This window comes from Heloderma suspectum, chromosome 1 (assembly GCF_057233095.1).
Source record: "Heloderma suspectum isolate Gila_16-S chromosome 1, 16-S_ref, whole genome shotgun sequence".
Classification (NCBI taxonomy): Eukaryota; Metazoa; Chordata; class Lepidosauria; order Squamata; family Helodermatidae; genus Heloderma; species Heloderma suspectum.
The window spans coordinates 31,707,546-31,851,724 of record NC_139458.1 but is presented as its reverse complement, the minus strand read 5'-3'; the positions used below and the strand labels follow the sequence as shown (position 1 = coordinate 31,851,724).

The 144,179-nt window shown below is 42.7% G+C and overlaps 1 protein-coding gene across 5 annotated transcripts; it reads right to left on the bottom strand.

The window, feature by feature from the left end:
- Window positions 1-65,561: 65,561 nt before the first annotated feature.
- On the bottom strand, window positions 65,562-127,519 carry DICER1 (dicer 1, ribonuclease III). Of its 5 annotated transcripts, none has more exons than XM_084839789.1 (29): window positions 127,092-127,519; window positions 115,715-115,780; window positions 113,554-113,649; window positions 112,113-112,305; window positions 109,315-109,477; window positions 108,779-108,909; window positions 104,971-105,105; window positions 103,935-104,095; window positions 103,504-103,672; window positions 102,560-103,032; window positions 100,878-101,010; window positions 98,134-98,376; window positions 96,950-97,104; window positions 95,748-95,880; window positions 94,451-94,526; window positions 85,291-85,430; window positions 83,284-83,463; window positions 82,141-82,354; window positions 81,426-81,579; window positions 78,955-79,137; window positions 77,885-77,990; window positions 77,612-77,787; window positions 76,182-76,959; window positions 74,585-74,740; window positions 67,971-68,853; window positions 67,577-67,845; window positions 66,853-67,015; window positions 66,694-66,769; window positions 65,562-65,888 (listed from the first exon to the last, which is right to left on the bottom strand). In XM_084839789.1, the coding sequence occupies exons 4-29, from the start codon at window positions 112,254-112,256 to the stop codon at window positions 65,723-65,725; spliced, it is 5,760 nt and encodes a 1,919-aa protein (XP_084695915.1). In that variant the 5' UTR covers window positions 112,257-112,305; window positions 113,554-113,649; window positions 115,715-115,780; window positions 127,092-127,519; the 3' UTR covers window positions 65,562-65,722. The 5 variants fall into 5 exon arrangements, with proteins under 5 accessions (XP_084695915.1, XP_084695926.1, XP_084695947.1 ...); XM_084839800.1 differs by having other exon boundaries at window positions 127,412-127,497; XM_084839821.1 differs by lacking the exon at window positions 113,554-113,649 and having other exon boundaries at window positions 127,092-127,476.
- Window positions 127,520-144,179: the final 16,660 nt, after the last annotated feature.

Sequence of the window (144,179 nt, the reverse complement as noted above, 5' to 3'; positions counted from 1 at the left end):
ACAATGCGGTAATGAAATTGGGCAATAATCAGGTCCTTAGTGGGATTGCTATTTTATTTGTGATGCTTTTGAAACCAAGAAGCCCCCTTCAAATATGCAGCTGCTTTTCCCACATTTTTAAGAGTACTGTAAATGAGTTTAGTATGCTTGAAAGACCCTGTAATTGTTTCTCCTCTTGTTGACACACCAGCTTGATGCCACACAGAACAAGACTGGGTTCAAACCCTTTGGTTTTGCAGCTCCAGTGCATTTCAACCTCTTGACAGGTCCGGCGCTAAGATGTTCTGAATTAGATTTGAATTACAGCCACTAAATGCCCTTGTCAGAGCTAGTTATGCCTGACACTAGCCATGCCGATTTAACCAACTGTTCTTAAGAAAAGTATACAGCTTAAACAAAGACATACTCCAAAGTTTCATACTGAATTGTCAAAATGTAATTGAGTTTAAAAAGCAACTAAACTATATGGAGAGCAATCTTTGCTGCTGCTTTTTTTTTCTTTTGAAAATATATCCATAGGAAATCTTAATGGAAATCTCTGAATAAAAGAGTTTATACTGGTTCTGTGGAGTTGCAGTGTCATAAAGAAAACACCAGCAATGGTCATCAAGATGGAACCCAATGGCTCCAGTAATGAACCATAGGGGAGAAACAAGCAGTCAAAAGTTTGCAGAACTTTAAGCACATAGAGGCATTTCAAGGAAATGAAATGGATTATTCTGTATCCCTTACTCTATGAGATCAATGTAGCAACTGCACTCAGGTTGCTCAGTTGGAGCGATAATTTTTATTCTGGTGGTAGGAGCATCTCCTCAGAAAGTTCCCACTGGTGGAAAGGGGGGGAGGCAATTTTTGCTGATTCCCCCTTTTTCTACAGTCCAAATGCCACCTCCCCCACTATTCTAGAGCAGAGCAGATTTGGAGGCAACATAAGGGAATGCAGCATGAGCAGAGAGTCAGTGCAGATCTTTTCCATCCCATTTCAGCCAGTGGAAATGCTCCGCTAGATCAAAAGGAGCCCTTCCATTCACAGAAGGATCCAACCCAATGGCTATCCAACCCAATGGCACAGGCTACAGGATACTGCCATCTTAGATCACATCAAATATTACTGAAGTAAATAACAGAACAAGACCTCTAATCTGTGTTTTCAGGAAGTTAGGACAGCTGTGGACACTCTCCAATAAAAGCCTGTTCTGTGGAATCTACACTATGTTTCACATCAACTCATATTGCCTTATTCAACTTGAGCCTACCCAACCCCTCTTATGATCTCACCTTAACAGTGCAATTTTATACATGTCTACTCAAATGCAATCCCCACTGGGTCTGATGGGACCTACTCCTAGGTACGCGTGCATAGGATGGCAGCCTAAGAAACTTGAGCTTCTGGCTTTTCTTGCTGATACTGTGTGATGGATGAGCTATTTTCTTTGACATTGAGCTGTGCTCCAGGTTACTTGACTTGGTGATTATCTCTTCCCAGTTTGGCTGCTAGTCTCAGGCTTCCTCCAGTTGCTTGAGCTACAGCCCGTTGCCCATGCTCCCGATAGAGAAAAGGGGTGTGGAGTTCCAATGTCAGTGCGGCAAAAAATCCACTCTGGGTTTCAGTCAGAACCATTCAGAACTCTAAAGAAATTAGCATCACGCATTTCTAAGATTACGGTGGGCTTGCAGCCCCCAGGGGGTTTCAGGGGTTGAAACTAGGGATGGTGGAGAATTTCTCCCCGAATCTTCGGGGGGCCAAGCACCAACGCATTCGGCCCCCCAAAATCGGCGGTGGACTTCTCCGCCGCCCCCGGGATGGGACTTACCTCTGGCGAATGTCCCTCCCTGCAGCGGGTCCCAGCGGCAGTTCGTCGGCCTTTCGTCGGGGGCGGGGGCGGCAGCCGGTCTTCAGACCGGCTGCCACCGCCGCCACCATTACAAAGTGTAAAAAACAAAAACAAAAAACCCCGTGATAGGCTACGTAACAATTAACGTAGCCTATCACGGCTAGATTTCCAAAGTCAGCCGTGATAGGCTACGTAAATCTTTTTACGTAAATACAGCGTAGTCTACGTAAATCTTTACGTAGACTACCGGAACCAAATAAGGAACGCATTTGCGTACGCGCTTTTTTTTTTTTCAAAGTCACCCATGATAGGCTACGTAACGATTTACGTAGCCTATCACAGCTGACTTTGGAAATCTAGCCATGATAGGCTATGTTAATCGTTACATAGCCTATCATGGGGGTTTTGTTTGTTTGTTTTTTACACTTTGTTTCGCGGCCGGGGAGACGGGGCGCTTCTCCCCGGCCTGAATTTCGGCCGGGCGAGGCAGGAAGCCTCCCTCCCCGGCTTGAATTTCGGCCAGGCGAGGCGGGACGGCTCCCCCCCTCGCCTGAACTTCGGGGGGAGAAGCGAAGCACCTCCCCCCCACCGCAAAGCACCCCTGCGAAAAGGTAAGTGACTTTCGTACATCCCTAGTTGAAACTGGGCCAGAGTTACCCATCCCTGTTTTAGACTCCGGCCTTAATGGCCTTATGTCTGCCCCCTTTAGATGGTAATGTGGATTACTTCTGCACACAGGGCATTTTTTAAAATTTTGGAGAAGTTTATTTATTTCAACAATACAAATTACATACAACAAACAACCGTGATGATAAAACGGGGGGTGGGGGGAGAGAGAGAGAGAGAGAGAAAAGAAAAAGGAGGGGAAATAACCACAAAAAATCTAACATATACACAAGATGCTTCTTACTATATGTTACAACATTAAATAATGGGTTACATCAGGAATCATTGACATTTAGGCTATATAATAGAAACGTCAAATCTTAAAATCTATTAATTTTGTATTTGCTACTACTTTGATGACACATCTGTCAATGTGTCTCTCCAGTACTTCATTTGATGTTCTAGAGGATTATATAGGGAATTTTCTGTACTTATAAATAAGATAAAGGGGAACCAAGTTTTTTCAGAATTGTCCATGTGTCCTTCTCCTTTTACACATTTTAATTTACACGCCAGTTTTTCTAATAAAGCTGCTGTCCAAACTCTATTTAACCAGTTACGCTCTGCAAGTCCATTTAAATTTTTCCAGTGTTGAGCAATTTCAGATCGAGCCGCAGCAAGGAGGAATCCAGTCCAACCTTGATGTCTTAATTGATCATCTTGTCCAGAGAATATAGTCAGTAGTAACAGCTTCCCCTGGAAATGTATTGTCTGATTTGTCATTCTGCACATAGGGCATTATCAACTCTGCCCATCCAGGAGTGGGGCCACCACCACGTCCATTCTGTGAGCAGCCAGCCCCGCCGATTCCATTGCACAAGCGGCACCTGCCACTTGCACAACGGAGATTTACCACTTCCAGGGGCGATCCCCCAAATGAGCAGAAACACTGGTTTTTGGAATGGGGCAAGTCAGCAGAGCTCCCTTATGTGAGCTCCGCTGACCTGCCCAGTTCCAGAAGCAAGCATTTCCATTCATTTCAGGTTGCTCCCAGAAGCATGGAAGCCGCTTGCACAGTGGAGCCAGCAGGGCTGGCTGCTCACAGGTGGTCACTGTTGGATACTGCCCATAATGGCCTTACTGTGGTGGGGTGCGCAGTGTGTATACACACACTAAAGAGCAGCAGTGCACAGCATAATATCCACTGGATTAGGATCTGCATGCCTGCAATCTTATGCATAGTTGCCTGGGGGCAAGCTACAACTACATGGAACTCAGTAGTGCTTACTTCCGACTGCACAAGTTCCATTTGTAAAATACATTGCACTTTAACATAAGAACTTCAGACAGGCGGAGTGCAAGCTTTTAATACTAGAACCCAGGGTCATCCCATGAAGATGATTAGTGGAAGATTCAGGACAGATACAAGGAAGGGCTTCTTCACACAGTGAAACTATGGAATTCGCTCCCACAAGATGTACTGATGGCCACCAATTTGGATGACTTTAAAAGGGGCTTAGACAAATTCCTGGAGGAGAAGGCTATCAATGGCTACTAGTCCTTATGGCTATGTGCTACCTCCAGTACCACAGACAGTATGCCTATGTACATGCTGGGGAACATGGGTGGGAGGTGCTGTCGGACACTTAGTCTGATCCAGCATGGCTCTTCTTACGTTCTTAAGTTAAATGTGAACAATCATAAATGCCCAGCCTCTACTTGATTATTTTCCCCATTCTGTGATTTCATAGAATAGTATCATAGAATAGTTGGGTTGGAAGGGGCCTACAAGGCCATCGAGTCCAACCCCAATTAGAATTTCTTATATTCTAACTTGTCTCAGACGTTATTCTGTTTTACAACAATAAAAGCTGAAAGCCTCATTATCACCTCATTCACTTGCCGGAGCAAGGAGAGTCTATCAGTTACCCTCATGCTTTGGCTCTGAAAAAAGTCCTGGAGCTGCATTCCCATGCATTCCCCCTCCACTACTCCACTGGTCATGATGGCTCTTTTCACTGGCAGCGCTCGTTCAATTTCTGGGAGGGACAATGCTGCTTGAGAGAGAGCTGCAGCATGGGCCCTGTGACTTTGGACTCTCTGGGCAATGAGCTACATTGCAGTGGCTCCCACCATGCTGCTACAGGTAATATCAGAAGAGGCTTCCAGTCAAGGAGATAACCAGTTGGGGAGCCTGTTTCCAGAGCCCTCCATTATGATCTGAGCATCCATACAACCCCAATATATATGAGACTCCTGGTGGACTGCATTGCGTAAATGAGTTTTTACTGTGATTTGGATTACAGAACAAGAAGAATGAACCGGATGGCCAGATTTTTAAAGTGTTTGGCAGGCCTGCAACTACAATGAGTGATTTGCTCACACAATTCATCCAGCCACATGCAGAATAACCACAGGCGGCAAATTGGCACACTCTTGTGAGCGCTTAAAACCTTTTGAAAGTTTTACTCCTCAGGGCTCTGTACTAAATAAGTGTAAAGTTTCATCGAAAGGCACTGAAGGGCGGGGGGGGGGGGGGAGGCCCAGAGAGGCCATGCTATTCTTTGTTAATTTTTTTATTCAATTAAGAAGCACATGCTGATTACTTTTAGCAGCGTCCCCCTGATACAATTCAGATGTAAATCACATTTCTGCAGTCAGCTGCTGCCGCTTAAGCAGAAATATTTTGACACAATAATTATAGGGCTGAAACTATGCTTTGCATTCGTGTATAAAACACTCATTAAATTAAAATTCTTCCATGAAATCATGAAAATAAACAGTCTGTCTGAGCTGGCATCAACAAATTCGCAGGATACTTCTGTGTTTTCTCAGAGCTGGCCTTCAAGTGACTGCATTACAGGGGCCCTTGAGTTGCCGGCAAAGTGCTAAAGTTCGCATTCTTTTGAAGGCTTCATGCCGCTTGTTGTTTTTAATATTACAGCTATGATTGTTTTTACAACTTGCATGATTTTAAAGCTATTAAGCTTCAAAGGTGTGGGGGAAATTAGAAAGGTGATCACCGGCAGCACTCAAAAGGTTGGCCGATATAATGGTGGCAACACTCCCGCGCCAGCATGGATTAGACGTGGAGGGGGCACAGCACCAGATACGGCACCTCATGTCACTCTATTATGACTAGGAGACAGGATATACACTTCATACTCAATTCCTTGAAAAGTTCAATAGGAGCCTGGCAATTTGCAGGAGGGGGTGGCGGGAGGCAGAGGAAAGGGACATGGATTATGTGCATAATTTCCATTTTCACCCCTTATGGGTCAGGAAAGGCTACATGGCCCCAAAGTTACAAAACTAATATTTTTATTATTTAACATTCACAAGTGCGATGGTCTGCAACAAAATGTTGCATTGTTATTCTCACCTAATAGGAGTACTACTGTTAAGGGTTACATAGGAAGCTGCCTTATGCTGAGTCAGACCATGGGTCCATCTAGCCCGGTATTGTCGACACTGACTGGCAGCAGCTCTCCAGGGCTGAATCTACACATAGCAGTTATACCGTTATCATAACTATTGGTACACATGACACCAATGGGCAACAGTAGTTATGATAACGGTATAACTGCTATGTGTAGATTCAGCCTGGGGTTTCAGGCAGGAATTTCTCCAACCCTACCTGGAGATGCTGGGGATTGAACCTCAGACCTTCTGCATGCAAAGTGTGTGCTCTACCACTGAGCTACGGCTCCCCCATCCATCCAACCATGCCTTCTTTCAGCAAGCCATTCCATTCCCCGCCCTACCCCCCGTTTTCTCTTTTTCATTTCCAACTGACAGTCAACATTCTGTGGCTACTTAGCATGCTCAGTCCTCATTGGGCTGGATAGTTCTTGTCCCCCCACCCCACCTCCAGGTTTTTAAAAACAGTTTTTGTACTTCTGCAAACCTCAGGATTCCCGCAAGCATGTTGATATCCCTCTTGTTTCTGCATGGCCCCATTTTGGCTACAACACAGGCGCCTGTGTTTGCTGTTAGAGGGAGTCTCTAATACATTCTCATTTAACAATGTACAGAGCACAGAAATGATAGTCCTGACCAAGAAGGCTTGCAATCTAATCAACATACAATCCAACATCTCATCTTTGTGAATTTTGATTTGATATCAAATAGGGCTTAGGGTGGAACTACACAGTACAAAGAACACAGGGCTGATAGCAAAAATGGTAGTTCCATGTTGAGTTCCCTCTCCATAACGTTTAGGCAACTTGCTGTCCTCCAGATGTTTTGGCTACAACTCCCATCATCCCTCACCATTGGCTACATTGACTAGGGCTGATGGGAGTTGTAGGCTAAAACATCTGGGCGGCCACAAGTTGCCTACTCCTAGTCTAGGATAACATAGCAAGTGTCTTGATGTCATTATGCTGTGCCTTTCCCCACTGCTGCTTCATATTATTGGCTGCTGCTGTTAATAGGGGTGGAGAAATGCAAACTGCAATAATGTCAGAATATGGATAAGGTCCTCTCGATGTTACAGAGGAGGAATGGAGGGCTCAGCACAGGCCTGCTAGGATTGGCAGCTGACAACCATATTCCTTGCAGCATGCAATCCTGTGCTTAAATCAGTCAGTACTAATGTAAAAGTATGTTAGCTACTGTATATATTCACTCTCTTACAGTCTATCTTTTATTAATAACATTCAGAGGCAACACATGGAATGTTATGGAAGATTGAGCATGGAAGATGCTCAAATGTCATATGTCTTCCATGATATCATTGCATTGTCTATGTGATCTCTAATTGGCTGGGATTACTTGAAGAAAAAACGCAGGTGTTGTTTTTTAAATTTACTGACATTACAATTTCGGGGAAAGAAGCAGCTGTGAACAGGTGATAAGCAATGTTTGGGGGAAAAAAAAACCTGTATGTGAAACACTTTGCACATCCACCCAGTCTCCCCTTTTGGTTTAGCTTTAGTTTGAGATCCCAGAGCGGGAAAGCTATTTGGAGGTCATTTGCAGCAGGAAAATGGTAGGCAGAGAAATCCCCTTCCCTCACTGCTTTTTCAGGCCCAATGACCCACTCTCAAAGGGGCCTCTGCAGGTTTATTTATTTTTTTAAGGGCTAATCAAGCTACTGTTATACAAGCTTGTGTGCAACATGCAGTTCCCAACCTATTAAAAATACTGGAATTTCAGATTTCCCCCATGTTTACTAGTGATGGGACAACTGAACTCATTGGAATTCAGAACTAGGAATCATTTAAAAGCCAAGCGAAATAAACATTTAGAAGAATGCTCTCCAATATTCTGACCTTTGAGATCATGGTAGAATTTTAGCACATGAAAGTTACACAAGTGCACCTTAGTACCAAATTCCTTTTCTGCCCCTCTGCATCTCAACGTCCTGCATAGGGATGTGTGAGAATTTCATTTCAGTTTGGGTTTGATAAGAATTTAGTAAAATTCACAACTTTCTCCATATTCAGGACAAAAAGAACTTGAGATTTAAAAAACAAAACTAGAATGTGGAGAAACAGAATGTAACAAACTTTGAGTACTCTGCTCTTAAATGTCTGGGTATGAATCCCTGTAGAACCAACCATGTTAGTACTTCATTAGAGTTGTCACCTCTGTTTTCTGGCAGGCTCCTCATCCTTAAGACCTACATGATAGGTACATCGTGGTCCTCTCCACGCTGGGAATAACTATACAGATTGACTTTGGCAGATGTAAATGGGCGAAAATTTCATTTCAGTTCAATTTTTATAATAATTTACCAAACTTTGCAGAGTTTTTCATATTCCGGAGAGAAAGAAGTAGAGATTTTAAAATGTTTAATGTGGGAGAAAGCAAAACTGACAGATCTGCCTAGCAATAGTCCTGCAAAGGGAGAGGGCCTTCTCATAGTGGCCCCCCAATTATGGAATTATCTCTCTGATGAAGCCCACCTCGTGCCAAAATTGTTATCTTTTCGGCGCCCTTTCTCTTCTCCCAGGCATTTGGCAGCATATGATAATCCATCCTGGATTGCCTTATGGTTATGGTTGATTGCTTGAGATTGCTTGTTTGAAGTTGTTTTAGATATATATTCTCTTGTGTATGTTGTCTGTGTGCGTTTTTATGCGATTGGCTTTTAATCTCTGTATACTGGATTTTTAATCTTTGTAAAGTACCCAGAAAGCCTTGGCTATTGGGTGGTATAGAAATGTAATAAATAAATAGATAAATAAATAAATCTTTCTCTGCATCATTCTCTGATTGGTCATTGTCATGTCCTTTGTTTGCACCACAAAGCCACAACCGGATTCACTGGCCTCATTCGGACAATCACCGGGGAAAACAACACAGTATGGATTGCTGCCCCCATGCGTACCAGTCATGCGACGGGCATTTCCCTAATTACCCATGCTACATCCTGGGTTGTCCGAACCTGCCACATGGCAGGGATGGCTTGTCACCCACTCCACAAGCCCTACTGCAAGCCACGGGTTGTAGGGTGGGTAAGAAGCCACCCCCACAGTGCCAAATGCCGTGTTCAGATGACACAGCAACCCGCGATATGGCACAGGTAATTAGGGAAATGCCGGTCATGTGACCGGCACACATGGGGGCGGGGGAAATTGCACTGTTGCCTCTGGTGATCATCTGAACCCAATCACTGTCTGTGAGTAAACAGGCTGCAGAAGCAGCGTGACGTTGTAGCCTGTTCCAGGGAGGAGTCACATGTTGCAGCGATCCGTTTCATTTCCCATCATGTTCATTTCCTTGAACAACTAAAGGGTCAAAGAAATGCAACATCTGAGCATACAGAAAGGTGGCAAAAATGGCAAATACCACCTAGTTTTTGGTTGCTTGGTCATGTTAGCTGCATGGACTTCGTAAGTGCAAATGAGATAAATTAATTTCTAACACATCTTGCGCTGGATCCAGACTTTGTCATTCTTAGAGCAGACCCATTGAAATCAATGGGACTTAAGATAGTCATGACTATCTTACCTCTTATTGATTCTGATAGGTCTACTGTAAGTATGATCCCACCCCTTGTTTTTAATTACAAACATATTACAGTTTCAGCACATCAGAGTCAGAGCTTGTTATACATATGGGAATTACGAACAGGCTAGATTCATATTACATACCAGCTAATTACACGTTTCGGCAACATCACTCACGATTACCTGTAGACAAACTCCAGGTTTCCTCTTCAATGCTAGTTTAGATTTGAGTTTAAGAACATTACCATATAGCATCATATATATTAGAACAGCTCCTCACTGTGGGAGGCAGACATGCTCGCTGGGGATGCGGTTGGTGTCACACTGGTGTTTCTATAGCAAACTTATGAAATGTGCATGACAGATCTGTAGATTTGTCTGCTGCTGTGTATATGTGTATACTGCTGTGTATATGTGGCTGGAAACACTGATTGGGCTGGGGCTCTCTCATGCATGTACAGAGATATTTAAAGATACAAGCATGCCATGCACATTTTGGCCCAGTGCAATCATACTACTACACTCACTTCCCCTGGCCCCACCCTCTTCCGCCCAACCACCAATCAGAGGGTGGCTTCCCAGCTTTTGTGAAGTTTTTCATAAGAAGAGCCATGCTGGATCAGACCCTTGCTCCTGAAACCCTGTGTGAAAGGGTCTTCTGTTCGCCAGGCGGGGGTTCTAACAATGGCTTGGGGTAGCCCATGTGGTCCATCAGTGCCTGTAGTCTGGAAAGCTGCAGGATGTGGGAGGAGAGTTGGGAAACACAATGCAGGACTCAGGGTAGGGTTGAAGAGAACATAAGAACATAAGAAGAGCCGTGCTGGATCAGATCAAGGGTTCATCTAGTCCATCATTCTGTTCACACAGTGGCCACTCAGCTGTCGACAAGGAAGCCACAAGCAGTACACGAGCGCAACAGCACCTTCCCACCCGTCTTCCCCAGCAATGAGTGTACATAGGTTCACTGCCTCTGGTACTGGAGGTAGCACATGGCCATCAAGACTTGTAGTCATCGATAGCCTTCTCCTTCAGGAATTTGTCTAACTCCCTTTTAAGGCCATCCAAGCTGGTGACCATCGCCACATCTTGTGGTAGCGAATTCCATAGTTTATGCGCTGTGTGAAGAAGTCCTTTTATCTGGCCTGAATCTCCCACCAATCAGCTTCATGGGATGGTCTCCAGTTCTAGTACTGTGAGAGAGGGAGAAAAATGTCTCCCTAGCCACATTCTCCATACCATGCATAATTGTGTTTTCCCTCCATTCCAAAAGTTTGAAATGCCCCTCCTGAGGCTTAGTGAGTGGCAGTAAGTGTTTTAAGAGAAAATATGCTGCTTTTTTTATTTTGCCCCACCCCTTTTGCCTTTGGCCTGTCCCACCACTGGAATGTAACCCCTGAAAGCTTCTCCCAAATAGAATTCAGCCTTGGGGATGAAAGAGGTCCACCCCTGCCCTAATGAGCTTATCCATGATCAAGCCTTAATGTTGACCAGGTTCCCTCTTAATCAGGCTTTGTACACCAGTTTCAAAACCTGGTTCTATATCCTGGTGATTACAATGTGATATTACCATGGTCAAGGTTGGCACAGATTACTGTTGCCAACCAACCAGACAGAAAAACGAGGTTTTCTTGCTTACAGACCAGTTGCAAGAAAACCAAAGAGCAAGGCCAGATTTTCCTCCTCAGCCAAAACCACTGGGCCCTACCCTTAGAACCACCAGAAACCACTGGGGGCAGCATTCAGTGGTTTCTGGTGGTTCCAAGGGTAGGGCCCAGTGGTTTAGGCAGAAATCACTGTGCTCTGCCTCTTCTTACTGCTCTACTGGATCCACGCTGGGCTTCACCCCCAGACCTCACCCAGGTACCAGAATTTTTATACTTCAAGATGTAATATTGCAGATGTTACTGCTAACCACATTTAAGGTCATTGGGAAGGGTGGTAGAATTCATATAGAAGATGAGAGAGGGTGAGGGTATGCATAGTGTGGAGAAAGTGGATAGGGAGATATTTTTCTCCCTGTCTCATAATACTAGCATCTGGGGTCTTCCCATAAAGCTGAATGGTGGGAGATTCAGGACAGCTAAAAAGAAGGACTTCTTCACACAGTGCATGGTTAACCTATGGAATTCACTACCACAAGACATAGTGATGGCCACCATTTGGATAGACCCTAGGGCTGATCTAGCTTGGCTCTTCTTATGTTCTTATGAGAGGAGGATTTCCTACCAATCTCTTAACCATGCTCACAGATTGAAAGAATGAAATCTATACCAGGCATATACAAGTTTGCTACAGAAAATGCCACGGCTCCACTGATGTAGTTACAGCTATCCTGTCAGCCATAGAAAGTGTGCAAACACCCTGAGCTAAAAGTATATCTGAGTAAATCGTTCTCCCATGTCACAACAGCTCAGGATAGCGAAATTCTAGTGCTGCTTACCATAAAACAGTCTCTCCACACATCTGGGTGCCCTCCAGATGTGTTGGGCTACAAATCCCATCATCCCCAGCCAGGATAATGGGATTTGTAGCCCAAGACATCTGGAGGGCGCCAGGTTAGAGAAACTTGCCTTAGAAAAAAGAGTGGCTGAATCCTTTCCTTTGTCACTTGAATTAGTGGCGCTTAAGGGTCTAAACTGAAGTTCAAACCACTAAGCCTTTCCCTTCTCCTTCTGGGTGTGCAAGTAAGCACATGTGTATATACATACTAATCCTTATAAGCCCTAATTGTGTTTTGTTTGTGTTTTTGTTCATCTGCACAATGTCACCAATCTCTATGACATAAAAAGCAAGCTGTGGTTTCTCCAGCTTTGGGAATGAACAATGTGGGATCTTTTGAAATAAAGATGATGTCATCTCAGTGGTCGCGAACATTTTTGTTACATCTATATTCCACTAGAATCCTCAATTATGGTTGCCTGGTCTTTTGACTGAAGAGATTCCAGAATGATGGTCTGCCATGGTAATTGTGCCATTTAATCTTCAGATGCGAATCTTAGACTGATCCCTCTGGTCTGATGAAATTACACACACCATGTCATTTTCTCAATTTGCGCAAAATGTATACACAATGGTGGCAGCAAGAATGTATACTTAGCTTTAAGTTGTCGGAATGTGCATGCCTATCAGCCAAAAAATAATAATAATCAAAACCATTAGAAGAATTTATTAGCCAAAGATTGGAATGTTAAAAAAAGAAGCTTAGAGTGCAATCATTTCATCTGTTTTATTATGTGTTCATCGCTCCCTTTCTCCAAGGAGTGCAGGGTGTCATACACGATTGTCCTCCCCAAGCACCAGTTTATCTTCAGAAATATTCCAAGTGCCCCCACCGAATGAATTGAGACTGGTAACAGGGAGAGGCAGTGGAGGCTGGTGACTCCAATGTCAGTGGGGCAGTAAATCCGCTCCGGGTTTCAGTCAGTACCAGTCAGAACTTGGGTAGCCCCTTTGGAGTTCTGACTAGTTCTGACTGAAACCTGGAGCAGATTCAGCACCACACTGACATTGGAGCCACCAGCCTCCACTAGGGGGAGGCCTTCATAAATTATGATACCTGAGTTATGGTACAGCTTCCCAGAAAGGTTTTCCTGGCACCACCGCTCTCGCCTTCTTGGCACCATGAAGACATTTCTCCTCACCCAGTCATCCATATATAATCTGCACCTCTCTGTTTTAAAATCAATATATTTAATGTTGGGGTACTGTGAGTTTCATTTTGTTGTCATATTTTATGTTTTTGTGTTTTATTTTGTATTGCATTTTTTTAAAAAAAGTTTGTTCATTATCAGCTGCCCAGAGACCTTTCTTATGGGGTGGCATGCAAATGTCATCAAAATAATAATAATAATAATAATAATAATAATAATAATAATAATACCACCACCACCTATAAAGTGAGCTAGGCTGAGAGATAGGCCATGCAGTGGCTAGATCAGACCAAAGGTCTATTTAGCCCAGGGATGAGCAACCTGTGGTATTAAGTAAGGATGGGCAAATCTGCCAGTTTCAGTTCTGCTGAGTTTCTCATACTTCCGACCTTAAGTGCAGTTCAGATCAATTCTGCATCAGTATATGACTTTTATTTTTTAAAGTCTACACAAAAATTCCTATGTATTTTTCATGTGCACTTCTCCTAATATACACAAGTTTGTGCACACCTTTTGTTGATGTACACGTTTTGCAATCATGCATTTCTGTGCATTATTTTCACGATTGTGTACATTTTCATATGTGCATTTCCGTGACGTGAGCTTCTTCTTCTTTTTGAGTGGAAAACTCCAGCTATAAATTTGGGAAAAGTGCAAATGTCGGCACACACCTCTGTTCTGGTTCGTTCATTGTTTCAGCAGGTGTGGTAAATTTACATAAAAATTCAGATGAATAAATGCCTCACCTGTCCCTAGTATTAAGACATCACACGATCCTTCGCCAAATTTCATGTGAGCTGTGGCCTAATTTGAAAAGCCCTCTGCAAGCTAGAAGTTCAGATCTCTGGCAAGAGCAATCTGGCTCTTCCTCAGCAGCCCACGGGGCAGAGAGGACAGAGAAAAGGGTGGCAGAAAGAGAGAGAAAAGGGTGGTCCTGCCCACTGCTTGCTTTGGCCCGCGCACCAGCAGCATGCACTCCCCAACAGATAACCCACAAAGGAATGTGATCTTTGATAGAAAAAAGGTCCCTTGCCCCTGATCTAGTCCAGCATTCTTCTTCTCAGAGTGGCCCACCACATGACTCCAAGAAGCCTATCAGCAAGAACCATCTGACATTGTTTGTCCATGTTAGACATAATTAGAAATGGAATTGAGACTAAAACTGCCAATATCCCATGTGCCTTATACAAATCTATGGTGCAACCACACTTGGAATACTACATACAATTCTGGTCACCACACCTAAAAAAAGATATTTTAGAGCTGTAAAAAGTGCAGAGGAGGGCAACTAAAATGATCAAGGGGGTGGAGCATCTCCCCTGTGAGGGAAGGTACAACAGCTGGGATTGTTTAGCTTAGGAAAAAAGGAGGCTAAGAGGAGACATGATGGAGGTGTACAAAATTATGCAAGGTGTGGAGAATGTGGATAGAGAGACTTTTTCTCCCTCTCTCATAATACTAGAACCTGAGGTAATTCCATGAAGCTGATGAGTGAGAAATTCAGGACAGGTAAAAGAAAGTATTTCTTGACACGGTGCATAGTTAAACTATGGAATTCATTACCTTGGGATGTTGTGATGGCCACCAAATTGGATGGATTTAAAAGGGGGTTGGACAAATTCCTGGAGGAAAAGGCTATCAATGGCTACTAGACCTGATGGCAATGTGCTACCTCCAGTACCAGAGGCAGTGAGCCTATGTACACCAGTTGCTGGGGAACATGGGTGGGAGGGTGCTGTTGCGCTCATGCCCTGCTTGTGGGTTCCTGGTTGACAGCTGGTTGGCCACTGTGTGAACAGAATGCTGGACTAGATGGAACCTTAGTCTGCTCCATCATGGATCTTCTTGTTCTTATGTTCTATGTCCCTAACAAACTGGGATTCAGAGGTATCCTGTCTCCGAACATCAAGGTTCCACATAGCCATCATAGAGAGACTCTTCTGCTCCATGAATTTGTCTCATCTCCTCTTCAAACAATCTAAGCCAGTGGCCAGAGACACCTCTTGTGACTGTAAATTCCATAAATTAAGTACCTCCCATGTCAGTTCTCCCCAACCTAATGCTGTCCAGCTGTTTTGGACTTCAACTCCCATCAGCCCCAGACATCATGGCCAATAATATGGAATGCTGGGAGCTGTAGTTCTAGACTTCTGGAGGGCACCATGCTGGGGACAGCTGAGCTATGTGAAGTACTTTTATCTTTTTCTTTTGGTCTGTCTTGAATCCGGTCAACATCTGCTAGTGAGATTAACGTACTTAAGCCCGAAAGAATTTACCGCTCCCAAAGTAACAATTCAGCTGGTCGTAAAGCACCCAGGGATTTTCCTCACTCCCAAAGCTCACCACAGTCTTCCCCAATCTGGTGCCCTCCAAGTGTATTTGGACTACAGGCCCCATCAACCACATGCACCATGGTACATGCTTGATGATGATGGGAATTGTAGTCCAACACATCTGGAGGGTGCTGGTTTGGTCAAGGCCGGTTTACAGAAAGGAATATTTCTTCTCATGGACCAACTCACCTTTGAGGGAAAAGGTCCCCAGCCATCTCTTTTTGTCCTTCCACTCTACCATCGTGCTAAACGGCACTTAATAAGCAGCACATCAAACATTCTTAAAGCTTCCTTTAGCTAAACCGTAACATCTACACACGGAGAAAAGATATATTCCTAACTTAGATTCCCAATCTGTTTCCTTTAAACCCAATAAAATATATGTTGTAATGCTTAAGGGCAAAGGGCTTCACAGGATTGGAAAATAAGCCAGTAAATGCAAAACATAAAAAAGGAGAACTATTGGCATTTGATATTCTTATATATCCTTTGATATTCCAATGTGAAACTTACACTTGCTGGGGTTTTATGCATTTTTCTCCATTTCTCCCTCTTTGATTCTCCCCAACATTTTCCCTTTGGAATTTGGTTCCTGTAATCACTGAACTGCAGGCAAGAAATACTTGATCCTTGCTTGTGAAAAGCTATTGCATGCAACTAGTTACTGGATCAGATACTACAGTGTTTGGTTGTTTTCTCGGCCTGGCAACTGGGTTGGTGACCAACAGTCTCCCTGTTAAATATTCTTTTTTCATGACAATGCATAGTGGGACTTCAGATACATAAAATGAACAAATGGGACCTGCAACCAAACATTGCAGTGTGGAGTGCTCCTGTTCAAGATTTCAGCCAGCCATGCCCTCATCCAAGATACTTCATTCCATTCCCTGCCCCCAGTTTTCCATTTCCCCCCCACACACACACACACAGCAATCAGCATTAGATCCCCACTGAGCATGCTCACTCCTCATTGGGCTGTTTTGTTTAAGATTTTTTATATATACTTCTTCAAACCTCTTGAGAATGGACAATACCATTTTGGCTATGAAAGGATCGGCGTTTGGAGCATTGCATTCATTGTTAGTACATAGGATGGTCATCCAACACTTGCACATTTAGGGTGCAATCTTAGACCTGTTTAGACAGAAAAAATCCTACAAATCCCAGCATTACCCAGCCAGCATCTGGAGGGCACCAAATTGGAGAAGTCTGTTTAGGGTGCCATCTTATGCATGTTTAGACAGAAAAAAGTCCAACAACTCCCAGCATTACCCAGACAGCTATTGTGCCCTAAGGTCAACATTCATGTCAACACATCACACCTTTTTATTCCAAACTGAATAGCAGCTTCCACTGTCATTTATAGTAACTAACGTGGAGTAAAACCACTGCTCTATGCAAACAGAATTGTCCCTTTTCATTCCAAATTAATGAATTTGAAGTACATACTATCATCTGGTCCATACACACTAAAACTTCTGTAACATGGATTAGAATTGCCATTCCCTAGAAAATATTACAAATCAACCACCTCTCCTTAAGCCAGGGGTAAAGAACCACAGGCTCAGGGGCCAAATCTGTCCTCCACCCCACATCCCAATCTCATTTATATGTTGTGTCATAATATGACTAATTTGAAAATATTGGAAAATAGAGAGGCCTAGATAAATCAGTTCTTCATATGAAATTCCATGACCAATAAACTTTTAATACTAAGCAGAACATTCTGTCTCCATGTCGATATATCTCCCATATTTTGTTCTAAATAAGATTGTGTTCATTATATACTGTATAACAAATCTATTCTATATAAACTACACTCTACATTCAAAGCCCTCTTCCAGCAGCCTCCTCCGAGGGAGCCTCAGAGGTCAGCAACAAGGGAGAGGGCCTTCTTGATGGTAGCCCCTCATTTATGGAATGATCTCCCTGATGAGGGCTGCCTGGCTCCAACATTGTCATCTTCAGCTCCAAGTTAAAACTGCCCTCTTCTCTCAGGCATTTGGCTTCATATAACAAGTCTTTTGATTGGTCCTGGATGGTCTCTGACTGATTGTTTTAAGTTGTTTTAGGCGGGTGACCTGGGATTCCAGACCAGAGCCCTTTTGTTTGTCTATTGATTTAAATTGTTTTTAGGTATATGTTGTCTCTGTGTGTGCTATCTGTTCATATGTCCTTATGTGAATGGGTTTTTTATACTTTATATAATGTATTTTAATGGTTTCAATTTTTGTGAACCACACAGAGAGCTTCGGCTATGGGAAGGTATAGAAATGTAATGAATGAATGAATGAATGAATGAATATACAATATTACCAAAAAAGAAGGAAAATTACAAATAAATAACAAAAACAGACAGCGGGGGCAATTATTTATGAGCTGGCTCCTCTCCTGTGGTTGGTGTCACGACCTTGGAAGAGGAGGAGGAAGAAGGAAGTGATGGGATGCCAGTGGATGGGGCACAGAGGTGGGAGAATGTCTAGCCACCAGATCTACCAGCCGGATGTCAGGCGCCTTTCATTCCGTCATCCGCCCACAGACAGATGCAAATTTTTTTTTTCATCATGTGGAAAAATACAGAAATAATTGCGTAAATATTTAAGTAAGTATTTACGTAAGTATTTACATAATTTACCTCAGTATGTAACATTTAGTGTATTGTCCCCCATTCCATTCAACGTTTCCTCAGCAGAAACTTACATATTTTTCTACGAATTTATATGCATAAATTTCGGGAAAGTAAAACAATCATCTGAAAGTCCACGGACTCCGCACGGCCTGAGGGGGGCGCTCCACAGTAGATTCTGCAGGTCAGATTCTTAGAAATCCAAGCTCATTTTAGACTGTCTCAAATTTCTCCAGCATCCCTACTCGGATCCCATCCCCACCCACAGCAAGTTGAATGCACAAAATGCAGAAATGGAGGAAGAAGAGGCTGTAAAGCCTATGGTGCTCCTCTCGCCCTGCCTGGCTCTTGCTAACAGAGCTCAGGATAAATGGAGGGCTCTGAAATTGGAGCTCTTCTTCCAACCAGCATCAGCTCCGCAGGATTGTGCTCCATGTATTGTTTCTTTTACCCTTAAAGTTAAAAAGGAAGAAGTCACTAAAACATCACTTTGTTTATGTATTCTATTTGCGGTGCTTTTCCACTTTCCAAATGGTTTTATATCAAGAGCAACTCATCATTTCTACTTCTAACATGCAAGGCAGAGATAAAAATGTGTGAGTAGAAATTCAGAATTACTAAGAGTTAAAAGAATAATGTATTACTGATTCCCCTCCCCCCCCCGCCGCCCAATGATCTGCAATGTTTCCTATCACAGTCCAAACAAAAAGAATTTGCTTGTTATATATAAATATCAACAGGCAATAGTATGGCCCCTTTTCAAAAGAACACAGCTCTGCTGCTTATGCCCCAGATTTTTATGTTCTTCTCCTTTTGAGTGAAGCAGTAAATACAGCCAATACCTGTTTATTCAGAAGGAACCAGGAATCATTTGACACATTTGCTGGCTTCCCTGTAATTTGCAAATCATCATGTCATATGCTGCTTTCTTAGAACAAATTGCTTAACACATCCACCCACATGACTAAGATGCCAAAAATCAATTTGGCAAGCATTCATTATACAGAAATCACTTTTTTTAACAACACAGAAAGGTTAGCAAAATAATCACAGCTATTAAGGAAGTCGAAATTGAATAAGGTGCAAGCCTACCGCAAGCAAAGGCCTAGTAATATGTGGCTGAGAGGTAGCTCAGGCTTTTATCCAGCTCATGTCAATCTATGCAGGAAACGGTTGATGTTTTACCTGGAAATGGAACAAAAAGTCCAACCCCCACAATACCTTTCTCTCCCGGTTGCTTGCGAAGGCCAGGAAGTCAGAGTGTATATCACAGATTCTGCTTGCCAGTGCATTTTCAGGCTCAATCCAAAAAGCTGGTGTGCCCTTTAAAGCTCTACCAGGTTATTTGAAGGACTGCCTGCACCGATATGAACCTGTCCAGTCGATGGAGGTGCTCCTCATGTACCTGTTGGTAAGATCCATCAGGTTGGCAAGCACAAGAGCCTTTTCAGTGGTGGCCCCATCATGTGGAACTCCCTCCCTTGGGAAGTGCATCCAGCTCCCTCGCTGATTGCTTTTAAACAAGGTTTTAAGACGTGGTTGTTTGAATCTGCTTTTAATTGAAACTGCTTTTAAGTGACTGAAATGATGCTGATCTGTATTTTAAGAATTTACTGTTTGCTGCTGTTTTATTGCTGGTAAACACATTTTGTTTCTAAGAAGTTCAGCCTTTTCCTCCTTAACAGATTTTCTGAGCTAAGAGAAAAGGCAGAATAAGCGACTGGAAAACACGGAAGGGTTAGAATAATCGGCTGGACTCCCTGTGAAATGCTGTGAATAAGGCAGGACAATTGCACCATAAAAGCCTCATCTGGAAGCACCCTTACTTAGAGAATACTGGAATGAACAAAATGTATTTGTTAATAATCATGTTCTGCCCTATTTCATAGATGCCTCTAGGGTGACAGTACTGCCAAGGTCCATACCACCAGCAGAGCTACTCTGCCATCGCCTGCTCCTCCTCCCTGACAAACTAAGGGTGCAACTAAGGGCACAATCCTACGGAGAATGCAGAGGCTGATGACTATCCGATGCAAGGCGACTAGAGCACGGAGACAATCCTTGCCTCCATGATCTGGCTGCCCTATGTTTTTGGCTAGACTGGCGATTTTGCCCATTTAGCCAGGGAGCTTTGGAGCAAGAAGGGGGGAAGCCGTGTGGCACATAGGGAGCAGCACAACACAGCTTCCATGTTCTCCTCCCCTCCTCGCCCCCAGGACCATCCCCTTTTCCTCATCTCCGTGCTCCATTTCCAAGTGCAGAGATGTTGCAGGCACAGAGAGAACCGCAATGGCTACAAAGGGGAGGGGGAAGAGACTGTGGTTTCTGGGCTTCGAAGTCAGAGCCCTGGTTCTGACCTCAGAGCCCAGAAACTGATAAATCCTGACACTGTCTGGAGGACATAGGATTGTTCCCTTTAATTCCCAAGCAGCAATGCAAGAAGGGGAAAAAAAGGAAAGGTTCCTCCTGTGCAAGCACCGAATCATTGCTGACCCCTAGAGGGACGCCACTTGCGCTGGTGTTTTCATGGCAGACTGTAGCGGGGTGGTTTGCCATTGCCTTCCCCAGTCGTGACTACCTTTCCCCCAGCAAGCTGGGTACTCATTTTGCCGACCTCGGAGGGATGGAAGGCTGAGTCGACCTGAGCCAGCTACCCGAGACCCAGCTTCTTCTGGGATCGAACTCAGGTTGTGGGGAGAGTTTCGGTTGCAATACTGCCACCTACCACTCTGCGCCACATGAGGCTCTTAGCAATGCAAGAAGACACGTAAAAAAAACAAAACTGAGAAAATATAGAACGGGGGGAGGGGGGAGGCAATCTTCTTTTTCAAGTATTTGCAAAACAAAATTTGCAGCACAATTATTTAGGGTGACCACTTATGTATTGCCAAAAAGAGGACAAAAGAGGACACTAATTTGCATATCATTTGCATATGCTAATTTAAATAGAAATAGAATATGTCTCACCACAGTGGGGAGGACTGGCTAGAATCTAGTCATTCGATGACTTGTGTGCCTGCCCAATTTGCCATTCAAGAGCTAACTGTTGATGGGCAACTTCAAGGCCCCTGCTTTCTAGGGGTGGACGAAAGTGACTTACCTGTCCTCGAAGCTTGTTCGCGGTGGGGGGGAGGCGCTTCGCTGCTCCCCCCGTGAAGTTCAGGCTGGGGAGGGGAGGCTTCCCGCCTCGCCTGGCCGAAATTCAGGCCGGGGGGGAGGCTTCCCGCCTCGCCCGGCCAAAATTCAGGCCGGGGAGGAGGCTTCCCGCCTTGCCCAGCCGTGAACTCGAAAGTTAAAAAAAAAAAAACGCCCCCGTGATAGGCTACGTGACGATTAACGTAGCCTATCATGGCTAGATCTGCAAAGTCAGCTGTGATAGGCTACGTAAATCGTCACGTAGCCTATCACGGGTGACTTTAAAAAAAAAAAGCGTGTACGCTAATGGCGGCCCCCATAGGGAGCCGTCATTCGCGTTCCTTATTTGGTTGCTGTAGTCTACGTAAATCTTTACGTAGACTACGGCGAAAATAAGACTACGTAAAGATTTACGTAGACTACGGCGAAAATAAGGGCAACGCTATTTGCGTTGCCCTTATTTTCGCCGTAGTCTACGTAAATCTCTACGTAGACTACAGCAACCAAATAAGGAACGGGAATGGCGGCTCCCTGTGGGGGCCGCCATTATCCGTACGTGCTTTTTTTTTTTTTTTAAAGTCACCCATGATAGGCTACGTGACGATTGACGTAGCCTATCATGGCTGACTTTGCAAATCTAGCCGTGATAGGCTACGTTAATCGTCACGTAGCCTATCACGGGGGTGTTTTTTTTTTCTTTTATTGCAATGGTGGCGGCGGCAGCCGGTCGAAAGATTGGCTGCTGCCCCCGCCCAGGACGAACACCCGCCGAACCACCGGCCGGACCCGCCGCCGGGAGGGACATTCGGCAAAGGTAAGTCCCGTCCCGGGGGGGCGGGGGGAAGGGGGGTGGAGAATTTATCCCCGAAACTTGTTCGGGGGGCCGAACATGTTGGCTCTTGGCCCCCCGAAGTTTCGGGGAGAAATTCTCCGCCATCCTTACTGCTTTTCCTCCTTACAGTTCTTTGACCTTAAACCAGAACTTGGACTGGACAGCCCTTCAAATAGAGGAACCTTCAAATAAAGAACTGTCCTCTGACAGCCCTTCAAATAGAGGAATCTTCAAACAGAGAACTGTCCTCTGACAGCCCTTCAAATAGAGGACACCTTCAGATAGAGAACTATCCTCTGACAGCCCTTCAAGCAGAGGACTGTCTTCTGTAAAGTGGGACACTTAGCTACCCTAATTATGATTCAAGCCAGGGAGGTGGGAATTCAACCATCACTGTATTTCTATCAAACACCAGCTTTTCTTGGGGCTTTAGGCGGTATGTTTTTTTTGCTTCACTGTTTTACTTTCAGTTTCTCTTCTGACAGTATGGAATATGTCCTACTGAAAAATTTGTAAGATAATGCCACAGGAGACTGAAAGGTCAAACAAATGTTACTTAACTCTGTGCAATTCTTACTACAAATGATCTGGCCGCTGCCCAAGGTTTTGAAGTCTCCAGTGGTGTTACACAGAACTAACTCCCTCCATTTATCCACTCACATAATACTTTGGTTCCTACTGTTGTTTCAGTGGTAGCCATTCTTTTTTGGAAAGTTTTCCATAAGTCAAATCCAGAGGATTAGACCATGCCATTGTAGTATGTTCTGTAGTATATTTGTAACTCCCCATGCAGGAGGGTGATTTTACCTACCCTACTAAGCTGGGGGACAGCAGCACAGGGTAGGAAAGTCAGGCAGGAGTATGGGCCTCATCCTGTGTAATACCAGGTCCTCAGGCTGCCTGCCTCTGCCTAGTACTACCACAACCCTAGTTATATCACTTGAGGTACTCATTCCATAAACTGGCTAACTATCCTCTACTACATTTGTGAAATGTTGGAACACTTCACGACAAATGTCATGTCTACCTGGGTAGAGATAAAGGGCCAATTATAAGCTAGAGGCTGCCAGAAACACCCATGAAAAAAATTAACTGTATTGTTTCAGGCCATGGATTCTGCTGATGCCTTGCACTGTTGCAGGGATCCACTATGGGATCAGATCTTGAGCAGAGTTCAGGTTAAGTCAGTTTTCTGAGTTAAGCAAGAGTGGAAGAGATCAGCACCATGGAGAGTTCCAAGTTGTGCTGGGGCTGGGAGCCAGACAGGGTTGTCTGCATGTTGCTCCAACAAGAAAGAGATCAAGACTAACCTTTAAGTAGGAATTTGCCTTACTTTAGGCTGGGTGGCTCCACTGCTATATGCATGGAGGCTTTGTCTCTTAAGGGGTTTCTTAAGGGGGTGGGAGGGGGTGCGTATGCGAGTGTCCTCATGGTCGGAGTCCTCAGAGTCTGAAGATGGCAAGGCAACCTCCTCTGGATGCAGGAGAGCTGACCCCTGGACTCTTTCTGGGGAACTAGGTCCTGGAAGCCTCATGATGCCTTCCTGTGACTGAATCCTCTTCCCGTGACTCTGGAGCTTCCTTGGAGGACAAGGGGACTGTATCCGATGAGGATGAGGGTGCTGGGTCCTGGTCCATGACAGTAACTTTCTAATTCAAAGCTCTGTAGAATGCAGAGGTTGCCCTGTTCACTTCACTGTTGAGACTGGGGGAGGGAGGCTCATTAGATAGGGGCTACTTTTGATTTCTTTCCGCAGCAAAAATACAAGTAGGATTTGCAATGTTGACTGTGTTAAAATTAAGCATGGCATTTGACAAGCCTCACCAAAGCATGAAAACATAAGAAAAGCCATGCTGGATCAGACCAAAGCTCCATCTTGTCCAGGGGCAGGGTGGGCACTTATGAATCGCCAAAAGAGAGGAAATGCATCACATTTGCATAACTTTTGCATATGCTAATTTATATGTATAGATGCCCATTTAAAAATAATTATTATAATTTAAATAGAAATACAATACATCTCATCATAGTGTGGAAGACTGTGCCCAGGCGACAGCCTGCTGTTCAGGTGCTAACTCTTGATGGGCAACAGTTTTTATAGGTTTTTTAATCTTTAAACTGGACTTGGACTGCACAAATAGAGGAAACCTTCCAATAGAGGACCGTCCTCTGTAAAAGAGGACACATGGCAACCCTATGAGCAGGGGTCAACCAGAGGCCTCTGCAAAGCTCACCTGCCAGGGCATGAGGGTGACATCCCTGTTCAGTTCCCAGCAACTGGTGCTCAGATGGATGGTGCTGATAATCCATGGCATATTCTGAAACTTGGAACTCATTTAGAGAGACCTAGAACTGAATGCAGCCCTTGATCGAATTTCAAAAGCCCTCCACAAGTGATCAGACCTCTGGCAAGAGTGATCTGTCCTTCCCGCAGCAGCCCAGTGGGTGAGGAGAAAGATGGGGAGGGGGAATGGCAGAGAGAGAACTAGAGAGAAGGGGATGGCAGAAGGGGACACTACATTGTGATGGCACACTACTCCCCAGAGATTACCCTCTGTAGTATATTTATAACAAGGGCCGTGGACCCTCGCATAGCTCCTTTAGACTTCCAACTGGTTCTGACTGAAACATGGAGCCGAGATACCACCCCATTGACATTGGAGCCACCAGCCTCCACTGGCCACATGAATATACATTTTTGTTGAAAGAGAGGGATTTTTTTTCTTTTTTTTCCAGTCATGCCTGAGCTGTCTATTTTCATCAGCGAACGGGACTTCTGACCACAAAACCTATGAGGAGCATTTGGGCCCTGTTTCCAATTTCTGCAAAACAGTAAATTCCCTTGTTTTTATTTCTTTGTTCTGTAAACATTTCTCTGTCTCATATGGTAACTGCTGTTTATAGAAAGTAGTAACAAAACGGGGCAGAGCACAATAAGATTATGGCATTACTTCAATATGTCCAAACCATAATAGGTTTAAAAAAAAAAATCAAACCTTTTACAAGCTTTCTCAAAACAGGTTGGGGTTGGATACGAATTACTTAGACATCCCTACTCAAAAGTAAGAAATAATCCCCATTGACATCAATGCAACTTACTCCAAATGGGCTGGACAGAAATTTAGGCATACGTAGAATAGGCTAGGAATGTACAGTTTTTGTTAAATCCATTTCATCTGTATTTCATGGAATGGCAGATGTCTTTCGTTCTGTCGTCCGCTCATTGACAGAATCTGGTTTGTTTGTTTTTAGGGATGTTCAAGAATGTTGTTCCACTTGTTCAAGGGGGCATTAGCGCTAATGCAAATTTGTGCAACTCCCACCATTACCACCACCACCGAAGTGGTCTGCAGGTCCGTGGAACCTGCACAACTCAAAAAAGCCGGTCTGCTATGGGATATGCAGGAAGATTCATAGAAATCCAAACTCATTTAAATCCGTTGCTCCCCTGGAGTAGGCTCATTAAAATCAATAGATCTCAAGTTAGTCATGACTAACATAAGTCCCGTTGGTTTCAATGGGTCTACTCTAAGTATAATTAAATATGGATCCAGCCCAGTTATTGTGCATAGGATTGCAGTCTTAATTGTCTATATCAGTGGTAGGCAACCTTTTGTGGACACATTTGAAAATGTGAGAAACTGTCCTGGGCACCACCCCAAAATGGCTGCCATGGGAGATGTGGCTAAGGACAAGTAACCTGCCCCAAAGACTGAGTACAAGGCAGAGGTGAGGGCTGAGGCTAAGCATGCTAAACAACTCCTTTGAGAACCACTGTTTACAGCATCAACAGAAACCTATTTCACAGTAATCCCAGCTGCCATGTTAAATGTGTTTTTTAAGTTAGTGGGAAGGGTATGGCATCTTGGCAGGCTCCAAGACAAATGCCTGGTGGCGCATTGGTGCCCATGCGTTCCTTATTGCCTACCCCTGGTCTGTATGGTGCTATACTATTGTTCAGGAACATAACATTTTTGCACAAGTTGCCAGGCCTTATTTAAGAGGCAACATCTTATTTGTGGGATTCCATTTAGGTTTTGTTTCTAACACATGCAGGATTGTTAAATCTCTGAAATCAGTGAGATTTGATTGCTTGAAGGCAACATGGATAATATGAGCTAAATGCAGCAATGTATTCAGGGAAGGGAAAACCAAAGCACAATGCAAGGAGCTCCAAAAGCATCTCTCCAAACTGGAAAAACAACAAAGTCTTGTGGCACCATACAGATGAGGAAATTTATGTTGGCAGAAGCTTTCATGGGCTATAGTCCACTTCATCACATGCATGGAGTATTATGGGGAGTTTCAGGATATTTATATAATCCATATGTTGTGTGTGTGTGTGTGTGTGTGTGTGAAGAGAGAATTCTAAAATGTGAGGAAATTCAATGCAGAAAATACTGATGGTGACAATTAGGTGAGCCAATTCACACATGTCCTGTGATAAAAATCTGTAATCCCAATTCAAGCATCTGGAGAAACAATTTCACCTGTTGATGAGTATTAACTCAGCGGTCCCTCACTCTAGTCTCTCTTTGAAATTCCTTTGCTCCAAAATGGCAACCTTTAAGATCTGTGATACAGTGTCCTGAAAGACTGAAGTGTTCTCCCACTGGTTTCCGAATATTGCCATTTTTTATGTCAGATGTACGTCCATTTCTTCTTCTCTGTACAGACCAACCTGTTTGCTCATGGCAGTTCAATGTAAATTATGTATGTATGTATGTAGGTAGGTATCTATCTATCTATTTAATAGATTTAGATACCACTCAACAGATGTAAAAAATATCTCTAAGCAGCTCATAAAATACATTATAATACACATGAAAACGCAATTGCAATACATAAAAATTGCTAAAACATTATTATAAAACATTAATGAAAACATTAAAATCAATTAAAACAACACCATAATTACAAACAGACTGGGCAGCACATTCACTCAGGGAAGGCCTGGGTAAAGAATGGGTCTTTAATTGGCGCCTAAATGATGATACAGTTGGCACTTCCTGAATACCAGCGGGGAGATCATTCCATGAACTGGGTGCCACCATGGAGAAAGCCCACTTCCTGGTTGCTGCAAGATGGCAATCTGCAGAACATGGTACAACCAGGAAGACCTCCTCCGATGATCTTAACGTTTGCACAGGTCTGTATTGGGGAAGGCAATCTGCAAAGTAAATAAGTGTAAAGTGATGCAAATTGGGACTGATAGGGTCTAACTAGCAGTGTCTGACTAGAAAAGGGATCTTGGGGTTGTGGCAAAAATGAAATGAAAGCATTGACTCTAGAGTGCAGCAGCTATGAAAATGGCAAATTCCATGCTAGACATTATTAGGAAAGAGATCAAAAATAAACTGGCCGTGGAAGCTTACTGGGTAACTTTGGGCCAGTCACAGACTCTCAGCCCAACCTACCTCACAGGGTTGTTGTTGTGAGGATAAAATGGAGAGGAGGAGGAGGATAATGTAAGCGGCCTTGGGTTCCTTGCAAGAGGGGAAAAAAAGGCGGGATATAAATGCAATAAATGAAATAAATAAAATCGCAACCGTATTATACAAATCTATGGTGTCGCCACACACACAATATTGCGTCCAGTTCTGGTCACCACATTTCAAAAAGGAAATTGTGGAGCTAGAAAAAGTACAGAAATTAGTGACTGAAATGATCAGAGAAGCAGAACAACTCCCTGATGATGAATGGTTGAAATGTTTGGGAATATTTAGCTTAGAAAAAGGGCAACCAAGTGGGGGAGAGGGAAGAGAGAGAGACATTTATCAAAGTGTATAAAATTATACATGGTGTGGAGAAAGTGGCTAGAGACGTTTTTTCTCCTTCTTATAAGACTAGAACTGGGGGTCATCCAATGAAATTGAATGGTGTGAGATCCAGAACAGGCAGCAGGAGAAAGGACTTCTTCACACAGTGCATAGTTAAACTGTGGAATTAACTGCCACAAGATGTAGTGATGGACAAAGTCTCTCAATGGCTATTAGTCATGATGATGGTTATCTGGAACCACCAGATTCAAGGTCATTATGCCACTGCTGCTAGGGAGCAACAACAAGAGAGAACAATTCATTCATTCATTCATTCATTCATTCCTGCCTTTTTTCCTCTTGCAAGGAACCCAAGGCAGCTTTCATGGTCCTCCTCCTCTCCATTATATCCTCACAACAATGTTTGAGCACGCTCCGGGAGAGAGCGGAGGACAGGAAGGCCTGGCGTGCTATGGTCCATGGGGTCACGAAGAGTCGGACACGACTGAACAACTGAACAACAACAAGGCTGAGAGGCAGTGACTGGCCCAAAGTCACCCAGTGAGCTTCATGGCTGAGTGGGGACTAGAACCCGGATTTCCTGAGTTGCAGTCCAACTCTCTAAGCGCTACACCACACTGGTTCTCATATCCTGCTTGTGGGCTTCCCAGACAGAGACAGCTGGTTAGCTAACTGTGAGAAACAGGACATTAGACTAGATGGACAGGTGGTCTGATATGGCAGGAACCTTCTTGCGTTCCTCACGTTCTTATGTGGCAAAGTGATTTTAAATTTAGCATATTAACTTTGCTTTGCTGCACGAACAATCACGGTTGCTTGTTCGATGGTGGCTTGATCAATGGGAGTGCCTTGTCGCTGGAAAAGAGACAGGTTTGAAAAGAACCAAACGCATGGCAGCAGGTGACTTGGTTCAACAAGATTCTGTTCATCTGTGACATTGTCTGGAGATCCACTGAAGGAATTTGTGTGCCTGTTTTATCTCCACATGCTCTGCTGATGTGGTCTTTATTATTTCTGACAAGACATGAGATTTTGAGGGACATTAATCCCAACTCAATATATCTCAGGTGTTTTATCCTGTCTGAAAGGCTACCAATCCAGAAAGAGTCTTATTGGTTTATTGTCCTATTGCTCGCACTCTCTGGGACTGATCAGCATTGCGCTTTTGCAGACTCTACCGCGGGGCCTATTTGTCATATTTCTCACACAGAGTCCTTTCAATGGAGGCAAAGTAGATAGACCAATGATTGCCTTTCAGGCAGTAATATGACACACAGGCAGAATCATTCTTGTGTGTGTATGTGTATATGTTATAGGTACAAAAACACAACTGAAGACTGAACAATTATGCACGCTGTACTCTTCCTCCAGAGTTCAACAGGAACCTCTCACTAACAGCTCTTAGGAGGCTCAAGAGCTCATCCATCCATAGTGAATCCTCCAGGATATGCTGCAGTCTAACCTGTCAGTCCTCCTCTCACAGCTGCCATGAAAGGTGGTAGAGCTTCAGGTTCTGTCACACGACAGGGTTCTAACTCTGTAGACGTCTGGACCATGTCATGTGACTGGAGCCAGGCCATAAATACCACTCACTAAGCAGCACTTTTGCAGGTCATGTTTTTATCACACAGTACGATACTGTTTCCTCTCTATAATATCATGTTGTATTTCCCAGTATTCCCTATAGTCTTTAGGTCAGTACTTAGAAAGCTTGCTGGCTTTGGAGGTTTGTAAAATCAAATGGATTTTCAAATGCTAATGAAAGATGTAGAGTAGGGCACCAGATGTCTGGATTTGACCTGGGAAGCACAATAATTATCTGCAGGAAAATCTTCGTCCTTAAAGTATAATATCTAGTAATATGTTTTTTTAAGTGTGCAACATGGCTTGCTGAGTTATGCCTCTCTGCTGTCTTCCTTATTCAGGGGCTGTTGGAATCTCCAATTGCCTTTCTTTTCCAGTAATGGTTCAATTCCTGAATAATGAAGTTTAGAGCACTCCTGAGTTAGAGTGCTTTCAGACAGAGGGCTCCTAGGACTACCAATCGAAAGGCATTGTGCAGCTGTTGCATCTTTTCCTCCTTAGTCAATTTTCCCCAATAATGAAAAAAAAAAAATGGAAGAGGGAAAACACAGGAGGGTTATAAGTGGAAGACATCATCATCTGGACCCCTCATAAAATTTCATGTATGAGGCATAGAACTTGTGTGACAAAAGCCTTGTCTGGAAGCAGCCTTAATTACTCGGGGGGGGGGGGGGTTTCCCTCTTCAAGGCAAAAGAAAAATAATAATTTATGGCTATGACAAAATTTGTTGTTTATATGAGTGAGAAGCAGCAAGAAAGGAAGGAAAGAACACAGAATGACCAGACCAAGGGGAAGCTCAGACTGCACTTGCAGGCTCACTTACTTGGGAGTAAATCCCATTGAACTCAGTGGGACTTACTTCCAAGACTCTAATTACAACAGCTTCTTTGACTTCCAGTTTGTTTCCAGCCCCAACTGAAAGTACTGGTTATGGCCTTTAAAGCCCTAAGGGCACACTCCTATGCATGTTTGGACAGAAAGAAGTCCTACAATGCCCAGTATGGCCCAGCCAGTATGGCTGACTAGGGAATGCTGGGAGTTATAGGGCTTTTTTCTGTCTAAACATGCATAGGATTGTGCCCTAAATGACATAGGACCAGGTAACCTGGAGGACTACTTTCTCCAAAATGAACCTGCCTGGATACTGAGATCTTCAGGAGACACCCTTATCTGTGCCTCACCAATATCAGAGGTATGTTCGGTGGGGACACATGACAGGGCCTTCTCTGTAGCTGTACCATGGCTTGGGAATTCTTTTCCCAAAGAGGCCTGTCTGGCCCCTTCTCTCTTCCACTAACAGGTGAAGAGGTTTTTTAAAAAAAATTAGGGCACAATCCTAGGGGCACTAGTCAGTGGCTAGACGGCCACAGGATAGGTCAGTTCCCAGGAACTGACCTCAGAGCCCATGCTCTGAGGTCGGTTCCCTGAGAACCGACCTCCACCCCATCCCGTGCTGCCTCATAGGCAGCGCAGATTGGCCCTGTACTCCACACTCATAAGAGCAGCATTCCTGGGGGCAGGCCAGGGCAGGGAGGGCAGACATTCCTTTCCGACACTTCCTATGTGTCGTCTGTCCATCCCTCCCTGCTCTGACTTCCCGCGGCTAGACACCCGGAATCGGCTGTCTAGCCACGAAAGGAGGGCAGCTGAAGCATGGAGGGAATGATCCCCTCCACACTGCTCCTGCCCTGCATTGGATAAGTGGTCGCCCCTGGGGTCAGAGGCGATCGTTGATCTCGATAGGATTGCTCCCTCCGAAAGGCCTTTGGCCTATTGAGTTGGGTTTTCCAGCTGATGGCTGATAGTTCTAGTTGGTCTTACTTTTAATTGGCTGTTGTTCCTTACTGCTCCTGTTTTTATGTGCTCTTTATTTTATGCTTCCTTACAATTGTTTAGATTAATTTTTATTGTGATTGTGTTTCAATTGTTGCAAGTCCCCTTAGGTGCCTACCAATGAACAGTGCAATACAAACGTAAATAATAAAACCCATGTTTAGACGTGCATTGCACTGGACTTCCACTGGCTTGCTGCTCTTCACAGTGCGTAACTCTGGAGCAGAAGAAAGTGGCCTAACATTATACAGACCTCCCCTGAGAAAGACATTTTCACTGGAGAACATATGGATACTAGAGTAGTAAGATCGCCATATAGTGGCACTGCTTCAACAGCAGTAGAGTTGAGGTTCAGGTGCACCCCTTCTTATGCTATGAGCGAATGTCTCCTTTCCCCGCCTCTGCCTTCTCTGTCTGTTCTTCCTAGCTCTGTTGGTCTTCAGTGCTGTCATGCATGGGCTTCCTGCAGAGTGCACCTGCATTGTGCCATAGGAAACATAGAAAGCTGCCTTACAGGAAGTCTGACTATTTGGTTGCGGGACCCACCAAGTTCAACCTTATAACACCACTCTTGTGTCAGTTGCACTGGCTACCAGTGCATTTCTAGGCCCAGATTCAAAGTGCTGGTATTAATCGCTAAGGCCCTAAATGGTTTGGGGCCAGGTTACCTTAAGGACGGCCTTCACCTGTATGTTCCTGCCTATAATCTAAGATCTACATTGGAGGTCCTGGTCATGTGCCCACCAGTAAAACTGGTTAGCTTGACGAGCACAAGAATCAGGGCCTTCTTGGTGGTGGTGGCCTCACACAGTTGTGGAACTCCCTTCCATTTGACATTCACTTGGCCCATTCAGTATCGGCCTTTAAGGGCCAAAACAGACATCACTTTAAAACTATATCTAGCAGCTATGTCTATTTTTTATTTGTACTTTAGAGTAGGGAGTGGGTGGCTGATCCAGATAGGGACCCTAGTATGGGAGATGGGGGGAGGCTTTAAGATCTGAACTGGGAGCCCTGCTGCTACTCTAGAGTAAAAATAAAAAAGACATAGCTGATAGATACAGATTTAAAGTAATGTCTGCTTTGGCCCTAAGAGGACCCTAAATACTTGTCTTTTCACTCCTGCCTTTCTTAAAGAGAACAGATGGTTATATGTTCCAAGGTAGTTGTCTCATACACCTGTTTGCTGCGTCTACTGTGCATGTATGTGATCTGCCTAATGTATTATTCTTTCATTGCTTTTTTGAACATCGCTTTGTGAGTTCTTGTCCCTTAAAAAATAGCTTCTAAATACCTGAAATACATAAATGATTGTCTATGTAGCCCACCGTTGCCTATTCTGAGTGGCACCTGCTCTCTAGAAAGCGAACAGGATCTAAAGAGCCTCTTGTTGAAGATGAAAGAGGAGAGTGCAAAAGCTGGTTTGAAACTCAACATTAAAAAAACTAAGATCATGGCATCTGGCCCCATGACTTCTTGGCATATAGAAGGGGAAGAAATGGAAGCTGTGACAGATTTTACTTTCTTGGGCTCCAAGATCACCGCAGACAGTGACCGCAGCCATGAAATTAAAAGACGCTTGCTCCTTGGGAGGAAAGCTATGGCAAACCTAGACAGCATAGTAAGAAGCAGAGACATCACCTTGCCGACAAAGGTCCGTCTAATCAAAGCTATGGTTTTCCCAGTAGTAATGTATGGTTGTGAGAGCTGGACTATAAGGAAGGCTGAGCGCCGAAGAATTGATGCTTTCGAACTGTGGTGCTGGAGAAGACTCTTACGAGTCCCCTGGACTGCAAGGAGGTCAAATCAGTCCATCCTAAAGGAAATCAACCCTGAATGCTCATGGAAGGACAGATACTGAAGCTGAAGCTGAAATATTTTGGCCACCTAATGCGAAGAGAAAACTCTCTGGAAAATACCCTGATGCTGGGAAAGACTGAAGGCAAAAGGAAAAGGGGACGGCAGAGGATGAGATGGCTAAGTAGCATCACTGATGCAATGAATATGAACTTGAGCACGCTCCGGGAGAGAGTGCAGGACAGGAAGGCCTGGCGTGCTATGGTCCATGGGGTCACGAAGAGTCGGACACGACTGAACGACTGAACAACAACAAGTTTACCCCACACGTCTCCCCTCTCATCCACCATTGGGATATTGTGAATGGTTAAAACAGGCTACAGTTTGTGAATGGGTAAGCAGGCAACTGCACGATTGTGAATGGGAAAACAGTACTACTGCACTGTTGTGAATGGTTAAAACAGGCTACACTTCATGAATGGGTAAAGCAGCCTATTGCGATATTGTGAATGGGAAAACAGTGATACTGCAATATTGTGAATGGTTAAAACAGCACTGCTGCAAAGGAAAGGAAACCTGCGTCCAAAAGCACCCTACTGTGAAAGGGGGGAAAGAGGGAATGGGGGGAAAGGGGGACAGACCCACCCCTTGACCATTGTTGACAGATCACAGCCAGGTCACAGAAACACCCCTAGGCACGTCCAGGATTTAATGTGGGCGAACGGAGCACACTGCAGGGAAACCACACAGGAGCCACGTTTAAGGAAAACAATGCACTAAAATGACTTTGTGAAAATACGCAGTTTCCAGAGGGAAGCTGCGGGGTTGCTACAGATAGGCGATAGCATCATCTGTCACAAACAACCTCAACGTGCTCTTGCTCTGCACTAAATCAGTATGCAGGTTGGGCCTTGGTCTTTGAAATACAAAGCATTCCTGTTTCTATATTGTGTCTCTGCCGCATTGCAAGAATACTTATGGGTACTTTCCTACAGCATAGAATTGGATTTGGACTGGCAAGACCTTGGCATTTACACAGGCTGGTTTCATGATGGAGAAAATAAGTAAACACAAGGCAAGATATCAATTGCTTGTACTGAAGTGAAATTACAGGATAAACCCATAACGCACGTTAGCTCCGGTGGTGAAAGAAACAGTTGTTTACTCTGCCGCCATTTCAGACAATCTGTGCATAGTGCAACAAATTGTGCAGTTGCAGCTCATTTGTCACAGCAGATCTGCAACATTTCCGCCCAAGGTTTATGCTTCTGTGGCAGGAGTATCACTTTTCCAATACCCAAACCACAATATTTTGCTGCTCTGTGTGTGTGTGTGTGTGTGTGTGCGCGCGCCCGCAAGAGAGACAAGGAAATCTGCCTCCCTCCCCACATTACGTCACAATTACTATTGTGAGTGCTTTGTGCAATGTGATCGTGCTAACATCATACGCATCTATTGGATTATAGTACCCGTGACATTATCAGTGATGAGTGCCAAATTCCAATGAATTCAGCCCCCCAGAATCCGTGGCAGAATGGAACAACCGCCCCACCACCCCGCGGAAGCCCCCCGCCATTTGCGTCCCCTCTCTTTGCCATGATAGGCTATGTAAATATTTACATAGCCTATCATAGCTCAGCGAAGGGACGCAAATGGCGGCCGCTATGCCAGCTGCCATTTGCGTCCACAGACATGCCGCAGCCAGATGTCCGGCTGTGGATGCACCCGGCCAGAGGCTTCGTGGAGTCGCCACAGAGCGGAGCTGGCCGGGGAGGATTCCAGGGAGAGGGACAAAGCGCCTCCCCCCGCCCCCCCACCGTGGATGCCACTTAAGAAACAGGTAAGTGGTTTCATACATCCCTAAAAGCGTCTTTAGAAGTTGAACAGTCTTGTCCTGGACTGCTCAAGCCTGAGAGTATTTGCGCAGAGCAAGGGTGGGGAACCTTTTTCAGCCCGAGGGCTGAACTGCATTTCAGAGAAGCTCTCAGGGGCTGTGTTCCAGTGGTGGGTGGGCCAAAGGCAAAAGGGGCATGGCCAAAATGCCAGCATATTTTAGCTTAAAGCTCTTTACTTAGGCTGACCATACGTACTGTTTTAAACGGGACAGTACCATTTTTTTCATATTTCCCGACCATCCCGTCGTTTTAATATAAATATCAATTTTGTCCTGTTTTTAATTTTTTGTAAAAAAACTTAACGCATTTATCATAAGGCTCTATGCTAATCAATGCGTGCAGTGAAACCAGTAGTGTGACGGAAGAGGAAGCTCCATTTACTTTATCCAGCCAGGGCCAGGCTTCTTGAGCTGGCGACGATCAGACGCCGCCCCCTTGCTTGTCTGCAGTGGCGGGGAATTCGAGCGGCAGTCGCTAAGCCCCATTCAGCATGTGGGAGCCAGGAGGGTGAGTCTTACTGTTATTTCTACCATCATTCCACCCATAGAGATTCTTTCTGCCCTACATTCAGTTTGATCCGTCCCATTTTTGTCATCCCAATATCCCGTTTTTGTCTCAAGGAAATATGGTCAGCCTATCTTTACTGCCAGTAACTAAACCTTAGGAGAGGCATGTCAACCTTTTAGAAAGGGTGGGGGGAGTTTGGAGACCACTGGTCTAGGGTAATCATGCTTCATGAGCAGCAAGGACGGCAGGTAAGAGGATTCATACATCCCTAGCTCAGTGTGATAGAGCACATGCTTGGCCTGCAGCAGGTCCCCAGTTTGATCCCCGGCTTCTCCAGGTAGGGCGAGGACAAAATTCTGCCTGAAACCCGGGAGAGCCATTGCTGCCAGTCAGTGTCAACAATACTGGGCTAGATGGGCCAATGGTCTGACTCAGTATAAGGCAGCTTCCTGTGTTCCTCCTTGGATTGTTGGACCAGCTTCACTCCATAAAGCAGGGGTGTTGAAACTCTTGCAGCACAAAGTTCTAATTCCATTTCACAGAAGCTCGCAGGGATTCCATTTAGTGGTGGACTGTGAAGGCTGGTGGCTCTGATGTCAGTGGGGCAATGCATCTGCTCCAGGTTTCAATCTGAACTCTAAAGAAGCTATCTAAGGCACCTTGGATAGATCCTTCAGAGTTCTGGCTGGTACTGACTGAAACCCAGAGCGGATTCATCACCCCACTGACACTTGAGCCACCAGCCTCAACTGGTGGGGGGTGGGGGCAAAGGCAAAGGGGGCAGGGCCAGAATACCAGCATATTTTTGCTTCAAGCTCTTCCTGTCAGGAACCAAGCCTTAGAAGAGGCATTTCAACCTTTTAGAATGGTGGGGGCCGGGGGAAACAGCGCAAAAGATGGGAAACCACCGAAATGACAGGCGGCTGCGGAAAGGGGTGGGGACAACTGGGAGCTCTGGAGTGCCAGATTTCACCCGTCAGCCTGAGGTTCCCGACCCATGGTGCAGAGCAACTTCAAAGACCAACAAAAGAAACATCAGCAAAGCTACTCTGTCCCCCCTGGGAACTTGGCCTTTTCATTTGTGTTACTCATTTCCTTCTGCCATTTCTACTCTGCTGCCCCCACCCCACAACGATTCAAGATGACTTATGATATGACATGATAAAGAATCAGAAGGACCATCAAGAGAAAACAAAACCCCCAAATTGCTTACACGGCTTTAAAGAGCATAATTCCAAGGAAGTCTCATGAGAACAACAACAAAATTGAATCGGATGATTCGTTCTTCATTTTAAGTCGCTCTGTTCAGGCTTCGTGCTCCCGCTCTGGGGATTACACACTTGATTTTCCATGGTTTTCTTTCTATTTCAAGTGGCAGACAGAACGCTGCCGTTACATGTGGGCTGAATATCGACTTATTGGCTTTGAGTCAGGACTTGAGGGGCTATGCCACAATGTGGCAGCCTTTGCACTAAAGCAGCCTTCCCCAACCTGGCGCCTTCCAGATGTGTTGGACTACAACATCCAGCATCCCCAGCCAGCTGGCTGGGGATGCTGGAAGTTGTAGTCCAACACATCTGGAAGGCGCCAGGTTGGGAAAAGCTACACTATTCATCTGGCCAGTGGAGCAGAGGTGGCTGGCATTTTTCTGGACAGGTATAAGCTCTTCACCAAAAGACTTACATTCCTAAACACTAGGCTGCCACATACAATTGTGCTGGCACCAAAAAGCTCATGGAATAATGCCACCATGTAGGAGCTCTCTGCACTAGGTACCATATCCTAGAGAAGTGCAGTAAATGTCTCAGCATAACCCTCCTATTAAATCGACACCTTGCAAATGTATATCACACAGCCCAAAGAGCAGTGTTATAGTTTCCTACTGTACCTGGTCCCTTTCGCTAGTTTTTGCTTCATGCCACATGCAACAGCTGTTTTGTTTGCAGTCCCATGCAGTGCTGGGGTGGGAAAACCCAACTTGCAAACATTTTGATGGACACTCTTTCAAAAGATCTGTGGGTTTATTTTTATTCTAATTCAGGCTTCTTTAGAAGGTTGGTAAGTGGAAGGTGTAAATTTCAATATATACTCCCCCCACAGAGCTGACTCGTGTCAAAATTATTTTCAAAACTGCATTATAATTGCCTAACATGTCTGGCATTAAAAATGCTTTCTGTAAAGAAGGGTAAACAGATTGGGGGGCGGGGAGGAACGAGGAGAGAATCTCACACTCATGTCCAACTTACCTGTCACAAAATCTCATAAAATAAAGTGTTAGACTCCAACTTCCATCAGCCCCAGCCAGCATGGCCAATGATGATGGGAACTGTAGCCCAGCAACATCTAGAGAGCCACAGATTCCCCAACCTGGAAATCAAGGAAAGAAAGAAGAGCTTTGAGCTGCAATCCTACACATGTTTACTTGGAGGTGCAGGTCAGGGCCTTCTGAGTGGTGGCTTCCAGGCTCTGGAACTCGCTGCACTGGAATACCTGTCTGCTTTCTTCCCTTCTGACTTCTGTCAACAGGTAAAAAGCATTCACTTTGATTTCCTGCTGGAGGTATCTGAAAAGGTTGGCTTCTGTCATGCCTCCTATGGAGGACTCCTCTTCTGAGGATGACCTGAACTGGTTAAAAACAAGCCTGTAAGCCAGCAAATTCTGTAAGGCTCCCCAACGTCCCTGGAGGAGCTTCTCTATTCTTTGGCTGGACTGAAGTGCTGGAATCTTGAAAGCATAGTCAAACTGCCTTGAAACCCTGCTTACCTAGCTTACTCTAGAAAGAGATGTGAGAGGTAAATTGCCACATGCTATGCTGGGAGATACTGGCATGCCGAATTTCTTTTCAACATTACTCTGAATCCAAACTGTGACACCAGCATGGGTTACACCTAGGGATGCTGGAGGAATCTGAGATGGACTACAGTGAGCTTGGATTTCTAAGAAGCCAACCTGCAGAATCTGCTGAAGACTGGCCCCCACAGGCCACACGGGGTCCGTGGACTTTCAAATCTTTTTTTTTACTCTCCCAGACTGACCGACTTCACTGTCGACACCTATCTTACCCAGGAAGCCCACAAGATGGTCACCTACTCCATTCCATGGGAGGTCCTGCCTGCTGAGAAACAAAGCTTCAACCCCATGCCCAGCTACCAGCCCGACGATGCCATGTGGCGGCAGTGGTTTACTCCCGAGGAACACAGCCGCTTTAAAGATGACACTTTCCTCACAGGGAACAATTATGAGCTCGTGAACTGATCCCATGCCGACATCCTGTACGCTTTCACCCTTAATAAATACAGCTTCTGCTTTAGCATTCAACTTTGTGTCTTTGCTTCTCTTTCTCTGGGGGAATGGGATGGGGTTTCGCTCCGGAAGGAAGTCCAGCCTACACACCTCGTACTTTGATTATACCCCACAACAACCTCACCCCTTTTGGATGCAAATGAGAGAGGGACCAGTCTCCTCTCCTAGTGCTATAATACTATACGCAAATGTATTTGTAGGAAAATACACACGTTTCTGCTGAGACTGGAAAATATATGTGGGGAACAGTTGAATGGAACAGGGGACAATACATGAAATGTGACGTACAAACGTAAATTACGTAAATTGTTGCAAACGCGCTTACAGAATTATTTGCGTATTTTTCTGCACAACAAAAATAAAATTTGAATCCACCTGTGAATGATAGGGATGTATGGATTGTGTAACATCCACTCTGTGTTTCATGGATTGTCAGGTGCATTTCGTTCTGTCGTCCACTTACAGACAGATGCAAATATTTTTTTTTTCCCGTCATGTGGAAAAATAGGAAATTATGACGTAAGAGGTTTTGTAAGAATTTATATAATTTACCTTAGTATGTAACATTGAGCATATTGTCCCCCATTCCATTCAACTTTTCCTCAGAAGAAACATGCGTATTTTCCTCTGCAAGAACGATGTCCTTTTGGAGCTAAGTAGTACACTTTTCTTTGAAAACTGAGAGATATCTGGTCATTGACTCCTTCTTCAAAGGTTTCCCATTTAGAAAACTCAAACAATTTTATTTATTTCTAGGCTGCTTTTAAGGGTAAAGCAATGTTGAACATTTCACGATGTTGAAATGCTACATTCAGTGTACCAGGCATAGTTGACATCACTTGCACCTACTAGAACTCTTCACTACAGCGGACATAGGGCGGCCACCCAATATAGCTGGCCAGGTTCTCCTCTCCCCACCACTCCCCTGGAGTAGTGAGGCCCCAATATCACCTTGTCCTGAGTTTTTCCAGCCCAACTCCACTTCACTGGCTGCTTGTGAGGGTAGGAAAACTCAGTACTCAATGATGTTGTGTCACTCGTCGAGTATTGCTAGACGCTGTAGGGAACAGGGTAGGAATGAGACAAGGGGTGGCTCTTTTCAGTAGCTATGTGCATGTTTGCTGTAATTTCTAGATCTTCAAGGGATGGACGGACCAGTCAATTTCTGGTCCATGTCAATTTTGCATGTGCCCGTTCATAAGTCCATTCTATCTCATTTCTACATAAATCTGAGAGTTGTTTTTAAAATATGTCAGTATCCAATTAGACACTACAGCTAACATGAATGACATTGCGCTAGTGTAAGGGAGCTCTAGCTCAACACCAATAGCGTTTGCTGGCATGACAGGATTCCCTGGATCGCTTATGCTTTGTTGTTCAGTCGTTCAGTTGTGTCCGACTCTTCGTGACCCCATGGACCATAGCACACCAGGCCTTCCTGTCCTGCGCTCTATCCTGGAGCGTGCTCATGTCCATATTCATTACATCAGTGATGCTATCTAGCCATCTCATCCTCTGCCGTCCCCTTCTCCTTTTGCCTTCAGTCTTTCCCAGCATCAGGGTCTTTCCCAGGGAGTTTTCTCTTTGCATTAGGTGGCCAAAAGATTTGAGCTTCAGTTTCAGTATCTGTCCTTCCAATGAGCAGTCAGGGTTGATTTCCTTTAGGATGGACTGATTTGACCTCCTTGCAGTCCAGGGGACTCGTAAGAGTCTTCTCCAGCACCACAATTCGAAAGCATCAATTCTTCAGCACTCAGCCTTCCTTATAGTCCAGCTCTCACAGCCATACATTACTACTGGGAAAACCATAGCTTTGATTAGACGGACCTTTGTCGGCAAGGTGATGTCTCTGCTTCTTACTATGCTGTCTAGGTTTGCCATAGCTTTCCTCCCAAGGAGCAAGCATCTTTTAATTTCATGGCTACAGTCACCGTCTGCGGTGATCTTGAAGCCCAAGAAAATAAAATCTGTCACTGCTTCCATTTCTTCCCCTTCTATATGCCAGGAAGTGATGGGGCCAGATGCCATGATCTTCATTTTTTTAATGTTGAGTTTCAAACCAGCTTTTGCACTCTCCTTTTTCACCCTCCACAAGAGGCTCTTTAGATCCTCTTCGCTTTCTGCCATTAGGGTGGTATCGTCTGCCTATCTGAGGTTGTTGATAATTCTCCCGGCAATCTTAATTCCGACCTGTGATTCATCCAACCTGGAGTTTCTTATGATGTACTCTGCATATAAGTTAAATAAGCAGGGCGACAATATGCAGCCTTGTCATACTTCTTTCCCAATTTTGAACCAATCGGTTGTTCCATGTCTGGTTCTCACTGTTGCGTCTTCGCTTATGCTAGCTCAGTGTAATTTATGTTAGTTGTAGCATCAAATTGGATACTGCCCATAAAACATTTTTTTAATTTGTTTTTAAGTTTGCATTTAAATATTTGTTACATAAATATTTTATATGCATTATATCCTAAAGATACACCTTTTTATATGCAGTTCAGTTTTTGAGCCAAAAACTGTATTGCAGAATTTGGAGAAGTGCCTAATCTGAAAAATAACTGTGTTCTGAACCACGTTTTAGCCCAGGAAGTGTGAATCATGTCAGTTTGCTTAAAAATGTGCACCAAATCAATCAGCAAGCATTCCTAAGTACATCTAATTCCAGCCTGAGCCCGTTAGGGCCTTCTCTTTCATTGCTGTGTCCTGAATAGTATCTTTATTTGTGGGGGGAGGGCTGAGGGGTCCTTCCAAGATTGGTCCATGCTCTGGAAAACATTTTCATAGCACAGTAAAAAAAAAAAATGGTGGGGGGAGAAGTGATAGGGTCATTATCTCTCTACACCCCCTCCCTAGTTTACATTTGTCAACCATAATTTATGCCCCTGCATAATTCATTGCTTAAAATAAATACTGAAACCCAGGAGAAAAGCTCTGTGCAGGATTTGTAAAGTTAAAACAAAAACAAACCCAAAAAAGTCACCCCAAAGTGCCAAGTAAATGGAAGTTGTGGTTAACTTCAGCTCTAGTCTTATTAGCATTCTCTGGGAGTACTGTAAAACAGACTTAGCTTCCCCCCTCTTTTACTAGCCTCTATTGTGTCTGTTGAACTGCTGCTCTGTCTTTAGTACAATCTCTCGCAATCGAAATCTTCTATTAAAACCACCTGCAGGGCTTTGTCAGCTGAGGTGAATGCTGTCAAATAATGGAGCTGCTTAAGCCAATACAAGTCATTAGGAAGAAGGTGAATTAGAGATTTTGACGTTGCCAATAGAAGCTATCTATGATCAATTGATACCTTCCTCTGATAAAGTGGGGCTCCACAGACGACACCCATTCCACCCCTACTCCCCGCACTCTCCCTTGCCTCATCCACCTAGGCCTCAGGCCCTGGATCCAATTAGGAATGAGGAATACCAGGCCCAAACTTGTGCTGAAAGGCCATCGGTAGGCCTATCCATTAATAACTCTCCAGTGCGCTGTACATTGTAATTGTCAGGCTGCAATTTACAGTAATCCTCCAATGCAAAAAAAAAAAAAAAGAGGGGGAGGGAAAAAAAACCCTTAAAGAGCTGCAGCTGATTTGAAATTCATACAACCAGTTGAAAGAGAGAAAAACAAGATGCACGGGTTAAAAGGCCAAGCCGTGCAAGTGTGTGCGTTGAGTGACAGACATTTTAGTACTAGCAAGGGACCATATTTTAAAAGGTCACTGAAAACTTTTGGCTTGGGCCCTCCTGACAAACAATGAACTTTCCATATATTTATTTGCCATCTCTTTTGTTTTTACAGCGAGCAGAATAAATGAGTTAAATGACGTTGCTGGGGCCTGCACATTGTCAGCACAGGTTATAAGTCATTATTAAACGCCATCAAATCAGACCCAACCCGGTCTAGGCAACGAGACTAAAAGTTATTTGCATTCCTTCTGTCATAAAAAATCATATCCCCTTACCCCGAGACTTTCGTTTCTTTATTAAATGCAGCCACCAGAGTATTTCAGGTCTGGCAACGTGAGTGCAGGAAACCTTACTCTGTATAACTCAGTGTAACAGCTTAGAACCGATTCCACTAAAATGTCCCAGTTGAGTGTATCTGGGCACTCAATCAAGAAACACATATTACTTTTAAATAAGATTAGCCTTTCTATTTTGCTGCTTAAGTTAAAACTTTTCATGTCATTCTCTGGCTTTGCATAAACTCCAGCCTCCATTCTGGATTTTTTCCCCTTTGGGGGGTGGGGGTGGGCGGCGACAGGGGGAGAATGCTCCGTGCAAAATTAAAAACCTCAGGCTCAAGGTGTCTTAACAGACATCGTCTAATGGCAGGACAGGGCTGTTCAGTGACAATCAAGTGCCATTAAGTAAGATGAATTTCCCTTGTGCTTCTCTGGATTTGTAATTATGTGGGAGCCGTTAAGTGCCTTTTCCTTTCGATGGCAAAAGCAGCATCTCCGAGACAAGGACTTAAATGACCTCGGTCCTGGCCTTCTTTTCCTCCTCCAAATCTCAGGTGAACGCCTGTAACTGTTGTTGTTTTTTAAAAGCTGTGTCCTTCATAGTCCTTTCATACCCTCACAAAACCAGCCCCAGTCAGGAGCCCAATACAGGGGTCCCACACTTGGTTGTGTACCTACCACCGTGTAAAATACGTTGTTTAGGGAACACCTGTTCCTGTATGGTGGTTCTCTCTGCACTTTTTGAGATCGGGAGATGTGGCCTTGGCTCTACATTTCCCTTTTACATTTCACAGGTAAAAATAGAGGCAGGTTGGCAATTGCCCTATTCTCATGACAAGGATCCTTGGCCTCCCCCCACCTGCTCCCCAGCCATTCCACTCTTGGTGAAGGCTGAACTCCAGCTGCTGTATGTTGTATTAATTTACCCTGCAAAAGCCTCTCCTCCACTGATTTAAAAACTGACAGCGTGATGTTTCATCAGGTTAAAGATATCCTAAGTGCAAAATAAACCTCACCACCACCAGCATGTGAAAGATAGGTTTTCACTTGCTGACGAAAGGAAGCCAACTATGTCTTTTTGATAGATCTGCTGGGAAGGGCATTTCATAAAGTGGGTGACATCAGAGCAAAGGCTCTATTCTGGGCCCTCAAGATTCTCTCACCTTAGTAAAGAGAGGATCCATACAGTCCAAATGTCTCTATTTACCAGGATAGTCCCAATTCTCTATTCCCTGTTCTCTGGTCTGTGTCCCTGGTAAACTGCACAAAAGGAACTCATGGTTCCTAAAATAAGCACAGAAACAAGCAGGAATGCTCATTTCCAGACTAAGGCCGATCAGCAGAGCTCCACCAACCTACCCCGTTCCATAAACAAGTGTTGCTGCTTGTTTCCGTTTCTTTCAGGAACTGCTAGTTCCTCCTGCGTTAGCAGTCCATTCCACTAGCATGGAGGCAGTATAGGATATGGCCCCATACACTCTTAGGGCACAATCCTATGATGTTTAGACAGAAATAAGTCCTACAACTCCCAGCATTCCCCAGACAGCTTGGCTGGCTGGGGAATCCTTGGAGTTGTAGGACTTATTTCTGTCTGAACTTGCATAGGATTGCACCCTTAAGCGCTGTGGCCACAGGGTACAGAATATCAAGATAAAGTAGTTGAAGATAACGCATGAGAAGCGTGTTGGACACCGAAAGCACGAAACCAGGACTGGACAACCTTCAGCCCTTGGCCTAATTTTGAGAGCCCTCTGTGAGCAAATAGTTCAGACCTCTGGTAAGAGTGATCTGTCCTTCCAGAGGCAGCCTGCTGAGTGGGGAAAGAGAGGGAGGGCGTGACAGGGGGAAAGGGGAGGTGCTGCTGACTTTTGGTGCTGGCCTCACTCACAACTGGATTAGGCCCCTGGGAATGCAGCCCTCCCCAGAAAAGCTTCCACACCCCTGCACTCAATAAACAGGAGGAGCCAGGAATGGAATGCGCGGGGACTTTCTGCACACAAAACATGTACTCCAACACCTTGCGAGGGTCCCTTCCAGCTGGGTCCGAGCCCTGACTAAGCCAGATGGGGAGGAGCGCAAAATGGTTTGGTGGGCTGGTCAAGGGTGAGAAAACAGCTGCAGCTCTTTGGTGCTTCAAGGTTCACGAAGAGCACAATCCTACACATGTTTAGACAGAAAAAAAAGTCCCACAACTCCCAGCATGCACCAGCCAACATGGGCAGCTGGGGCATGCTGGGAACTGTAGCGCTTTTTTCTGTCTAAATGTACATAGGATTACACTTTAAAAAGTGTAGGGTAGGGTGGCCAGGTGTCCTACTTTACAGTAGACAGTCTTCTGTTTTAAGGTGTCCTCCATTTGAAGGGCTATTCAGTCCAAGTCCAGTTTAAAGGGAGATAATTATAAGGGAGAGCAGCAGGGGCCTTGAACTAATTAATTACTTAATTTCATTTCTGTACCACCCAATAGCTGAAGCTGTTTGGGCAGTTCACAAAAATTGAAGTTGCCCATCAGCAAATATTATCATCATCATCTTCATCATCATCACCATCCCGCCTTTTTCCCAGTACTGGGACACAAGTACAGTGGGTCAGCAGTCTGAGCAGGCACACAGCTCACCTGGTCACCCCTGCCCCCCATGAGATGTACCGTATAACTATTTAAATGATAGTCATTATTTCCAAATTTGCATCAATTCATATCTTAGCATATGTAAATTTTATGCAGATCTACATCCTCTTTTGCCCTCTTTTTGGTGACATGATTTTTCTCTCTCTCTGTCTGTCTTTTTTCCCCCTTTGGTGATGCATAAGTGGCCACCCTGGAGTAGCAAGATGTGAGAGCTGGGAACATAACGTACTCACTGCATATAGACCATGCATATAGATCCAGATTCCACACACAGATCCCTGGATTTGGGGCCACATCAGCAAATGGATGGCTCGTGTGTGTGTGTGTATGTGTGTCAGGTGCCCGGCCCCTGGGTTCCTTTGTAGTCAAGTTGTGTTTCTAGTCAATTGCTTTTATTATGCAAACTACAGACAAACAGGCCTTGCTTCAGGCTATGAACAGTATCCTTATGCAGCAGTTGACAACAAGCTTTTCTAGCAGGCTTTGCATAATAGAAGAGGCTTTAGGTAACTTGGGTTAAAACACCATGCATGAAAGTTGCTAGTAAACTGCTGTTGGCTACTACAGACCCACCTTCTCAGGCTGAGTATCCTACCAAGTCCTGCCCTCGAGGTGGGTCTTTCCATGGGGTTGCCTTGCTTGCTGCAAGTCTCTTGGAGTGCCTTATAGCTCTGCATTGCTCCTCCCTTTTCATCTGAAGTCTGACTCTGGGGTCTCTTATTCTTACCCCCTCCTCCTCTTCATCCAACTGATTAGACTGCAGCTGGGCTTCACCCTCTCTGGCACCGAAATTTTCACCAGCCCCCCCCCCCCGCCCCCTTGACGCTTCAACAACTTTTTCTACTTCCCCTTCTCCATCTGACTCAGAATCAGTTCCTATGTCCTCCTGAGGCACATTTGCAGAAGTGCTAAACCCAAACCTTACTGCATGAGAGAAACATCTTATATCTAGCACTCAAATCTAACCTGGAGCGCTATCAACACTTGTTTGAGGGATGGAGCATGGTTTATTCCAGAGGCTGTTTCCTCCCCGCTTGCTGTCAAAATTAACAATTAACACCATTGGTTCAGCAGGGGAGAGTCTCACTAGAGATGAGAATTTCATTTAGGGTTGTTTTTACTTCAAATATGCCCCGTTTGCAACCTTGAATGCGAACACAAACAGGAGCGGCATTTTCCAGAAAAGCAGTTCCCAAACTTCCGGTCCCATTTGAAAAGTGCACTTTCAAAGTTTTAAAATTATTTTTAAGTGCATTTTTAAAAAATGTGCACTTCCATGATTTAGTCTGTGGGGGAGAATTAACAAATCAATTAACATCAAAATGTGCACTTTTCCAGTTCAAAAAGAGCAAAAAAAGTTTGGGAACAGAAATGAGACGAATCAAGCTCAGAGGAGAAAATAGGCAAATCCCAACCAGCTTGAACCTCACTTCTCTCTCATTCTCATTCCAAACACAGCTTTAATAGTGATAGCGGATTTGGGGATCAGGGTCCCAGCTTTAAAACACAGATCTGAAATTTGCTGCTTTAAAATAGAAGCCATAAGTTAAGAAGCTGGTGTGGGGCGGGTAATAAGATCTGCAGAATTTCTCCACGCAGCTTTCTAATTCATTACATTAAGGATAATTACATGCCATTAGTGAGCAAATCCCTGTGCAAACCTTTCAAAGTTTAATCATGCTGTATGAATCCAGCATCAATTCTTGCCATAAGCTGTCATAAAACTGCTTTTTTTGTGCAAGAAAGAACTGAAAAGGCAATTCATAAACACGCTTCATAACCAATCTCTGCAGTAACTCACCACAGTCGCAACTGTATTCGAAATGCACGAAGTCAGAATTCATCATCTATGAAGAACGGAATTTCATGTGTGTGTGTGTGTGTGTGTGTGTTTGCGAGAGAGAATTCATAATATTCTGTTGTTGGGAGCTGCCCCTTTTCAACATACAACTCCTTTGCTGAGAGAACGGCACAGGCTGTCTATTTGCAATCGGGCCAGGTTTAAGTTTCTAATATTAGTGTACAAAGGCCTAAACAACTGGGAACCAGGATACCTGAGAGCCCACCTTCTCCCTTACCAACCTGCCTGATCACTACTGAGGTCATCAGAGGGCATGTTTCTGGTGGTTCCACATGGACCTATAGCCTGAATGGAGTCTACCCTGAGAAGAGCCTTCAGCGTGGTGGCCCCCCCTTTTTTAATGAAACTCCCTACTTCTGGAGATTAGGCAGGCACTAACACTGTGCTGTTTCTGGCACCTCCTGAAAACATTTTTATTTCAAAAAGCCTTTCTTGACTGACCAGCCATGGTTTTATTGGAATTTGGTTTCTTTAAAAATTATTATCGTTACCATTATTATTTTTTTAACATGGAGTTTTATTCTTTTATCTTATCCTGTGTCTTTTATTGTTCATCACTCCAGAATCTGTCTAGATGTGGAGCAGTATATAAATGTTGTAAACAAATAAAAAATATATCCATATATAGTTCTACCTCCTATCTCAAATAACTCACAGCAACAGATCATTCAAGCAAGAATCATTTTATTCAGTTCCGAAATGGACCTGTGAAGGGCTCACAGCTGGGTGGCCGAAGAGATGCTCTGCGTATAGAAGGCATCTCCACTTATAGCAGTCCTGTAGCCAGTGATGGGAAAAAGTCCCAGGGCAGGTCAGAAAATTCAAACCAAACTCTCCATCTTTGCAGCCCTATTCTCAGTCTACAAAGGTTGGGGAGGCATTTTCTGTATATTCTTAGGTGGGCTGGAGAAATTTGCAGGACTTTCTTGGGTATGGGCTCATATTTTCCAGTGGTGGCATGCCATCTGTGGAATGCTCTCCCCAGAGAAGCTTGCCTGGTGCTATATTCAAGTCCTTTAGGGGCAAGGTGAAGACCTTTGTACTTCTGAGTTGAAATGCATAAGCTGGATTTTTGCACTATGCTGCTTCTGTTACTTCTGAGTAGAGATATTCTGTTATTGTTATTTTGTGTCAGATCCAATGTGGCAGCCTTTGTACATGTCTGTCAGGGTTGGAACTGAGCCCATAGAGCCCCAAAGCAGCTCTGATTCTGAGGAAGAGCTACAACTTGTGGGAGAAGAGCCTGCTCATCTCTCAGAGGCGCATCTGCAGGGAGAGGCCCCCTCTGCTCGCATTCCTGAGAGAGATAGTGACCCTGGCAGTGAAAGAGTGGGAGATCAGTTGTTGCTAGACGCAAGGTGCCGGTGCAGAGAGAGGTGCGAGGTGGAGGGCGCCGAGAGGAGGCACTCAGCCTGCTTGGTGCTATGGCAAAGGCTGCACGCCGATGCCCCACAGGTAAGGGGGGGAGCCTCCCCTCCTAGCCCATAAGTTTCACAGCTTTCCCGCCATTCTCCTTCAAACGGGGACCAATTGCGTACCTGGAGCTTAGGTTACTTTGTTAAGATACCCTTTGCAGTTCCTTGCCTAGTCGCTGGCAATTAGCATCTGAAAGAGCCATTAAGTTGTAATGGAATAAAGCCTTGGAAAGAATCCCTTTTGTCTGCGTCATGTTTTGGCTACCGGAGGCAGCTAGGGCGCTCCTGACAATGTCTATGAGTTAATCAGAGAATCGCTTCAGAAGGATGTGTACCTAGCTTAGTTTCTTCAGGGATCTATTGAGGAGTTGGTGGGCATGTCTTTCTTGATTTTATTTTTACCCATAGCGGGAGTAGTGGCATCTTCCAGCTTGTGCTGGTGTAGTGTTTACTCACCTGCAACTTAGGCTGTTAAGAACATAAGAAGAGCCCTGCTGGATCAGACCAAGGGTCCAGTCTGTTTCCCGCCTCCCAGCTGAGCAGAGCAGAGCAGAGCAGAGCAAGCTGCTCCAGCTGGTCCAGGGACTACAGAAGCAAGCAAGCTCCCAGACAGCAAGCGACCAGAGCGAGCAAACAGGGGGCGCAAACAGGAGTTGGCCAGGGGAGTTGCAGTGGTTGAAGAGACAAAGGAGACAAAGGAGACAGAGGCTAAGAGGTAAGTGGGCTGCAGGAAGCCCAGGGGGCTGCCCTTTATCCTTCTGAGTGGCTGTGAGCTCACCAGGTGCTTCTGAGAGCTCCAACTGAATTGGGGGTGTGTGGCCTGAGTACTCCCAGCAGCTGAGTGAGCAGGAAGCTTCAGTCTGTTTCCCACCTCCCAGCTGAGCAGAGCAGAGCACAGCAAGCTGCTCCAGCTGGTCCAGGGACTACAGAAGCAAGCAAGCGACCAGAGAGCGAGCGACCAGAGCGAGCGATCAGGGGGAGCAAACAGGAGTTGGCCAGGGGAGTTCAGCAGGGGAGGTCATGGGGAGGCCCCTAACATTTTTTTATTTTTTTATTAACTTTTTTTTTCATTTATTTCTCTTGTAACGCACACTTCCAAACCAGTGGAACTCTGCTTTTAACCTCTACTGAGTAGAGGAGCAGGCACAGGCTAGTCTAGAACAATCACAAAGCTAGACACAAAAAGGGAAAAGAGGCAGTGGAAGGACAAGACTCTCCAGTGGTGGTGACCTGCAAGGTGCGTGCAATGTTTGTTTTCTTGCCTGAGAACAACATGGCCTACACCTGCAACAAGTGCAAGTTGATCACGCTGCTGGAAGAAAAAGTAAGTGGACTGGAGCGGCGACTGTCGACCCTCCAGGGAATAAGAGAACATGAAGAGTTCTTGGACAGAATGGGGGAACTACAGCAGCAAAGGGAAGACCAGAAGCTTGAAGAGCAACAGCAAGATGAGGCAGAAGTGGGAAATGCTGAGGAGAAGAAAAATGGAGTAGAGGATACTCCTTGGAAAAGGGTGACAGTTAGGAGAAGAAGAACTACACGCCACTCTGCACCAGTGGAAGCAGTGGAGCTGTGGAACCGATTCCAGGTACTTGCGGATGAGACTGGAGGACAGCCTGCAGAGGAAGAATCACAGGGGAACCTACATGAGAGTGAGCAAGAGGCTGAAGGTCAGTCAAACAGAGGCGATGAAACCCAGGCCTACAACAACAAGAAGAGAAGAGTGGTAGTAGTGGGAGACTCCTTGCTGCGTGGGATCGAGACCAAAGTATGTCGCAAAGACCCATGGACTCGCCAGGTATGTTGTCTCCCGGAAGGATGGATGAGAGACGTGACTGAAAGGTTGCCTGTACTCATAAAGCCCACTGACAGGTATCCCTTTCTTCTCATCCATGTGGGAACAAATGATACTGCCAAGCGGAGCTATGAAGAGATCATGTCAGACTTTGAAGCTTTGGGAAGGAAACTCAAGAACTTTGGGGCCCAGATAGTTTTCTCATCCATCCTTCCAGTAGTTAGAAGAGGGCTAGAAAGGGAAAGAAAACTACTCCGGGTGAATGACTGGCTACGAAGGTGGTGCCGAAGCGAGAGATTTGGATTCTGGGACCACGGGCTATACTTCCTGGAAGATGGGCTGTTGGCAAGGGATGGGTTGCACCTCACAAAAGATGGGAAGAATGTGTTTGGCCACAGCATGAAGAACTTCATCAGGAGGGCTTTAAACTGAATCCTATGGGGAAGGGAGATGTAATGTTGGGGGTAACAATGGACGTAAGAGCATGCACTGCAACGGAGAGAACAGCTCTGATAGCGCCCAATAATAGTCTTCAGACACATGTAGGAAAAAAGCCAGTCTATGAAGCACATGGTCTTCGATGTCTATATGCTAATGCCCAGAGTATGGGAAACAAACAGAACGAACTTGAACTCTTAATACAAGAGGGAAATTATGACTTGATAGGTATAACTGAGACTTGGTGGGATGACTCTCATGACTGGAATACAGCAATTGAAGGATATAACTTGTTCAAAAAGAACAGGAGGAACAGAAAGGGAGGTGGGGTTGCACAGTATGTGAAAAATACATATCTCTGCACAGAAATACAGGAGGATGAGCTTGGTAGCCCCATCGAGACCATCTGGATCAAAATAAATGAGCAAAGAATAAAAGGAACCTGGTGGTCGGAGTCTACTACCGGCCACCCAACCAAGGAGAAAACGAGGATGAAACTTCTGAAAAGCAAATAGCCAATGTTTTAAGGAAGCATGGTGTAGTAGTAATGGGGGACTTCAATTTCCCCGATATTTATTGGGAGACAAATTCTGCAAAACACGGCCCCTCCAGGAAATTCCTGACTTGTGTGGCGGATAACTTCCTCCTACAGAAAGTAGAGGAAGGAACTAGAGGACCAGCTATCCTTGACTTGATCCTAACCAACAGAGGTGACTTAGTGGATAAAGTAGCAGTTACAGGAACTCTGGGGGAAAGCGACCATGTTGTACTTGAGTTCTTGGTTCTAAGGGAAGCAAAAGCCGAGTGTAGTCAAACGCGTACCCTGGATTTTAGGAAAGCTGATTTTAATAAACTCAGAACAATGATCAGTAAGGTCCCATGGCAAGCGACGCTAATGAGAAAAGGAGTCCAAGATGGGTGGGAGCTTTTAAAAAAGGAAATTCTCAAGGCACAATCACAAACAATTCCAACAAGAAGAAAAGGTGGAAGACAACAGAAGAAGCCAGTGTGGCTTCACAAAAAGCTTAGGGATGACCTGAATACAAAAAAAGGACACATATAGGAAGTGGAAAGAAGGCCAAGTAACAAAGGAAGAGTACAGGCGGGTAGCACAGAATTGCAGGGAAGGTGTCAGGAAGGCTAAAGCTGAGAATGAGCTTTGGTTAGCGAGGGATGCTAAAAGCAACAAAAAGGCTTTCTTCAGCTACGTGCAGAGTAAAAGGCAGAGGAAAGAAATGGTGGTTCAGCTATTAAATAAGGATGGCAAAATGATAACAGATGACAAAGAAAAGGCAGAGGTGCTCAATTCCTACTTTGGCTCAGTCTTCTCCCAAAAGAGGGTCTATGACCCCCCTGGCAAAGGCAAAGTACAGGCTGAAGGGGCAGGATTGCAGCTTGAGATCAATAGGCATATGGTCAAGGAACACCTAATGACTTTGAATGAGTTCAAATCTCCAGGGCCAGATGAACTGCATCCTAGAGTAATAAAGGAACTGGCAGAAGAACTCTCAGAACCGCTGTCTATTCTCTTTGAGCAATCATGGAGGACGGGGGAAGTGCCAGATGACTGGAGGAGGGCTAATGTGGTCCCTATCTTCAAAAAGGGTAAAAAGGAGGAACCTGGGAACTACAGACCAGTCAGTCTGACATCAATCCCTGGGAAAATTCTGGAGCAGATGATAAAGTGATCCATCTGGAAGCACCTTGAAAACAATGCCGTGATTACTCGAAGCCAACATGGATTTGTCAAAAACAAGTCCTGCCAGACGAATCTGATCTTTTTTTGATCAAGTAACCTCCCTTGTAGACCATGGGAATGCTGTAGACATCATATACCTCGACTTCAGCAAAGCTTTCGACAAAGTACCCCATGATATCCTGATGAGCAAACTTGCTCAAAGTGGGCTAGATGAAACAACGATCCGGTGGATCCACAGTTGGCTACAGAATCGGACTCAAAGAGTGCTTATCAATGGGACCTGCTCAAACTGGGGAGAGGTAACCGCAGGGCTCAGTCCTGGGCCCGGTGCTCTTCAACATTTTTATTAATGACTTGGAAGAGGAGGTGCAGGGAATGCTGATCAAATTTGCAGATGACACCAAACTGGGTGGGATAGCTAATACTTTGGAAGACAGAAACAAAATTTCAAGTGATCTGGATAGACTGGAGCACTGGGCAGAAAACAACAGAATGACATTTAATAGGGATAAATGCCAAGTTCTGCACCTAGGAAAAAGAAACCAAAGGCACAGTTACAAGATGGGGGATACGTGGCTCAACAACACTGCAAGCGAGAAGGATCTTGGAATTGTTGTCGATCACAAGCTGAATATGAGCTAACCATGTGATGTGGCTGCAAAAAAGGCCAATGCTCTTTTGGGCTGCATTAATAGAAGCATAGCTTCCAAATTCTGGGAAGTACTAGTTCCCCTCTACTCAGCACTTAGGCCTCATCTGGAGTACTGTGTCCAGTTCTGGGCACCACACTTTAAGAAGGATGCAGACAAACTGGAGAGGGTTCCGAGGAGGGCAACAAAGATGATCAGGGGACTGGAAACAAAGCCCTATGAAGAGAGACTGAAAGAACTGGGCATGTTTAGCCTTGAGAATAGAAGACTGAGGGGAGAGATGATAGCTCTCTTCAAGTACTTGAAAGGTTGTCACAGAGAAGAAGGCCAGGATCTCTTCTCGATCATCCCAGAGTGCAGGACACGGAATCATGGGCTCAAGTGACAGGAAGCCAGATTCCGGCTGAACATCAGGAAAAATGTCCTGACTGTTAGAGCAATACGACAGTGGAACCAATGACCTAGGGAGGTGGTGGGCTCTCCCACACTGGAGGCGTTCAAGACGAGGCTGGACAGCCATCTGTCAGGGATGCTCTGACTTGGATTCCTGCATTGAGCAGGGGGTTGGACTCGATGGCCTTGTAGGCCGCTTCCAACCCTACTATTCTATGATTCTATGATTCCATCTAGTCCAGCATTCTGTTCACACCGTGGCCAACCAGCTGTCGGCCAGGAACCCACAAGCAGGGCATGAGTGCAACAGCGCCCTCCCACCCATGTTCCCCAGCAACTGGTTTACATAGGCATACGTCTCTGGTACTGGAGGTAGCACCTCAGGACTAGTAGCCATTGATAGCCTTCTTCTCCAGAAATTTGTCTAACCTCCTTTTAAAGCCATCGGAATTGATGGACATCACTACATCCTGTGGTAGCGAATTCCATAGTTTAATATGCGCTGTGTGAACTACTTGTTTAATCTGTCCTGAATCTCTCACCAATCAGCTTCATAGGATGACCCCATTGAGCTCAAGTATTATGAGGGAGAAAAATGTATCCCTATCCACATTTTCCACACCATGCAAAATTTTGTACACTTCTATCATGCCTCCCCTTAGCCTCCTTTTTTCCAAGCTAAACACTCCCAGCTGCTGTAAGCTTCTCTCATAGGGAAGATGCTCCAGCCCCTTGATCATTTTAATTGCTCTTTTCTGTCCTTTTTCCAGCTGTCCAATTTCTTTTTTTAGGTGTAGGTGTTGTTGTGCTACACATATTATGTTGAGACTGCAGTCTAAATCCTCTCTGATGGTTTGTGCTGCAGCAGGAGGGAGAATGAGTAGGAGGGGTGGGGGGAAGTATTGAAAAGGCCAAGTCACGACAGCAGGTAGGGTCGGGAGACATTTTTTAAAAAATGCTGCAAAGTTTAGCCCTAAGTTGTTGCTTTTTAATACTGGGAGGATACTGTGGTAGCATTCGATGGTTTAAAAATACAGGGCTCTTTATCAGCAATTACAGCCTATAACGTGTTGTAAACCTGTGAAAAGCACTTTGAGATGGCATTCTTTTCCTCTTTTCATTGACAAGGTGCCACTGCCCGCACTGGTATGTTTTGCAATGCTTTCTTCATGTGTCTCACTAAGGAAACATACTTTGGTTTCAGAAATCTGAAAAGTTTGAATCTTTTGTAAAGGATCATCATGCCCAAAATAAACCAGTAAACTGCAGCTGAACAGCTCTTGTTCATTCACTCATTTCATTAGGGATGGCATCATTCCTTAGACAAGTAAAATTCTCTCTCGGCCTCAACTGCAATATAAAAAATGGGCCCAACAAAGATAAATATGAAGACTTGGGAGCTTTTCTACACAAGTCATTTATTGTGCGCCCATGATTCCTTACTCACAGTTGTTTATGGGTTCTTTAGATGATGTTGTGATTCTCCAGTTTTGCGTCTGCTTTTTGAGAGCACTTTCCTGGGTTTTTTAGAGCAGGGAAAGTGAGGTATTATTTCTGAAAGCGAAAGAACTACTTGTGAAATGTATGTTATTCTGCTATAGCACAGCACCACCCAGAGGTTATGCAGAGGAAAAGGAGGAAAGGAAAAGCTCTTTTGTGTAGAGCTTGGATCTCAGTTCTGTGACAAAACTGAAAATAGATACAGTACATTAACAACCTCATGTAGAAAAGGTCTTGTTCCTCACAATACCCTTATGAAATAGGTGTGAGGAGGAACTCACGGACTTAGCTTGAACCTTTTTAACCTCCCTCAACCTGAGTATTACAGGATGGCTAAGGGGTGTTAAAAAGGAGAGGGGCTATAGCTCAGTGGTGCAACACATGCTTTCATGCAGAAGGTTCAATTCCTAGCATCTTCAGGAGGGGCTGGAAAAATTCCTGACTGAAACTCTGGAGAGCCCCTGCCAGTCATGCTGTGTGTGTCCACTTTTGCAGTGGGGTGCTCGGGTCCCAAAGCCTGCTTTTCTGTGTTGTGGCTCTGAGGGAATCATTATTATCATCGATACTAATATTTTGTGTGGCTGTATGGATTTCCCCCACTGTTTTGCAGTCATTACTTTAAAGTCACTTGATTCTCTGTGCAATGGGAGTTGTTCCTGGAACAGGAGAATGTGGGTTCAAAGGAGTGCCTGTGTGTGGCTGTGAATCCCCACCCCAACCCCAACCCTTACGCTCATAAAGTTCATGCACATCAGTTTCCCCTTGCTGTGGTATGGGTTACTGGCTCTTGGGAATTCAAGACTGCTCTGCCTCTGCTGACCTTGGTTGACCCACCCTCCACCCACCTGTCAACTGGCCTCCACTGATTTTAAGAACTGTTTTTAGTGCTTTTAAATTTCCAGACTTTTTTCTTTTGTTTGCTTGTTTTACGTTGGTTTTATGTGCTGTAGTATTTTTTACCCCCTGCTGCTGGTTTTAGCGTGGTTTTATCATATGCTGTTTTTATCACTGTTCACTGTGATTTTATAATTTTAGTTATTGGGCAGTCTGAAAGCGTAAGGAAGAAATCAGTAAAATTTAGCAGTCTGAGACAGTAGCAGTGAGGGAGGTACCCTTCCTCAGATGCATTTTGAGGCAAGATGGCCCCAGATGGAGGGAGGATCGCTGCTGTCCTGGGAAAACGGCAGCAAAAGCTGCTTAGAAATGGGGCATTTAAAAACAAAAAAAGGGCCAAGTTTTTAAAAAAGGTTTTGTCTGCTTCTGTCTCTGACTCCTAACAAAATAGTAGTCCCCCAACTGAAAGTCCCCTAAAACCTCTAAGTTCTCTGGCTCGTGTTTTCTCCCACCCAAACACTTCTATTAACATCCCATAAAAATCTTCTAGGAACATTTGTTACAGCCCCAGGCAAAACCTTTGCCTGAAACCCTAGAGAGCCATCTAGGTGGACAAATATTTGATATGAGGCATTTTTCTATGTGTCCTACGTTGCTCTAGTGTGGACGGAACAGTTCCAGCTCTCACCATTGAAGGAATGGATGCAGGACTGGTTGTTAAGAAAACATTCCTCAAAGTCCCAGGGAACAATCAAAAGCAAAGCATTCAGGTAGGGCTCCAGCCACACATCCCCATGCTCTAGGAAACTACGGCAGGATGGTATGCGCCAGATACATGTAAAGAGGAGAGATATGTAAACATAAATTTACCAGTAAGTTGCCTCTGTGAGTAGGAGCTGGTGGAATGCATCAAAGCGGGGATCCCTAGCATGGGAAAATTGCATACAAGCTGGGTCAGGGTGGAACTACACATCACAAACAACACAGGACTACCACTGAAAATGGCAACCCCATGCTGAGTTTCACTCTGTCAAGTCTAATTCAACTTACCCTATATCCTGATGTTGTTACAATGTTTGTTGCCCCACCCCCACTCAACATCATTAGCTACTGGTGATGAGGATACGGAAATGCAAATTGCAAGGATGCCAAGATATAGGGAAAGCTGTACTTGACACATAGCACATAGTTCAACAATGGAACTCGCTCCCTCCCGTAAGATGTAATAATGGCCACCATCTTCCTGGATGGCTTTAAAAAGGGATTAGACAAATTCAGAGAAGATAATGCTATCAGTGGCTAGGCTGCTGGTCATGATGGCTATATATTATTTCCCGTATGAGAGGCAGTATGCCTCTTGCTGAAGAACCCCAGTGGGTAGTGCTATTGCACTTATGTCCTACTTGTGGGATTCCCCATAGGCATCTGGTTGGCCACTGTGGAAACAGAATGCTGGACAACATAGGCTTTGTTCTGATCCAGCAAAGCTCTTATGTTCTAGGGAGGAACAGGATCCTAAAGCCTATTGTGCCTTTCTCTCCTTCCCTATCAATCAAGACAAGGGTGGATGGAATGGTTTTTAGGCTCTGCACGGACCCCCCCCCCCCTTTGTAGGCCGATTCGCCGCTTCGGATTCAGCCCCGATCTGCTTCAGACTCCAGATCTGAAGCAAGATTTGGAAATCTGAACTGTTCGGATTTTACATTTTCCCATTGACTTGTATTGGAAAACGGAAATGGCCATAACTTTAGTTTTTATGATAAATACATGAAATTTGGAGACCTGGCAGCCCCTATGGAGATAATTGAACCTGAATTTCATACAGATCCAGTAGCTTTTGTGCTAACCACAGGTAAAATTTGCTTTTTTCAAGAAAAGCTGTGAAAGGAACTGTTTTGTGCTTCCACATAAGTGCATGGAATTTGGGGACATGGCAGTCCCTGTGGAGGTGACTGAAACTGCCAAATTTCAGACAGTTAGATCCAGTGGCTTTTGTTCTAGCCACGCATAAAGTTTCCTTTTCTGAAAAACTAGAACAAAAGGTTTTTTAAAAACAAAAAAACCCTGTCAAGCCACACAGGGGATTAGAGATCCTAATCAGAAGGTGTTTAAGGTGATAATTAGGAAGTCGCTATCCCTAATCTCTGGTGTAGGTTTTTTGGAAGTGCAAAATAACCCTAGTACTTTCCTTTTGTCTGTCCTGAATCTGCCACTGTTAAACCTCTCTTTGGCTGCAGTACACATTATCTGGGGGTACGTCACACTGAATGTATTTATTGCACGGCTCTACTTTCTCTGCTCTATATAATTTTATACACCTCCCCTCTTATTTGCCTTTTTTCTAAATTAAATGCCCCCAACATTGAAGCCTTTCCTTATAGAGGTGTTCCAGCCCCCTGATCATGTTGGCAGCCCTTTTCCCCATTTGTAAAAGGAAGGGTAAAATGAAGCAAACATGTTTAAAAAATGCATGTTGCCTAGCCTGATCATATTCACACAAGGGAAAACAAGAAACAGGAAATGTGTCTTAAAACGATGTATGTTTTAAGACAGATCTCTGTCTTAAGACAGGGATTTTGAAAAAGCCTTTCTAAGTCCAGGTTCTTTGGAAGAAGGACAGAATAAAAATGTAATCAGCATTCTGCAAATTTCAGTGTAACTTTTGTTTTTTATTATAAGGACCTGGGGGCCTCTGCCCCGAGCAGGACTGGTGTGGCCTCCTTAGGTGCAGGAGCAGGCTGCTGGTGCTGAAGTGCTCAGGCCATTGCCCCCTGCTCATAAGCACCCTGCAGTGGCGCAGACAGCAGTGCTGGGATCCACTCCCACCTCAGAGTGGTCCCACATGATGCTGCTCTGCTGCTTCTGTGAAAACTGAGACTGCCCACCTCCAGTCTCAGCAGTTGCCACAGAGGGAGCAGGGGGAACAATAGAGGGGCTATCAGGTGGTGGAGAGTGAGCCTCTGCCCGCTGGTCCTCCTCACCCACATCCCTGAGGATCTCCTCCTCCTGAGCCTCCACCATGCTAAGGACATCTGACACCTCTGACATGACATCCACCAGTGGGCTCCTCTCTCCGACAAAAGGAGATGCTCCTCCTGCCAGCACCTGCCACCTCAAACAGTGACCTCTGGGCACAGCTCTGACTGGCCTCTGGCCCCTGCTTGCTGCCAAATTGCAGGACAAACTATCTGGACTGGGGATGAGCCAGCCTGGCTACTGGTACTGCTGGTCTCTCCAGCATGTCACCCACACCCACCTCTGCCCCTGCCAAGAGCAGCACCACAGGTGGTGGCACCTCTAAGATGCTTCATATGTGTAGTGTGTGTCATGCTTTGCCCCCCAGTATATATTGGACTGTGTATGTACTGCTTTGGCCACAGTTTGCTTGTGCACAATGATGTGTATGCTACACTCACGCAGCGCGCACACACACACACACACAGTCCAAAAGAAAAGCAGATACAGAAAGAAAAAATTACCTAAACAAGCTAAAGGGGGGAGAGGGGGATAACTCTATCTATCTATCTATCTATCTATCTATCTATCTATCTAAAGCCTAATAGAAGAGAAAATGGGTTGTTTTGTATTTTTTTATATAAGAATATAGATGAAGAGTTAAAATATGGGAAGGAATAGTTATTGAGAAAGGGGAGGGACAGGAAAAGAACAAGCAGTAAACAAAGCAAGGAAACAAATGGAAATCTAACAACTAGAAGACAAACAGACAGAGGGAACGTGTGTCTATCTATCTCGAATCTAGAAGAAAGATTTAAGTAAAAGGGAGTGGAGAAGAAATTGAATGGAGAAGGTTTGGGTGTCAGGGGTGGAAACTGAGCCGATAGAACCCCAGAGCAGTTCTGATTCTGAAGAAGAACAGCAATCCGTGGGAGAGGAGCGCGCTCATCCTTCACAGGCACAGCAGCTGGCAGAGATTACTCCTGCCAGCATTCCTGAGATAGTGACCCTGGCAGTGAGAGAGTGTGGGATGGGGGCTTGCTAGACGCTCGATGCAGAGAGCGACGGAGGGCACGGAAAGGAGGTGTAGCACCCGTTTGGAGCGCAAGCAACGGTCGCGTCCCGAGGACCCAAGGGAAAGAGGGAGGAACTCTCCCTAGCCTGTAAGTTCAGGGTCTGCAAGTGATTCTCCTTCAAACGGGGACCAACTGCCTAACCCGGAGAATAGGCTACTCTGCTGTTCATTGCTTAGACGCTGGTGATTAGCATCTGAAAGAGTCATTAAGTTGTAAAAGGATTAAGGCCTTGAAAATAATCATTTTGTCTGTGTCTTGAGTTGGCTATTGGAGTAGACTGAAAGAAGCCGCTAGGGCGCTCCTGAAAGCGGGTAGGTACTGGGAACTGCTGCACAAGAACAATCTAATAATAAAGGACTCTCCTCCTTCTACCAACTCTCTCTCACACCAGGAAATGAAAGCAGAATCTCCTGTTATATACAGATTGGAGTCTGCTGGGTTAAAAGTCCAGCCCTATTGGCACCTACAGATGTCACTTGCCAATGCTCACTTCCCCCCTCCCTAATCTTAAGGAAATGGTTACATTTCTCAGACAGGTTTTATGGCCTTCAGAATCATTGGGATTGGTCTGAAGCGATTCGGGTCGATTCGACCCGCTTCAGTCTGAATCACCCCACTTAAGTTCGGAATTTAGATCTGGAACCGAAGCGGTGCACAGCTGTAATGTTTTTGGTAGATATTTTTGGTAGATATTTCGTCTCTACCACCTTCTGCACCTTCACTGCCCCATCATCCCAATGTAATTTGGAAATGGGGGTTCAGAAAGTGTAGCTGCTCTATTCTTATTTGTCTCCCTGTGCATGGTCAGAGATGTCCTGTTCTTTGTTTTAACTAATTGTCACGATGTATGTTTTAAAACAGAGATTTTCAAAAAGCTTTTCTAATTCCAGGTTCTTTGGTACAGAATAAAAATGTAATCAGCATTCTTCAAATTTCAGTCTTCACATAGTAGATACATTGCTTTGTTAAACGTAAAAGGCATCTCACCTATTAAAAAAAAATGAATGTCAGACACATGCATTATATAAGCTTTTAGGGGGGAAAAAGCAAGCAAAAAAATGAACAGACCATAACTTTATTGGAGATATATTCAGCTACAATTATTACAAAAATCTATTAAAGGTAATTGTGATCCATAAGGTGCAGACTGCAAATTTCTGCAGCATGATTACAGTATGAATGAATTACATTTTATGTCCCTTAGACAGCTGCAGCATGTGATGGGAAATATTTTATTGTCCATCAAATTATGTTATTCATTCTACTTGATTTTAACCATCTTTAAAGTCAAACTATTTACAATAAAAAGCCTGCAATTTTCAATGCTTGTTCAACCTCTGTTTCTCTAGATAACTTGCTGCTGTCGTAAACTGAGTGCATCTCTCATATCAATTTAAACAGTCTGTGGTTGTTATCCAAATTAAAAATACAAAGTATGCATAAATCTATAAAAGGATTTAGAAGACAAAATGGATTAATGTTGAGTTACTCCTGAAAGAAGTTGCACTCAACTGTTTTGCATTGTGCACTGATCTCTATGGAGATCTGTTATCAGACTTCTGCTGGTGAAAATTGTTAGGTTTCAGTTACATTTTATGGTTGTAAATGTTAAGGGTTTAAAGAGTTTAAAAAACCCCACACCTTTGCTTACTAAATATGAAGGTATTTGCCACCAATAGCCTAAAAGTATCTTAAATTCAATCCTGTTTTCATTAGTTACACACAGTGCATTCGTTGAGGAATGTAGGAGAACAGCATATGGCTCAAATATGATCAAATAACTATCTTCCAATTTGAAAAGGCCCTGACTTTGGGGCTATCAGTTTATGCCACCTACAGATGTGGTCCTACATTTTACAGGACTGCTCAGACCTAAGCAGGGCCTGCATTTAGAATGACAAGAGCTTTTACTAAAAATTATGTCATCTGTACTCAACCAGATGATACCCACAGATCCTTTCACATTAAAAATGGGGAAATTTCATTGACCATTATGTATGGAGTTTCAGTAAATTTACAGCAGGGTGAGGGAAGGGAAGGGGGAGGTCAACCTGAAATTTAAACCGTCCCACCAAAATATAAAAAATATGGCATAATAAAGAAAAAGACAGTGGGTGGGAACCAGAGAACCACCGAGCAGAGTTCTGCTTGTGAAACGGAGCTCTCTCAACTCCTTCCTGTTGCAGCCCCCTGCATCCACTGAAAAGATGCTCCTGTGGGTTGGGGGACCCTCTAGAAAGATATAGGATGTGGTGTAGGTAGCTGCAGCTGGGGGAAGACTCATTCGAAATTGAAGGACCCCACAAACACACACTTGCAGAAGTGCCTTCCAGTTGTACAAGGGGCTCCCTGGATCCTGGCCAACAGTTTTAAAACGGTTAGCATATAGTAGTAACGTGCCACAGACAAAACAAATGGCCTTTTTCAGTTGTGCAAGTTAAGTGACACAATGCAGGCATTCTAATGATCTTTTTCAAATTCAGTAAATCAAAGCAGCAGCAAGGCCCAAACCACATTTTTCCTCTATTAAGCATATTTCTCCTTGAAATGAGGTAAAGCATGGTACCAAGTGCAATGCTTATTTGTGCTACATGAACAGAACAGCACAAAACAAAGCCATAATAAAAATAAAAATGCAGCATAGTTAGGAGGACTGTATAACAGTATAACAGAATAAACACATACAAAACTGAAACTAGGCTCATGCCAATTAACCCCTCTGCTGTCTATATGAGGAGTCTGTGTTGTACATTTTGAAGACAGGCTTGCAACAGTCCATTTCCTCTCATGCTTGTAGCATGTCAAGGGATTTCAATCCCAACCTTCAGATGATCAGATTTAGGTCTAAATAGCATACATTATCCAATACCCCAATTATATCAAAAAGGGTAAAGCAGTTGTAGAACATGGAAACTAGTGTGTTTTTGCATTCTAACAGCATTATGAAAAATCTGAATTAAATCATACAGCAAAAAGGTTGTGGCATTAAAACACACATACACACACAAACAGCAGCAGGATCTACATTTACAATTGGCCCCTAATCAATATTTTCAGTTCATCGGCTTGATGCATTGTGGTGGCACTGAATACTTCTGATTAGGGAGTGTAATTATCAAATTCTTCTACTGCCATCAGGCTATACTCTAACCTCTGAAATTATCCAAGTATGAAACATTTATTTGAAGTGTTCACGGACTATTTTTCAAACTTATAAGATTGGGTTTGATTTTACATCTGGGCATTTCACGCACACACCCCCCCCCACACACACAAAGCTTATATATTTGATTGGGATAATACTTCCCCTTATTTTGAATTGTATGAACATTGTAAGTTTTAAGGACTGACCTGTGCATCACCAGAGAAAAACTATCAACATCAGTAACCATTTTTACTAGAGTTGCAAAATTCCTGCTCTGGGCTACAACTGTGGATTTAACAGTGTTCATTCATAAGCTACCTTTATAGCCTTAGTCTTGCATGAAGACATCTTAGATGGCAATCCTCAATCCACTTACCAATGAAAAGTCCCACTGAAATCTGGGCATAAGAATACTTTAAAAGCAACTCAGGTCAGTGGTGTGAGGACTGCAGTCTTTCCTAAGTGTTCTAACAAGTGTCCACGATCCAAAGCTATATGAATTTGGGTGGAATACTATGCATGTAGCAAGTATTTTCTTTAAAATTTTCATGGCAGCTGCTCACCCTGATGCTGAATAGAAGAGCCATTTTTAAAGCTGAAAAAATTGTTTGCCTCTTAATCAGTGTGAGTGATCTGTAATGGAAACACAAAAAAAATCGAGCTACATGTACAGTTTAAAACTTGCAAAGGGCATAATGTCCTTTGCACCTTCCATATTTTATTCTCACGTTGTAATTGAAGTCTCACACAAATATTTCACTTTGTTGTCATTATTAGAAACCTAACAAAGATCTCTGTTACTCAAAACTATATTCTGTAGTTCAGAAAAGTTTAATATCTCCTGCCAGTAAGGTATGTTTCTTCTCTTTTAGAAAGGTAAGCCAGATGTTTTTCCTCTTTAAATTTTTGAATGCATATGTATGTGTGGGGAAAGGGGTCTTCAAAAGCAGAGAACAGTATTATCTGTAATTTAACACATAAAACAGCATCGAGAGCAGACCACTGTGCTGGAAAACATTATAAACCTTGCTCAGCTCTCTCAAACTTCAAGCATAATTAACGGGTAAAATTGCAGCAAACCTCTATAGATATTGGTGGGAGTGCAAGATGACCCACAGCTTTTTAAAAAGGTAAATTAAGAGGTATTATAGTTACAGTGCAAAAATTAAAATTTCAAGCATAATACATACACATAGCACCAAAACAAACAAACAAACAAACAAAAATAATGCATGCAAAAAGGAAAAAAGACATAAAAGAACGAAGAAGAACTGAGGTATTTAAGTGAAGGGTGCCTACAAACATCTAAAGAAATTTAGGCATAGCCTAAAAATGTATGCTTTCATATCAACTGAAACAACAATAATGAGCTAGTTAATCTATGTTAAAGGACCTAAATCACAGATGTATCAAAAGTATGGCAGTTTCTCTCACAACAACAACTTCCATGGCATTTTAACAGCACAGCTTTGGTAGGTGAAATATGCATGCAATTCTGAAAAGTACAGTAAGAAATTTATGTGGAAATCGCTCTTAAAGGTGTAAAGGTGCTCCATTTGTTAAATATGTATCCAATATAAAATCTGCAGCATATTTTAGGTGCGATATGTTAAAGGTTCTTTTTTTTTTAAGCAACAGTCTGCACTGTGCAATTAGCTATTATTACAAAGTTCCAATACTGGAAACAATGTCTGCAATCCACCAAGAAAATCTCCTGCACAAGCCCCTTGAACTGAAAGAGGGTTCCACAAGAGTGATGGATTATGCTCAATCTAAACTCTTGGTTTTTGTAATATTGGAAATTAGCAATAAACTTTGTTTTCAATATCAAATAAACTCTGTACTAACCATTTCCTTTGAATTGTTAAAAATAACTTCACTACATATATATGAATACAATTTCTATTACAGTTGTGTAATAAGTTAAGTCACAGCTAAACTAACATGTACTGTAAATATGGAGCTTTCTCATTGTAAAATGCATTTTAAAAGTGAAGGGAATGTAATACAGTTTGCTCCAAAGATATCAGAAATGAAAGGTTGTATTAGTGAGGGCTTATGTACTTTTAAGGCAAGAACCTTTTAATCCAAGACTATGTGGCATCAATTTAAAATTCTATTAGATGCCAGACATTTCAATTAAAAACCTGTTCCTAACAAATAAGTGCAATAATGATTGGGAATGCCATCTTAATGCAAAGATGACACGGAAAGAACGAGGACAATACTGGCACACTTATCCTTACACCAAATCATCCAGTACAGTTTATAAACTGCTTCATGACTGGCACTAGTGCACAGATTTGAGGAATTTCAAGATTAGTATATATGTATATGTATATATATATATATATATAAATCCTAGTAACTGCAATAGGCATAAGCTCCCTGGCCTTTAAACACTAAGCAAAGCTGTACTGACAAAGTAAACCAAAAGATACCTGACAACAATTATTTTCAACACTTGCTAAATGTCATCATTAAAGCACTCTTGTGATTAAACAAAGCAGAAGTGAGGAAAGAAGACAAGATTGTGTTTGCGCAAAAAAACTATAACTACAATTAGTTCCAAAATTATGTATACATGTTAAATGTTGTTAGCTATTTTGTTATCAAACTTTAAATGCTGTCTTCAATTTGTTCCTCTCAACAACATCTTTTAAATTTCTCTTTTGTGTGTGTTTGTTTTTTAAGAGGTGTCTCAGCTATTTGGAACCTGAGGTTGATTTGCTTTGAGGCTTCGTAGGGCTCTTCTTGCTGCTGCAGACTTGGCGATCCGATAGCTTCTTCCAACACCTTTGAACTTTCCCTTCCCTACAACTTCCACAGTTACTCTGACCTTTCCATCATAGGTTCTTTCTGCCGGACTGTATGAGTGGCAGGGAGAAACAGGGAAAACAGAAAAAACAACAATCATATATACGAATTACAGTCAAGACAGCTGAAGTTGAATCAATTCCACAACAACTATGGTAATTTACAGCAGCAAACTATATCATCAACCTTAAAGAGTAATTTATTGCAACATCAGCTTTTGTAGAGGAAACAGTATAGTTCATTGTATGCATGAAGTGGACAGAGAAGGTGTATATATAAACCAAGGGTTGGGCAACTTGTGCTCCTCCAGATTTTGTTGGACTGCAACTCCCACCATTGACCATGCGGCTAGGACTGATGGGAGTTGCAGTCCAACAACATCCAGAGGGCCACATGTTGTCCACTGCTGATATCAACACTCATCCAATTGGTGGGGACGGGGGAGGGAATCAATTTTAACATACTTCAAAATGGAAGAAAAAAAATGTACTTGTATACTACCTCCATTGTTTCTTAATTTTGAGACCCCCCCTCCCCCCACCAGAAGAGTACGCCATTAAAATTATTAGGAGAAAATTATAAATCTACTGAATGGCGGTGCATGATTTCTGGAATAGGGGAGGGGCCAAAGCTCATTAGCAAGAGCACCTGCTTTGCATGCAGAAGGTCCTAGGTTCAATCCTTGGCATCGTTAGGTGAGGATAGAATAGGGTCCTGTTTGAAACCCTGGAGAACTGCTGCTAGTCTGCACTGACAATACTGGGTTAGATCGACCAATGGTCTGACTCTGTATAAAGGCAGCTTCCTATGTTCCTACGAATATTTTATAGAAATATGCAACAGATTAATTCTTACCTAAATTTAGCGGTCTCTGGCTCCATCTCCAGCAGCTCTCTTACTGGGGAACGGGGCACATTTGCAGAGAATTTTTCTGTGATAAAAAATGATACTTGTAACCCTCCTAACTCTAAGCAATGAATTACTGAACCTTTATTCAGAGAGCTCCTACATTACCTATTAATGGCCTCATCATTGGATAGTACACTTGCCAAACCATTTCCAGAGACATTCCACTATCCATGTAAATGGCACCAGCAAGAGATTCAAATATATCCCCCATGGCCTTTGGTACTTCTATGTCCTCTTCTTTTTCTTCATCTTCTTCAGATCTTCGGAGCTAAAAAAAAAACAGTACCAAAAAACTTGCTTTACAAAATTGTTGCAAAGTTTCATTTAAAAGCACAACTGTTCACTTAGAAGAGGTTATTTCTTTATGTCATTGGAGACAAACTTTGAACTATTTGTTCAAAGCAAGGATGGCTTAAACAAAGTTAGATTTAAATTGGCTATCAGTTTTATGCAAGCATTGATCAAAATATAGGTATCTTCCTAAAAAGAGAGGCCAATTTTTATAGCATATCACACAGCCTTGGGCATAGGTCAGTCATTCAGAATATTTCAGAGGAGCTGTGTGGAAAAACCACACACACACACACACACACACACACACGACACTGCTTATATATGCCACAGACAAAGCCAAAACTTAAAATGAAGAAAGAATCTAATAGCTTAGTTGCTGTCTACTAAATAGGTCATTATGAACCATATCTCTCTGTTCTTGCTGGCGTGTGCTGAGATTTCTTTCTTAATTCTTCAATATAAATTTGAAAAAATGAATTGACAGATTAAATAGGATTCAACACACAAAAAACAACTACTGTCTAATACCACTAACCTCAGAATCCATTCCTTGCATTTCGTTTTTTTCCATCTGAAACTGTACAAAGTCATCGATAACATGAAACAGCTCAGGAGAGACAGCTTTGAAGTATTTGTGGTAGTCATACTTCACAGCCAATGAGGCAAAGATGGTATTGTTAACGAGAGCAGATCGCAGGTCTGTTAGGACTCCTGGAGAGTGCTGCCGTGGGTCTTCATAAAGGTGCTTGGTTATGAGGTAGTCCAAAATTGCATCTCCCAGGAATTCCAACCGCTGGTAACAATCTGAACACACAAGGGTTGAGGGATGGGCGGAAAATATGTAGCAATACAGTTATTCTTTCCAGATAATCTGCATTCCTTCATGCAATGCAAGCTTAATGTAAAAAGGGATTTTTCACGTGACTTACCAGTAATGGTGTTGTAATGATAGGAGGCATGAGTAAATGCCTGAAGCAGATAAGCCTTGTTCTTAAAACTATAGCTAATTTTCTTCTCAAAGTTTTCAAAGCCAGATATAAGGTGATTTAAGGTTCTCTCAGCATCTGGATGATCAAACATACATCTTGGCGGAATCTTTAAACAGCCATATACCAAGTCTTTATATAGAGAAGACTCTTTGTTAATTAGAGAGGCAGAAATACAGTTTTCTGAAGGATGTTTCTGTTGGCTGTTAAAACAGTCTCTGTAGGAATACAGAGCACTGTCCCAATCCATTTCTTTAATAACCGGAAGCACTTTCAGCCCCAGTGAACACAGGAAAAGTTGGGCAGCTCTCTCACCACAGCTGGTCAGATAGCAGCCAAGAAGGGCTTCCACACAGTCTGCAATGCTTTTGTCAGCAATGCACTGTTCTGTATGCAAGTCATAGGAGATGGATTGTTTTCCAGCATCAATACCACAGTTTTCCTCTGATGGATTCCAGAAACCTACTACAAAGTCATCCTCTTCGACAGCCTTACTAGGGTCTAGATAGCACATTGCATCCCATGAGCTATAGTCAAAATCATCAAAATCTGAAGAAAACTGGACATTAGTCAAGGATGATTTTTTGGGTGCTTTCCATTCATAACTGTTATCGGTGGGTGAAAATGGGGAGAGGGATATTTTCTTCACAAATGCTCCAGAGCCCATTAACATATTGTCAATAAATTTGATATGCTCCTGATCATACTCCAAAAAGTCATCCTCAAAGTCAGTTTCCTCCTTCGGTACTCGCCACATTAAGTCGTCATCGTCGTCGTCATCATAATCATCATCAAGTTTTCCATTAGACATCAAACCCTCTTTTGTCTGAAAGTTGAAAAACATAAAACATGCATTTAAAATTGATAAACACTTCAGTAATTTCACAACTTTATTAAGAAAATAGCGGTGTCTTTTATTGATTACATTAGATTCAAATACATTGCGATTCATGGTGTCAAAGAACTATTTATGTTTAGGCCACGTAGCCAGGATGCTAGGTATTGGGAGGCGCTCTTTTACAGAGGCTTTGGTCTGTTCTGGAAGGTACGTGTTGGAGGACTACTGCTCCACCCCATAGCCTTTTGTGTATGGGATGCTGCTGCGTTCCATCATGTCCCCCATGCTTTTGATTTAACATCTAAATGACAGCACTGGGTGAGGCCATCTGGAGATTTGGACTTGAAGGGTCATCAGTATGCTGATGACACCCAGCTCTCACTCTAATTTCCATTGTCCAATCCTGAGAGTCAGAGAAAATTCTGAACTGGTGGCTGGGAGCCAATTTGGACTGGATGAGGGTGAATAAACCGAAGCTTGATCCAGACAAGACAGTGGTACTCTGATCAGGGGATCTGATGATCATAGGGGAAATGTGTAACCTGTTTTGCACTTCCCCATTAGCAACAGGTTAGCAGCTTAAGAAGAGTTCTGCTGGATCAGACCAAAGGGCTATCTAGTCTAGCATTCTCTTTCCACAGCGGTCAACCAGATGCCTATGGGAAAACCACAAGCAGGACATGAGTGCAATAGCTTTTTCCCACTCATGGTATTAGGAGGTGTATTGCCTCTGATACTGAAGACAACTGACAGCCATCATGACTAGTAGCCATCGATAGTCTTATCCTCCATGAATTCGTTATCCCCTTTTAAAGCCATCCAAGTTGGTGGGCATAACTACATCTTACAGGAGCAAATCCCACAGTTTAACTATGCACTGTGTGAAGAAGTACTTCTTTTGTATATCCTGAATCTCCCACTATTCAACTTGATTGGATGACTCTGGGTTCTTTTATTAGGCAAGTGGTTTTTCCTTGTCCACTTTCTCCACACCATGCATAATTTTATACACCTCCATCCTCAAAACTTGAAATTACTTACCTACTTAAGAATAAAAAAAATAAATAAAAAACAAACTTAAGAATAAAAAACAAAACTAAAGCAGCCTAAATTTGATTTGGAGTTGTACAATCCATGACAAAATAGTGCCTGCAAAACAAGATTCCTCTGTGCATTCAAATAACACAATGACCAGTATATAATTTACAGAAGAATTCTCCAAACCATATTTAAAATCATAGATACACTGTCATATCAATATTTAGCAACAAATAAGTACTTTCAATGAGAAAACAGAAATCTCTATTATCCTGGACTACTGTAATTAAATTGTGCTTAAGCAGAAAAAAATCCAGTTTTTTCACCTTAGTAAATATAGCTTGTGAGAAACCCATTTTCTCAGTATGAATGAAACCAGTTTAGATGATTGTTAAATTATATCTACATACAGATGCTAGAGCTCTATACCAAATATTTTAAGCAGGTTTGACGTTCATGTAAACAATTACTTGGATAGTACTGAAACACTGGATTGGGAATTTGATAACTTGGTAAATGCTAGGCATTTAAATGAAGGTTTTGGTTTTCAAATACAAATTATATTTGGGGGGAAATTAGAGCCAATTAGGAAACATTTTAGTCTTAATAGGTAACATTTCTGATGCTGTTCAGCCAACATATTGTTTTTTTAATTATGTTTTAGAGCAAGAACAATCTATATTCAAATCTACAAACTAAATTAAACTAACACAGAAATACTTGCTAGTAGAACCAGGCCACATCCATGCAAACTATTTCCCTGCCATTGCTCACTCTTGTTCTCAGAATGAGGAAAGAAGAGACATTATATACTTGAGATTTCAAAAAAATATTTGACAAACTCCCTCATGACTCTTGACTACAGTTAGCAGCCACTGGGTAAGAGGACAATTCCTGTTATGGATCAGTAGCTGGTTAAAGAACAGAAAGCAAAGGAAGCGTTTTCAGAATGGAGGGAACTGTACCAGGACCAGTGCTGTTTAATGTGTTCATAAAATATTTGGATTCATGGATGAACAGTGAAATAATCAGGTTTGTGGATAACACCAAATTATTCGAGATGTGAAAAGCCAAGACAACTGTGAAGAGCTCCAAAAGGATCTCTGAAATGTGCAACAAAGAAACAAATCAGTACATGCAAAGTGATGCATATATTGGGGCAATAAAATCAAGCTTCACATATACTCCGATGGGACCTGAACTGGATGCAACTATGACAAAGATATCGAGGGTCATGGTGGATAGCTCAACGATGGCATTAATGCAGACACCAGTGGCAGTAAAAGTCCATGTTTGGGATCATTAAGAAAATGACTGAAAAAAGTCATTACTATGCCTTTATGATGTAGCCATATTTGGAAGACAGTATATAGATCTGGTTGTCTCATTTCAGAAAGAACTGGGGGTGGAGCCAGAGGGTGCTAAACTTAATGCAAGATCTCTTGTCATGTGATCCCTGCATTTCCTGGGTGGTGGTAGGATTTACTCCATTCTTGGATGCCTCCTCACACCACACTGAGAAAGGAGCAACCAAAATTATTAAAGCACCTTCTGTATAAAGAAAAACTAACATATTTAAAGCTTTTTAGTTTCGCATAGAAAGAGAGGATAACTAAACAAGGGAGCACTTTGGTTTGAAAAAAGTGGATAAAGATTTTTTCTCTCCCTCATAACAAGAGAATGCAGGGTTACCCAATTAAATTGATGAAACAGATGAAAGAATGAATTTCTTTGCACAATGCCTAACTTTTTTTTTTTTTAACTTGAGTACACTGTCACACGACGTGATGGCGGCCACTCACTTGGATCAATGGAAACAGTGACAATCAATAGATATACAATCAATGCTTAGCGCTACATTTTAACCTATTAATTTATATTCTATACATTGTTCCCAGAATATGGGTGGAGGCGTTGCGAGACCTATTATTCTTTTTTTAGAAAAGTATATAAGTATTCTCTTCAAAGTGAAATTTGGATTTATTTATACAGTACTGGAAATGTTTTACTCTGCAATAAATATTCCACAGTACAAATAGTAGTTTTTTGGTGTGCCCTCTGGTGGCTTTGTAGCCAAAGTATGAATTTAAGAAAATTGATGAGTTCAAAGAAAATATTCTTTGCTCTTTCTAATCAAGATTCTGACTTTCTACAGAGGAATATCAATTATAAAGCCAAAGACCACTCCAGAATTTTTGACTGAACTGTATACAAATATTGAAAAATTAATAAAATAAGGACAGTGATGTTATCCTGTTTCATACTGTTTGCTAAGCAGCAGAAGTCTTAATCAACTTCTTTAGCAATAGACATCTGTTTATTTTTGCCAATCAGTACTCCTTACTGCACAGTGGAACAATCCATAGTAATAAAAGAGCTGTCAAGAGCTACTAGTCATGATGGCTATATATTACTTCCAGTATCGGAGACAGTATACCTCTGAATACCAGTTGCTGGGGAGCACAAGCGAGAGGATGCTATTGACTCATGTCCTGCTTGTGGGTTTCCCCCAGGCAGCTGGTTGGCCGCTGTGTGAACAGAATGCCGGACTAGTTGGACCTTTGGTCTGACTCAGCATGGCTCTTCTTATGTCCTTAAGAATCTAGGACTTGATCAAATGTTATCTGCACCAATGCTTTCAAAAAGAACTGAGTAAAGGCTTCAGAACCCCAGCATGTGTCACTATGCAGCAACAACTCAGGCAAAGCAGGACTGAAATATATGATTTCAGAGCTTTTGATTCTGCAAGAAGGTGTAACAAATTGTAGTGAGATAACAAGCCTGATACAAAGGACCATGAAAACTATGTCTTATCCTAGAAATAGGACAAGTAGAACCATTACTACAATGTGCATTTGCACAGTTAAAGCTAGTGCACCAGCTGTGCCTGTTCCTTGAGACGTCTGACTTGGCTACAGTAACACATGCCTTAGTTACATCCCGTTTGGATTACTGTAATGCTCTCTATGTGGGACTGCCTCTGAAGAGTGCTTGGAAACTTCAGCTGGTTCAAAGAGCTGCTGTCAGACTGTTGACTGGGGCTGGCTACAGGGAGCATACAACTCCCCTGTTAAAACAGCTTCGCTGGCTCCCAGTCTGTTTCCGGGCACAATTCAAAGTGCTGGTCATGTCCTATAAAGCCCTATATGGCTTGGGTCCAGGTTATCTGAAAGACTGTATTCTCCCCTATGAGCCTACCGGTGCCCTGAGATCTTCAGGGGAGGCCCTTCCCACGGTGCCTCCACCATCATAAGCTCATCTGGCAGGAATGTGGAGAGAGCCTTCTCAGTGGCTGCCCCAAGGCTCTGGAACTCCCATCCCAGGGAGGTGAGAGTGGTACCCTCCTTGGTATGCTTTTGCAGGCAGGTAAAAACTTTTTTGTTCTGGCAGGCCTTTGGGAATAGCTAGTCTGGACCTGTGAGAATATGATGGATGGATACTATGGTTTATATTTCTTGTTGTCTTTTAAAATTTTGATATTTTATATAATTTTAGTATTAATCATTATTTAATTATATGTTTAACTTTTGTATATTTCTATTTATAGGTTTTAACTGTGTAAGTTTTTAATGTTGTAAAGCTGCCTTGAGTCCCAGTATTGGGGGAAAGGCAGGATATAAATAAAAAAATATAATAATAATAAGCACAGTATCACTGAAATATCAGTCTCTGCTTATATTATTGTTTCAGCCATGTAACAGTCTATAACCCCAAAGATTCTGGAGAATGGGTAGTGAGGTATTCTAGAACTGAGAAAAGAATAGCTGCAAGAGTACAAGGTATTACTATGTTTGATAAATTTCCTTCACGGGCATATGGGTGTGTACCTTGATCATGCACATGAGCCACTACTTAACAAAAGTCATGTATGAACCAGTTATATGAATATGCATATACACACACACACACACACACACACACAAACAAACAAATACAATTTGAGTTTTCCTTTCATCTCCTTTCGAAATGGGATTGTTGAAGTCTGGTAAGTAACATTTTCATATGCTGCCACATATTTGTATACATGTATATTGTGTGTGAAGGCAGGAAACCGTAACTTGTGAGAGGAGGGGGGAGCATTCAACATCACAAGTGCATGGGGGAGGGGGGGCAACCTCAAAGTCAGAAGGGAACCCATCGCATAAGACTCACTAAAAACATCATAGGAGTTTTTTACATGCCTTTAATTCAGACACTATTACTGCCTTGGTCACCAGAAGCTAGAAGAACTGGAAGCACATTCTTTACTCGAATTTAGGTGCTGCCACCAAGGTGAAAAGGGCACCCTCTGCTATGCAGATCAGACACCGTATTTTTTTTATAAGTATTCACATATTTATTCATATAATAAAGGTGAATGTTCTTGAAGGAAAATGTGAGCATTCACAACAGTAGGCCAAAGAAAATAAACAGTATATTTTCACTGCAAGTATTTTTGCTCTTTTCCATTTTATTATTGAACCATTTTCCATAAATTGCCCTTCATAAGTCCTCCAACATCGCCTTCCTCCCTATTTTTATTAATTACAGAGATGTTTTAAGAGGAGTTAAGAAAGATGGAGTAGGCGATATTATGCTGAAGTATGATAAGAAGCAGAAGCCCCATTTTCCTATTTCACTTGTAAGAATATATTCATACACTGAGACATTTAATTTTAAATGTATTTCAGCAAAGGCTTACCATTTCATCTTTTTCCCATTTGTCTGCATTATTCTTGTCTTGGTTTACTATGTAACCAGGAGGAAGCCAGTTGACAGGTGGATCAAAAATAGATACCACCATGCGACTAGGAAGCCCTTTCTTTTTTCCAAGACGATACAAGTTACAATTGCTGACCTTTAAGAAAAAGTGTTTATCATAATCTATAAATATTCAAAAATTCTGAGAACACAAATAAAGCAGGCTTAAGCTATAAACTGAAGGCATTAAACATGATTTTGTGGGCAAATTTGCCCCTTTATATCAAAACCATAGCTTTTTGAAAAAATGCAGTCACACATTTTTTATCCCACAGTTATGTTCAGGTATGAGCTGTACCCCTCTACACATAATTTAGGTTTTTTTTAAGTTTAGTTCATGTGAAGAAAGCCCAAGAGGTATGCATCAAGCAAAGCGACTCTTCAATTAAAATATATATTCGCAAAGGAAGACATAAGTGGCCTGCAAGGTTCCCACTAGAAGAAAGTCTCAGATCTTGGAGGCTTCCGAGTATCCTATGCCATGCTGGGCCGCTGCTGGCAGAGCAGCAGGAGTGACAGAGGTTGATTTTCACCTCTCCACTTTTTAAACTTTTTTCCACTAGATAGAACCTATCTACAGGAATTGCACTGCTGGGGGTGGGGCTGGAGAGGCTACAGGATACTGTGGATCCCGGCCTCTCCCCTCCCCTCCCCCAGAACGCCCCTTTTTCCTCTCTCTGAAGTCACATTGGTGACCTCAGGAAACAGCTGCTGTGATTCCTTCTGCAGCAGCTGTGAGGGGGAGGGATCAGAACCCCAAATCCCCTTCCCCAAAGTTATAGCAGTGTCTACAATGCTGAGAGGGGGACTCTGAAAAATCCTATGGACCCTGGGATGCTCTCCCAGGGACCACAGGATTGCTCTGTCAAACAGGTAAGATTTAGGTCTTGTATTTTCTCTAATATAACAATTAATTCTTTAGGTTATTACAGTTAAGGTTAAGGGGGAATGATACAAACCATTGTTGTGCAGTGACTAGAGTGCTAAATTCAGATGAGAAATAATTTTTAGAAGTAACAGCTGAATTGAATTCTACTGGCCTGATGCATATGTAATGACAACTACTAACTTCAACACTTGCATAGTATCTTCCACAAAAACCTGCACCAGGGAGAGCTACCATGTTTCACACTGAACTAAATAAGAATAATGTTTTTGTGGAGCATAAGTCTTCCTACTTTACAGACTAGAACAATAATCATTCAGCAGTCTCCTTGGATACCTTGAACCTGGTTTTTTCATGGACAAAAAAATTTAATGGCCTTCTAAAAAGCTCTTGAGTTCGCTAGGTATATTCAGTAATTCCTTCCAAGTGATGATCAAGCTGCTTGCTTGGCTTTAGAAATTCCCGACACTTAATTTATACTAGAATTGGTCCTGTAGTATAATACATACCAACAATTAAATCCAGTGACTGAAATACTCAAGAAACGTGTTACACTGCCACTGGCATCCATTAACTTTGGATATGCCAGTGTACATAACTGCTGTTTTGTTGTTTTGTTTAAGCAGCTGTGAACTGTGGAAGTACTACTTACTTTTTTGCTTCTCATATATGAAAGGCGTCCCTCATGAGCATCAGGGTAAGTGCAAAATAAATATGTAGTGATGGCATGCTTTAAAAATGAATCACCGAGCATTTCAAGCCGCTCCAGATTAAATCCATCACTAGCATTCGAGAGAGTTAAAGCCTGAAGAATGAGACCAGGGTTTGGGCCAAGGGTTTTTGAGGAATACCCATTGGAAGGGCTTGTTACAGAATCCATTCTTTCTTTTGAAAGAATACAAACATCTGAAGCACTGGTGGTCATTGCCATTTTGAGACATCCATCTGAGGTAGATTTGTTAGCATTTCCATCAAGGTATTTATTACTCAGAGTACATTCATTGCTGGGCTTGAGCTGGTTCTCACTGTTGTATAAATTCTGAATAGGATACGAGGTAGTTGGTTGTACAGGTATTTCCTGCCTGCAGTAATTTAGCTGATTTTCTTGGCAAAAGTCTAGGTTAGCTAAGTCACAATTGCCGTTGGCAAGGTTTGTATTGTAAGAAACACCATTAACTGTTGCCAGTTCTACTGAGACATCATTTTGGAGTTTACTGGGTGACTCAATCAATGTTCTGTAGTTCACAGACATTTGGTCATGCTTATCTGCAGAAGAGGTCTTATTAGCACCTTGATGTGCAGCATTTTCAGGGACTACAATTACGCCGTGCTTAAAATAATTTTCATTCTCTGCTAGAGAGGAGCTGGGAGCAGAGATGAAGGATTTGCTGTCAATAGATTTTTTCCACCCAAAGTCCAGGTTAGGATATCTGTAAGATGAATTGATTTAAAAAATCTGATTAGTCATGTACACATACACATATATACTGAGGTCACAGGCCTATAATGCTGGAGCTTCCCATCCCACCTACCCCCACCACACACATCCTCCCCCTACTATAGTCCTACTGCAATACATTGAAAACTACTTTTGGAACACAATTTCTAAACCGGCTTGTGAATAGGAATGGAGGCACTGCTGATACAGTTAAGATGAAGGTCCTATTGCTGAAATGGTGCTAGCACCCAGTAATCTGGATGCTGGCCCCAATAACAATTTATTTGAAGGTATCAATTTATTTTGATAACTCACTGATAACTAAATGGATTTGATCCAAAGAACCGTGAGTGGAAAAAATAGTTACTAACACTGTTCTGCAAACACTTGTGCTAGTGGAAGAGCATGCACAGTGCTATAAAAGGTCAGCTGAATAATAGTCCCCATACTTGTGCAAACAGAACATCATGCCTGGATTTAGTTTCAGTTCTTGCACAACATGCTAGGAATGAAGTATAAAACAGCCCTTCTGTAAGCACGACCTCTGGATCCAAGGAGAAGCTACAAGAAGACACAACATTGGCAAAACTTCAAACAACTGTTCAACGTAATTATACAGAGGTAAAGTACAGCAAATTCAATACCTGAAATCTGTAGGGAGTGACTTAACTCCTACACCAGCATCAATGGCAGTTTGAGATCTGAGTTCCTCAGCTGTCAAAAGGCAGTGAAGACGATAAAGAATGCTAGGCAGACAAACTGCTTTTCTCCACAGTGACGCTGGAATAGGATGTATAGCGCAGAGTTCTGGCACTAGAATCTTTAATAAAGAAAAAAATCCACCTTTAAAGTCTGATATTATCTTTTAGAGTAGTAAAGCAGTACTGAACATTATAAAATGGGAAGTACACTATTACCTGCTTATTCTGCAGACTTTCCCACTTAGCTTTCCTCTTCTCAGCACTGCTTAACGGAAGAGCTTTCCCTTTCTGATTCAAATGACGAGGAGTCAAAAGATTAAGTCTAAAAACAAATGGAAAAGCCTTTTCTTTAAGATACATAGTATAGTAACTCTGCATTCCACCTAGGAAGGTGGGTGAGAGGAGAAAAGAAAAGGAAAGATTGACTTACAAGATGACGTGAGAACTAGGGATGTGGGAAACCTCTCTGAAATATTTTACTAGCCTTATAGACATTATTTTTGCTCCCCTGGAAATTCTTCCTGTGGAAATGTTTCTCCTGAGCCAGAGCCTCCAAATTCACTTTGATTTTTTTCTTTAGGCAAAACCAAATCACAACTATAGTTATTTCTTGCTTTCTGAAAAATGAGTACCAGGCACAGAAATCCTATGGGGAAGGGAGAGAGAGAAACCAAGGCAAAGGAACTGCCTTTTCATATGCCCTGCTGGGATATGATCTTTTTATTTGATCTTTTACTGCTGTTTGTTCTTTAAAAATCTTTCCCCTGCAATTACTCCCAATGGGAGGGAAATAAACTATGCCAGCTGCAGGGCTGGTATAGTTTTCCCCCTGTTCCAGGGCCATGCTGGGGGAATAGGAGGGCTTTGGATCCTGTGGATCGATAGCCTCCCCCCAGCATGCCTCCTTTTCATCTTACCCGACATCATAGTTCTGACATCAGAGACGCACCAGCTGCAGACCTTTCTACAGCTACAGGTAAGAGGCTTGTGAGGTCAGATCTCTCTCTCCCTGCGCTGCACCTCCCCCCCCCCTCCACACACTTCTCTCTCTCTCTCCCTCTCTCTCTGAAAAATCCAAAGACTCCTGGGACATCCTCCCAGGGATCACAGTACTGGGACCTAAATAGTTTTAAAAATACATCAAATGAGCAATTTTTAAATACACTAGGTAATTTGGAAACTTTAAGCAATATATTTTTAATCACCCACACAACTAAAAAAGTAGTACTTGTAAACTACTGCAAGTTTATTATGATAATTGCAGTATTAATTTGTATTGAGCTTACCTTGAAGATGTGTGGTCCACATCCAGCAATGGCTGGTTGAGATTGGTCAGGTCAAGGTTATACTTGGTTTTATAATATTCAGCAAAGGTTTCATATTCTGGGGAGGGAAATTTGCTCAATGGAGTAAGATCTGTGTAGACATCAGCAACATAGAATCGATGAGGCTGATCAAAATTTCGATACCTAAACAGAAGCAGATATTTGGGTCGCAACATTAATTGCTGTGCTGAACAAACTTTCTAACTTGTCCTGATGTTGGAACACTTTTAGGCTTAGGGTATAAGACCTAGAACGCAATTATAAGCAAGTCCAAAATAAAATATAAAATAGCTCCAGTGCAATTTATCAAAATCCTGCAATTTATCAAAGTAATCAAACAACCTATAATTCTTGGTCTGGACACAAATAGCTACTTTAGACACATCCAAAATCTTGTGCCCAGTGGAATTTGGTTTTTTTTAAAGTGCAGACACTCTCTCCCTTATATCAAATTACATTTGAAATCTCCTCCCTTTCAAAATCAATCTGCTACATAGTATTGGGGGAGGAGGTATTCTGCTTATAGCACAAAGTACAAAACCACCATGGGAGTACAGGATTAATTGCATAGCTCCTGAATATTGTGTTTCTGTTGAAACAGGAAGCAAAGATTATCTAAGAAAAAAAAGATGCATTATAGGTTTAAAAGCATAACTAGAATCCAACATATTTTAGCTTTTATTCCTGTTTAAGTCCCATTATAATAATTAAACCAGAATCCTCCTTGCTTCTTTATGTTTAAACTACTTAAAATATTCCATGTTATTATTCCTTTTGTTTCATTAGTTTTTCTTGCCTATGCTAGCAGTGATGCCAATATTCTCCATGCTGCTATCTCATTGCAGGCTTTTAAGAAGGCCTTGAAAACATATTATTTTACCTTGACCTTCTCTTGATACGACTGCTGTTGCTGCTGCTGGTTTTATTTTCAGCTTTTATTGTTATTTTACTGCTATTTTATTGTATGTTTTTATCACTTTTAATATTTTAACTGTTTTTATGTATTTTATTGCTGTGAGCTGCCTTGGGAGGGCTTCTTCCCTGAAAGGCAGCCAAGAAATTTGTAAAATAAATATATAAATAAATGATTTTAAAGAACAGCTTGTTTTCTATAAAGCACTTAAGTTAGGCTTTCCTTTCTATTAGGTAAGCCAACTATTGTACCATAAAGCCTAGAGGACAGTGATAAGAGCTGCATACTGGACAATGACTAAGAACAAGGAAAATTCTGGGTGCAGTCCTATGTAACCTTAGACAGAAAAAAAGTCCTACAATTCCAAACATTCCCCAGCCAGCCATGCTGGGAGTTATAGGACTTTTTCTGTCTAAACATGCATAGAATTGTGCTCTTACAGTATCTTATTTGGGAAGAACTGTTCTTTTCTAGTTTGAGAGGTAGGGGTTCATCACACAGAGCTTTTGTCCTACTATTGAGATGGCTCTGTCACAGAAGTCTGCAGGCTCTTGAGATTATGCTATTACCCTCCAGGGCCTCTCCCGCCATTTCCCTCAGCCTATCCAGTGTTTGCCCCAAATGCAAAAAAAGTAATATTCTTCCCAGCCTACGGAACAGAAGCACCATGACCTCCCCGTGAAATTCTCCCATAGCGGAAGAAACCGCTCTGTCTGCCTGCTGTGGGCATTAGTTTTCAGTTGCTGGGGGCACGGTCAGGATGACGAAGGCATTGAGGATGGGAGTGGGGTTGCAGGGAAGGAGACCCGAGCAGATTTGACAGATGCGAGGGCAAGAATCGCCTGCCCATTGCATCTCCTGCCTCTGCATTTCTCAGTCGGAGGGAGAAGAGGGTAAAATGCCTCCCTGCAACGAAGGGAGACACATCTGATCCCCCACCCCACCAAGCTCAGAAGCAATGTTCTCTGTTGTGTCAGAGCACCATATTCAGTTCAATAGGGATTACCCCCAAGTAAGTGTGCTGAGGGTTGCAGACTTACAGCGTGATCTTGTATCTACTCAGAAGAAAGTCCCATTGAGTGCAATGCAGCTTACCCCCAAGTAAGTGTGCCCAGGATTACAGACTTATACTGTGGTATTATCTCTACTTAGAAGTAAGTCAGAGCCTGGGGACTGTGAGAAAACAGTACAGCAGGAGCTACGAAAACAAGACTCCCCCCACCTTCCTTTGCACACATGCCAGGGTGGGAGGAAGGCACTCCCTCAGTTCAAACCACGTGGCTGCCGTATAAAGAAGCCCGCAAAGAAACCGAAAGCAGGAAGCTCCGGAAACGATGTGGGGTTTTGCGGGTTTTTCGCTTAATGTAGAGACACCCGTAATCTTTTGAAGTAAGCAGGAAGCCAACTGCTCTAAGCTAGGTTTGAGCATCACTACAACATTTGCATCTAAAGTGTTAGCAACTGAGAAATACTGGCTACAAATGCATACACACCGATTTATTGTTTATAAGATACTGACCTTGGAATGATAACTGCATCCTGGTAATCTTCTAGTTTGAAAATAAAAGGTGTCTCCTTTGTATACTGTGTACTGGGAATGCCTGTACGAGCTTCAGATTTTTCAATATCTTCCATAAATTTAAAATCAATGTCCAAAGTGCTGGAGCCATCAACTTAAAAAGAAAGGTGGGCATATTAGATTTTAAAAAATGAAACGTTTAGAATGTTATTTCAGGTTCTTATCATATATTCCTGGACAGTAAAATCACCAAGACTCCTATGCTACAATAAAATTTGTTCACGTCACAGGACTCTTGGCTGTATTATATTCCATGGCTATTCTAACCATGGCCTCGACCCTTCCCTCAAACTTTAAGCCCCAAATAAAAAGAACCATTGAGTGGATCCAAAGGACCATGAGCAGAAAGCTGTTAGCTACTAGCATTGTTCCATAAATACATGGACAATATCTTGCATAGGATTTCATGTCCTATTATAATAGGGAAGTTCTGCAGCAGTTCTCAGGCTTCTGCTTGTGTGAGACAATGTGCCAGCTCTTGTGCAAGCAAAACATAATTAGATTTAGTTTCACTTTTCCTGAACAATGCTCTAACTTGAAGCATAAAACAGGCTGTCCATGAGTAGAAGACACCTTCTGCATGCAGATGGGCACGTTTGGATCCAAACCCACTATATGTAATGGAAATCAGTATTTACAACAGCACTCTCCTCACCAACATTAAGAGGTAGAACACAATAGGCTGAATCAGCATCGGTAGGTCTGAATTCTAGTGCAGGTTTCTCAAGTCGAAGAATGTGAGAGAATATGTACTGGTGAAGTCTTGTGATCAACTCAAGCATTTGTAAAGACAAAGTGAAACCTGATTTCTTTAGCTCAATAGATATGGTCACCTCTCCTGAGCGGGTGTATACAGGAAAGTGAGGAATCTAAGTGTAGAAAGTAAAAACAACCCAAAGTCAATACAAGATTGTTTCAAAAAGGCACTGACCAAAGTTTGTATCTCTGTTTAGCTGCTAATGCTTAACTATTATTCAACATGTGCAGAAGTGAGATAGAGTACAACTTTGGAAAGATAACTATACCCTCCAACTTTTATGAAATTTCATCTTTTTGTGAAATTGAAGGAAAGGGCATGGGTATTAAGATTGCAAGTTCTACTGCAAAACCCATACACTCCATCATATACTAGCTTTGGAAGCCAGATAGTAGCACCATGCTCTGACATACCAGATGGTCTCAAAACATTAACCATGACCAAGCCTAACTCATTACGTTTTTTACTCTGTGCTAAAAGGCATAGTTTAATAATGTCTACCAATTGTAAAAGCACAAGACAGGTTAAGACTCAGGGTAGTCATTGATTCACACACACACACGCACACACACACGCACGCGTGAGTGTATATATAAAAATACATTTACTTCCCGTGAGGGAAATCACAGCATCTTTAATTAAAGAATGCAGCCCAGTTTTGTATGTGCTATAAAGCTTTTAGTATCCATTTTTACACAGCAACATCCTCTGTTTCACAAGCTACTTCTATAAGTTGCAAACCCACAATCACCCTCTGACATGGGGAGCCATAAGGATACAAAAAATTGAGCTACTGCTCTGGATTGTGATACATTATTTGAGAAACAAGACCTTTCAAAACTTCTATTTAAAAGGACCATCAATGCACTATAAGATTTTTGATGCACCTTTAACTAGTCAACTATGACAAGAAACAATAATCAAGGTTGTTCCATGAGTATAAATGTGTGATTTAACACACTAGCCTGCTACCAAATCTTGAACATCTCAAAGCAAATCGGGGTGGTGGTGGGGTGAGTATACAAGCACATATTTAGCTACCTGAGGTATAGGTTTGGCTGTCAGTATTCCAAAACATCTCGTAGTATCTTCAGGAGGATATAGCTTTCGCCGCCTGAAGTTGAGCTCATCAGGTAGAGGGGTAGTTAATACCATTCCAATTACATAAAGGTAACAGGGTTGGTCAGGTCTGGGATAACTATCCCTCAAACATTCTGGAATCTATAGACATAGCATACAGAAATATCTTTTAATTTTTTTAAGTTCACTTAAACATGCATATAAACACAGATTTTTTAATTATAAAGTCTTTGTGTATGAGTGCTTTAAAAACACAAAATATACAGGATGGAGGAATACACTGTGAGTTTCCAATTTGTTTAACAGTGTAAGCACAACTAGCAGATCAGTCACTGGAAGTGTAATTTCTGCTCTGCTACATCGATAGTTTCTACCATACAAGCTTTCTGCCACAAGAAGAAATAAAACAGCAAATAAACCATAATGGAACAGAACAGGTAACTCATGAAGCAGGCTCCAGCCTACAAAACAATCATGCCTCAACAAGCTGGGGAGTCTTTGCAAATGATATTTATGTATTCTTGGATATAAAGGCAGAACGTAAATGCATTTGTTGTTGTAATAAAGCAGTTCACTAGCAGCCATTTCAAAGATAGCAAATGCAAATGTAACATTCCTGCATTGTAAAAGGCCTATGGGAAGGGCTCTCAGTAGAAGATTCAGTCCCTAGCTTTTCCTGTTAGGGCTGGAAAAGTCTTGTGCCTTAAACTCTGGTGAGCCAGTATCATTTGGTGCAGACCAAGGGTGGGTGGTGTAGACCGCCCTCACCAATTTTTTTTTTTAATTTAACAGGAAAAAAAGTGGCCAGAACACTACAGAGCACCCAAACTCTAATCAGCTTGTTTGCAAGCTAAATATGACCCTTTTAGGGCTTCATGGCTGCTACAGAACCCTAAAAGGGTCATATTCAGCTTGCAAACAACCTAAATCTGACCTTTTTAGTGCTCCATAGTGCTCCAGATGCCATTTTTTAAAAAAATAATTTTTGGGTTGCCCAGCAGACTGTGATAGTGGGAAGACAAAAATGGCCCCCAAATCTCCCACAGTTGCCTACCCCTGGTGTAGACAATACAGAGCTAGATAGACCAATGATCTGACATGGTATAAGGGAGCTTCCTATCTTCTATAAACTGAGAGCAATTTTAGACGTGGCAGTATGTTGTTGTGAACAAGAAGTGCTTGTTTCGCATTAGTTTGCAACATCTTGGAATCCAAAATGTGTCTTCACCTCCCCTACCTAGTATGTGCATTTCTGGTGTTGGGGAGATGCAAAAGTTGTATTCTGTGTTTCCTGTTCCTCTGCAATGCCATCACATCCAAAGCTGCTTATTTATGTATTTGCATATGGCAACAATGCTGGGTTTCAACAGAACAACAAATGCTATTAAATAATATTGCTTTTTGTATCCTGCCTTCCTTCCAGACAGCTCAATATGGCATACATAGTGTTTCCCAGGCAGGTTGTCATCCAGGCACTGACTAGTCACTAGGCCTACTTAGCTTCTGTAAGTGTGCTGCATCACATGCCATCAGACTATGCTTTGTCTCATACTAGCAAGAACCTGAACTAGTGAGGAATGAAAGCCATTACTTTTCCACCATGCTGTATTGATGCCCACTTGATTAAACTAACTTTATTTGAAATGCATTTCCCTTTCTTTCCCCTGAATCTATCCTCCACACACATCCCTCAGGTTTGAGTGGGAAAAGTCCAATGTCCCAGCCTATGTGATCATGCCCATAACTACTACTGCTACTTTGTGGTGGAGTAACAAGACTCCTTTCCCCAAGTTTTCTGGGAAACAATTATTTTTGTTTACATAACCTTTCTGTAAGACCTCAGGTTTACACAGTTGTATGGCAAAGGAGGGACAAGAATAAACTACAAGTCAGAAGAACCTTAAACAAACATGTGGTTAAAGATCATAGACGTGATCACACATAGTGTGGGCACAGAACTATACTAACAGCTTTAGGGTAGCATTGCCTTCGTTTTGTAGAGCCTGGCCTTCCTGGAACACTGGTTTCTTCTTCGTCATGCAAATCAAGTTCCTCCTCATATTTCACTGTCTCTTTTCCAACAGGCATCAAGTGATCATCCAGTTCACCTAAAATGTATTGATGAAGAACAAATTATAAATCCTATAGTAATTCCTTAACTATAATAAAATCTGCTCATCCCCCCAAACGACTTTTATATAACCTATAATAAAATGTTGAGGAACTGTGACATTTGGTTGACCTCAGTAACAAAGCATTAGCAGCAATTCTACATGCACCTTACATTCTTTGCCAACTGAAGTTCTAAAGTTCCTAATCTGTTTTAAGGCAATGAAGGTAAAACTTTCAAAGTAGACATAAAAGAATTAAAACAATAATCCTTTCTTTGTTGAAACTGACAGAGAATTTAATTTCCTGCACCAACAGCTGAAGGAAAACTGCCCAAATTTAAATTATTGAGGGAAAAGCGTTTCAAGATTCTCAGAAACTATGTTACTTTTGTTAAATGTTATTGTTTAGAGACCAATCTATAATGGTAAGTGCCTAAAGATAATACATTGATAGATCCTGTTCATGTTTATTCTGAAGCACCTCCAGCTAAGTTCAATGGAATTTATTTACAGTATTTTTATCGTGCTCTTCAGGCAAAAGAAAGGCTCCCAAAGTGGGTTACATAGATTAATAATAAGAAAGACCCTGCCCTCAGGTTTACAATCTAAAAGATATGACACAAAAGGAAAGGGGATTTGGAGGGAGAAGGAAAAAAAGCAGAACTCAAGCACCAGTTCTTAGTTTGCAAGTTCTTATAGGTGTTCCTTCTGGGAGGGAAGGGCCAAATAAGCTTCCTACAGCTGACTCTTCTCTGGCCAATGTAGAGGTCTCTGTTGGTCTCCCCCTCATCATGATGTTTATCCTGGGAGGCAAAGGGGTACAGCCTCCCAATAGCTCTTGGTTCTCTGACCAATGGATAAAGTAAACATACATAGGACTGCATCCTTTCTAAACATATTGATTTGGATCCAGATTTGTGAGAATAGAAGTTCATTTACACTGGGCTTTCCTGGCCCCACCCTACTGACTGTAGCCCCTTGAGTTATGGGGCCCTCTAGAACAGCATGGGGTAGGGTGTACAGAGGATGCAGTGGGAAGGGGGAAGCAGAGATAATCAGGCTGAGGTACCTTGCACAAGGTGCCTTATTGCTTTGGGGGCACGCACAGGGGACTACAGTACAGAGGAGGGGTAGGAAAGCCTCACTGCACAAGCAGCCTTCCACTTGCACACCTCTGCCTCCAGCATTTCACTGTGGCCTAGGGTGCTTCTAGATGGAGGACTCCTAGTGCTACCAGTTAGAAGCCACTGTGCAGCTATGCTGTCTTTTTCTCCGTTACAATGCTGTTTTTTTCGCCTTAAGATTTTGTGAGGTAAGAAAAAAGATGGAAGTAGTAAGAAAAAGCAGGAGGACAGAAGACCACAACGTCTGAACCTCCTGTAAAATTCTGTGGCTGAGGCAGGGTGGTGGTGTGATAACAGCCTCATCTGGAAGCACCCCATGAACATTAAATCAGCAACCAAAATCCAGGATTCTTAAAATCGTCTAAAGAAAGCACACTAACATTCCTGTTGTGCTTTCCACAAATCAGCTGAAATATTCCATGCAGGTTCTGTTGGGACCAAAGACAGGCAGCTTACCTATAACTGTAGTTCTTTGAGTGATTATCTGTGCAATTCCACATATGGAATCTCTGCCTGTGCAGAGCAGCATTTCAGAAACTTCTAGAACTCAGCAGAATCTGCAGCCCCTGAACTGGGAAACTCTGTGCCCTTACATGGCTCAGGGGCAAGACAAAAGTTATCTCCTCAGATACTCTGAGAACACCACAAGCACCAGTCAAAAGCTAGACCTGCAGCAGGGAAGGAGGGCAGGCTGTGCGACTTCACAGATGACCACTCGAAGAATTACAGTTACAGATAAGTCACCTGTGTGTCCTTGTCATGGTCTCTGTGCAGTCTCACATATGGGATAGTAGCAAGTTGATCACTTGGAAGTGGGAGCAGACATATCATCCAAAGGTTCAGCCATGAGACTACTACTTTGTGGCCTCCTGTATAGGGCGTAAAATTATACAGGCCCATGGAGAGAGATTATACCACTGACTTACAAATAAGACAATGTGAGCTCTTAAGAGAGTGATTACAGAGAGCATCTCAAATGCCAGAGAGGGGCTCCAGAGAGACTAGAATTGGTGGAGCTATGAAACAGTAGTAAAGCAGTTTAACAAAAATGCCCAGCAAGTACAGGCTACAAAGTGGCCCTTGGGTTCCCAAGTAAGCCTTGAAGAATGATAGCAAGGATCAACACCCAAAACATTCCAGGAAGGCCAAAGAAAAGGCCTTTCATTTAAATCAATGCCATGAAGAGATCTCAAACCTCAAGGATGCCAGACAGGAAGGAAATTAGTGGTAGCAGATTAGAAAATACATAGCTAACCAGCACCAGCAAGGTAACAGAGCAGGACAGAGATAAGTAACACGTGATGACTGCTAACATATATCTAAAAGTGACAGCTTGCTTGTCTGCCTAGCTAACCAGTCTCTCTATTTTTCTATGGCCAGTACATGCATCATAGAAACCATAATGGGCAGAGGTAGGTCTGCAGAACAGTGACATGCATACAATAGGTAACCATGTCTCAAGGGAAAAATATATACAGAAAGGAGCCACATAACGATATATATATATATTTTACAGTCTCTGCAGCCATCTGCACGGCTCTCAAATCTGTTCCAGAGGGTTCTCCAACCATACAGAGCAAATTTGGGTGAGTGCAGCGAGCTGCAGGGGAGAAGTGAAATCCGTTCCGCTGGCAGAATGACACCACTTGATACAACCCTAGGTATTGGGATATAAGCTAGGTATCAGGGTCAACGGTGTAACAGGAAAATGCTAGGTACCAAGTCTTAAAGTACAGAGTGTTCTAGATACCCAGGCTGACTTAACTATAGTTACACAAGCAATGTGTGTATAGTTAGAGCTATGTATTACTAACCAAGGTGCAACTGGTCTACTCCAACAGTAAGTGGGGCTATAACCTACCTTGTTAGTTGGTTACTAGTTACTACTGCTTGTTTCTCTTTCCTTTTCTGATCCAAGCCTTTGTAACATCCTGTTTCTGTTTTTCTGCTGAGTCATGCTCTTGCAGTCTGCTGGCATATAGAGGTTTGCAAACTGCAGTTCTACAGTGTGTGAGGCTGACTGTTTTTCTCAGTTCTGCAATACTCTGCAAACAAACATCAGGGCTGGGGCTTGGGATTGAGGAACACTCCCAAATACCGTGACTGGAGCTGTGTGAGGCTGCTGCAGCAGCGTGTAATGAACACATGCAGCTATGTAGACAACCTCATGACCCTTGAGTCCCATGGTGCCAGCATTAGTAAGTATTGTTACATGAACTGGTAATTCATGAATCCAACAGAGCTGGATTCTGAAGGCTGGAGAGTCTACAAGTGGAACTGAGGCCAACAGCCCCTTGGGCTAGATGGTCAAGGAGCCATGATCCAAGACCTGAATGGCAACCAAGGCAGGAAGGTCTGCAACCATACACAAGGAAGCTTTATGCAAGCACCTGGGTCCAAACTGGACTGCTTTGAGCAGATCACATGTGTGTGACTGCAGAGACTATGAAGAAGAACAGTGTAAAGTTTGCTGCTGAACTCTACTGAAGGTGAAGAGAGAGAGAGAGAGAGAGACAGAGAGAGATGCTCTGGAGAAAGAGGAGGTACAACCCAACATTCTGAAATAGAATGTTCAGATTCCAGTCCACCATTGGAGATGGGAAGCAGTATGACATGAGACATCACTCTGGAACGGTCAGTGACCATAGCAAGCAAGGGAACCATAAAATATGGAAGGTGCTCAGTGCAAAGAAGGTGTGCATTGTTTGAAGGCTGAACTTTAGCACTTTGTTTCATGTCCCTGCCCTATGCGAATAGGCCTCAGTGATCCAAAGTTGTGAACCTGGACCAAAACATATATGATGATCTGCCAGAGGTGAATGGTACTGAAGTTACTGGCTCCCAGGAAGATATAAAGCAACTAAAATTGGCCCGAGTATCCCAGGGGTTTCTTTTAAAATCCCAGATAATGGACTGACCAGATCCATACCAGAAGAAAAAAAGGTTAAATTTTTTAGACCTTTTGTTTCAGAGTAAGATGACTGAGGAAAGCATTTAATGGCTGTAGGGCAGGGATGGGCAATTTGTGGCCCTCCAGTTGTTGGACCACAACTCACATCATCCCTCACCACTGGCTATGCTGGCTAGGGCTGATGGGAACTGCAGTCCAACAACATATGGCAAACCATGAGTTGCACTGCTGTAGGGGTTGCAGCACCTGAAATGGGTTTTGAACTGTAGTGTAATAGATGACTGGGCTTAATGGATTCACTGCCCAAATGAAGATGTGCCAGCAATAATTTGCAGGTGTACACTCTGTTGGCTGATGTGGAACATGCCTCCTGTAGACACAAGTGGATCCAGAGAATCATGGTCAAGATTCCAAGAAAAGAGGTATAGCCCCAACATTGTATACATATCCCTCAATCTCCTGAGGTGTTGAGGAAACAGAAAGATTAAATTCATGCTTCTTTAAGAACCTAGAGCCAAACTGGTAGAATTCAAAGCACCAGTACAGCAGATATGCTGGATATATGAAATCATGAGCAAAGTCATAGATGAGGACTGAAGAAAGGAACAAAAAGCAGGAAGTGATGCAGGAAGAAATGAAGCAAGCAGGATGGGGGTAGGAAGACAAATGCTCACCTGCACCGCAGGTGGCAGGCAATCAGAAATTAAGCAGGTACCAAGATTATGAATTTAAAGTGAGAGACTGGTACTAGAGGAAGGACCAAGGCTTGGACTTAAGTGCTGAGTAACGATGCCATGAGTGCTGGGTTCAGGGCCTAGCCAACTACTGACATTATCAGTTGCCCACAGAATGAACTTAACAGGTGTGCTAGACACCAGTGCTTAGGTACTGGGACCATGAGCCACCCAATGGAGTGTGTGTGCTAGGTACAAAAGAACTTGCCAAACAAAGCACAGAACTGTCCATATGGAAGCACCATGCAGTAAACTGAAGCCAGCCAGCCAGACTACTGGCCCTCTGTTGCAAGAACAAATCCACACAATGTCTGTCTAGTACCAGCACTCTAGATTATGTAGGTACAAAGATTATCAGCATAGAGACAATATTTACTAAGACAATACATGTCTATATTACCAGTGCCTCCCAGCTATGAGTGTGATGTAGCATGAGTTGCCAAGCCTGCCAGTACAGTGAGTGTTGAGTACTGGATACCAAATACAAGAAAATGTTAGATACCAAGGTTTAAACTGGGTACCAAAACTGATGGAACCAAGAAACTCTAGGCTGGAAGCAAGAACTGAGGCTACTGGTTCCGAGAAACACTCTAGGTACCAAAGCTTGAGATAGATACCAAGGCTATGGACCAAGAATGCTGCAACAACAGCGTATGGAATACATTGAGTTTCAAAGATACAACAGCTGTTGGTATCAGCATCACTCCCCCTTGGGCTTCCATGGTGCTGGCCTTAATTCAGGGATAGGGAACCTACAGCCCTCCAGATGTTTTGGACTACAACTCCTATAAGCCAAAATCAGCATGGCTAATGTCAGGAATTATGGGAATCATAGAATAGTAGGGTTGGAAGGGGCCTACAAGGCCATCGAGTCCAACCCCCTGCTCAATGCAGGAATCCAAGTCAGAGCATCCCTGACAGATGGCTGTCCAGCCTCATCTTGAATGCCTCCAGTGTGGGAGAGCCCACCACCTCCCTAGGGAATTGGTTCCATTGTCATATTGCTCTAACAGTCGGGGAGTTTTTCCTGATGTTCAGCCAGAATCTGGCTTCCTGTCACTTGAGCCCATGATTCCGTGTCCTGCACTCTGGGATGATTGAGAAGAGATCCTGGCCTTCTTCTCTGTGATAACCTTTCAAGTACTTGAAGAGTGCTAACATATCTCCCCTCAGTCTTCTCTTCTCAAGGCTAAACATGCCCAGTTCTTTCAGTCTCTCTTAATAGGGCTTTGTTTCCAGTCCCCGATCACCTTTGTTGCCCTCCTCTGAACCCTCTCCAGTTTGTCTGCATTCTTCTTAAAGTGTGGTGCCCAGAACTGGACACAGTACTCCAGATGAGGCCTAAGTGCTGAGTAGAGGGGAACTAGTACTTCCTGGGATTTGGAAGCTATGATTCTATTAATGCAGCCCAAAAGAGCATTGGCCTTTTTTGCAGCCACATCACATTGTTGGCTCATATTCAGCTTGTGATCAACAACAATTCCAAGATCCTTCTCGCTTGCAGTGTTGTTGAGCCACGTATCCCCCATCTTGTAACTGTGCATTTGGTTTCTTTTTCCTAGGTGCAGAACTTGGCATTTATCCCTATTAAATGTCATTCTCTTGTTTTCTGCCCAGCGCTCCAGTCTATCCAGATCACTTGGAGTTTTGTTTCTGTCTTCCAAAGTATTAGCTATCCCGCCCAATTTTGTGTCATCTGCAAATTTGATCAGCATTCCCTGCACCTCCTCCTCCAAGTCATTAATAAAAATGTTGAAGAGCACTGGGCCCAGGACTGAGCCCTGCAGTTACCTCTCCCCAGTTTGAGCATGTCCCATTGATAAGCACTCTTTGAGTCCGATTCTGTAGCCAACTGTGGATCCACCGGATCGTTGTTTCATCTAGCCCACTTTGAGCTAGTAGGCTCATCAGGATATCATGGGGCACTTTGTCGAAAGCTTTGCTGAAGTCAAGGTATATGATGTCTACAGCATTCCCACGGTCTACAAGGGAGGTTACTTGATCAAAAAATGAGATTAGGTTCACCTGGCAGGACTTGTTTTTGACAAATCCATGTTGGCTTCGAGTAATCACGGCATTGTTTTCAAAGTGCTTCCAGATGGATCACTTTATCATCTGCTCCAGAATTTTCCCAGGGATTGATGTCAGACTGACTGGTCTGTAGTTCCCAGGTTCCTCCTTTTTGCTCTTTTTGAAGATAGGGACCACGTTAGCCCTCCTCTAGTCATCTGGCACTTCCCCCGTCCTCCATGATTGCTCAAAGAGAATAGACAGTGGTTCTGAGAGTTCTTCTGCCAGTTCCTTTATTACTCTAGGATGCAGTTCATCTGGCCCTGGAGATTTGAACTCATTCAAAGTAATGAGGTGTTCCTTGACCATATACCTATTGATCTCAAGCTGCAATCCTGCCCCTTCAGCCTGTACTTCGCCTTTGCCAGGGGTGTCATAGACCCTCTTTTGGGAGAAGACTGAGCCAAAGTAGGAATTGAGCACCTCTGCCTTTTCTTTGTCATCTGTTATTGTTTTGCCATCCTTATTTAATAGATGAACAACCATTTCTTTCCTCTGCTTTTACTATGCAAGTAGCTGAAGAAAGCCTTTTTGTTGTTTTTAGCATCTCTGGCTAACCTCAGCTCGTTCTCAGCTTTAGCCTTCCTGACGCCTTCCCTGCAATTCTGTGCTACCTGCCTGTACTCTTCCTTTGTTACTTGGCCTTCTTTCCACTTCCTATGTGTGTCCTTTTTTGTTTTCAGGTCATCCCTAAGCTTTTTGTGAAGCCACACTGGCTTCTTCTGTTGTCTTCCACCTTTTCTTCTTGTTGGGAGTTGCAGTCCAAAACATCTGGAGGGCACCAGGTTGCCTAACTCTGCCTTAGTTGGTATTGACGCAAGAATTGGTCATTCATGAACCTAACGGTGCTGGCTCTTTAGGGCTAGAGGATTTACAAACCAAAGCAGAGGCTAACAGTGTTTTGGGTGGAAGGTTTAAATGAACTATGGTCGAGATTATGCAACAACCAAGGCAGCAGGCACACCTACCCCATTGTTCAGAACAGTTACCATAGAAGCTTTATAATCAGCCTTCCCCTATCCGGTACACTTCAGATGTTTTGGACCACAACTCCCATCAACCCCAACATGGCCAATAGTCATGGATGGAACTTGTAGTCTAAAGCATCTGGAGGGCAGATTGGGGAAGGCTTACACCCTGGGTTGGATGGCAGTTGCTCTGGGGCAGTACCCAGCAACTGTAGGTTATTATAATAGTACTGAGGTCAGACTGAGAAGACAGAGTGGCAGCATCACTCAAAGGCATCAGTGGTAGCATCATCTCAAAGGTGATTAACGCTCATACCCCACAAGGGACATAGCCTGAAGTCTGAGCACAGCACGCTTAGCTGGGAAGCAGTACAGACAGGGACTGATGTTATGAATCTCAGCAGAGCAGAGAAAACACAAAGGGAGGTAAAGGCAGGTGGAAACTTAGGTAATTTTTATGAGGGATACTTTTGAGAGGACAATTTCCCCAACTCAGTAAACCTACCGTTTCTTTTTTTTCCCCTACAACAAAGTTAAAGTATGTCAGATGAAACCAGATGAATATATATTTATATAAATAATAAAATATATTTCAAGGAGTAGTTATCAGGAGAAATATTTATGAGACTCTAAAGGAAGTTCCCTCTATCATGCCATTCAGATGGAGGTCTGAAAGAAATTGAGGACAGCACCTTGGCCCTGCCTCTGAGCCATGCAAGGGAATGGCAATTCCCTGCTCAGGAGCAGGGGAGCTTTAGAAGTTTCTGAAATGTTCCCTACACAGGCACAGATCCCATAAGTGGCACTGCAAAGAGTTCACAAAGAACATATTGGGTTGGATCCAGATTTATACCCAGCAGAGTTCTGCTGGCACTAGAAGAAGGAGGTGGAGTAGCAATTTTCTCCAATTACCCCCTTCTATCTGCAGTAACACTTCTCAAGCTTTTCCCGGGGAGACACTCCAGAACAATGTGGTAGGCAGTGTGGGAATATGCAGGGGGAATCAGAGAAAATCCCTATCTGACCTCCTGCATCCAACAGAAATCCTTCTCTGGATGATGGTACCATTTGTGAACAGGAACCCTTCCATGCATGGACGGTCAAGTCTGGATCCAATCCCTTGATTACAGTAAACATACAGGTGTTGGCAAGTGAATCAGTAGAAAATAACAAAATTCCCTTTCAACTTTTCATTGCCAAAGATACTCACCAATTTTATGCAATTTTTCACAGCAAATAAGAGCAACAACTCTCTCTGCCAATCTTGTACAACTCATTGGGGGACCCTAGAAATAAAATTTAAAGCAAGCACATTGTGATTCTCTTATAAATATGTAATACAACAATCACATACTTTAAAATCATCGTTTGCCTCAGTTTTAAATAACCAAATATTCTCACCCCCCCAAAAAAAACAAATAGCCCCTATGCAAATGACAAATTTAAATGTAACGAAAGCACATAAAAAATACACAGAGCGATACATAATAGATCCCCTTCATGGATCACTGCCTCGTTGGGCGAAGGGGCTTGCGTAACTCAGTGAAGCCATAAGTTATGCCGTGCAGGGCCACCCAAGACAGACAGGTCATGGAGGACAGTTCTGACAAAATGTGGTCCACTGGAGAAGGAAATGGCAACCCACTCCAGTATTCTTGCCAAGAAAACCCCATGGAACATATCACAAGGCTAAAAGAGATGACGCCAGAAGATGAGCCCCTCCGGTCGGAAGGTGTCCAATATACTACTGGGGAAGAGCAGAGGGAATTTCAAAGTAGTGCCAGAAAGAGCGAAGCGGCTGGGCCAAAGCCGAAAGGACACTCAGCTGTGGATGTGTCCGGTGGTGAAAAGAAAGTCCGATGCTGTAAAAAACAATATTGTTTAGACAGGAAGGCCTGGTGTGCTATGGTCCACGGGGTCACGAAGAGTCGGACACGACTTAATGACTGAACAACAACAACACATAATAGATAACTAATGTATATAACCCACACAAGTTGCTAGCAATTGCTTACTGCAGCTTGTGCATGGCATCTTACTGTAAATAAATGCCAGACCACACATGCATATTTCAGCTGAGCACTGAACATGTAGGGAAAATAAGGTATTTTTTTTTATTGACAGAAAGGAGTGCTTTCTGTCAATAAAGCCCCACACCCATCTTCTTCAAGCATTAATCTGCTAGTCTAGCAGGGATGGAGGGGAGGAAGACAAAAGATGATCCTCTCCTTTCTTCCTCCTACGCAGTATGTGCCTTGTAGTGTTTTGAGCAGTCTCAACTGTGCCCCATTTGATAGATCAAGTTTCAGCTGAGGCAGCATAAATCAATACTTGAACCCCTTCAAGCTAATCGCAAATCCATGGAATCAGGCTGCCTAGCAGAAGCAGAGCAAGCCTTTATCTAGTAGCAAAATATACACTGTCACTGTAAATCAATGCCAATGGGAAAACATAGAACATGAACATGTTCAAAGGATAAATTAATCTAAACAAACTGAAGTACTTACAACTATTGATGCTCGAAGAGGAGAATTGATAGGCAGATAAAGAGTTGAATAAAATGTATTATCGGGGAGTTCTCTAGTTTTACACTTAGGAGCCAGATGAGTAAATGGGTCACTAGGCAACCTAGCGCAGTACCTATTTGACACAAAATTTTAAAAACATGAATTGCTCTAAAAGGAAGCAGACATCTTACAGCTAGCTTATTTACCAATTGCTAGAACACAACAGGGAAGGACCAATAGTTTCCAGCTACTTATAACTTTTCTGTCTCTCTAAAAGTTATGCAATATGTTTAAGTCAAGGCTCAAGAGTCCTCAGCTGGGCTTAAGGACAAATATACTTGCAAGCCCCAGACTGCTACTGAGTGGAGATGAACTGGTGTGAGAACAATGAGGTTTTAAGGTTCAGTATGCTCTGGGAAGGTCTAGTATGCTCTAGGAATAATTACATAAACTTTAAGAAACACTGAATTAGATTATGTTCTCTCTATCTCATTTCATTAAAAAAATGAGACAATTATTAAACATTTGTACACCATGAAGTGCTACACAAATGATAGACAAACTCCTTTGAGTAAGGCAGTAGATACTGGTCAGCACTTACTTATACCAGTAGGCCATTTTGAACAGAGGGTTGCAGGGCAAGAGGAGATTAATTTGCTCATATATCAGGATGAGGGAAAAACAAATGTGTTTCAACAAGTTTATTGAGATGTATCAAGGAGTCCTAGCAACTGGGATGACTAGTTGGTCCCCTGAGGGGTTTGTTTCAGCCCATGTACCACTACCCGCTGTTCCTTATAGGACATTACTTAAAACATCAATATTCTTCTGCATCCACACAAAATAATCATTATGATTATACAACAAATGTGTTGGGGGAATCTGTAGCACAACCATAACAGAGTTGCCTCAAGACTAAAGGCAGCTCCCTCTTATGCATGTGGGGCTTAAAAGAAATCCAGAAGAGTATGTCCAAAGTAAAATAGAAAGAAAACAGAAGGAGATGAGCATCCAGAGTGGATCACAAAGAAGAGAAACAGGTTCTCAGGATGCAAGATAGAATTTATTTTAAGAAGCCCAACATGTTTCAGCCTACAGCCCCCTGAAGAAGGCCTAAAATAAGAAAAAAAAAGGTCGAAATGCGTTGGGCTTCTTATAATAAATTCTATCGTGTAAAGTAAAAAAAGCAACAGGACTCATACCTATTAATGTGTCCAATAGCAGTGTTTATTGTGACCCTTGGACCACTATCTTCTGGTCTCAACACATATGGTGGGAAAATATCATCGTCATCTATAATAGGTTCATTTTCTGTTTCACCAGTATCTACAGACTTTGAACATTTGTTCCTCAGGATCTTTAAAAAAAATTCAGACACAATGACAAGATCATTCCATGCAAGTTACCACCAATATAAACATTTGAGAGACAGACAGACAGACATATGAACAAGGGGGAATGAGGGACACCCATAACAGGGATACTACCTAGAGCACCATTAAGATAGAATAGTGGAACCCTGGTCTGCTATGTCACAACCTCTAGGGCTTCAATTAATAAGCTCATATCCAGCCAACTACTGACTGTCCCCATTCACACATACCCTCCCTTTTAGGGAGGACAATTGCCCTGGGCCCCAGACATGGAAGAGGCAACATCAGCATTAACTGTATACTATAACTGAGGGATAAAATCCATTGCACTGACACAGATTACAGTAAGAAGGGGGTGAGCAGCAAAGGGGAGCTTACATGGACTTTCAGACATTGGGCCTCTCCATTTGAAAAAAGGGCCTGCCACTTACAAACAACAACAACAGGCTACTATGTTCTTTTGTTACACCACCAAGATAACGTTATTTATTGGGCAGTATACAAATGCTGTAGAAGTAATTTTTTAAAAAATAGCTATGTAGTAACCTGAAAAAAAGGCTAGCCAGCCCCTATTTCAGACTGAGAGGTCCAGGGGTTGGATGTTCATTTAAGTCTAGCTCTTTATTTCTCACTGCACCCTATGTAGTCTCTGCAGCTCTTCCAGCTTTGATTTCTTCTTTGCTCCCCTCTCCATGGATTGATAAATTAGTCTTCTGACCCAGTCACTTGTTCTTGCCACCTGAGGTGTCATTTTCAATAAAACCTGGACTTCCAACTCTCCAGCACCTAGGTTTCCTCCATCCCAGTTTCACCATATTTCCTATAAGAACTGATGGGATTTTCTGGGGCCTAGATCATGGTGTCACTCCTTCCCCCATTTCTTTTGCTGCTTGAGTGTCCCACAAAAGCTTTTTATGATTCAGTCATTTTCAGAGTGAATACCTTCTCAATTGCTTTGAACGTTTTAAGATATTCTTCAAAACATTTAATTCTGTCTGAATTCAGCCACATACCTTCTCAATTGCTTTGTAGGTTTTAAGATCTTCTTCAAAACATTTAATTTTGTCTGAATCTGCTAACATGATGTAATTTGAGATAGGTGCCCTGGCTCTTCCTTTGGACTGCACATAGGAACGGTATTCTGTGGGCAAATCAAAACGAACCACCAAATTGCATTTTGGTATGTCAACACCCTCTTCTACAATACTAGTTGCAATTAGCAAGTTGGTCTCATGTGCTCGAAATTTTCTAAGTACCTACAAAAGTAACCAAGAAGATACATTTCTAAGACCGATCAGTATTACTAGTCAGTTATAATATCATTAGATTGACAAAAGTTGAATACTTCAGAACTCAAAGGAATCAACCCTACAAATCCATTCATTAGCAAACACAGGTTATAATCAGAAAACAATTTCAGAGGACTCTCTTAACAGTATGAGTATTAGAAAAGCACGTGATTATTCTTTTTTCATCTTATTTCTACTCTTTTGTTTGTTTCCTTGTTTATGATGCATGATCTTTATAGCCTCCTTGCACAACTTACCTCGTGTCTATGACTACCATATCTACTGCATGGTTTCTCTAAATTGTAGATATATTCTAAAATGCAAACAGAGATCTCAGAGGTCTTCATGCAGCATGGTAATTCTTCTTAACAGCTCTGTAAGAAAGCTAGTAATTTTATCCCCATCTTGCATAGACCTCTGAGGCTGAAATACTGGCTACCCTGAGCTTGTGTCCGAGATTAGATTTGAACCTCCTCGATCACAACTCATTCTCTTACCCACTATGCTACACCAGCTCTGGTTTAAGAAAGTATTCTAGCCACTAAATATGAAATGATACAGGGTTCTAGGACAGTTCTAGTGTGGTGAAGCAGGCAGCATCAGGAGATTGCCATAAAAGAATACACTTTTTAATAGTTGCAGTTCTGGGTTTTATTTAAATACGTCAGGTTATAGAAACATCGGAATTCTTTCAAAATCATTCAACACTGTTTAAATTATTTGATTTTCAAATGTTAAACCACCTCCATTTTACAATTCAGGATTCAAAAGTATAAATGGCTTGCCCAGGACCAGTAAAAACCCAGTGGTAGGGATGTCAGAGAATTCCGCCACGGATCTCGGTGAGGCCGAATACCAGTGCATTCGCCCCCCCGAAATCCATGGCGGAACGAAGCCCCCGCCCCACCCCACCCCACCAAAGGTGCGCGAAACGGAGCACTTACCTGCTGCTGTCCACGCTGACTTGCGAATGGCGGCCGCTCTGCGGCTGCCATTCGCTTCTTCATCATAGCCATGATAGGCTACGTAAATACTTACGTAGCCTATCACGGCTAATGCAGGGATGCCTTTTGGATCCCCGCAGAGGCCGTGATAGGCTACGTAAGTATTTACGTAGCCTATCACGGAACACCAAAAAACAAACAGCCTACGCAAATGGCGGCGGCTACGGCGGCCGCCATTTGCGTTCCCTTTTTTTCGCTGTTTTAGCCAATGTAAATATTTACGTAAGCTGTTACGGCCAAAAAAAGGGGAACGCAAATAGCGTAGTGGGCGCCATTTGCGTTCCCCTTTTTTTTACCGTAATAGCTTACGTAAATATTTACGTAGGCTAAAACAGCGAAAAAAAGAGAACGCAAATGGCGGCTGCTGTAGCCGCCGCCATTTGCGTACACTAGGTTTTTTTTCCTGCAGGCTGCCCAGCGGCCGGATGTCCGGCTGCGGGCGGCCCTGGCCAGCGGCTCTGCGGAATCTCTGCAGAGCGGAGCCGGCCAGATTAGGATTTCGGGGGGAGGTGCGGAGCACCTCCCCCCACTGCGAATCACCCCGTCGAAAAGGTAAGTGACTTTCATACATCCCTACCCAGTGGTATAGCTAAATACATACATAGTTTTTTGAATTTCAGTTCAGTGAGCTAGCAGCTAACATAGCATCTGAAGCAACAACCAAGCCATATTAAGAGATTTCCAAACAGCTTTAGCCATCTTTTGTAACATGCTGATCTGATCAAGAAAGCACTAAATCCATTGGCTTAGAAGTCCTTGCAGTAGACAATTGTAACCCAGAAACAGATCACAGAACACACATGTTTACTCATCAAGATGTGACACCTCACTGGAGTATTCCATGATGCTTAATTGTTATATTCCTTCTTAAAGCAAACATGATCCAGCTATGAAAACAGACTGACATGTTTGCCCAATCTTACAATTAAAGCCAATATATTTTCTAGAGAAAAACCCTCAGTGTCTGAAGTCTTTTTCCACTGCTTTTAGATTAATTTGAAAGATATCTTTAGAAAACATTCCATTTCTTCTTTGCAATTACAAGTTATTAATTACAAAATGAAATAAAATTATCAATACTTCAGAATCAGAAAGACAACACTTAATCAAAAATTATCAAAACAACATTTCAAAAAGTGGCCGAAGTTTAAAGCTCCAAACACGTATTTCTATTCTGTAATATTTTCAACGTAAATCTTAGCTCATAAGCAGCAAAACTATAATTATCACGGCACACAAATAGTTTAGCCCATTTTATGAAGATGGTACATTCTGCCATTTTTATTTAAATTGAAGTACAATTTGTTTCAGAAACTAAAAGACATTCCTTCTATACGTAGATCAATAAATAAGAACTTCAAACTATGCCAAATTTTCGAGATAGGGAATTTCCTGGACTTGGTGAAGGTTTCAAACACAAGAAAATACACAACATTTTTGCACAATTATTTTCATTAAAGTTACCTCTTCCTGCTTTCGGAATTCTACCTCCATCTGTTTGCTGCGGGGCTGATTCTTTCCAATACCATGTCCAGTTATAAAATTGCTGCTGATGTAAGCCAGCTCTGGGTCTTGTTTGCCAGCTTCTTTTATCAACCTAAACACATTTTGGAAGTCACATATAGTTGAGAAAATATGAACTAATGTTTGGGATATCAAACAATACTGAAAATGGGGGTATGGTAGTTGGCTAACTTGCCTATATAGACATATGCAACAACACCCATACTGAAGAAGTAGGTATTAGCAGGCTTTGGGGAACCCCAAGGTTTATAACAGTACAAACCTTTTTAGGAAAAAACAATCCCAGAACAGCCCAATGAGAAATGAGTATGCTCAGTTGCCACAGAATGCTGACTAGTTGGGAGGAAATGAAAAGGAGTGACTGGGATCGTGAACAGGGAGCACTCCAAACGGCAACATTTTGTTGCAGGTGCCACTTGTTAAATAGAATCCTCATGCCTAAAGATGCATTTTACAAGTAACAATTGTTGGAACAGTAGATATTAAAGGGCTAATTTAATAGTTCGTCCCTACTCTACTGTAGAGTTTTTTACTTCTTTCTTCCTGGAGTGATCTCTCATCCAAGAAACTTCAATGCTATGAAATACAAACAAATATCTTCAGAAGTTAAAAAAACCTTTTAAAGCATAATAAACACTTCCTATTGCCTTTCCTTTGTCATGTTGTAGATTAAAGCCTGTAACCGTGAATTAAATTAAAGCAAAAATTTAATATCTTTTTCATTTTCCATACAACTATTTTTCAACTAACTTAATTCATGGTTCAATTTTAAAAAATAAATGTAAATAAAAATCACTTGTTCGTTATTTCATGACTGTTTTTGTCATGTGTCTTATTTCCATTACATATCTTGTATACCACAAATCTACGAATAAATTCATATCTGTAACAAGGCTTTGTTTTTTCCTTGCACAAAGACATGAAAACAGGAACCCATACCACTGTCAAGTGTTTTTAAAACAGAAAGCCACCACTTCTTTTATCTATATATACCCTTATAAACTATACATATATCACTGCTCTTTTTATAACTGATTATATATCACTACCTTTACTTGCATGCCAGATATTTGTGATTAGAAATATTGGGGATGAAATCCAACATCACAACGGAAGTTTACCTCCCCCCCCCCCATATCCCCCAAATCTATTCTGGAAGGTTCCCCAATCCTCTGGATCAGATTCTGAGGGGTGCAGAAGCACGGGGAATGCGTTCCACCAACCATGTCCATTCTGTTGGTTGGCAGACAATGTTGATGTTCACCCCGATTTCTGTTAGAATTATTCAACACTTTTAAAACAGCTGATAGTGGCATATTCTATATTGCCTTACTATATATGTATATATTTAAATCATATAAATGTCTTAAGAAGGAGCAGATACTGCTTCTAGAGTGTCTTCACATTACTTTATATATATATATATATATATATATATATATATATATATATAATCAGCTATATTTTTCCCCTTGTATGCAGTGTGTTTACACAGATTAGCAATTAGGTAGCCTTTATGCAAATGACTATTCCAATGTCTTTTCAGAACAGTTATTCCAGATTAGTACTAATTAGTTCTTTTGTAATCAACAATACATTGGCATTTTACTAAGAAACCATACCTGTTTAGAACAACTGCTGTGTATCTTCTTTCCACAAAAATAATTCCACATAAAATATTAGTAAAGGGAGAAGGAAAATTAGTCTCAGTTTTCTCTTTCTCCTCTATTTCTTCATCCTCATCATCATCTTCAGAATCACTCCAGGACACATAGTTATCCTGATTCCTATTATTATACCACTCAACACTTTCAAACTGTTGCCGTTCATAGGGCTTATATTTACGCAAGATTTCAAGCAGTTTTATTACTTTGGGGGTTACAAATTTCAGGTCAAGTGAGGCAGGCGAGAAGTGCTCTTCACAGAGTGCATGAATTTTCCTTAGGAAAGTATCTGTAAACAATAAAAATTTCCTGTGCAGCTCCTCTTGCTCATGTTTAATGTACTTCTGTAGCTCTCTCACCATCATCCCAGCTACTTTATCTGCACACCAGGGTCCGAGAACAAGCAACACTGCTCGGCAGTCTGATAGTATCTGCAAACAAATTCAATTCAACAGTTTAGAACAGCACAGTAGCAGTTTGCATAGCATATACTGGGCCCTCAAATTCTATATAAAGAAGAAATTATTCTGAATGCCTAAATATTTGCTTCTTTGTAGATAAACTAGCCACATAAACAGGATTTAGTTTTTTCCATAAGTTTCATTTTAGGAGGACACGCGCACACGCACCAAAGACCATTTTGAGTTGAACTGCATCTCTAATTGATCGTGGTTAAAATAATCCATACAGTAGGTTGACATATGACCAAAGAGAAAGTTTGAATGCTAATAGTTTAATATAGAGACATGGGAAATTATTACACAGTTGCGCATCAATTTTTGCCACAGATATTTTGCCAAGGACATTTCTACTTGCAGTTCCATAAAAACAGGATACACATCAAATATGGTTAACCAATGGAATAATGTAAGAACAATGATAGATAAACCATGTGTCTATACCTGTTTAGAAATTACGGTCGAATCTCTCTCTCTACAATGTACAGATATGTTGCAGTCATTCAGAAAAGTAAGTGCATCATCCAGCTCTGTTAACAATCTTTCATAGAGCCCACTTTTGTCAGCATATGGTCCACAATCCACCACAATCTCACATGGCTGAGAAGTATACCTTTAGGATGAAAAACAAAAGGTTTTAACAACCACATCTTTAACAGCTGAGAGTATAAATAAAGGCGTAAGTATAAGAGATTTGAGATTCTTTAAAGCTATAATGGGCTGCAAAAAAAATTAAAAAATCAACATAACCTTATTTTATCAAAATGGATCTAAACTAGATCTTCCAATAAAAAAAATACAGAATCAGTTCACCTTTTCCAACCAAAACTTTAATGATGGCATTCAACATACAGTACAAATGTACAAAAGTATACCTGTCCAAAACCACTAAATCAGTTGCAGTTTCAGCACTGCTCTTGAGAATTTTCTCCAGTTTCTGAATCTTCTCTTCTAACTCTGCTGGATCACATTTCCCATTTAAAATAGAAGCCGTTAATCCCAAGATTCGAGGGCATGATGTACAACTCTCACAAAGCTGAAAAATAAACCAGAATGACTCGGCTATTAATTTGTTCTTAAGTAGAGATGGCACCCAAATCCGGGGGGCAGAGGAGATGAGGGGGTGACTTTGGAGTCCTGTATCTCCTTTTCCAATATGAAAAAAAATCCAGGGGGTGGGGGAGAAAAGATTTACTGGACTCCAGAAAAAGAATGCATGTCTAACCCACACTTACCTGTTAGGACTAGAATTAACCATGTAATAATATGTTGTTATGTAAAGGTAATAATTTATTTTGTTTCAACTAATACACTCTGACGTTAGCGTAGTGCAATGGCTTTGAGTCCCTGAAGGTCAGGCACCATGTGACCAACCCTACATAAGAAAATAATGCAACTTTATCATTCCACTTCATACTTCAAAAGAAAGGAGCCCAATGCCCATTACATAGGAGCTCTACAGAACCATGGATGGACTCAGGTTCACTGATCTCTGCAATGTAATGGCTACTCAGTAAGTTCTCTGCAGTTTTTGATTTAACATTTGGCAATGAGATATTGCCACAATTTTTCTGCCAACTCACCTCCTGGACAGTTTCAAGGAAGCCTGCCAACGCTTAATACACCATCCTGGATAGAAGTAAGGGACAAGGTGATAGCAAAACACATTTGTGAGCTATTGCTGCCCACAGTGGCCACCAATATAAGAGTGCTTGCTCACTGAAGAGGGATTTATTAAATTTATGCCTCCAATTAAAGGAAGAGTCTGAAAGTCAGCCCTAAGAATCCATCAGAAATAATAAATGCCAAGGTGGGTGAAATATGAATGCAAGTACACAAGCCTTTAGTTTGCCTATTTATTATAGTATGTTTTATCAGTTGTTAAACATATAGAGCTGGCGTATAACCTACCTTCATAATTTCTCGATAGGGGTGATCCTGGATTGCAAGATGGCACTCATCAAAAATAAGAAGATTAATGTTTGACAGGGATAAATGTTCATTTTTTAAAATATTCAAAGCAACACGACAGGTCATAACCAGAACCTGAAAAATGAAGAGTTGCAAGATAAAAATGAATGTTATTTCTATAAAAACAGTCAAGGCTTACTCATTTTTAGTTAGCAAGAATATCAGTAATATCAACTAATAATTCTTCTCAATGAACAAATTCAGACTATACCAAAGAATTTGACCTCTCATTTCAACCCCAGACAGCATTAGGTAAAGTGCACTTTAACTCTATTCAAAGGTCACTCAACTGAAGTTACAAAAGTACGTCAATTCCACCTCAATCCTATTCAGGCTTACAAAAATTGTACTTATGGAGAGGAATGGGGACATGCACTCTCAGCCCTGGTCCTCTGCAAAAGAAACATAACCATGTTCAAGCTGAAAGTGATTACAAACTCTGTGCAGTCAGGAACCCAGATAAGACAGTGTTCCCAGTTACAAGGAACTCTGTAACTACATTCAGCTGAATGCAGTTACATTTCCATTGCAGAACTTCCTCATCAACACAAGGAGGTTGAAGATGGAGGGGGTGGGGCTGGAGCATGTGTCCCTACTCTCCTCCACGAGAAGAATTTTTAAACACCTGAATAAAGGTCAACATTCAGAACCAAACTAGGCATTACACTAAACATGCAGATGCCGGTGAAAACATTAGGAGCCCATTTAATTTCCCTTCCTTCTTCTCCATTTGGTAGAAATTATTTTGTATCATAATGCCCAGAGTTCTGCAGTCCTCACTCTCACCAGAGGCAGCGAAGGATTTGGAAAAGAGTTGGGAAAATGCAACCTGCTATGATGACATGATTTAATCTAGAATTTACTGGAAGTTAGACCCACATTTTTATTTTATTTTTGGTGGCAAGCACACGGTCAGTGTAAAGTCTAACTTGGCACTAAGCACACCACATATTACAGAAGCAGTCTCTCTCACATACATAGATTTGATGGATTCTGACTGTATAAGAATATTCAGTGGTCTGACTGTATAAGAATATTCAGCAACTGAGTTACTTCCATTTCTAGCTTACTTTTATACACACTTTCTGGAAAAGTTAACCAACTGAAAGGCATAACATATATCAGCAAACAGATGGAGAGAGGCACCCAGCTCAGAGCAATCCACTGTTCTGGCCACTCTTCCCCTACTACTTCCTTAAGACAAATGTGGGTGGAAAAAAGCAACTTGCAGAATTCACCATGAAGCCTGGCAGGGTACAAACTCCGCACCCCCTCCTCCTCATGGAGCAAGATGGCTTGGCATTACTACTAGCACATACAGCTCTGATCTGGGAGCAGACAAGGAGAACAGCCATACCTTGGGTCTTTCTCTCCCCACCCCCGCCAAATCTACCTCATTCCCTCAAACAGTAGGGGCATTCCAGAGACTGCTTCATTGTGATTGCTTCTCTCTGCAGAGTGAGACCAGCCCAGAGAGCCACTAGGAAGTGGCACTGTGACGCTCTACCCCGAATCATACTAAAGATTCCGGCACAAGCACAGTACATGTTCTATACCAAACCAAAGTTACACACTACCTTTTTTTTGTCAGATAGTTATCAAAGCATTTTTTATGTAAAATATAGTACTAATAAGTTTCTTATGTTGCACTGGTGAGGTGCATCCTGCAAAGAACCACAAGACTGGTGTACATGCTTGTACATCCCCAGTTGTACATGGTGTACATCCCCAGTTAAAATGGATGGGACTATGCTTAATGGTGCCATTCCTCATTGTTTCCCCAGCCACACTCCTCTCTGCCTGTATTTGACTTACAGAGGCTCCATGGTGCAGCTGTGTCATGCTCTCGATACAATAGTGCAATTCTATCTTCATGTAATGGTTCATGCACCTGAGCCTTTTTGCACTGTACAGTGAACCACAAGATTGAGTCTTTCCATATAATACATTTACATTACAATTATAAAAGGGAAATTAGGTTTACATGAATAACTGGCGAAGTGAATGAAAACTAAGAGTTTGAAGAAACCCAATTCTGTGCCTGACTCCAAATACAGCAATTGTATTGCACCATGTAGACACATGGTCTATATATAACCTCATCTCCCAAGTGGTGGTTATAGAAGCTATAAATGTTCAGTTTGGCAGGACATCCTGTATGTACAAAGTAGCATTATTTAACTTGTTCTAATAGATATCACAACACTGAATTTGCTCAAAAAATTAAATCATTCATTAAAATACCTATTAAACTTGTATCCAGTTCTACAACCTTGACATTAAACTGATAAAAGATATATCTGCACTATAAGCTTAAACTGGGTTAAGAGTCATTCCCTCTCCCCAGGGAACTGTAGCTCTATGCAGAAGACTAAGGTTATCTGAGAATTTTCAGTTTTTCACCAAACCACAGTTTCCAAGAGTTTGAGGAAAGCTATAATAGTTAAACTGATTTTTTTATATAAACTATCCACGTTTGTACAGCCGACATACCCTGAGACTGAACAAAGTAATGACTAGAAATAGCACTCTCAAGTACACAGAATTGCAAATTGCACACATTTAAAATCAAACGATGGAAGTATTAATGCTCACTTCAAATAAAGCAGAAAACTGGTTGCCTAATAAAACAAAAAATAGGGGTACCTTACAAGATATTTCCAACATAATCACTACCTTGCCTTCTCACAGCTTCATTCACGGCTGGAGCAAAGAATCAAGATCACCAAGAAGAGGATAACTTTCAAAATAATTTTATTGCAGCTATTACGCTGTTTACATGCTCTTCAGTTTAACTACAAATGAACAACTAGGGGCGCTATCCTATGGCTGCTAGTCAGTGGCTAGATGGCCATAGGACTGGTCAGTTCCTGGAGCCTCCCCACCCCCTTCCCCACCGCCTCATAGGTAGCACGGATCATTCCTGCACTCTGCGTTCATAAGAGCAGCGCGGAGCGGAGGGAAAGGGGGCATTCCTGGGGGCGGAGCGGGGATTTGTAAGTGCTGGTATGACACTTCCTATGCATTGCCTGGTCTTCCCACCCCGCACTCCGATGTCCCACGGCTAGACAGCCAAAATCGGCTGTCTAGCCAAGAATTCAGGGCGGCTGAAGCACGGAGACAATCCCCTCCACGCTCCTCCCGCCGTGCATTGGATAGACGGTCGCCTCCAATTTCAGAGGCAGCTGACTATTCCCACAGGATTTCTCCCTAAACCAAGTATACCAGCTACTCCAAGACAAAGTCAGAGAAAAAGAATGAACTATTAGTCATTAGTGACAGCAATAAGCAAATACCAAAACAAAAAATGAAACAAAAATCAAGTTGCCACCAAAATTCCTAACAGGGGGAAAATGTATTCTTATAGCACAAGTGTATACATATTTACTCAGAAGTAAGTTCCACTTTGTTCACTGGGGGTTACTTCCAGGTAAGTGGATACAGGATTGCAGTTCTGTTGATTTCAGTTCCAGAGATGTGAAAACCAAACAGACCACTTTTGGGGCTGAACAGTTTAGGAAAGTATGAAACACAGGAAAGTATGGACAGGCAACGGTTTCTTTTCATTCAAACAATGGGAAAGGGGGTCAGTCAGCAATAACATCTGATATGGCATAAGGAAGCTGCCATGCAAAATAAACAAAAAGCTCCACTGCACATTTTGTATTTTGCACAGTATTTTGAAATCAGAGAATCTTAAAACTACGGCACTGATTTATAATGTTTATGATGTATTAATCCACCTTACCTGGTATTTAGTAAATTCTTGGTTCCATCTCTCTTTTGTCCATGCTTCAGTTATTTCTAAACTTGAATACTCTCCGACCTTGAGATCTGAGTGAGTCCTAACAGTTGACACTTGCTGAGCAACTTGATTTGCTTTATGGAAAAAGATGGAACAGGTAGCAAAATGCCTATATTGAAATGGTTTCTCAAGTATACAAACAATTTCAGTATTATGCTGACTAGATGTACCAAGGCCAGACGCTACTCAGTTATGTTAACCTGTTTCTTACATTAAATAACACCATGACAACATATTTTACCCAAATCCTTAAGTCAAAGATTCATTCCTGTAACTTCAACCTCATCTTGCCCGATATGAACTTTGACAAAATTCATGACAAAAGTTTTTTCATTTTAGTTATTATTTTATTTAAAATACTATTTATTTATTAAAACATTTTAAAACTGGCCATCCTTTCCGATACTAGTATTACCCTTTTACTGTATAATTAGAACATTTATCAGACACCTATTGATTAATTTACATTGCATCCTTACCAGAGTTGACCAAGAATACTGTTCTTCTCCCATTTTTGTTGAAATCTCCCCTGATCTGATAAGACAGTTCTTTAATGAGTAGTACTGCAATAAAAGTCTTCCCTGAGCCAGTGTTTAAACAGACTATTGTATTATGATCCAGAGCTGCTTCAAGCAGTTCAACCTGTATTGGTAAATAAAAATGTTTTATTTTTAAAAATCCCCCAAATTACACACAGACAAGTCTTCAGACGTATCAATGGAAGATTGCCAAAGATGTAGATGTTGCTCTGACATACTACCTAAGTCAGCATCTAAAGCATTTTGGGGGGCTTAGAAATATATTAAAAACACATGGAACAGTTGCATTACAATAGAGTGTCATATATTTTCAAGGGATGATCCTGTCTATGAGCAGGATGATACATCTTAAGGTTCTTATTCCCAGAAAACCTATTCCAATGTAATTTTGCTGTGTGGATGAGCTCTTAGGTGCAATTACAGAAAGGTTACAATATAAGCAGCAAATGATCTGCTTAGGTCACCTCTAAAATTATTCACTATTCAAACCTTTGCAGCAACTGAAATTATGTGAAACAAAGATTTAATTTTCCCATACCACTTTAAAAAGTAGAGTAATGTGCATTTCTGAAACTTTAACTTTCAGAAATGTTATGTTTTACACTCTGGATCACGCAGTCTATTCTAATACCTTAAACACAGGAACAAGGATCAGTAAGATGCATAGAAAAAACACTTCCATTCATGCATAAGGAAGGAGGACTCCTATTTCCATTTGTTTTCCCTCCCCTTTCTCACTGCAGCCACCTGCATTGCAGTCACAAGCCATCTGGGCAGAGGGTCAGGGAATCCTCTGCACTCGGGAGTGGCTTAGAGGGGTGGGGAAGGAAGAGACTGCAGCAAGGGGGGAATGTGAAAACCCAAATACACACATGGATTTGGTTCGCACATCATGATAAAGCAGGGTTCCTCCAGAACTCTGGCTTATCATGTATGAGCAGCATGCTTGTACACACTCCCCAATCATTCCTACAGCTAAACAAACTGAGGATCTTCCATCTGCAGCTCTTGTAGAATGCACATAATTAATAGACACAGACACAGTCAGGGCCAGAAATACTGGAACAAGGATAACTGTTTTGGCAGTTGGCCTCCGTACACCACCACACTGAAGCTGAAAGGAAACACACCCAGATGGGAGCAAAGTCAGGACTTTCAGCTGTAATTCAAGGGGTGTGACAAAAGTGGGGCACTAACCATCCAGGAAGGACAGCCAGTGGCATACACACACACTCATCATTGGTGGCTCATAAGTAATGGAACAAACCAACATCATTTCAAACTGAAGGATCGCTTTTAATACCTGGATGAAAATCCTTTGCAGTCAATGACTGCCTGAAGTCTGGAACCCATGGACATGACCAAATGCTGAGTTTCCCCCCTCAAGATGCTTTGCCAGGCCTTTACTGCAGCTGCCTTCAGCTGCTGCTTGTTTGTGGGACTTTCTGCCTTCAGTCTTGTCTTCAGTAAGTGAAAAGCATGCTCTGTTGGGTTGAGATCAGGTGACTGACTTGGCCACTGAGGAACATCCCACTTCTTTGCCTGGAGAAACTCTTGGGTAGCTTTTGCTGTCTGTTTTGGGTCATTATCCATCTGCAATATGAAGCGGTGTCCTATCAGTTTGGTAGCATTCGGCTGAATCTGAGCAGAAAGTATAGCCCTATACACTTCAGAATTCATCCTGCTGCTTTTATCAGCAGTCAGGTCATCAACAAACACCACTGACCCAGCTCCATTGGCAGCCATACATGCTCATGCCATAACACTGCCTCCACCATGTTTGACAGATGATGTGGTATGCCTTGGATCATGAGCTGTTCTTTCCCCTCTCCATACTTTTCTCTTCCCATCATTCTGGTACAAGGTAATCTTGGTTTCATCAGTCCAAAGAATCTTATTCCAGAACTGGGCAGGCTTTTTTAGGTGATTGCTGGCAAAGGCTAATCTGGCATTTCAGTTCTTGAGGGTTACCAGTGGTTTACACCTTGTTGTGAAGCCTCTGTATTTACATTCATAAAGCTGTCTCTTGACTGTAGATGTTGACAATGACATGCCTACCTCCACAAGAGCGTTCTTGACCTGGCTAGATGTTGTGAAAGGGTTCACCGTGAGCAGAATTCTGCGGTCATCCACTTTAGTTGTCTTCCGTGGTCTGCCAGGCCTTTTGCTGTTGCTGAGCTTGCCAGTTAATTCCTTCTTTTTCAGGATGTTCCAAACGATTGTATTGGCCACTCCCACTGTTTTTGCTATCTCTCTGATGGGTTTTGTTTCTTCAGCCTAATGATGGCCTCCTTCACTCGCATGGACACCTCTTTGGACCTCATGTTGGGAGTCCCAGTGAACAGCTACCAAATGCAAATGTAACACTCAGAACCACCTCCAGGCCTTTTATCTGCTTGGTTGGTCATGGGGTACCCAGCAAACAGGCCACATCTGGCCATGCAGCTGCTTGTCAGCCATTCGTTCCATTACTTATGAGCCACCAACAATGGGGGGGGGGTGTATGCCACCAGCTGTACTTCCTGACTGGTTAGTGCCCCAATTTTGTCAAACCCCTTGAATTACAGCTGAAAGTTCTGGCTTCGCTCCCATCTGGGTGTGTTTCCCGTTAGCAAATAAGAAAAAGAATGAACCATAGTGAAAAGATACTCCAACAGAAATACAAGTAAGGCATGGCCAGTCTCCAAGGAGCAGCCAGATTTCCATTTGCTTTAAAATATTAGCATAGTTATTAGTACCTGATATTTTCTTGGTGTGTAAATGTTATCATGAATTGCTTCTTGTTGCCAAGGTAGTCCAAAAAAAGGACCCATTGGGGAGGAAGCAGGGGTCATGAGTTGTAGTCCTGCCATGCTGAGGGACTGCAAAGCAGGGTTTTTCATTCATTCATCCAGTGTTTCTTTCATTGCATTTTTGTTCCAGCACAGCTTACTATGAAAGGGGAGAAAGAGCATTAAAATCATATACTAAGCAAATGGTTGGTTATTCATATATAAACAAAGCATATAAACATACATAAGGTTTTATATATCACATGTATAAGCACTTTGATTACTGAAAGTGTCATGTAAGTACTTACAGCAGCTATGTAAAGTAGGCATGTCCCCATAATGCAGATGGGGAATTGATGCGGACAGTGGGTGGGTTTGCACGTCATGCTAAGCCACCCTGTGAACAAACCATGATGGGTTGATTGTTTGCAGAAGAACCCATGGTACACCTGGCAGATGATCGGGCTTGCTGTGGCTTGTTCTCCCCCTCCTCCAGCCGGTTCTAGCATGTATCCCAAACAGCCCATCTTGTCTCCTTGTCCCAGGCCCCCTCCCTGCTCCAACTGCTACCCCTTTTTGCTCCCCAGTTTTGTTTTGTTTTTTTGGGGTGCCTCAAAGATGCGCAAATGGGGTCATAATAATAATTTTAAAAAATATTTTTGATGGTCTTTTGCAAGAGTGTACTTATGGCTGTCCAATATGTGTTGTGTTGCCTGGTCAATTTCCTTGTATGTTTCAGCTCTTAAAAGAAGCAACCAAGTGGAGTAGGTAACATACAAGGAAACTGACAAGATGAGGCTGCATATAGACTAATTTGCAAAGGACTGGGGGAGAAATAACAGTAAGAGAAAGGAGGGACCCAGTAGCACAATTCAGAAGCATCGGAAATTGGGGGGAAAGGTGAATGGAGTGAGTGCACCAAAAGCTAGGGGGAACAATATATCCCTCTTGAAAACGTGATCCTCTTGCTTTTAAGTGTTGAACTGATACGCCTAAGTGTCCTCCACATTTTCAGCACTTCCCCGAGTCTCCAGCGACTCCAGAAAGAGGAGATATTAACTCCCCGCTCTTCATTTTTCGCTGCTCCTTTTCAGAGCAGTTACTGCAATTCAGTGGATGTGCACAAATCAGTATCAGTATTCTACTGACACAATAGACTGCTGTTTCAACCCCCACACACATTTCCTTTTGAAATTACTAGAAATATCCAACAATTCTTGTAAAAGTAGAATTTTGGTAGCTGCTGATCAAGTTGATACATAAATACTGTTAAAGTCTTTATTTTTATTATTTAGTCACAACTAATACAATCCACATTTCTCTTCCAAAGAAATTACTTGTTAGAAATGCCAGTGTGAAGTGCAATATTCAAGCCGATATGAATGTTTGTTAGGTGCCATAGACTTACTGTATTAATTTCTGTGACCTCTGTGTATATGTTCTCTGAACTGCATTTTGACACCATTATATCCACTTATAGGCTAATTACATCACTGCCAAGCTCCTGCTCAATCAATAGAAGAATGAGTTAGAGGAGAATGAGCTAAACTAGCATTAAAACATTTACAAGTAAGGCATTCAACTGCAATATTTCAATCAAAATTTATAAGTCCACATTCCTATGTTCCATTTTATAATATTCATATAAGTGATTCATACATAAAATGTTATCTGCATTACTAAATCTGAAGTAAAATGTTATTTTAAAGAAGAATAAGGGGCCAAAATAGTTGGTTACGTGCATCTTTAGATGTGTCAAGCTCTCCTTGCAATTATAGCTATCAGTTTGCAAGGGGGTACTGAGAAAAGTGTGTGTGTGTGGGGGGGGTAGAAGTAGGAAACTCCCATACGAGCAGCAGCATATGCATGATGGGATAGGGAGAATGCAGCAGGTGACTTACTGGCGAAAAGTATTTTAGGTCTCTCAAACTGTTCAAAAACTAAGTGAAGAAAATTAACAAGTTAAGCAATTATGTTACAGCATAAATCTTTAAGCTTAAAAACAAGAAGAATTGAAACTTTAGAATGTGTGTCTTCCTTCATAGAAATGAGAAATCGTGTTACTAGATTGTTTCTAATTCAGCCAGAGAATGTCTCTATTCAGCCAGAGCATGTCTGTTATTGGGTGGATTAAAAATAATAACAAATGAATGAAAAATAAATTAAAAGGATAAGGATGCTTCATCTTAATTAAAAAATACAAAAGAGTATTCTTTTTTTTTTTAATCAGCACTGTTGAACATGGACAATATATTACATTATTCTAATATATTGTACCTATAGCTACACAAAATGTTTTGTGATGGTGGAGGTGGGGAGTTGCAGCAAAAGGTGCCATTTCAGGGGGCACACAATTTTCTCTGTAAGACAGCTCTCCCCTAGAAAAAAGTCATATTTTAATACAGAAAATAGGTCTGTACCTTTCTCTTGGCAAAGCACTTTGCAAGAGAGGGGAAGGGATTGTGCTGGGAATCTCACTGCAGTTTGTCTTCTTTAGAATGACTATAATAGCTACTGTATCCCTTTTCACTAGTAGGCACCTCTTTGCAGACAACACACTTAACACCCAGATATCAGAGAGCAGGGCTGGCAGGCATAGTCCTGCTCCCCCTCCATGCACACCATCAACATGTAAAGGGTTTTTTAACAAAAGGAAATACCAACGGCAGTGTAGTGTCAACTAGCTGCTGAGAAAGGAGAAGGGACTGCACTGCAGATTACCCCCTTTAAAGTAGCAGACCATTTCTACTGCAAGGAAAGTCAACATTTTCGCCCCAGGTCACTTTCACCCTCTTCATGGGGGTGACGTTTTCATGAAAAGCAAGAAACTAGATGTAATTGGCTTGGATCCTGAGAACCATGAGTTGTGTTCCGCTCACAGAATGCAGCATTCTTAACACCTCCTCCTCATGCAGCTGGAGAGGAGACCTGGCATCAACAGAATATCCCCCACCACTTGTGTGAGCAGAAGTGCATCTCCACTTGCACTAGACACCAACCCAGCATAATTTTTGCAAGGGGTTTTTAAGGATGCAATCAAAAAGTGGGGTATTTTTAAATAAATAAAAAACTAGAAAGCAGTGTAATTGTTCTCTATCACAATTTAAAAACAAATAAAACTTAGCTTTAAAACATCTCAGAGTAGTCTTTTGATATACAAAAGCAGCAAGGATGATGACTCCCATTCACTCTACATGCTGAACAAAAATATCTATATTTATCAAGATTACTAAAGCAGCAAAAATGCCAGCTATTCTAGAAGATGGAAAAGCTGAATTGTATTTTAAAATAACCTTTTCTGTCACAAAAATTTAAACATTAAAAATGCACACAGATAAGTCAAATATTTAATAGACACAATACATTGGCCACATTTTATGCTATTAAATTAATGAGTACTTCCAACTCTTATAAACCATTCAGGAAAATAATAGCATTCTTATGATACATCATTATTAAAAAATAAACTAATTAAAAGGAAACAATCTTAATGAGAACTTCTACCCAGCTAGTGTTAAAAAGTTAACCAAGAACCAGACCTTAGCATTATTTCAGAGCATTTTTTCTACCTTGAATCCCGATATTGAGCTTTTCCAGAGTTTCCAAGCCTGTAATTTTGTTTCAACCTAGGTATCCTAGAAGGCAATATAAAGACAGCACATTTTAACATAAACTCTAATAAAACCTAAGAATGCCATGTGGTAGTCTACTGTTTTGCATTTAATATTTAACTCTGGTGTAAAAGCACATTACCCTTCAAAATCTAAACTTCATATGGTCTTTTTGGCCAAGAATACAGACAGTGAGTGTCTGAAAGATCAGTTCAGGACTTGAACATATTTGCATATTTTTACTTTATCTGCTAAAGAAATTGTTCACCAATATCAATTCAATTTACAGCTGCTTCTGTGTCACTGTTTCTTTCACTAGGAAAATAAGATCTAAAAGAAACATAATATTCACTGTGTTATAGTATAGTGATATCTCTCCATTTCATAGTAAACTTCAAACAACTGCAACTCTGTTCACACTGAAAAAAACATACACAAAAACAGAGAGCCATTACCAGTGTTTGTGTAACCATGTAAAAAGGCAGTGCATTGGAAAAATGCTTCACTATTGTCTATGAGAACAGTACAAAAATCAATCAACACTTCTTAGTGTTAAAATTAAATGTTAATGGGCTTTTAGTTTTCTGTTTGCCATGGGCAGTATCTGCAGCACTGAATTTCAGTGGCAAATCACCACTTTTTCCCTTTGCCTAGCAAACGCTAACGACATTACGCTAGCATTGGTTCATGCTAGCACAGTAACAGCATTGGATACTACCCACGGTACCTAAGCAACTTGAAAAAGTAAAATTAGATTTGTACAGTGCAGTCCAGCCTTCCTCAGCTTGGTGTCCCCCAAGTGCATTGATGTACAACTCTTATAATCTCCAGCCAAACATGGCCAATGGCCATCCTGGCTGGGGATGGGAGTTGTACATCAACATAGCTGGAGGGCACCAGGTTGAGGAAGGCTGGTTTAGTCCAAAAATAACCTATTTAACAAAGAGCAAGCCAAAGTTCATCCACAGAAGTTGAAAAGTCAACTCGCCACAAGTGAAGAATATTTCGGCAATTGTCAACTGCTGTTTTAGTGTGTGGATGTTCATGCAGCCGACCAGGATAGAGTTCCCAAACAAAGGATCTAGCAAGACGTGTTAAGTTTACCTTCTCAGCTGTGACCCACTCCAATGGTGGAACATCACACCCACCACAATACAGACGGTTATTCTACCAAAAGGGGATAAAGATATAGCATAAGCTGTGATTAGAGCCGCACCACTCTAATAATATTATTAATTTATTATTATTATTATTATTATTATTATTTAGAGGGTAGAGAAACAAATTTTGAACTGATTATGCCATGCTGCAAGCGAAGAGACCATATTTTGACAGTGGGGGAAATCACACTAAAGGAGGAAGCAGATGGCTTGACCAGAGAGCTATAACCAACACAAAACCATTATCAGTCCGGCTGTAGTTCTGCCCACACTTCCTGTAATAAATAAGGCCATGCCAGCAAACACATTGCCAGCCCCCCATTTTTGGCACAGACATACACACTGTATAAACCTGTTATGTCACATAAAGTGAGGGTGATAATGCTTTTGTAAAACTCACACTATCCCTTGTCAACTTCTGGGTCCCATTTGCAACACATACAAGTTGTTGCAAGTTTGTGCAACTGTGTGTGTGTAGGAAAGTGCTCTCTCACTTTTGGGAAGAACTACTGCCTTCCATCTAGCAAAATTTCACTGAATAGAAGCAGTTTTAGTCTACAGTGGGCACAAAGGATAGACAAATGTAATGCTGTCTTTTATTGCATTTTGAACAAAGAAATCTCATTGGTTTTTCCTACTATGCCTATCTTGGCACCTTGAACATTAGTAATGAATTACTACAGTTGGCAAAAATATCTGAGATGAAAATTGAGAGGCATGGTTCCTCCCCAAAATCCACTGACAAGTTACTTTATTTTGATAGTGTATTTTGCATTTACCCAAGCAAAAACAGGAGAACGGAAGTGTAACTGACAGGAATGGAATTGCAGACTACGGCCCTCAGTGCAGCAGACCCTTTCAGTTCCTAAACTAACATACTGCTAGACAGGCTTCATACCAAAGACTGAGCCAAGTTCTAGTACAGAACTACAAGCTTACTTCACATTAGCATGTCAATAGGTTTGTCTCCTCTGGACAAAAGGCCTGTGGCAGCAGTCAACCAGCCTGCTGTCTGATGGCCAAAAGCACACACAATTTGCTTGCAAGTATGGTCTTACAGCAGGAACAATCTATTCCAATCAGTCACCAGTAAGTTAATGTTACATACACTGGAAATCTTATCTAATGTATGGGAGGAAATATCTACACAAGGTACAAAGCATGTTTGTTTTCTTTTTCCTTATAGTTCTTCATGTGCACATGTCAAGAGGAAAGACTGTGATACCATATTACAAAGAATATGTCTCATTTAAAAGTATTCTTAATTTTGTAGCTACTCACTTCATTGTAGCATGCTGTCCAGTAATGTATTCTAAAAATATTGCAGAAGCTAATTGCTACATATTGCTTCTTGGACTACTTCCAGGCAGCACTGGTCCTTTAAAACACAGGCATTTGCAGATATGGTACTTCCCTAAAAACTATTTTATTCTTACTGCTAAACATACTGAAACCTATTCAAATTATATCTTAAAATTCAAAGGCAATGAAGTTCCTTATATGCAAATCAAAAGCTTCTTTTGAAATGCATCTCATTTTTCAGGATGCATTACTACAACACCAATGCCACCACAACAAACAACAACACTATTGTGGGCATTTTAAAATACAAAATCTGTCAGAGCTGCTGCTTGAAATAAGCCAATAAGAGATTTAACACAATTTTCCCCACCCTTAAAATTATTCACCTAAGTTAAAAAAAAAATGATAAAATTGAGTCTTATCTTGCAATCAGATCTGCATAGTCAATTGCTGAAACAAAGTCTTACAAATGTAAGTTTCCTTCTCCAACAAAGCTTGAGGCAAGTGGTAGAGTTGAAGTCGTTTCAGAGCCTCTGTAATTTTTACTTCATAGAATGTAGCAGCAGCTGCCATGGGCCCATGTGGGGGCTCCAGCACAAGATTTGCATAAATGTAAATCATATACCTCTCTTTTCTACACTGCTTAGATGGAAGTGGCAAAATGCCAACATGTTCAAAGGAACTGTACTGATTTTTGTGTTCTCTCTTTGCAAGGCTCTTGCTTTGAAATTCCTCTTGTTAAGGACAGGCTGTGCCACATTTATTACCAATATTTGCTTTTTAAAGTATACTCTTCCAACTTAAGAGAATGATCAGCCCAACCTAATTTCCTTAAACATGTGCTTTTAAAATGTCATTTTAAATACACTAAACTTGTTGGATGATATGGGTCTTGGCATCTGCATGGTCTTTTTTCCACAGAGCATAGTACACCTCCCTCACCACTATCCCTCCCCCCATCAATTTGCACTGGAAAGCTTCCAGCACCTGAGCAACCTCCCAGAGGTGAAGCCAGTGGCTGCTGATGGTTTCCTGCTCAGACTTACAACCCTATGAATACAGCTGCAGGGGGGTTGTACCTTTTGTCCACATTGAACAATTCCCTTCAGTGGAACCCCTTGACCAGCTGATGTGGGCAACTCTTAACAATCTAGCAATTGGATCACTTTTGGGGACAAAGGGCAGCTATATGTGTATTGTCATCTTTTTGCACGTGAGAAACAATATCCATTGCAGAGGCCTGGAATGAAATATGGCCCATGGACCTAAACACTGCAACAATTATCAATCACCATAAGACATCCAACTTTATGACATACTCCAAATCTTTGCTTTTCACATCCTGTACAAAGTCTACAATCTTGTCTTGATTTCAAGACGGTAGCTGTATGAAGTCTATTGCAGCAAAAAACAACAACAACCAAGAGTCTTGTGGTGCCTTAAAGACTAATTTATTTTTGACTAGCATAAGTTTTTGTGGACTATAGTCCACTTCATAGATGCATGGAGTATTATGGAGAGTTTCAAGGTTATATAGACTAGGTTTGCTGACATGATAAACCAAGGTTCCTCTGGCTTTACTTTTGGTCCACTATTTCTTTAGCGGGTCCCACTTGGAGTGGGAGCGATCGGGGGGCGTTTACAAGCACATTACTCATAAACGATAACCCAGAGCTCCTCTACCATGACATGCAACCCCTCCCATACAGTACATAGGAGTGGGGGGTTGTAAACACTGACATCAGAAGAAAATTAAATGGAAAAAGTACTGTACTTTCTGTATGTAATTTCCTTCTAACCTCATTGTTTACAATTCTTCCCTCACCACCACATGTAGTGTATATATAAACCTGAAACTCTGCATAATACTCCATGCATCTATGAAGTGGGCTACAGTCCATGAAAGCTTATGCCAGAATAAATTTCTTAGATTTAATATGCCACAAGATCCTTTCTTAATCTTGTCAAGAGGAAGATCTTTCCCCCTTCCTGTGCAGAACTACCACGAACTGAGGACTACACTGGAATTTCAGTTAGTTATCCACTAAGATGATTGGAGATAATCAACTTCTGCAAGTCCACATGGTACCCATTATTTAGCACAGGACTTCAATTTCCAAGACTATTCAAAGGAAATGGCACCAATGCTGAGAGTAAAATAGGTGTCCTCCTGGCTGTTGACTTACAGCTTTCAATAGCTTTCTGAAACTGCATCTTTTTTGCCACCACCCGACTCATTGCCAAAAAAGTTATGCCACATTCAAGAATATGGCACAGCATGCAAATTAGAATATTACTAAACAAAAACGCAAATTATAAGTTTATTAAACAAAATGTTTATGAACCATTATTGATGTGCAAAATCTGATTACTTTTCATTTAACAAAATTTAAACAGCTAAAGGCGATCAGAACCTATGAATATTATTACTGGAACCTTACACTGCTTTTAAGGTAGCTCACCAATAAATTACATAGTCCTAAATAGATTCTCTGAATGCACTAACTCTTCACATGGAAACTTCTTGCACAAAGAAACAGGTTGCTCTACATGTGGAAGCCAGTTTCTGTATACACAAGAAATATCTGAATTGCTGCCATGGACTTCAGGACCTGATTAATTTTCTTGTGCTAATTTGAAGGAAATGAACTTTGAAGTTCTTTTCTGCACATTTATACTGTATGGAAGCTTTGTAAATTTTCAAGGAATTACACACATCACACAGAAGAGAGTGTATATGGAAAGGCAACTTTTGGCATATATGGTGGAGATGTCCTTCTGCTATTGAATTTTGAGATTCTAGCGAAGCCTTGTGACAACTGAAGCATTTAAAGAAAATGTGGATTGGTAGGTTCCAACTAGAGCCAGACTGATCACTTTGTATATCTCTCTAGCACCCCCCAGCTGTGCTCTTACAGGCTGAACTAGGCAATTTCTTTGTAATATTGAAAGTTTGTTGTAGCACATCCAATTACTGGATTAAGGGTCATTCCATAGATCAGGCTAGCCTTTCACATTTACACTTCATTAAGCAAGTGCAAAAAAGGGATGTATTAAACGACTCTTGCTCAGCAAAGGTTATATAAATGATTAAACAGCATTCTTGCAGATTCTGTTTAGCTAGACTTACTTACAACTAAGCTATCAGAAACAGACTGCAGGATGTAGAATATCAATTTTGTATTGCCACCATCCATCCACTTGGATGGCATTGTTTCTGACATTTTTGTCATTGATTGAAATGTTTGAAGAATGCTCCTTATATGGAAACATTGACTGACAGATCCCCTCCCTGAAACCCTTTACATCTAGATTGTAGATCATGATTCCATAGTTCATGAACTTTTCTTTCAGTTCACTATTGTGCCTGTGATGTATTATAAAAGGCATTACCTTCCTTTATTGTTCTGCCCATTGTGTGCAGGATACATCTTGTTTCTATTTATGGACATGGTAGAATTTTTATCTGTCCCTCAAAATATGTCAATTCAGAAATAACAAGATTACCATGGCCTAAACACTTGTTCACTAGCAGAATCAACAAAAAGAATGAATATCCAGTATAATATACCATCGTGAGGCGTTGTTTTATTTTAATTATTCTGTGGTATTTCTTGACTTAGAAGTCATACTCATTTAATTCTACTGTGTGTGTTTTATACTTCACAAGATAGCTAAAAAGGAATAGTTGCACTAAACCTAAAAACCTGCTAGATAATCTGGTTTACTAATTTTACAAAGGTCCTAAAATCCAGTTAATTTTCAAAAATATACGCCCTGATCCAGCTAGGGGCCGCAAAAAAGCAGGCTGACATATGCATATCCTTAGCTGGATTGATAATTACATGCATGAATCAGTGTTTAGCACATGACTGCCCTCCCTAGAGTTGCACTACAATAGTGACAGTAGGAGCCAGTCTTTATAGAGAAGGGGGTGGCCAGCTGATATTGCCCCACTGACAATAGTGGGTGCTCTAGTTAAGGGTGGAGGGCGACAGTCACATTTCCCCAGTTCAACCTCAGCTTAAGCCTAGAGGAAAGAGTTGAAGTATACCAACAAACTAAAAGTTACACAGAGGATATCAAGGTGATAAGCTTTTTGAAAATAATATGTGAAAAGATTGAAGGCGCATAACTAAAGAGCACTGAACCAGTGATATAACAGTATTTTAAAGATATTGTTAAAAAGGTGAAGACCTATTCATCCTCTAAACAGAGGGCAGGTAGTACTGAGTTCAAGTTGAAGTAGTATGCCAGATTAGATATCAGGACACTTCCTTATTCTAAAGATGCTTAGTATATTGCCCAAAGAGTTGTGGAATCCCCTATCCTGGACAAAAATAAAGTTTGCATAAGTGACGAAACACCAGCAAGAAAGGAATACCTGCACAAAACCTAAGGAATAGCAAGATGGTCAGGCTTCCTAATTTTATAAATGTTCCAGATGCCAGGCAAGTTTTCAAAAAACATGCACCTCAATCCCATGGGGGCACACAGGAAGTGGTATCTGAATATGCTTCTCCAGCTGGACAGGGAGATCACATGAACAAACAAATGTTGTGCCTGCTATTCCCTTTGGACAAAAGGCTTCTATCCATCTCTTAGAAGCATTAGTCTCTCTGTTCTCAGGAAAGACACAGGAAATTACTCCAAGCTTGAAGCAGGGGAAATCTGTACCTACCAGGGAGGAGTACTATGCCTTTGCTGGAAGGGGTCAAGAATGAGAACTTGCCTCCCCAGTGAAGCGGGATATAAATATCACATTGCTAACCGTTTTTATTGGCAAGTAATTTGTTTAGATCTATCTTGGGTAGGTCTTGTGTTGCAATTCAATTTCCAGTAGCTTCATCATTATTTTCAGTCACTTTGAGTAACACCCAGAAGATATAAATTTTAAAACTAAATAGATGATTGCAGGGCCACCCTCTTTTTTTTAAAGTCTGTTCCTAGTTATGTCAGACCAGCAATTATTCATTTGGCACTCTAATATCAAAGTGGTGTAATATACCTAATTTTTCATGCTTTTAGAATTTGGGTTGTATCCAATGGTGTTCCACCAATGGTGGACACTTCTGATGGAATCTATTCCCCTTCCCCTTTGCAGCCCCCCCTGCTCCCCCAAATCTGCTCCACAGGGTGTGGGGATCTGCTAGAAGAGATTTGGGGGGCAGGCAAAGAAGACGGCAAAATCCTGTTCTTCCTGAAAGAACCTGTGTGTTTCGCCTAAGCATGGAGACATTTTTTCAGTAGCAGCTGGATTTCATATTTTCAAAAATGGGGAATCAACCATTCTTTGTTTCTTCCTCCAAGCAACCCTTGGAAGAATCCCAGGTTCAACCTGAAACTATCTCTGTACCTGGTGGAGACTAATTTGATTGTCCGCAGCCTCCTCCTACTTTCCATCTAAAGACTGTAAGCAAATGCAGGCTCCATGGCTTGAACATCACCCACTTTCTCCCTCTGCCTTCCCCTTTTGCTTTGTTTACCATCTTGCCTGATGACGAATTATGCAGAACTCAAAAGCCTGCACAGTATTTTATGACCTTTTGAGTTTGCCTAATAAAGATATCATGGTGATATGGCTTTTGGAGATTTTCTGCTGAATATTCTTTTCGCATTTAATATAACATTTTAACTATATGCTAAAAGGCTTGTTTCAATCTGGGGAGGATACAATCACACAGGGAAAATATTTCAGATGATTAGTCCTAACAGTGCCTGCTTGCCTCCACCAATTCCTATTGGAATTCCTTACATCTACTTCTCTGCAGTTTAAACTTCAGATACAGTGTCTTTGTCGTGGGGTTGTCAATTCTAGTTACAGAGTACTACATGAACACAATTTGCTCATAAAGAAATTAAAAGGTTACATAACCTCTACAAATTAATACAACCAGCCCTCCAAGATAAGATTTAGAATTGTACTCTGAGGGATAAACTACACATTACACAGAGTTTCCTGTAACTTCTCCCAACATCCCTTTAAAATGGAAAGTAGCTACTGGAGATTAGAATTAGGATGGGAGGAAGGGGATAGCTTAACCTTTTACCTGCCAGTTTTCTCTTTCAAAATGGTCTCCATCCCACAATACTTTTTTCACCATAGGAGAAAAGAAAATACAGGGCTGTAGCAACAATGGTGCTGGGGCTCTTATGGGGGAAGAGGCAAGAAAGCTAAGGTCCTGCAACAACAGCAGGCAGGAACTCTAATTAACAGGAGGTTGACTTTTTTGTCCAGGAACAGTAGTAGGTACTTCTAGTAAGGGTGGAGCAGCATTACTTTCTTCAAAATGAACAGGAATCTACTGCACAGAATATATATTGTGGAATTAATGTTGAGCCAGGCCAGCGCTTGTGTAGTGTTGGTGGGTGGCAGGGGAGGGGAAAGAGATCTGGAAACACACAAAATCTCATTAAATGTTGCTGGGTATACTGAAGGACAGGGGTGGGGAGAAGGTAGATCTCTTGGAGATTTGCAGTACAGCAGCAAGGGCTTCCGATTCCCAGTGACAATCGAAGGTGTTATCCTCCTCCTAAAATCAGCTGCTGAAATCAAGAAAGCTTGGAGAAAAACCAGAGTAGATTTGTTTGCAAGTTCCAGTTTTAGTACTAAACATGGATTTCTGGGCTGAACATATGCTCAGTGGCACTTTGTTCTTTAATCTATATCTGCCTTCCTAAGCCACTAGTTTGCAGGTAGCTTATTTTTGCACTTCAGGGTTCTTGTGAAAAAAATTGTTCCCACAAACGCAAAGTCTCTGCACAACCCTGTTGTAGCATCACCATTCCAAAGCAGAATATCAAACATGTAGATCTATGAGTGGTTTGCAGTGGATCAGCAAGGATTTCTTACTCCCAATTATTTAGCAACAGGAACAGCGACAAAATGACTCCTTACCGCTAAGTTATACTGCTGAAATGAAGAAAGCTTGGGTTAACTAGGAGTGGTTTGTGTGTGTGTATGGAAGGACTGAGAGCTCCATTCCGTTCTGGTACTCATCTCACAAGCCTAAAGTCTGCCCATCCCTGCTCTACCTCCAACTGGCAAGGGAATTCTGCTTTAAAAATATCATGCCTTGTCTGTAATAACAGAACGGTGTTTCAAAAGACTGGACCACCACAGAAGAACATATAAAAGATATTATCTACAAAAAGACCAAATCCAGTTTATACTATTTTACATTACCTGAAGCTTAAATTATACAATAAAAACATCCCCCCCACCACCTTGAATTTCAAATCCCACTCCCAGGACTTCCTACTAAGGCTTAGACTTGTTAAAGCAATATCAATTTGGGATTTTAATTCATCATAAAGCCAGTATGGCATTTCAAGAGATGAATCCTTTGTGCACATTTTTAAAAATTCAGAATAGAAAATGTTTAGGGCTAATAGTATCATACATTTTCAATTTGTTGGGTCACATTTTCAATTTTCTCAGGCAGACAGGAGGGCAACAATGACATCAGAAGCAGCAGCAGGTACAGTTCACCAGATATTTTGCTCAATGGCAAGTAGAGAGATATGAAAGGAGGAGGTGATGCATCTCTTCCAAGAGAAGGGGGTTAGTTTAAGAGAAGGGTGAGGGGCATGCAACACTCCTGTAATCCTAACAATACCCAGGACAGAAAGAAGAAATCCACATGGGGTGGCATGAGTAGAACAAGTCTAGGTTGCCAGAAGTCGCTTATTTATGCCAGCCTCACAGAGATCGATGCGTGTTGCTTTTAAAACAGACCTCTTTAAGCCCACGTTATAGCTGAGGTCCTATTTGTTGGAAATTATGGTCTGGTAACCCCAAAGAACAATGGATGGAACAAGAAATAGGAAAGGGAAGAAGGAAAAACCAGACCCCAAAGGAAAAATCAGACACCAACCTTTTCTCCCCATGTTCTGGCCCACACACTTGGGGGAGGGGATGAGAAAAGCATGTCTCACTGCTCTCTTTGTATAAAGCATGGCAGCTCCAAGAGGGTTACTACTAAGATTCCTGCATTGAGCAGGGGGTTGGACTCGATGGCCTTGTAGGCCCCTTCCAACCCTACTATTCTATGATTCTATAAGAACACCACTGCTGAATATTCCTCATCTTCCCCATCTCCCACGATGATAACATGTCATGCGGCCATCCCGATCCATACGCCATTAAAACAACTCAGGAATGCATCTTACCAAGTCCAGGGAGCCTTAAGAGTGCAAACAACTGCCTGGCTTTATTTGAACCTGGCATAAAACTGTTATACCAGATATGCCTGTTGTTGCTGTGGATGTTGGATGATGCTGACTGATGGATACGGTGTGCTCTTCTTACTGAAAATGCTTGTGTTATGCGTTATTTATTGGTTAATTCCATGACAAAAAATGCCCAGTTGTTGAATTTTTAATTTTTCCCAACCCCTGGAGTATATGTAGTTTCTGTAAATTGAATTATTATTATTTTTTAATTGAAGATGGGGGGATATCACTGGGGTAAGGGGCGTGGAAGGGAGTCACGGTGGATATGTCTGTGTGCCGGGGGGGGGGGGCACCAAAACGAAGGCGACTCTCTCCAACCGGCTCGCCCCAGGAGGAGGCGGGTAACTTGGGGAGAGGCCCCGACCGCGAAGCCTGAGGAAGAGAGAGAGAAGCGGCGCTGAGTGGGAAGACAAAGGCTTCCCCCTCCTCACCACATCCCCCCGACTCGGCGCCCCCCTGACCGAGGCGGTGGCGGCGTCCGGCTCCGCTGAGGGAAAGGAACGGGAAGCCCAGCAGCTCCGGCAGGTGTGGGCCTCCCGGCCAGGCTGCCGAGGAGGGCCCGGGGAGCTCGGGCTCCGCACAGCGAGAGACGCGGGCTCGCGGAGCAAAGCCAGCCAAGGGCCGACGGCGCCTCCTACCTGCCAGGTGGGGCCCAGCCCGGAGCTGCCCCGGCTACAGGCGTCGCCTCATTGCGCCGCCATTGCTGTTGATGCTGCCGCCGCTGCCGCCGCCATTTCGCCGCCGCCGCCGCTCTCAACTGTCAGGTTCCTCCATTCACCTGGGGCCGGCTCGGACAAGCCTCCTCCCCGCCCCCGCCTACGCGAAAGGAGCTCCACCCTCGCTCTCGCCGAGAGGGCCCGACTCAACGCTGTTGGCGCAGAAGCGCTCCGAGAATTCGGAGCCGACGCCGCCACCGCCGCCTCCCGGCTGTAGGGACACAGGCGCGCGACGCACTCGCCTAACGTATCGTATCGTATCGTATCGTCTCCTCTCCACCACGTTCGTTCGTTCCTTCCTCCGCCCGCCTGCTCGCCCTCGTCTCCGTTTCCCCTGAAGATGAAAGAGCGGGCGCGATTGGAGGGGAGAGCCGGGTGAGAGGTTAAAGGTGGAGAGATGGGCCAATCGGGTGGCGGGAGACGACATAGGGGTAGGAAAGCTGCTGGAGGGAGGGGTGCTAGGAAGAGGTTCACGTGCGCGTGTCGCTGTTTCCCGGGTTTTCAGAGCTACTTAGGCGCCTAAGGGCACAGTCCCACGCACGTTGACCCAGAGTTGTAGGACTTTTTTTTTCTGTCTAAACATGCGTAGGATTGTGCCCTAGGGGTGCAATCCTGTACACGTTTAGACAGAAAAAAAAGTCCTACAACTGCCAGCTATGCTGGCTGGGGAATGCCAGGAGTTGTAGGGCTTATTAATGTATAAACGTGCATAGGAATGTGCCCTAAGGGTACAATCCTATGCACATTTACACAGAAAAAAGCCCTACAATTCCCAGCTATGCTGGCTGGGGAATGCCAGGAGTTGTAGGACTTTTTTTTTCTGCCTAAACGTGCATAGGATTGTGCCCTAAGGGTACAATCCTATGCACGTTTACACAGAAAAAAGCTCTACAACTCCCAGCTATGCTGGCTGGGGAATGCCGGGAGTTGTAGGACTTTTTTTCTGTCTAAACGTGCATAGGATTGTGCCCTAAGGGTGCAATCCTATGCATGTTTACACAGGAAAAAAAGCTCTACAATTTCCAGCTATGCTGGCTGGGGAATGTTGGGAATTTTTTCTGTCTAAACATGCATAGGATTGCCCCCCAAACTATACAAAATGTAATTAAATGTCAGACATATGCACGTTTTGATCAGTAAGCAGAAAGATTTCCTAACTCCCTTTTTGAAAAATTGTATTTAACATTACATTTATGTAGTGCCCAACAGCCGGGCTCAGTGGGCAGTTCACAACAATTAAAAACCCTAAAATACAGCCCTGAGGCTCCACTTAAGTTGAAAATTATTCCAATCAAAATTGAAAATAAACTTTTTTTCCCATATGATACTGAAAATGATGAAGCATTTGTTATATCAGGAGGCTAAACTAGGTGTAGCCATTTCCCATTAAAATGAGTGCAAAATTAGATGTATACCAAGGGCGCAATCCTATGGCTGCTAGGCAACAGCTAGACAGCCATAGGATTGTTCAGTTTTCGGGAACCGACCTTGGTTTCTGGTCGGTTCCTGGAAAACCACCTCCCCACCCCCTCATAGGCAGTGCAGATTGTCCCTGGGCTCTTTGCTCACAAGAGCAGTGCGGAGTGGCTGAAAAGGGGGCGTTCTTGGGGGCAGGGAGGGGAGGGAATGGTAGAAGCACCGTTACAATGCTTCCTATGTGTCGTATGCCCCCCCTCACACTCCAAAGTCCTGCGGCTAGATGGCCAAAATCGGCCATCTAGCATCAAATGCAAGGTGCGCGGAGCGCGGAGGAGAAGATCCCCTCTGTGCTCTGCCCACCCTGTGTTGGATAGGCGGTCACCTCCCGAGTTTGGAGGCAGCTGCCTAGCCCGATGGGATTTCTCCCTAAAGTAACTAGCTTAAGTTGAGTCTTGTTTAAACTGATCTATCCTTTATCCTTATTGGCTAGGGAATGCTGGGAGTTGTGGGACTTTTTTCTGTCTAAACAGGCATGATTACACCCTAAAACAGACTTCCCCAATTTGGTGCCCTCTAGATGTGTTGGACATGGGAGTTGCAGCCCAACACATCTGGAAGACACCAAATTGGGCAAGACTTATCTAAAGGGGGAAAAAATGCTCATGGCATTTTGAGACCTCCTTATGGAGCCCATTATGTGAAAGCCACCACTGCTACCCAGCCCTCACCAAAGGTTTTTTTCACAGGTTTCTGTGGTATTTGAGGTTTATTCTGCAACCCTGAATAAGCTAAGGAGACAATATTGGTCCATTGCAGAGGGGTGGGGGAGCTAGCGAAAGGGAATAGCAGGGTGGACTTCCCCCTTTAGATGGTAATGTGCATTGACCTCAGAATGTGGTAATCCAACCTTGCCACATTTGGGGGCCCTCCGACTCATTTTGCGGCATGGGGCCCTAGACCTCTGCCTCAGAGTCCTGATCTGATGGTACTGAAAGTTAGGCCCCCAAACGAAAGAGAACACTGGAGGCTGGTGGCTGTGATCAGTGGGGTTGTGAATCCGCTCCAGGTTTCAGTCAGAACTCTAAAGGAGCCGCACCCTGGATAGTTCCTTTAGACTGAAACCCTGAGTGGATTCACCGCTCCACCGACATTGGAATCACCAGCCTCCATCGGAAGAGAAGATATTCTCAGATAGCTGAAAAAACCTCCTATTATGCCCAAAGCGTTTCAGAAAGGAGCATTTTAACAAAAAGAAGCAGCATTGGAAAGGTTTTCTGTTACATATTGGGAGAAAGATAAGCATTCCCCGAGGAAGGAAAGTCTTTTCTGAAACCCACTGGGCATAATAAAACATTTTTTCAGGCACCTGAGAATATCTTCTGTTTTGGGACACGTAAGAGCCTTCTCCTCTTGCTGTTTCCTTTACTCACAAGTTAGGGAAATGTACTTTACCTGAACAGCCTTCCTTGGATGCCATGTGGAGGCTTCTTTTCTGTCAGTTGTGCCACAACCCAAGAGGGTTTTACATTCTCAGAGTAAAGTGGAAGAGTCATTTGACCAATGAATACTTTAAAAGGAAGTACTTCCTCATACAGCGCATAGTTAAACTATGGAATTTGCTACCGCAAGACGTAGATGATAGACACCAATTCGGATGGCTTTAAAAGGGGGTTAGACAAATTCCTGGAGGAGAAAGCTATCAATGGCTTCTAGTCCTGATGGCTATGTGCTACCTCTAGTATCAGACGCTGTAGGCCTATGTACACCAGTTGCTGGGGAACATGGATTCAGGGTACTGTTGCACTCATGTCCTGCATGTAGGTTTCCTGTGGGCAGTTGGCCACTGTGTGAACAGAATGCTGGACTAGATGGATCCAGCATGGCTCTTCTTATGTTCTTATGCCTCACCGAAGTCAAGAATATAACAGAGATTAATATAATTAAAAAGGGATAAATAGAATGTTAATATAGTACAAAATCTAGAGATGCAGTAAATAAAAGGACAGACAGAGCTATCTTAAGTGGGGTTGGAGGTGGATCTGCCACAGCTCTGGAAGCTTGCACCAGGTGAGGAAGAAGGGGGAGGGGAAGCAACCTTTTTTTTTTTTTCTTTCGACCCTTGCAGGGTTCATAGAATCATAGAATAGTAGGGTTGGAAGGGGCCTACAAGGCCATCGAGTCCAACCCCCTGCTCAATGCAAGAATCCAAGTCAGAGCATCCCTGACAGATGGCTGTCCAGCCTCGTCTTGAACGCCTTCAGTGTGGCAGAGCCCACCACCTCCCTAGGGAATTGGTTCCACTGTTGTATTGCTCTAACAGTCAGGAAGTTTCTCCTGATGTTCAGCTGGAATCTGGCTTCCTGTAACTTGAGCCCATTATTCCATGTCCTGCACTCTGGGATAATCGAGAAGAGATCCTGGCCTTCCTCTCTGTTATGACCTTTCAAATACTTGAAGAGCGCTATCATATCTCCCCTCAGTCTTCTCTTCTCAAGGCTAAACATGCCCAGTTCTTTCAGTCTCTCTTCATAGGGCTTTGTTTCCAGTCCCCTGATCATCTTTGTTGCCCTCCTCTGAACCCTCTCCAGCTTGTCTGCATCCTTCTTAAAATATGGTGCCCAGAATTGGACATAGTACTCCAGATGAGGCCTAAACAGTGCTGAGTAGAGGGGAACTAGTACTTCCCGGGATTTGGAAGCTATGCTTCTATTAATGCAGCCCAAAAGAGCATTTGCCTTTTTTGCAGCCACATCCCATTGTTGACTCATATTCAGCTTGTGATCGACAACAATTCCAAGATCCTTCTTGCTTGTAGTGTTGTTGAGCCAAGTATCCCCCATCTTGTAACTGTGCATTTGGTTTCTTTTTCCTAGGTGCAGAACTTGGCATTTATCCCTATTAAATTTCATTCTGTTATTTTCTGCCCAGTGCTCTAGTCTATCAAGATCACTTGGAATTTTGTTTCTGTCTTCTAAAGTATTAGCTCTCCTGCCCAATTTGGTGTCATGTGCAAATTTGATTAGCATTCCCTGCACCTCCTCCTCCAAGTCATTAATAAAAATGTTGAAGAGCACCGGGCCCAGGACTGAGCCCTGCGGTACCCCACTTGTTACCTCTCCCCAGTTTGAGAAGATCCCATTGATAAGCACTCTTTGAGTCCGATTCTGTAGCCAACTGTGGATCCACCGGATCGTTGTTTCATCTAGCCCACTTTGAGCTAGTTTGCTCATCAGGATATCATGGGGCACTTTGTTGAAAGCTTTGCTGAAGTCGAGGTATATTATGTCTACAGCATTCCCACGGTCCACAAGGGAGGTTACTTGATCAAAAAATGAGATCAGATTCATCTGGCAGGATTTGTTCTTGACAAATCCATGTTGGCTTCGAGTAATCACGGCATTGTTTTCAAGGTGCTTACAGACTGATCGCTTTATAATCTGCTCCAGAACTTTCCCAGGGATTGATGTCAGACTGACTGGTCTGTAGTTCCCAGGTTCCTCCTTTTTGCTCTTTTTGAAGATAGGGACCACGTTAGCCCTCCTCTAGTCATCTGGCACTTCACCCGTCCTCCATGATTGCTCAAAGAGAATAGACAGTGGTTCTGAGAGTTCTTCTTGCCAGTTCCTTTATTACTCTAGGATGCAGTTCATCTGGCCCTGGAGATTTGAACTCATTCAAAGTAATTAGGTGTTCTTTGACCATATGCCTATCGATCTCAAGCTGCAATCCTGCCCCTTCAGCCTGTACATCACCTTTGCCAGGGGGGTCATAGATCCTCTTTCAGGAGAAGACTGAGCCAAAGTAGGAATTGAGCACCTCTGCCTTTTCTTTGTCATCTGTTATCATTTTGCCATCCTTATTTAACAGCTGAACAACCATTTCTTTCCTCTGTCTTTTACTATGCACGTAGCTGAAGAAAGCCTTTTTGTTGCTTTTAGCATCCCTCGCTAACCTCAGCTCGTTCTCAGCTTTAGCCTTCCTGACGCCATCCCTGCAATTCTGTGCTACCTGCCTGTACTCTTCCTTTGTTGCTTGGCCTTCTTTCCACTTCCTATATGTGTCCTTTTTTGTTTTCACGTCATCTCTATGCTTTTTGTGAAGCCACACTGGCTTCTTCTGTTGTCTTCCACCTTTTCTTCTTGTTGGAATTGTTTGTGATTGTGCCTTGAGAATTTCCTTTTTTAAAAGCTCCCACCCATCTTGGACTCCTTTTCTCATTAGCGTCGCTTGCCATGGGACCTTACTTATCATTGTTCCGAGTTTATTAAAATCAAATAAATGTCTGTTTTTAAAGCTCTAATCCTTTAAGCCAGGGGTGGCAAGCTTGGGAGGTCTAGGGGCCATTTTCGCTCTCCTCTTGGGGACAGAGGCTCGTTCCATGGGATGCTGCAGAAAAACCTTGGGAAAAAATCCAGCAGTTTGCTGCTGAAATTTGATGGCATTTTGATGGCAATTTGAAATTTTCAGTAGTGCTAAAAGGATTAAATTTACCTTGTTATCAAGCCAAATTTGACCATTTTAGTGCTTCATCGCAGCTACAGAGCACTAAAAGTGTCAAATTTAGCGTTGTTGATGTATTTTCCTGACGCCAAATTTGGCGGTGCAGCGGGGGCTGCTTGCAGCTCATGACCCATGTGCTGCCCACTGCTGTTTAAGCAGAAAAGTGGATTAAAAAAAAATCCCTTACACCAACTCCAGGCTGGCATAGCTGAGAGGCCTGATTCAGGGGATCCAATAGATCCAAAATTGCCAGTGTCCCACCCTGAAATGCCACATTTTGGGGCCTTACATGTGCTACTACGAGCAGGACAACTGCCAGTGATTGTTTTCCACCTGCAGAGCTCTCTGTGGAAAGGAAACCCTAGAGCAGGTGGAGCCCAACTGATCCTAAACCCCTCCAGACAGCTAACTTGGGGGTTAGAATTTCACTATGCAGCTGCAATCTTACATTCTGCTCACACAGGGGAGAATTCAACAGGTGCTTACGCCTCCGTCGATTCTCTTGCACCCTGCCGATTCTCTTGCGTGAGTGAGACCCACTGCTTCCAAAGCGATGATTTAGTGCTTCCCAGAGGAAGCCATGAAATGATCAGAAACGCTTGTTTCTCGACTGGGGCATAAGCTTATGCGAGTTCCCTCCCTTATGTGAGTTCCGCCAACCTGCCCCATTCCAAAAATGAGCATTTTTGTGCGTTTCCGGTTGATATGGAAGTGCTACATCTTCCTTCCACAAGCGGTGGGTCCCACTTGCGGACAGAATTGGCAGGGTGTAAAGGAATAGGCCAAGGCGTAACTGTCCCGTTGGATTCTGCCCATTGGAATAATGCCCATTAAACACAGCTTACATTTCAGCAAACACATAGAAATACAGGAGAGTGTGCATTGCATCCTCCACCCCTTGGGAATAAATACCCTGATCCTAAATATATTTACTTGCCAGGTAGAGTCTTTATTGTGCAAGCCTCTATCAGTATAAATTTAGGACTACAGCCAGACCTACTGTTAAAAGTGGCAAGGCAAGACATTGGCTCCTCACTCCTTTTTTTGTCTGAAATGCTCCTGTTCAATGCTGTTCCCTTTTCTTTTGACTTTACAGGTTTCAGTGATTTGCCGATGTCTTGATTTCCATGCATATCTAATCAGCTGTTAAGTAAGTCAGAGTGAAGTTGTGTCAGATTGTAGGCTATACATGTGTGTTTAAAAGTGGTACGTGGCTTCCATCCCTGTAGTATTGTTTGTTTATAAAGCTCCATAATGTGAACCAGAAAAAGAATTAAAATAACAGAACAGGCCAGAACAAACTCCAGAAGATATCCAGTAGAAGGAAAACTAAACACAATAACTGAGGGTGAAATCCAATAGTGTCTGTCTGCCAGCAAATTGACACCATTTGCAGAATAGATTCCCCCTCCCCACCCCTTGCAGCCCCCACGCACTCTCGGTGGTGAAAGGGAAGTTCTGTTGCAGGAGGAATAGTATGCAGTGGTGTAATGGAGCCAGGGCTCACAGGGATGCAGTGCTGGCACTTTTTTATTAGCAGGGACGCTAACATCATCTCTCACCCGCCCAGCCTCCCGACGCCCCTGTTCCATCTGAGTTGAGCTGCACTCCTCAGAGTAGCTGGGGGGAAATGAATTTTCCCAGCTATAATATATGTTCTGTTGTAATACAATGCATTGTGGAGGTCTTGGTCTTGAATGGGCAATTAAGGGAGCAATGCTATGGCCGCTAGACAGTGGCTAGATGGCCATACGATATGCTGTTTTCCAGGAACCGACTCCGAGGTTGGTTCCTGGAAAACTGACCTCCCCTCACTTCCGTGCTGTCTCGGAGGCAGGACGGAAGAGCCCCATCCTCCACGCTCGCAAGAAGAGCACAGAGCAACCGGAAAGGGGCATGGCTAGGGGCATTCCTGGGCAGGGAGAGCGTAGAGCCTCCCTCCCTGCTCTGTGCTCCCGCAGCTAGACAGCTGCAATCAGCTGGCTAGCCGAAAAAGCAGGGCAGGAGAAGCGCAGAGGGAATGATCCCCTCCATGCTTCTCCTGCCCTGCTTTGGATAGGCGGTCACCTCCGAGTTGCCTAGATAGGCAGCTGCCTATCTAGGTAGGATTGCACCCTAAGATCCATTAGCTTTACAAAATACCTCCTCCTGGTGGAGATGAAACCTGCTAGAACTGTAATTCTTGATCAACACAGCTGCCTGAATGTTTGGACTCTCCTTCAGGGTGTGCTTATAGGGTCTGTCATGATGACGCCCTCCACTTCAAAATCACTGAAAGCATGCCAACACCACTGAAAGTATGCCTATGTAGCACTGGATGGTGCTCAGAGGCAAGATCTTAATAAAAGAACTACTACAAAAGTTTTAAGTGCCACCAAGGGTATGAGAATACGATGGATGGTATTTTTTTCTCTCTTTTTTGTTTTGGTTTTTACACTTATTTCATTTAGTATTTCTTTATTTACAATATTTATATAACAGCCTTTCAACAAAAAGCTCTCAAAGCAGCTTACACACCACACCTCAACTCTAAAGTTTATCTGCTGCTTTTTTCTTTCAATAGGACACAGGAGTCTTGTAGGCCTCACCAGGCAAATGTTACAGTGGCTCCTGGCTCTCTGAACAGGGGAGCTGCTGTAGGCACTGTGGGGAATAGTGATATATAAAGTCCTCTTCCCAGCCTTGCTGCTGTTGTTGCCACCTTCCTGGGCGTACAGCAAAATCCTGAAAGTGTGTACCATGCTTGGGCAATGCAAGATGTTGGTGTCTTGGTGGGGAGGGTGTTCAGCTTCTCCCCAGCCAGAGGGATTATATATATGCCAGGAATTGTCAATTTATGGCCCTCCAAATGTTTTGGCCTACAATTCCCATGATCCCTCACCATTGGCTATGATGACTAGAGCTGATGGGAGTTGTAGGCCAAAATATCTATTTTATTTCTTTCAATTCTATACTGCCCAATAACCGAAGCTCTTAGACAGCCACAAATTGCCCACCCTGATAAATGCATTTCCAGAACAGCTGAACAAGGAAATTATAACCTCAACCTAACACACAATAGTAACAGCACCCCCGTTGGTACATCAGCCATGATAATCAGAGGTGCTAGTCATGGCTGTGTTTTCTTAAACAAGTGAATGCCAGAGATAGTAAGATACTTATGTTAGTGGAAACCACCATTGTCCCCAACTTTCATCTAACGGACTATAGTCCATGAAAGCTTATCCCATATTAAATGTTAGTTTTTTAAGTGCCGCAAGACTCTTTGTTGTATTTGCTGCATGAGACTAGCATGAATAACCCTCTGGAAATTATGGTAGTGGGTTGTGTATATGAAGTTATTCCCCTCTGAGAACTTTTGGTCATAAAAAACCTCTACCATGTGGCATAGTAGTCATTAACTATATTGCTAATGTAATTAGACTGCAGTGGTTGGTCATGTTTATGTTCCTCAGAAGAGATCATAACAGTTGCGGTATATCACCTGTGCCCCCCCCCAAATATGAACTATAGGATGCCAAAATTAAGGTATAGACTCTGGTATTGTTCAGGAGATATAGAGAAGCAAGCAGGCTGCATTCTTTAAATCAGTGATGGGTAACGTGTGGCCCTCGAGATGCTCTTGGACTACAACTCCCATCATCTTCCACCATTGCCTATACTGGCGAAGGCTGATGGGAGTTCAAGTCTACCAACATCTGGATGGACACACTTTCCCCACCTCTTCTTTAAACCATATGATCCTTCCTATGGATGCAGATCTGTACACTGTTACCTGGAAGTAAGTCCCAGGGAGTATACATTCATAGGATTGGGCTGTATCATATGTAAAGCCAATGGAACTATGTCTGTCAGTCTATCCTTCAGAGGAATAACCGTAATATGTTGCAGTAAAAATAACACAGTCCCATGGCTCCTTAAAAGCTAATGAATTTATTGTGACCCACAGAAGTTTATGCCAGAGAGAGAGAGAGAATGTTGGAAGGGTCAATAAATAATCTGAGAATTCTAAGTTCAGCAGAACTTCGGAGGTGTAAGAACTGGTGACAGGTCTGTAGGAGGAATGCCTAGATTTGTGGGTGTGTTTTCTACAATTGGCAGCTTGAAAGATATGAGAACTAAGGAAAGCAGTTTGTGGGGGTTAGAAGGGATTTAACAGCTGCTTCCAACTATTATATTATACTGTGTATTTTGCATCCTCTTCCTTCAGTTCCTGAGATGACCATCAGCCCCCTTTCTTCAGCTGTCTTGCGGCCTCAAATTCCAGTGTCTTAGCTAGCAGTGGCCAAACTTACCCTGAGTGAATTTGTTATTTCCTTGCAAAGTAATGAATTCATCCATGTGAGCTCGGACAAGAGTTCTCCTTTAATACGAGATCTGATTCCATGTATACGGTTTTGTGTGTGTGTGTGTGTGTGTGTGTGCAGTATCAAGGTGCATCTTGGGAGCTGTAGTTTGGAATGGCATATTGTGGCTTGACATCATGAGTCACCTGCCTACGTGATGTGATGTATACTCGCTGTTTGCTGATATATGGAAGAGAGAAGAAAATGGACCTGCAGAGTCCTCTTCTTCCTCACAGAGCCATAGCTGCGGCAGTGACAAAGATGAAGGAAGCAGCCGTGGATGCACCGGATCATTCAAGGGTTAAACCAGCCAACTCAGTGCATGTACAGAAGTGGCATTATTTAGATACAGACTGCACATGCTCCGAAGCTCATAATGAATTCCAAACTTAATAGCGAATTTGTAATACATCGATCCAGGTCACTACAAAGGTGAGCATTACAAATGAATGAGTTTCAACCAATGAGCTTACCCATTACAAAATTTGGTGGCCTCACTAGTCTTATCCAAGGCTGGAGCATAAATGACATAGAACTCCCAGAATGAAAAATTCAAGCTGTATTCTAATCAGGCTACTGCTAACTGCTAAAGTTTCTTTTGATTCCACATTTTTCTGTTAAAAGAGACTCCGGCCCAATCTACACGGCCAATTTAGCGTGGAGCGAGCACATATTGGGGTCATTCATGACGGATGATGTTGTTGCCAATTTGCAGCAACCCCACAACTTCCCTCTGGAAACAGCGCATTTTTGCAGAGTTGTTTTAGTGTGTTGTTTTCCTTAAATGTGGCTCCCGGGCAGTTCTGCTGCAGTGTGCCTCGTCCCCCTGCATTAAATCTTGGGCGTGCCTAGGGATGTTTCTTTGACCGGGCTGTGACTTGGCAGTTATGGTCAAGGGGTGAGGCTGCCCCTTTTTTTCTCCCCATTCCTTCTGTTTCCCATTCACAGTAAGACGCTTTTGGACACAAGCTTCCTTTCCCCATTAATTCACTGTATTACTGTTTTAACCATTAACAATATTGCAGTAGTGGTGTTTTCCCATTCACAATAGTGCAGTAGCCTGCTTTAGCCATTCACAATGTGTAGCCTATTTTAACCATTCACAACAGCTCAGTACTGTTGTTTTAATGTTTTCCCATTCACAATAGCACAGTAGCCTGCTTTACCCATTCATGATGTATAGCCTGTTTTAACCATTCACAATAGCGCAGTAGCTCTGTTTTCCCATCCCCAATAGCGCAGTAGTCTGCTTTACCCATTCACAATCTGTAGCCTGTTAGTGCGGTAACACTCTTTTAACCTTTTATAGTATCCGAATTGTGGGTGAGAGGAGAGAGCTGTGGGGTAAACTACAGAGGCTTAATTCAAAGCTTCATTTAAATTTATGTGAGCAGGGGAGCATGGACACAGGTGGGAAACAAGCCTCTCTCAGTGGCTGAGCAGCACCTACATGATTGATGACGTTCAGCTCTACGTACTGGACTCCATGCGCCCAACCCTGAAGTAAGGCGGTCTCAAGTTCCGTGTGACCTGTGAAAGCGGATTTTTAGGTATTGTATACTTTGCTTTTCTTGCTTCGTGTGCCGCTGACGGACTAAAGCGATTTCATGAAAATCCGGATATAACCACAAAACACCTCAGAAACCACTGCCATGTAGACTCCCCCACAGCTCTAAGTATTAAACATAAAGGGCCAGTTCGCACATCATGGTAAGCCAGAATTTTGTTGAATTCTGGCTTACTGTGAACAAGTGATCAAGCAGGTGATGTGAAAGACCTCTGCAGGAGATCCACTGCCAGCCAGCATAAACCATAAAGTCTAGATCAGGGGAGGGCAACGTGCAGCCCTCAGGCTGCCATCAGATCAGGGGAGGGTAACGTGCAGCCCTTGGGCTGCCCATCAGATCAGGGGAGGGCAACGTGCAGCCCTTGGGCTGCCCATCAGATCAGGGGAGGGTAACGTGCAGCCCTCGGGTTGCCCATCAGATCAGGGGAGGGCAACGTGCAGCCCTCAGGCTGCCCATCGCCCCCCAGCATGGGCCATTTTTTTTTTAACACACCACATGGCATCTGTAGTGGTTATAGTGTCCAAAGAGCCAAATTTAGCTGGTTTCCAAGCTAAGTGTGACCCTTTGGCACTCTGTAGCCACTACAGAGCACCAAAAGAGTTAAATTTAGCTTGGAAATAAGCTAAATTTAACCACTGGAGTGCTCTATAGTGCCATGGAGTCGTTTACCACTACATTTTAGCAGCAAACCAGCAGTTTTGGCCCTGGGGGTTGGGGTGGGGCTGTGGACTGCACTGTGCCCCATGGATTGCAGCCCATGGCTGGGGTCCAGGGCAGGTGAAGATAGGCCCCAGTCCTCTGGAAATTGCCCACCCCTGGGCTTGATGAACAAATAGTCTGATGTAGACAAAGGACTTCCGGACAGAGGACTTCTAGCACTGCCAGGCATTGCTCATCCACTGTCAGCTAAACATGGAAGTCCTAGTGACTTTTTTGGGGTGGGGGTGTCTACTGCTTCCTTGGTGTGTGCATCTCGCTATGTGCATCTCACTGTGTTCTGTCCGCACAGCGTCTACAATACAGCCAAGTGGGCGGTGTAGCTAAGCAGGCGGCATTGGCCCCCTTCCTTTTTCGACCCCCCATGGTTACCACGCACCCCTTCTCCCAACATTTTGAACCAGAGCTTCTCATTACCATTTTTGCATGCTTTTTGGTGTATGTGTTGAAACTTTTTATTTTAAAAAGAATTGCCCTCAGCACAGGTCAAGTGGATTGTAGCCTTACTTCTGAATAAACATGGCTATGATGGGGCTGTGAATCTTGACTTGTTTTGGCTAGTTTCCATTGTCTGGACCCACTGTTAAATTCCATGAATGAGGCAAGGCGACTGCATAATAAACACCTCATCTGGAAGCACTCCTTGTATAAAGTGGCTTTCCTATGTTCCTAAGTCTGCACAGAAAGTTGACCCATCTTCGATTTCCTTGTAAGTATCAGATGCTCTTACTTTTTGTGTTTCTTTCCCACTTCTATCAGCCCACTCTATCAAAAAAAGGTACAGAACGTTCTATCAAGGGATAAGACATTTTCTCCTGTACTTGCTTAATGTTCTGTGACAGTTTAATCTTTTAGAGACTTCTCTGTATAGTCCAATGTTAGAACTGATTTTATTGTTCTTTTGGGGAAGAAATTCTGGAAGCATACTGGGCATCTGCAGGGCCGTAAATTCTGATTGTCATGTTAAAACCAACGTTACCAAAACAGGAGGCACTGACCTTTCCGCAAAAGAAAAGAGACAACAAGATAAAAGAACAAGATATACTATAATCAACAAGTGCCTAGTAACTGCATTATAGCACGTTACTCTCAGAATTCGCTATGACTGACAATCCAAGCTTGCAAAACAGAACAAGCCCAATTTAAAATTAATGAATCAAAGGGCTTTAAGGATCTGTGCCCAAAGAAGGCTTTCTATTCTATCTTTTATATATAAGCACACACACCTGTTAATGTTATATAGTTAAAAAAAAATCCCATGGTTTCTTTAGATCAGATGTGGGCAACGCAGAGCCCATAGGCAGCATGCAGCCCTCACCACTAGGGCTGTACGTATTTTGTTAAATCCATTCCATCTGTGTTTCTCAGATTGTCAGGTGTCTTTCATTCCGTCATCTGCTCATTGACAGAATCGGATTTTTTGGGAGGGATGTACGAGAAGTTCATTCCACTTGCACCAATGTGCATTAGTGCAAGTGTGCATTTGTGCAAATCACCCCCAAAAGGTAAAAAGCTAGTCCACAAGTCCATGGAATCCACGTGACTTGAAAGGTCTGCTGTGGAATCCACAAGTTAGATTCATAGAAATCCAAATCATTTGAATCCGTTGCAGATTTCTCCAGCATCCCTACTCACCACCCTCTGGTGCAACTGTGCTGCCCCACCCCCAGCCGCTGAAATGCACAGCAACAAAAGCATTGCCAGTTTGTTGAAAACAAGCAAGATTTAGCCATTTTGGGCTATTTTAGTAGTTTGCCACCGAAAACCAGCTGCAAGCCAGTGAGTCTTTTTTCTGGCGCCTCGTGGAATGAAGCCCACAGAAGGGTTGGGGGAGGGGGTAAATGGCCCCCTGACCCCCTAAAGATGCCCATTGCTGCTTTAGATCAAATGTTAGTATACGCTGCCTTCATTTGGAAAGAGATGAATTATCATGTATTATCAGTTTTTGTATTAAGCACAGGGTTGTTGTTATAAGAAAAATAAAAGAATACATAGTATTTGTATAGTATTTTTTTCCTATCCTTGTCCAGTACCTTCTTCTTTACCATTGAGGAGTGTGTTTAGCTATTCCTTGAGTGAAATTACCTTTGGGGTTTAGAGCTTTGTATTTTTGTTCTCCCAGTAGTAATGTATGGCTATGAGAGCTGGACTATAAGGAAGGCTGAGCGCCGAAGAATTGATGCTTTCGAACTGTGGTGCTGGAGAAGACTCTTACGAGTCCCCTGGACTGCAAGGTCAAATCAGTCCATCCTAAAGGAAATCAACCCTGACTGCTCATTGGAAGGACAGATACTGAAGCTGAAGCTCCAATATTTTGGCCACCTAATGCGAAGAGAAAACTCTCTGGAAAAGACCCTGATGCTGGGAAAGACTGAAGGCAAAAGGAGAAGGGGACGGCAGAGGATGAGATGGCTAGGTAGCATCACTGATGCAATGAATATGGACTTGAGCACGCTCCGGGAGAGAGCGCAGGACAGGAAGGCCTGGCGTGCTATGGTCCATGGGGTCACGAAGAGTCGGACACGACTGAACAACTGAACAACAACAACAATTTTGTTCTAGCAAAACCTCGCATATTTTTCTACTTCTATGATTCAGTTTGTTCCTCCTCTTGCCTCCTTTGCAGCATAAAGGTTTCCCATAGTTATTTGAACTCCATTTTGGCCATTGGCTGGGGATGTTGGGAGCTGTAGTGCAAAACATCTGGAGGCCAACAGGTTGGGGAAGGCTACCCCGGGCTGTGTCTCTCTGTCTGTCTTTTGCCATTCAGAATGCTTGGAGTTGCCATTACCCAAGCTTTTGTTGTCATCTCCAGATCAGGAATGTACCTCAGTGCTTCTTAGCAGTCTGTGGTACTGTAGCAACACCATCTATTTACTAAGGGTAGCATTTCTGATTTAGACTGGACTAAGGAGGGATGGTGGCTGAACAAGCAAACATGAATTCCCAGGCCATATTCTAGAATATGTTCCATAATGTCCCGAGGAACACAGAAAAGATCTACTTCCAGACTACAGATAAACCCAGACGTCTCAGCTACTTTCAATGAGTGTGGTATCCTTCTGGGCTGCCTGGCTGTGTTCAGAGTAGAGATATTGCTCTGTGATAGTTTCATTTTTACTGGTCTGAAGTTGTGCTGGGGGACTGCTGTGCTCGTCCCCATGGAATTTGTGCTCCTCAGACAAAGGTTCCATTTTATTTTCCATGCTCTTGAACATCTACATGAAACTGCAGGGAGAGATTTGAGGTGAGGAGACATCAGTATGTTCATGACACTCAGCTCTGTTTCTCATTTTCATTTAAAATAGGAGAGACAGCAGAAGCCTTGGACAAGTGTCTGAAGGAAGTGGTGGATTAGCTGAGGGTGACTAAACTGAACCTCAGTCTGAATGCAGGGGAGTGCAATCCTGTTAGTTCTGCTGGGCCTCTCAGTGGCTTTCAATACCACACAGACTCGTTTTTCTGGGGCAGCTGCAACCTGATGTGGTCTGCCATCATGTGCAAATTTTACCTAGGGGTAAGCGTCACTGAACTGAATGGGACATACTTTTCTCAGTAAACATATATTGGATTAGGATGTGGGTGAGCCACATGGCATTGCTGCATGGGAAACAAGCCTTAGCCCAGTGCAATCCTGGGAACAGTTCACACAGCTTCTGTCTATAGTGGGGCAGAATGAAGATGGTAAGAGGTTCCTTTTCAACCAGCTTGAATTTCCTTCTCCCGCTTCCTTCCACGAGGAAGAAGAAACAGGAGGAACAATGGGGGACGCCCGTAGGGAATTTTTAGCTCTTTTTCCTTCATTTCTCTTTTAGTATAGAACTACAAATCCCTCAAACTGGCCTTTAGCTGAACTTCCTGTACAGAATGATAAACTAGCTCTTTCATGACAGGCGGTGAAGCACTTCTATGGATTTGCCGTAGGGTTGTGTTTCCTCCCCCTCTCGCTTCTGTATTTTACTTTAAAAATTTCCAAGAATGTGAAATTTGCCTGACCTAAGCAGACAAACAGGCCTGCACGTTCTGACAAAACTCCCACCGTGGACTGCTGAACAGCTGCTTGCTTGCTCTTTCTTTCTTTCTTTCTTTCTTTCTTTCTTTCTTTCTTCTCCCAGGATATAATTCTTCTTCCAGCTCTGAAGAGCAGAATTATGCTCCTCGTATGGAACTAGAGGCATACATAAGTGGAAGGCAAAAGGAAGAGGGGCCGACCAAGGGCAAGGTGGATGGATGATATTCTGGAGGTGACAGACTCGACCTTGGGGGAGCTGGGGGTGGCGACGGCTGACAGGAAGCTCTGGCGTGGGCTGGTCCATGAAGTCACGAAGAGTCGGAAGCGACTGACCGAATAAACAACATGGAACTAGAAATAATGATGAGCACCCAAGCGCTGCTGAAGAATCCTATGTCGCTTCAGCAACGTATGAAGTAGAACTTTGGCAGTACGGTGGATTGTATTC

Bases quoted from the DNA above. Each gene is read 5' to 3' on its own strand.
- DICER1 (XM_084839789.1), bottom strand. From the start codon at position 112,256: ATGAAAAACCCTGCTTTGCAGTCCCTCAGCATGGCAGGACTACAACTC. The intron at 103,033-103,503 runs GTATAGACACAT...ATTTGTTTGCAG, and splicing joins CGACCGTAATTTCTAAACAG to ATACTATCAGACTGCCGAGC. The intron at 79,138-81,425 runs GTCAGTATCTTA...GCTTCTGTTTAG, and splicing joins GATGCAGTTATCATTCCAAG to GTATCGAAATTTTGATCAGC.